At 35.6% G+C, this 144,179-nt stretch overlaps 1 protein-coding gene across 1 annotated transcript; it reads left to right on the top strand.

Annotated features, from left to right (window-relative positions):
* The first annotated feature begins 30,622 nt into the window (after positions 1-30,622).
* On the top strand, positions 30,623-110,865 carry LOC138711724 (glucose dehydrogenase [FAD, quinone]). Its single transcript, XM_069842882.1, has 2 exons — positions 30,623-31,146; positions 107,435-110,865. The coding sequence occupies exon 2, from the start codon at positions 108,064-108,066 to the stop codon at positions 109,954-109,956; it is 1,893 nt and encodes a 630-aa protein (XP_069698983.1). The 5' UTR covers positions 30,623-31,146; positions 107,435-108,063; the 3' UTR covers positions 109,957-110,865.
* The last annotated feature ends 33,314 nt before the right edge of the window (positions 110,866-144,179 follow it).

Genomic DNA, 144,179 nt, shown 5'->3' with positions numbered 1-144,179 from the left:
CATTGTATTTAAATGTTATTGTAAGGTTGTTTCCGTGGTTACACATATAAGTATAATGAGATTTAAATGTCATTGTATTTAAATGTTATTGTAAGGTTGTTTCCGTGGTTACACATATAAGTATAATGAAATTTAAATGTCATTGTATTTAAATGTTATTGTAAGATTGTTTCCGTGGTTACACATATAAGTATAATGAGATTTAAATGTCATTGTATTTAAATGTTATAGTAAGGTTGTTTCCGTGGTTACACATATAAGTATAATGAGATTTAAATGTCATTGTATTTAAATGTTATTGTAAGGTTGTTTCCGTGGTTACACATATAAGTATAATGAGATTTAAATGTCATTGCATTTAAATGTTATTGTAAGGTTGTTTCCGTGGTTACGCATATAAGTATAATGAGATTAAAATGTCATTGTATTTAAATGTTATTGTAAGGTTGTTTCCGTGGTTACGCATATAAGTATAATGAGATTCAAATGTCATTGTATTTAAATGTTATTGTAAGGTTGTTTCCGTGGTTACGCATATAAGTATAATGAGATTTAAATGTCATTGTGTTTAAATGTTATTGTAAGGTTGTTTCCGTGGTTACACATATAAGTATAATGAGATTTAAATGTAATTGTATTTAAATGTTATTGTAAGGTTGTTTCCGTGGTTACACATATAAGTATAATGAGATTTAAATGTAATTGTATTTAAATGTTATTGTAAGGTTGTTTCCGTGGTTACACATATAGGTATAATGAGATTTAAATGTCATTGTATTTAAATGTTATAGTAAGGTTGTTTCCGTGGTTACACATATAAGTATAATGAGATTTAAATGTCATTGTATTTAAATGTTATAGTAAGGTTGTTTCCGTGGTTACACATATAAGTATAATGAGATTTAAATGTCATTGCATTTAAATGTTATTGTAAGGTTGTTTCCGTGGTTACGCATATAAGTATAATGAGATTAAAATGTCATTGTATTTAAATGTTATTGTAAGGTTGTTTCCGTGGTTACGCATATAAGTATAATGAGATTCAAATGTCATTGTATTTAAATGTTATTGTAAGGTTGTTTCCGTGGTTACGCATATAAGTATAATGAGATTTAAATGTCATTGTGTTTAAATGTTATTGTAAGGTTGTTTCCGTGGTTACACATATAAGTATAATGAGATTTAAATGTAATTGTATTTAAATGTTATTGTAAGGTTGTTTCCGTGGTTACACATATAAGTATAATGAGATTTAAATGTCATTGTATTTAAATGTTATTGTAAGGTTGTTTCCGTGGTTTCGCATATAAGTATAATGAGATTTAAATGTAATTGTATTTAAATGTTATTGTAAGGTTGTTTCCGTGGTTTCGCATATAAGTATAATGAGATTTAAATGTCATTGTATTTAAATGTTATTGTAAGGTTGTTTCCGTAGTTACACATATAAGTATAATGAGATTTAAATGTAATTGTATTTAAATGTTATTGTAAGGTTGTTTCCGTAGTTACACATATAAGTATAATGAGATTTAAATGTAATTGTATTTAAATGTTATTGTAAGGTTGTTTCCGTGGTTACACATATAAGTATAATGAGATTTAAATGTCATTGTATTTAAATGTTATTGTAAGGTTGTTTCCGTGTTTTCGCATATAAATAAATATAATGAGATTTAAATGCCATTGTAAGGTTGTTTCCGTGATTACACATATGAGTATAATGAGATGTAAACATCATTGTACGGTTGTTTCCTTGATTACGCATATAAGTATAATGAGATTTCAATGCCATTCTAAGGTTGTTTCCGTTGTTCTTTGGAGATGCGACGAGCGCAGAAGATGCAACGCTACAATAACCCTAACTCCAGATAAAAAAAAACTATAATTGAAGACCCTTCTGAACATCCAAGTCATGATCCTAACTGCGGAAGGATTCACGCCACTGAAACCTTGGAGGCAATTAAAGAAACTGCACGAACCGCAGATGCACCACTTGTAGTCATTATTCAGCGTCACGCAAGAAATGTTTCGAATGGAAGATATTGATGTTCGGTGAGGCATTGGACACAATTTTTGTGGCAATTTTGAAACAAAACTCATGTAACATCTTATGCAGTGTGGCAATTTTGAAACATTTTATACAGTGTACCTGCGAATTCTTACTTGTCAAAATAAATTATTATTTTTAAGAATATGTGTAGTAGTGGTGACCAAAAATATCGAGTGACCAAAAAGTCTGATCAAAGCACCGGATAACAAAATTGCAGTGACTAGGTGGTACAATGACGAGAGTTCCGGTGACCAGAATTCCGCTTCCCGATTTATATAACAAATTTAATCTACTCTCCATCCATCCCGCCTCACGATGAATTCAATAATCTTAAGCGTTTGGAGTTAAATTTGCCGATAGAAGAGTTTGGAGTGAATATTTGAGTTCGAATGGGTAAATATCAGTTATGCCATTCTAAAATCAGAGCGGACAAACTATGTTTCATACAGAAACACTGAAACACCAAAACACACAGTGGAAGTGTTGATTTATTTCTCAAGAAGATTCAAAACAGACTTTCTTCTTCTTCAAATTTAGTTGCTGCTACTCAGTCACTGTTTACGACTTGTGTAACGTGATGTTCGTAGTTACTATTTTGTTCGAAAAAGTCTAAAATCGTCATTTCAAGATATTTATAAAAAGTACACTAAAATAAAACTCCCTTGTGCAATAACACTGCGTAAACATCATTTTGCGACCTATTATGAAAACGTCTTAACTCATAAACGGACGTTACGACAGATAAAATATGGCTTTCGCCAGATGAAGCAACAGATTCATAGGCCATCTTAATGCGAGAACATTGTACTGACGATGCAGATACCTATGATATTCCATATTTTCAGTTTGTACCAGTCACTTCTTGAGATTGGACGAACTTTCTTTTCTAGATACAAATATTTCCTAACAAAGGGAAGGGAAAATGTTTAATTCGAAATACTAAGATAGCACATACTGTAGTTATTTACTGCAATTCTATAGGATTCTTTGTTTGATTTAAATTTAATTTTAAGTTTTGGATTTTTTATAAATTTTTCTTAGAGCCTATTCCTTACAATAATATTCTGCTGTATAGGTTCTGTAATAAAGTTCTGGTCTGCAAAATATTTATTGAAAGCACTGATTACAGCTGTATACAGGTTGTGCCAACCGACTGTACCTGCATATCTCATACACAAGACACGAAAGTACTCACTTTTCGCTCCTGTCCTCACCTTTGAGAGTTCAGTCACCGCTTATCTAACTTGTGTTAAATGCGACCAAACACTGGGATTTGCTTGTATGTATGTAAGTATGTATGTATGTATTTTTTTATAATTACAGCATGCCCCATTACCTAAGTAATACTACATGCTTTCACTTTCTATGTAGTACAAATATATTTATACAATATGTACAATTTTGGTAGTCTTAATTTACTTAAAATGTCTATGTATGTATGGTCCTTATGTTGTAACACACATTTTTAACACTGTAGTAGTGCCTGTTCATGTCACAAAATTTCTAAACTCACTTTTAGTTGCTTTTTTATCACACATTTTTGTTTTACACTATATTAGTTGCTGTTTTGTCAAAGTTTATAGATTTTATAAATTGATTAAACACTTTGAGGTAATTGTTCACAAGCTGTTGGCAAGTCAGTGGCCAATCTCCTCCGTTCATCCTGATGTCTCTCATTAGCGATGTCCTCTGCTGTGTGGTGTCTGCACATTCATAAATAAGATGATTCACTGTTTGCTGTCCTCTGCCACATGTACATGTTGGATCGTCTATGAAGTGGAATCTGTGAAGGTATGACTTGGTTCTGCCGTGTCCTGTGATAACTGCTGTGAATTCTGCAGTTGAAGGTATTGATAATTTTAGTCTCTGCTTAATTGACGGGAAGGACTTCGTTGTTGCACCTTTGGTTGTTTTATTCCATCTATCTTGCCATTTCTGTATTCCTATTTCCTTTATTTCAGTAGCTATTGTTGATTTTGGGGTTTTTCTGTAAATGATTTCTATAGTGTCGTCGTTAGCAGCTTGCTTTGCTAAATTATCTGCCATTTCATTGCCGGCTATGCCATGTATGTATGTATGTATGTATGTATGTATGTATGTATGTATGTATGTATGTATGTATGTATGTATGTATGTATGTATGTGCAGTCAACTCCGGATATAGTGAACCTCTGCGGACTTGCATATTTCGTTCACTATATCCGAGGTTCACTAAATCCAAAGTGTGTCTCCGCAATCTTAAATGACAGAAATGAATGAAACTCTGAACAATAAAATAAAATATTTAATTCTTGTGGAATGGATTACACTATACTGTTACTCACAGTTCATTTAGTTAAACTATGCTATCGACCCACGTCCGCTTGCGAAAGACCACGTTCAATATCACTTATAACATTCGCCTTATCTTCCAAAGAAAACACTTTTACGCTTCGACATTTTTATACAGTACATTCACTGTTCGAACACTAGAAACAGACTGATCAGGTAGAAATGACAAACGCTGTTATGGTGTGACTGCGTGCTCAGCCTTGGAATTTCCCGGGTCACTTATCGAAAACTGGGAGGGGGTTGATGAAGTTTGAATGCCATCAAAATCTTACTTCATTTATGCTCTGGACATAATGTCCGTCCTCTTTTAATAAAAGAGGGCAATTTCATTTTCCGCTGTTTCGATGCTATCCGTCATAACAGAAATGTTTCTGAGAACAAAAGGCAACTCTTTGACGGTGGAGGATTAGAAATAACAGTAGAGTAGTGTGCCTGAGAACAGAATCGCAACCCTTCGACGGTGGAGTGAGGCAAGGTCGTCACGTGTTGCCTGGATTTACAGTACAGCTCTTTGTCTAGGAATCACTAATCCTACCTTTGTCCTCTGACTAAAGGAATAAGAAACTTGGAACATTGTTCTCAACACAATCTTTCAATTTATACAAGAAGGTCTGACTTCAAATAAGAATTTGCCAGGATACAACTCTTGTAACTTCAATTTTGTAGGTTCACTATAACCGAAGCGAGGGTTCACTATAAACGGAAATATTAATGAACTTTTTAATGTATGCGGGTCGGGACCAACGATTTAGGTTCACTATAGCCGAAGCGAGGGTTCACTATAAACAGAAATATTAATGTACTTCTTAATGTATACGGGTCGGGACCAACGATTTAGGTTCACTGTAACCGAGTTCACTATATCCAGAGTTGACTAGTATGTATGTATGTATGTATGTATGTATGTATGTATGTATGTATGCATGCATGCATGCATGCATGTACTTTTTTATTTTAGTAGGTTATTTTACGACGCTTTATCAACATCTAAGGTTATTTAGCATCTGAATGTGATAAAGGTGATATTGCTGGTGAAATGAGTCCGGGGTCCAGCACCGAAAGTTACCCAGCATTTGCTCATATTGGGTTGAGGGGAAAAACTTCAACCAGGTAACTTGACCCGACCGGGAATCGAACTCGGGCCACCTGGTTTCGCGGTCAGACTCGCTGACCGGTTGTTATGTATGTATTTTTTATTGGGTTATTTTACGACACTGTATCAACATCTAGGTTATTTAGCGTCTGAATGAAATGAAGGTGATAATGCCGGTGAAATAAGTCCGGGGTCCAGCACCGAAAGTTACCCAGCATTTGCTCATATTGGGTTGAGGGAAAACCCCGGAAAAAACCTCAACCAGGTAACTTGCCCCAACCGGGATTCGAACCCGGGCCATGCATGCATGTATGTGTGAGTTGATATCTCTATTAGAGGCCATGGAGGTCGACAGGATAACGGAAGGTTAAAGTTTCGACCGATTCTAGACAATCGATATTACTAGTAGTAGGAATGTCAACCTTACGTGCTTGCCGCCTTTACTCCCAAGGAAATAGCCCTGGTAGTACTCATTTCTGTTAGAGGCTAAGTAAATGTCTTACTTAATGCTTTTTAGGTATTGCTAGAAGTATTGATTTGTGTCTTTTTTTTTTTTCTTTTTCTTTTTTAATCTAGATTAAAATTGCAAGTTTCTTGTTTATGTTAGTTAATTGGTTAGGATACAATTAATTATGGTATTTAATCACTCATTTAAAGTTTGTGTGACTGCAACCTGTGTATATTTTTGTGTGGCTTTACTTTGTTTACAGTGTTTTTTTCGCTCTCTCTTTATTTCTTGTGTAGCTTTACTTTGTAAGTGTATTTTTTTATGTTTATTTCTATTATTGTATTTGTATTCCTGGTGTTGTGGCAGAGAAGGCCTGATGGCCTTAACTACACCAGAATAAAAAAAAAGTAAACTCCAGATCCATAGTACGGGCGGAAATATTGGGAATCGAACCAGCAGCCTTCAGATTTGCAGCGCAACGCCTTATCCGCGACGCTATCGTACGCTCCATGGATACTAATTAAATTCGTCTCAGAAATAAAAGCAAATTAGCAAGTTTGTTACGTAAGTCTTAACTGTTCACATACTCTGAGACTGCCCTATTATAGAAAGATGATTCAATTTGAAAAGGTCAGATCATGTCTACCACTTTGAATATTAAAAGGAATTCTTAAAAAAAATGAATTACAATTAACCACATACCATCAGAAAAGGGAGAGTGTTCGTTCAAGGTGGTTTTACTATTGGAAACACAATCTATACCGATTTCTAGCAGAATAAAACGTGGTGGAATTCCTAAGACTATTCAAGGCTATATAATTTGGCTTGCACTTTCAACGCTCAACCCACAAATTGACTGTCTTCAGTCACGTACGCGCTTTGCACATCTGAGCAGAACACGACTGTGTACGTGCTGCACCAACACAACAAAGACAGCTATGCAAAATACAACTTACGTACATACCACATTACTGCGGCTTGTAAGAAACTCTCTTTTTTACGTTCTCACAGACGACATTGGCTAACCGAGTAGATATTGTGGGTCAGAATCATTTCAACGTCTAAGAAGAAGATATTACACATTTCCAGCAACCCAAAGACCAAATACACATACAGACCTTTTCCTTGTTTCACTTCAATCTTAAGGCCAACAGTGGAAATAATTAGGCCTAGGACAACTTTATTTATATTGACTACTTACTGGCTTTTAAGGAACCCGGAGGTTCATTGCCGCCCTGACATAAGTCCGCCATTGGTCCCTATCCTGAGCAAGATTAATCCAGTCTCTATCATCATATCCCACCTCCCTCAAATCCACCTTAATATTATTATGTTCCCATCTATGTCTCGGCCTCCCCAAAGGTCTTTTTCCCTCTGGCCTCCCAACTAACACTCTATATGCATTTCTGCATTTGCCCATACGTGCTACATGCCCTGCTCATCTTGACTACTAGTAGTTGAAAATAAAATATTCTCCTATTGTTATAGAATCACTGTACGGGGTATTCCATATGAAATCGATCAGTAAAAAGCCTCGCATTTTTAATACTCTAATTTTTTCCCTATTTATACAAGGTGCTGAGGAGAGTGCATTTTCAAAAATATACTATCGAAAGTCAAACGGTTTTCGTACTATTGAGCGACAAATTTAGCGTATTTTATAAAAACAAGCCTCTTTCAGCGCTCAGAACTCTGGAACCATTTACTGCAGAACATTGAACAGAAGCTCATTTTGAAGCTGACATTTGGTAGGTTATGTTAAGAAGTAATCCTTATTTTTATTGTACACAGAAAGACAGATAATCTGATTTTACTTGCTTTTAGGCTTTTTGCGAATTTGTAAAAACCTTGCATTATTAAGAGGGACTTCGGCATTGTTTGCTTAGTGGCTCGGCAATAAGTTTCGAGGATATTAAATAAATTATTTTCGCACGCCTAGACTTGAACGGCGCAGTACCGAACGCACTGGCCGAGAGCGGAAGATAAGCGAGCGTTGGGCGTCATTTTACTCCTGCGTTTATGAAAACTTGTGATAAAGCTAGCCCAGCTATGCTCTACTAGACGACACATCACGTGTTTGTCTCCTGGCCTTCCTTGTCTCGGCTAGCTCCCGCCTCACAGTCAGCTGGTTACTTCACGCGCGTACTATTTATTTTCTTTATTTGATATTTTCAATACTTTCTTATCAACGGTACACCAGTAAAAAATATGTGTTTATTTGTACTTTCAATGCGGAATCTAACCATATATTTTAAAAATATTTTTTCGTGGACAAAGGCGTCTTAATGAAGAAAAATCTAAATTTCTCCATTTCCATAAAAAGTAAGAAAAACTGTTTACATGTCAATATAAACTATAATTTCTCAGCATCAAAATAAACCTTGATTTTGATCAGTGGATGAAAGGGTTTCGGAGCCACAACCGTTTAAAGTTGCTAATTTTATGAAAATACGATAAATTTAAATATTTTTAATTTAAACACTATGAAGTTCTGATGCCTCAAACTTTGCACAAAGCATTGTATCACAGTTCTCTACGTACAAAAAAAAATTAATTGTATTTAAAAATTGCAAGGTCAATTTTCTCTATATTTCGGTCGATTTGAGATGGAATAGCCCGTACAGTAAGGTCCGAAAGTCTTGTCACCCCCCTTGTTTATATGTTGCTGTGCATCCATTTTGAACATGTCATAGCAGATGTGTGACAATTGTTGATACTTTACGTTCCAGCCTGTTTAGTGATCCAGAACATCAGTATGGGCTCATCATTGTCGCGGCACAAAATGATGGGGCGCCATGTCCTGTGTGAAATTTTCTACAGCAAAGGCGGTGTGATTTCCCTTTGGGGAATAATTAAGCAGCAAGTCTCGAAACATCGATACCAAACAAGCAAGCAAGCTGTTAGGTAGGCATTCAGGGAAAGTATTGTTCAACATGTCTCTAATTCTATCTCTCCTGTTCTCCTAAAATAATGTTTTCTTTGTTCTGATTTAATATTGACCAGTTCCATGTCGTCATTCCTTCCGTATGACTAGGTATTACAAACATAAATGCCACCTGAAGTCAAGGGCTGCCGAACATTGAATTCTTTCAAATCCAAGTTAGAAAATTATCTTATGACGAGTTGCCAAACTAACTTACTATTATGACAAGTGTTGTATTGCATGTTTCCACGTATTCACATTTTTTTATGTTCTAATGATATTCAACTTATTTTATATTTTTGTTTTCATATTTTCCGATAATGTTATATCTCTAATGTGATAAGTTGAGCTATATATAATCTTAATTTTCCTTATTGTGTGTACTTAGAAATATTGTATTCACTGTATACTTTGTACTGCACTATTTTATTACTACTATTAGTATTATTATTATTATCATTATTACTATTCTTTATTATTATTATTATTATTATTATTATTATTATGAATAATTGTCTTTTTTTTGTATGCCTCATTTATTTTGACCTGCTGTTCACATATTATTATGCTTTTTTCTTTCTTTCTGTATGTTATATATTATGTCTGATTTCTTCTTATTTGTTGTTTATTTTTTATTATTATTATTATCTTATTCAGTTTTGTGTGTAAAATTGTAGTGTAATTTGTTAATTTGTAGTGTTTTTGTAACGCAGTCTTTACTCCTGGTTGAGTGTTAGAGAAGGCCGTATGGCCTTAACTCTGCCAGGTTAAATAAATCATTATTATTATTATTATTATTATTATTATTATTATTATGAATAATTATCTTTTTTTTGTATGCCTCATTTATTTTAACCTGCTGTTCACATATTATTATGCTTTTTTCTTTCTTTCTGTATGTTATATATTATGTCTGATTTCTTCTTATTTGTTGTTTATTTTTTATTATTATTATTATCTTATTCAGTTTTGTGTGTAAAATTGTAGTGTAATTTGTTAATTTGTAGTGTTTTTGTAACGCAGTCTTTACTCCTGGTTGAGTGTTAGAGAAGGCCGTATGGCCTTAACTCTGCCAGGTTAAATAAATCATTATTATTATTATTATTATTATTATTATTATTATTATTATTATTATTATTATTATCGCTTCGAATAATGAGAACCATTCGAAAGCGAAATTCACAACCGAGTAACGAGTAGCATATTTGCACCGACGCCGTCATGAACATTGTTCGTTGAGCAGCGTTGCACCAGGGTGATAATTAGCAAGCAAATAGTGGAACGATGGCAAGGATAACTTTCCTCGAACAATGCCATCGTCCACTTCGATGAGTCGGGATTTTAACCGAAGCTATAAGCTAAGCCACTGCCTGTTCTAAAGAAAAAGGTACAACATGAAAGCAATTTGAGTATACTGCTCTTTAGGAGCCAATGTAAGGACAAACTCCTTCTAACTGTGAAACTAAGCATTTTCAGGACCATGTTGTCGTCATCCCGGCTGCAACGAGACGGAAATTCTTGGTCACGTGTTGGGATTCTGTCGAAAAACGGAGCTGCTGTGCAACAATCGACAAGGCCAGGACCGGTATTGCTGATGTCCTCAAGCGTCGTGGATGGAAAGTATACGAGATCCACTGCGTTTCGCCCTTAGATTCGAACAGAAGAGCAGATATTGTAGCCATCCACAGGACTCAATCTAAGGGAATAGATCTTGATCCTGCAATCCGGTTTGAGAGGGATGTCCTGCAGGCACAACACGTTGATGAGGAAAAGTAGTCCATTTATGAGTCCTGCATCCCATACCTACGTGAGAAATATAACCTTCCCACTAGTCAGTGGAGTGTTTCTGGTCTTTTGTTTGGTGCGCGTGGCATGCTTCCTAAATTCACATGGAATATTTTAAAAGCACTCGGTCTCCGATTTTTTTTAAATTCAAGAAGTTTTATTGAATATCCTTAAGAATTCAATCCAAATATTACATTACCATTTATATTTTGGCCATTGATGATTCTATTGGGTTTGCATTTCTCTGGATGTTTTACTAAACAATTCCTGTATTTAATCTTTTTGTCTTTCTAAATTATTCTGTAGTGCTTTCATTCTGGATCTTCATGGTCTTTCTAAATTATTCTGTAGTGCTTTCATTCTGGATCTTCATGGTTACCCTCATTGAAGGCAGATTATTTTGTTAAAAATAGTTGTGTGTAATGTTTTGTTGTCAGGAATTCTTCCCTTTAAACAGTACATTTATCATTTTCTACATACCCCTAAAACGTTTCCATTTCCACACACCTAACCTAAACCACAATTATTTCCTGGTTTAGTTCCTTCATGAGCGATGCCTTATTACTGTCTTTTGTGAGATTACAACCTGTTCGGACAGTTGAATAAACAACAATCTAAAACACGCCAAAGCAATTCCAGCATTTTATATCGCATATAGTTATATACGAGTATGATTCTTCACAATGGTTACATACAGTTTTAATTTTCCTATAATTTTCTACTCATAAGTTTTGTTATGTATCCTAACTCTTTGAATTTGTGGTTTTTCTATATCGTCACATCTTTGTTTAATATTTAAAACACTGTTTTCACTTTCGTGATTTTCTCTTCACAGATGTCCCAGCACAATTTTAACCATTACAATTTTTTAACGCGCTATCCCAATTAATTTTATTGCTATCCGTTACCAAATATCTGTAGCTAACCTTAACTATCTCGTTATTCTTGGCTCAAAATAAAGGAGAAGTAAAACTCGTTCCTATCGAGAGAGATGGATCAATGGTAACGCACTGGCCTCGCGTTTCGGAGATCCCAGGTTCAATCCGCAGTTCTATCCAAGCTGATCAAGTTTTTACGTGGTTTTTCTCGACTTAATATAAATTAATTTTCAATTATATAAAGGCGAATACCGAATTGGACACCAGTTACCATGAAATAGGCTAATAGACAATACAAGAACTAGTATTTCCAACATTAAAAGTCCAGCCAAGTCATCATATGACCTAGGAGTTACAGGATAATATTTATCCTGTAAGTATCAATATTCAGCCAGCTGCTTCTAAATTTTCCCATATCTCAATACAATAAAAATGTTGTATTATATCAGTAAGCTGTAAGAGTTTTTATACCGATGCGACGTTTGGTGTTTTAGCGTCACCACGTTCGCAGTAGCTCTTCGGATACACTCCAGATAGCTAAACGTATTAATTGTTCAATAATTTTATTTTCAATCATAATTTTATTTAGTACAGTTGTTGATCTAAAAACGTCATTATTTTGAACTTAATGCAATATTGCAAAAGTAGTTAGAATTTACGGAAGGAGGGGGGCACTATGGCCCAGTACTGCGACCTGTTACGATCTACTGCTGTAACCCTCAAGCTAGGCGCATTCCCAAACCCACACCGGCTGACTACACTAAGGTTCGCTGCGTACCCAGGTTTCGAGCAGGCAACCCCCCTCGTCCCTAGGCCAGCCCTCTCCGTGCGTCGCCAGCCGATGATCGGGGAACGCTATAGAATGATGACGAAATGGTGACGGAATGATGTACAAATATTGGAAAAACGGGAGACTGCCGAAAAAATCCCAACTGCGACCTTTTCCGCCACAAGCGTCACTATGCGACCGGGACCCGAACCCGGGCCGCCTGTGTGACAATTCAGCCACAGCAGGGGGTCGTTCATGCATAGAATTAACACTGTAGGGGATGGAAGACATATGTCTAACTCCTCTATGTATTTGTTTTGTTTTGCTTTTATTATGTTGTATGAATACATTATTCTACTATTTTATTTTATAATAACAGGTAGGGGATGTCTTTCTTTTGAAATACTTTAGGCATATTTATCACGTCGATTGCTTTTTCTACACAAATATAAACATCAAATAAACGAAATGTATGTTACTACCTAAAGTATACAGAGTGTTTCAAAAATACGGGGCATAATTTCAGGTATGTATTTCCCACATGTAGACAATCAAGATAGTTCATTACAACATGTGTCCGGAAATGCTTTATTTCCGAGTTATGGCCTTCACAATATTGAAATTCACCGGAACGTTTTCTTTCCGCAGGTCGTTGTCATTACAGAAGATGTTCAAAATGTCCACCTCCTGCTTGAATACAGACCTCACATCGATGTCTCAATGACCTGCGAACACGATCCCAAACACCAGGAGTATTGCGTATGTCCTCAGAACATGCTACAATTCGATTCCGAAGGGATTCCAAACCAGGCACCGGAGACGAATAAACCAATGATTTTAAATGGCCCCACAAGTAGAAATCGAGAGGGTTCAGATCAGGTGAGCGTGGAGGCCAAGCAATTGGGCCACCTCTACCTATCCATCGATCAGGAAACCTTCGATCCAAGTACTGAATGTAACCTTCGCCTCGGAATGAACTGTCAGAGTGCCCTCTTAATGTCTCTTTTGACGGCAACGACCTGCGGAAAGAAAAACGTTCCGGTGAATTTCAATGTTGTGAAGGCCATAACTCGAAAATAAAGCATTTCCGGACACATGTTGTAATGAACTATTTTGATTGTCTACATGTGGGAAATACATACCTGAAATTATGCCCCGTATTTTTTAAACACCCTGTATATCGTGGGAAAAGGAGGCATTATAGAAGTGATGGTCACCATTAATGTTACATTTAAATGTCAAATGTATGGAATTCGTGTTGTATTCTTATTGATAACAATGATAACACAACAACCAGAACAGGGAAGGAACATGCCACACATTCAGAATGAGTGAAAGATTTTTCTCTTTGTAAGGGAAGGACCTACTTGATTTAGGAATGACTTGCTTTTAAAGTCCACACAATACGTGGCAATGTCCGCCTCCGAAAGAGAGAGTGTAGAATATGGCAAGCGTGAGGAGCACAGAGAGAGAAAGAGAGAGAGAGAGAGAGACCGGAAAGACGACGTGCCGGGGAACACGGTTCGCAGCGGAGGTGATACAGTCATTATGAAAGGTTCGTTTGAAGTTAACTGCCGAGACTGTCAAAGATATACAGCAGCATCATCTCCACTCCTTTTTAAACTCTTAACCAAATGCTTTTTCTATATGATGTTATTAGTTATGATATTTTGTGCTTCTTTTAAATTTTGTTTCTTTAAACATGCTAGACAATAAAAAAAATTAAGAGTACTGTACTCCTGTTCTAGGAGAGAAATCAAATGTTCAGTCAGAAAGTTGGAGAAACCTGCCTCAGATGTATTTTTGTCGTATGTCCGCAGAGATCGAATACCTACATGCCTGTAAGCTTCCGAGGTTTGATTTCTGCTCTGAACCTCGCCGAGCCAGCTTCTTGATTTGCATGCGGGGCGAGAGGCAAGGGGAAATGCTACATGGCAAACGTGAGGTTGCGCTGATGTTCGGACCAGCGCAGCTGTAGTCACGTGATCATGAGACAGCCGACACGTGAAAGACTTCGTGATGTAAACCGGAAATTAGCTCCAATCTGTAGCTGAGATCACGCTTTTAGCACGTCTACGTGTGTGTTATTGATTGTTGTATTTATTAATGATTTCTTACAATCCTTTGACTGTGCATCTAGTTTTTCTTGATGTTTTAGTCTTAATATATTCATCTGTGAGTGTGAACTGTGTTCGTTCCAAAGAAAATGAATAGTGTTCAATATAATTTACAAACAAAATTTTCAGTTTTGATTTTTGAAGATAAGTGTAAAATAAAGAAGCTTGGACGGCCGTTACCTCAACTCGATTTAAAGCAAGCACAAACAAGCCGAGGTAGACATTTGCAGGGCTTTTAATGTAAAAAATATATTAAAGAAACAACTGGATTTGTGGTTGACAATCTACAAATAAATTATTTTGTTTCCCGTGTCAGCTATTTGCTAAGAGTAAAGATATGAGTTGGTCTTGTACTGGTGTGTCAGATTTAGGCCATTTGACACAGAAAATTAAGAACCATGAGAAATCTATTGTTCACAAGAATTCTTGCCTATATTTATCAGTCATTGGAAGAACAGAAATTAGGCAACAGCTTAGCTCAGCTTTCAGGCAGAATATTGAAAGACAGAATGACGTATGGAAAAATCGCTAAGTTCTTTCAAAGATAATTGATCATCATCATCATCATCATCATCAACATCAGGCTCATTTTAAGGCAATTACCTACTTTAAAGAACTATAGTATTTTTTTAAATTTTCAGAAATTAGATTGTATTGTATTTATTAACATTCCATGGTATTCATACATTGCTTACAGCTAGAATATGGAACAAGTCAAAAAACTTAATACTATCATAAAATCTTAATTTATAGTCACAGTCTAGTTGGAATATATACAGAAGAGATTTACAATATAGTCTACTAGTGCAACACAGAGTTTTAGTATCAATTTCATGAAGTGTTATTGAGTGTCATGAATTCACCTACAGAATAGAAGGCGTGAGAAATTAGGTACTTCTTTAATTTGGCCCTAAATAATTTTATGTTTCGAGTTTAATTTTTTATATCGATAGGGAGGCTATTAAAATTTTTTACTGCCATATAACTCACCTCTTTTTTGATAGCACGATAGACTTGCCGATGGAGTATGAAAATCATTTTTTGACGTGTATTTATGCTATGAACTGTTGAATTAGTTACAAAGTTTTCACGATTACATACGAGGAAGACTATTAATGAAAAGATATATTGACAAGCCACGGGCATTATTTGTAGTTTTTTGAAAATAGCCCTACACGATTCCCTAGATTTGGCACCTACTATTATTATTGTTCAAATTGTTGGAAAACTATGTAATATCATAAACGTAGTGAACCCCTTGTCATTTTAGGCATGAACCGCCATTGCTAGATAGGTATCGCTTTAGCCATAGCTATAATTACTGTTTTAAAACAAACATTCATAAATTAATTACTACAACAATTAAGTGATGCTGAGACATTTACAAAGAAAGTGGGAGGACTATCAAGGTCATGGACGCGTCTTTCACCACATTCATTTTCTCTGGCTGTGACTCTTAATTAGCTTCACGCAACAGGGTTGAAGCAAAATACCTCGGAGCAAAGCAGCGATAGTGACAACTCGATCATAAAATACTCAGCGGTAAACAAACAGTAAAAGTCAATTACACTGATATTCAGCTGCCGCTGTAAATCTCGAAGAGTCCTGGCCTCTTCATTTTTCGGGAACTCCTGAGACCTGGGGTCAATGAGGCCGGACCTACATTTAAGACATTAAAAGACATCACACTAATAATCGACAAACATCCATTCTATGACGTAGGCGGGATTAAATTGTGTCAAGTACTGTGAGTAGGAAGTCAGTCCGTACATTTAATTTTGTTAACTGCCTCCCATTGGAGGTAGCCCAGAAGGACTCGGTATACTCTCCTACATGAATTTTACAGTATTAATGTTTACATAAATTGTGTTGACAGAAAATTAAAATAAACATAAATTATGAATTGCAAAGTGAAGAAAAAAAATTAAACAGAGTGAATATGATGACTGCACGTTTTCATTTCAACAAATTGTAGCAAAGTATTAAACAATTATAAAATAGTAATATACGTTACAAGAGCGGTATGTTGACGTTTTCATATTCGAGGAAAAGATTGAAAAAGCGAAACGTACTTGAGCTTTTTTAATTTCCGAGAACATGAAAACAAACATACCGCTCGTGTATCGTACATTATTTTGTGCGAAGATCGTTTATTACATACCTGAAAGACGAATTTCTAATTAGTTGCAATGAAATCTCCATCTTGGTTTCTGTTTAATGACGGTAACTTTAGAAAACAAAAATATCTGTACTCCAGCAGGCCGTGATATACGTCTGTCTTTTTTTTCCCCCAGTCTATAAATGCGAACTTAAAACAAACGATAAGGTTATATAATGATTTATTTTTCATTTTAATATTTTAACAATATTATTTATATAACATATTGCAGTAATAACATCGGCATCTGGAGTCTTGTTGATTTTTTCACGGCTTCCTTAATGTTACTTGTATCAGGAATACAATAGCTTTCGTGGAGTAGTAGACTTTACTTAATTTTTGCAAATATTTAAAAACAATAATTAACAGTGCAATTTAGGTGAAATTGCAGTGGTAAGTTTCCAATTTATAATTATTACTATGTTAAACGTCTCTAAAAATAATATGTTAAAAGCCTAAAGCAGTAAAATGAATGTCGCGCTTAAGCGGTAAGAAGAGGGAAATTGTTATGTGTGTTACGTTGGGAATACTGAATGTGGTATTTCACACTTACCGCGTATTGGTTCTGTGCGGAAAACAAGCAAATACGCACGATCTCACATAAAATAAAATTACACTATAAAAGGAGAACGAGATGTGTCGGTACCTAAAATAATGAATAGAAATGTAAAATACAATGTCAGTTTTACTTACTACCAAGAAATTCCACTGTGGTATCATCTATCTCACCTGCAACACACAAAATAAATACACCACATTACAATGAAGCTATAGTTATGTAAAATGTGGAAATAAACACTGAATAATTGCATGTAGGCCTACAATAGAACCTCTATTATCCGTGGTAATTAAGGGGATGAACTGGACGGTTAATCGAAAAAATCGGATAATCCATACCATAAAATACTTTCGTAAATTAAGTGAATAAGAGGTGAAGTTTCGTAATTTCCTCCGTGATCTTATGTTTAAGATGCCAGGTATTGGGTCAGAAGTTCACTATTTAAGTTCGCTTGTCAACGACGTGCTTTTAAAGGCCAAGGAAACTCCTTGTAATGGCTAGAGGTCTCATGTTGTAGATTTACATATTCTATACATTTTATCCTTGATTTTTATTAAATCGCACACAGTTGTAACATCACACTCGTATTCTGATGCGAGATGAGCCACAGTTTCTCATTCCTCAAACCACTGAATTATTTGCATTTTTTTCGATACTTATCATAAAAAGTTTTCTTTTTGGAATACATTTTATATAGAAGTACGGCAACTTGAACAGTAGACCAAGCTAGATAAGTGTTAAGGCATGTAATAACACTCCCTAGAAAAAATACGTACTAATGCAACATACAGTAGTACTTCATATGTTTCTGTCGCAAAAAAAAAGTGAGAGAAATATAGTCGGATAATCCGTCAATCGGTTAATAGGGTGTCGGATAATCGGGGTTCTTCTGTATACTATTATTATTATATTACTATTATTATTATTATTATTATTATTATTATTATTATTATTATTATTATTATTATTATTATACAGTACAGGAGAGTATCTACAATATTTGTAACATCAGAATCCAAGCCCAAAAAAACAAGTACATAAAAAGCTTACGCAGCAATACAAACACATCACATGAATATTCAAATTCCTTAACTTGAGCAGTGAATCCAGAGTTGACACAAATAGTGTGCAATCACAGTCTACTATATACAGTCGGGAAGCTCAATATGTAGTAAAATTGCAAACATGGGTAGTTGCCCACCACTAGGATCGCTACTATCGCCTCATCATCGCAGATCTCTCTCCTAGTAGACGACAAAATATGTTACACTTTCGTTGTCGTGTTCTTTTGGAAAAATTAACACCTTCCTTCCATTATTGAAATATTAAATGCATAAAGTTAATTTATTATTTTAATGAAATATATTAAATTCCGCCATAAACTCGAAGATACCTGCAAGAAATAAGTTAATATTATTTTTGTTTGTGCAAAACGAACTGAAATTTACTATAATAGCTTCACTCATTCAAGATTATAGCGATAATTAACTATGAAACCAATAAATATTAATTTTCATTTCCCTTTACAACAATAATAATGGAAATATGAATTAATGGAGTAACTTACGTGTACCGGTACTTGTAGTGTAGGCTTACGTAGTTAACAAAGTGGGATGAGGTTAAGCAATAATAATCACACCAGAATTGGAAATAAAACGTGATCAATAAATTTTATTGTAACAGACTTTTTCTACGTCTCTAGCTAAGTAACAAATAAGAATAACAACAAAATTAACAGCTATAATTAAAAACATATCCTTTGAAAAAAAAAGTAGGCCTAAGCAATAATAATCCCACCAGAATTGAAAATAAAACGTGATCAATAAATTTCATTAAAACAAACTTAATTTTTCTACGTCTCTAGTAAAATATTATTATTCCAATTATTATATTTTAGCCATTAACATTTTCATTACAACCAATAACGAACATTTCACAAGCATCAATGTGGAATACGCAACGAGCTAGCACTCGATGGAAATACGACACAGTCCAAAGTCGACCTGGACAGTCTATTGTTTCTAGTTGCTAACCGCTTGGAGCGCTTTATCACGAGATTTGCAAAAAATCACCTCAAGCTTCGCGACTGTATATAGTACAGACGTGGACAAATTATTAGCAAAATTGAAGATTTTTATTATATATTTTTACAAAATATGATTCTTCAATTTAGACTACAGTTGACATTTTTGTGTATTTCCAAATTATTAGTAAAATTGAAAATTTGTATTGTATACTTTTCAAAATTTAACTCCTCAATTTGGACTACATTTGATATTTTTGCATATTTACAAATTATTAGGAAACCTGAAGGTTTTTATTGTATATTTTTACAAAATTCGATTCTTCAATTTGGACTACAGTTGACATTTTGTATATTTCCAAATTATTAGCAAAACTGAAGATTTTTGTTTTATATTTTTACAAAATTTGACTCTTCAATGCAGTTGACATGTTTGCTAATTTACAAATTATTAGCAAAATTGAAGATTTTTATTATATATTTTTACAAAACTTGACTCTTCAATTTATACTACAGTTGACATTTTTGCATATTTCTGTCTATTGTAATGATGGAAATATCCAAAATTGTTAACAGTAGTCTAAATTGAAAAGTCAAATTTTGTAAACAGAATTATCATAAAAATCGTCAATTTTGTTAATAATTTGTCCACGTCTGTAGACTGTGGTGCAATGTTTGGGGCTCAGCCGACACCCACACCTCCTCTCAAGGGTTCGAGTATCAAGTATCTTTATAAATAATTTGCTTCCACATGTTCCCATGTTAATTCGTTTGTTCTTCATTTATACGTCCATTCCTTTATTTGTCAATAATTAAATTACTTTTTCTTTCCTTTACGGCACATTAATTTATTAGTCCATTCATTTATTTATTGGTTCGTTTAATCGTTTTTTAATTAACGTATCTGTCAATTTGTTAAATCATTTACTCTTTCGCTTATTAATTAACTACATTAATTATTGAATTCTTTCCACAATAACAAAACCCCAGGGAATGACGGGCTAAATATGGAACTCTTGAAATACGCACCAGTGGAAATAAAACATAGACTCCTACACATAATAAATTTATGTTGGACAACGTTCAAAATACAATAAACCCTCAAAGATGTTTATTTATTGTTACTAACAGGCTCTATAATGAAAACAGCTCCGAGAACAACGGAGTAAATGTTTCCTTCACTTCATGCTTTCGACTCAACGAAATCAGAAATGCTTAACAAGTAGGCTACTTTTGCCGCTAGGATAAGTTTCGGTTATTTACTGTTTACTTTCACGTGATTTATACTGCAGCCGTTAACAAGAAAACCCACACGCAAGCACGCGGAAGGAGATATAACAATAAAAAACAATCACAAGGAAAGAAAGTTCAACCTGTACACCCCAAACTGATGTGCATCTCACGTTTTCAATTCTCATATTTTCGTTCTGAGAAGAAATGTTAAAATATTACATTTGTTCGGAAATTTCTGCACATTTAAAGAACAAAGCTAAAATTATTTCAATCATTTATTATCATAAACATAATATTATCATTATCATAATATCTTTTAAACTGGCTGAGCATATTTGGAATTAAATCAATGGCCTTCCCAAGACGTCTTACGAAATGTTTCATGTAAAACAATTTTTATCTCAAAAAGGAAGCAAAAACAAGAATAATTGTATTAAAATTTTGGTCTGAAATATCTCATCAAACAATAGCTCCCTGAATTTTTAATAGGTTATTTTACGACGCTGTATCAACATCTCAGGTTATTTACCGTCTGAATGAGATGAAGGTGATAATGCCGGTGAAATGAGTCCGGGGTCCAGCACCGATAGTTACCCAGCATTTGCTCATATTGGGTTGAGAGAAACCCCCGGAAAAAACCTCAACTTTCCCCAACCGGGATTCGAATCCGGGACACCTGGTTTCGCGGCCAGACGCGCTAACTGTTATTCACAGGTGTGGACTCTCTGAAATTAATGACATTAAATACGATTGATTTTGTATACGTAAACTTAAAGGAAACTTCTAAAGTATCTTTAATAAAATTAGTGCTGCAATCGGAGGGAATAGATTTCAATGCTATTCTTTGCAATCATTACAAGCCACTTTCAATAGCTCATCATAATTTAAAGTTCGACAATAAATTTGCTATCTCTGATTGAGATTCTGACTGATATGTACATCTATTATCAGGCAGTACATCTCACTTGACTACATGAGAGAAAGAACAATATTGTTTTTTATGGATCTGAAGTCTGATTAGGGTAATATGTAACTAGTCAGCGATGTATGCAATGGAGGGGGGGGGGAAGGAAATGCACTCTAAACCATTATTTCCTGGCCTAGTTTTCGCATAAGTGATGCCTTGTTGGTGTCACTTGTGGGGTCCAGACCTGTCTTCGGACAGTTCACTAAACATCTACAGAAATAAACTTACGTTACCTTGTACAGTATTCCTATTATATTGGGTTGGTGCATAAGTTCGTAGCGTTTTTGTTTCGCGTTTTGGTACTCCGGTTGCTATGGGTTTATTTGAGCCATTCAGAGCAAAAGTGGTGTAAGTCAAAATTAGGTAATGAGGTTTAAAGTAAAAATTCTGTAAAATACAGCGCAAATTAGCAATTAATATGTCTTTCTCGCTATCCACTTATTACTAATAGTTTAAATAAATTGAATATTAATTGCTACTTTGCGCTGTATTTTATAGAATGTTTACTTTAACCCTCATTACCCATTTTTGACTTACACCACTTTTGCTCTGAACGGCTCATTTATAGATTGTCATTTTTTATTTGAAGTTCAATTGTTGTGCTTGAGTTTACATATTGAAGTTTTCATTTTTGCAGATAGCGAGTAGAGCCGTGGACGCTAGAAAATGGAGTGTCAAGAGGAGAAAGTGGAACATTTCCGACATATTCTTCTTTTTGAGTTCAATAGAGGGACGAAAGCAGTGGAGGCGGCCAGAAACATTTGCTGTGTATATGGGGACAACGCTATCGGAGAGAGCACGGCAAGAAAATGGTTTTATTGTTTTAAGGAGGGTCGTTTTGACATTAGTGGCACTCCACGTTCAGAAAGACCTTCGGGGTTTGATGAAAACCGTTTAAACACATTAATCCACAATGATCCACGTCAGTGCACCTGAGAACTGGAAAATGTGATGAACTGTGACCATTCCACCATCGTACGACATTTGCATTCAATGCTCAAGGTTAAAAAAAATCAGGTGTATAGGTACCCATGCTCTAAGCCAAAACCACAAAAATATGCAGCTGACCATACGTGCATCTCTGCTTGCTCGTCATCGATTGGCTCGTGAACAACATCGAACATTCCTAACCAATATGGTTACTGGTGACTAGAAATGGTGTCTTTATGCTAACATAAGGAAAAGAAAGGAATGGTTGAACCCGAACGAAAAAGCAACTCCCTGTACAAAGGCCAACGGGCATCAATAAAAGATAATGTTATGCATCTGGTGGAACTGCGAGGGTGTACTGTACTACGAATTGCTTCCTCGAGGTGTAATCATCATTGCCGACATTTACTGCCACCAACTGGGACTCCTTGCACACGCAATCCAAGAAAACTGCCCAACAAGACTGCATGAAGTGATGCTACTCCACGATAACGCCAATCCACACTCTGCTAACCTGACACAAAACACTATCCCGGAGTTGGGTTGGGAAGTCATTCCGCACCCACCTTATTCACCTGATTTTGCGGCCTCAGATTTTCACCTTTTCCGCTCTCTATCGAACAACCTACAAGGAAATTCCTTTCCGGATGAAAATGCGCTCCGAACATGGCTTGACGACTTCTTTAACTCAAAACCACGCGATTTCTACAGGCGTAGAATCTAAAAACTACTCCAGCGTTGGCAGATTGTTGTAAATAGTGAAGGAGAATATATTGTTGATGATTAACTTTTCTTTTATGTGTATCTGATGTGTTCAATAAACTTATGAAACATCGCTACGGAACTATACACAAACCTAATGCCTACAACATTCAGTTACGCTATAATAGATAACATCTCAAACAAGTATTTAAAAACTCATATCACCAACTATTATATGAGGTAATAATTATTATTCTCCATTACATGTTACAGTAAGTTACATGAGATTTATAAATATTACGATCACCAATAATAACTTCTAGCGTTTGAAATCAAATATCCTTGATTTCACTCAATATCTTTAGCAATATCACAACTTATGTTTTAAAATGCACTTAAATCACGTGGTAATTGATGCATATAGAAAGTTAGGATTTATAATCAGAAATACAAAAGAATTAAAAAATATAAATACTATTGATACTCTATATAAAACTCTAGTTAGGAGTAAGCTAGAGTATGCGTCTGTAATATGGTCACAATTTAGTTCCAGTCCCATCAGATGCAAATAGAAAGGATACAGAAAAGACTGTTACGTTATTTATATTTTAAAAAACATCACGTGTCGTCTTATGACCAGCAAATTTCATATAATCAGTTACTTTTTGAATTTAATTATAAAACTTTAAAATCTCGACGATTAATAAATAGCCAAATTTTACTCTATAAGACTGTTAACGGTATATTGAATAACTGTGATTTTCTTAAATTCCTTCACTTCAATGTAAAGAAAACAGAATTACGTCATAGGCAACCTTTTGTTATTCCCATTCCTACAATCGTTTCCTTCAAGAACTCTTCATTGATTGTTATGTGTAATACTTACAACTCTCGGTCTTTAAACTGTGATTCTCAATTAGATTTCAGTTTAACAGTTGAAAAATTTCATACAATATTAAAAAGAATTGTATTTCCTTAGATATTTAAATTATGAAGAAGTGTATTATAATGTTTTTATTCTAGTTTCTAAATAATTCTGCATCATTATATTGACATTTAGCACTACATTAACTGCAATATTATATTCTATCATCTACTACCGTTATGTATTTTCTTTCTTTCGTTTGTGTTGTTTGTTTTTTTTTTCTTATTATGTATTTTGTGTATGTATCTGTCTAAGCTACCTGTAATTGGAAGCCTGCTTCTGTTGGTGGTGGATTTACTTACTTATTGGCTTTTAAGGAACCCGTAGGTTCATTGCCGCCCTCACATAAGCCCGCCATTGGTCCCTATCCTGAGCAAGATTAATCCAGTCTCCACCATCATATCCTACCTCCCTTAAATCCATTTTAATATTATCTTCTCATCTACGCCTCGGCCTCCCAAAGGTCTTTTTCCCTCCGGCCTCCCAATTAACACTCTATATGCATTTTGGATTCGCCCATACGTGCTACATGTCCAGCCCATCTCAAACGTCTGGATTTTATGTTCCTAATTATGTCAGGTGAAGTATACAATGCGTGCAGCTCTGCGTTGTGTAACTTTCTCCATTCTCCTGTAACTTCATCCCGCTTAGCCCCAAATATTTTCCTAAGAACCTTATTCTCAAACACCCCTAATCTCTGTTCCTCTCTCAAAGTGAGAGTCCAAGTTTCACAACCATACAGAACAACCGGTAATATAATTGTTTTATAAATTCTAACTTTCAGACTTTTTGACAGAAGACTAGATGACAAAAGCTTCTCAACCGAATAATAACAGGCATTTCCCATATTTATTCTGCGTTTAATTTCCTCCCGAGTGTCATTTAGATTTGTTACTGTTGCTCCAAGATATTTGAATTTTTCCACCTCTTCGAAGGATAAATCTCCAATTTTTATAGTTCCATTTCGTACAATATTCTGGATTTAAATAAATAAATTAATTAAATTATTTTAAATACTTTAAACGTTTATGTACTGAATGGAAAACATAAAATTCGTAACATCGTTTATATAAAATTACGCTTTAAACTGATATAATTCCTAGAAATAAAAAAAATATGAATACCAATATCATCATTCAAAGTGAATTTTTAGAAGTAGAAATGTTCCTCTCCGTACACGCCAATCAATAGCTAAAACTCAGCCTCGTTACAGTCACTTTTTACTTCGTTATTTTTCTTTTAAATTGGTACAAAGCAGCCAGTTAGACCACTGATTGCATTCGGTTAGACGGCGCAACAGAAAATCAAGCCGCAGGGAAAGCCAATTCACAAAAGACTTCAGCTCTTTCAGATTATGATAATTTTTTAATTTACATAATCGAATCAGTGACTGGAAAAATGGGACACATTACATTCTGCTACACTCCTTACTCACTTTTCATCTGAATGCACTACACTACACTTTGTTGTCGCGACTTTATTTCCATCAAGGACCGGTCTGAACGATAGTGTGCTTTGGTACAGAAAAATAGAACAAAGACACATCAAGAAACATCTCTGTAACGAGGTACAAGTCTTTCATATGCCGTAGTTGCTGCATAAACGAGGAAGCAATAGAATAAAATTCGTCGGTTGCACAAATTTACTGACCATTATTTACGGAAAGATCTAAACCAAACTTGCTTGGATATAATTTTAAAATGTTGTAAACCGTTGGAGATCAAAAGGAATCGTATTATAGTCCGCATCGCCTTACTTAATACCCTAAGGGTGAAACCTAATCATCTTTCCCCTATTACTACATATGCTAGTGCAGACCTGCAGAACTGCAGCTCCTCAGAGCGACTGCCTTCGTACCCCTTCTACCCCACCCACCTTTTCTACCAGTGTGGTCATAGCGTTCTAGTTGCATTCGGCTGTATCAACATTCATTCTCGCGGCGGCAGGTACACAATACGCTATCAAGAATTACAAATGAACAGATAATAAACTCCTTTGGAACATACTTTTGGAAAGTACGAGAAAAATGAATGAGGGAAATAAATGAGTTAAAAGACATGTAAAATAAATTTTTAAATGTATGTATGCATATAATTGGGGAGGCCGAGACGTAGATGGGTAGGATAATATTAAAATGGATTTGAGGGAGGTGGGATATGATGATAGAGACTGGATTAATCTTGCACAGGATAGGGACCGATGGCGGGCTTATGTGAGGGCGGCAATGAACCTACGGGTTCCTTAAAAGCCATTTGTAAGTAAGTACAATATGTATACATATAATATAAGAAGGTCTATCTATGTATATGTAAAACCGATTAACTCCACTTTTTATGTAAAATAAGTTAAGTACAGTCCCCGACTTGTCTTTCCGTGTTCTGTATTCTACTAAAATGGAATAAGTCCGAAATGTTGTAGGCAACAAAGCAATTACTTTATTTGAAGAACTTATTATGATTTTTCGTGCATTAATAAAATTTTAATTCCTATTTTTACAAAACTTGTATTTCTGGACTTAACTGGTTTTACTAGTAATAGGACGATATATAAATTTTATGTTAATACGTGAGTGATAGCTATATGACAGGAGATCCATGCTGTCATTCTACTTTGTAACGCACCCCAGCCAAATTAAATAAATAAATAAATAAATAAATAATAACTTACTTACTTACAAATGGCTTTTAAGGAACCCGAAGGTTCATTGCCGCCCTCACGTAAGCCCGCCATTGGTCCCTATCCTGAGCAAGATTAATCCAGTCTCTATCATCATACCCCACCTCCCTCAAATCCATTTTAATATTATCCTCGCATCTACGTCTCGGCCTCCCTAAAGGTCTTTTTCCCTCCCGTCTCCCAACTAACACTCTATATGCATTTCTGGATTCGCCCATACGTGCTACATGCCCTGCCCATCTCAAACGTCTGGATTTAATGTTCCTAATTATGTCAGGTGAAGAATACAATGCGTGCAGTTCTGTGTTGTGTAACTTTCTCCATTCTCCTGTAACTTCATCCCGCTTAGCCCCAAATATTTTTCTAAGCACCTTATTCTCAAACACCCTTAATCTATGTTCCTCTCTCAGAGTGAGAGTCCAAGTTTCACAACCATACAGAAGAACCGGTAATATAACTGTTTTATAAATTCATAACTAAACAAATAAATACATAAACAAATAAATACATAATTAAATAAAAATAAATAAATAAACGCACTGCAGTTTGAAAAGAACTGGAACATGACAAAATCTAAACCGTGAAGAAATACTACTTCGAAAGGAAATGGGAATATGACTATTTTGATGTTGAAGAGGACGAAAGAATTGTTTGTCTAGTGTGTCTCATCAAATTTATTTCTTCTCGTCATTTCAATATGGAACCAAAGCCCATATTAAAAATTATGGATTAGACGAACGTTCGGGTAAGTTCATTATTACGAACTGTATATTATTATTGATTAGGAAACTGTTAAATTAAGGACGTCACTCGTTGTGTTCATTTTGTACTGAAATGAATACTGACTATCAATGTTCATTACTTTAATGCTACAAATTTATGTTTCCGTAGGTGATGATAGGAGGAAAGTTTTCGAAAATCTAAAGCAGGCTAGGTGCAAAGAAATCTCAAAGATACTACAGACAGGAAGTCTAACATAATTGTAAACTTTGAAACGAGATAACGCATTATAAATACAATGATTTTATTACAATTCTTTTTGAAAATTACAATGCCGCCACTGATGGACGCAGAAGTCGATCATCCCCAATAGAAGTGGAGTGAGGTTGACGTCATATTTCCCCTACTTACGAGTTCTGCAGGCCTGTGCTAGTGGATTATACTGATTTTCTAGATGTCAGGTTGAATTTTCTTTTAGCAACTTTGTTTCGAATTTCGAGTACTGACAAATACAACTGGAAGTTATTTCTAACTGATATGTTGGTAGCACTAATTTTGGTTTGCAATAAAGGAAAACTGATGAAATGGAAGTCCCTAAGCTTGTGAAATTTGAACGTAATTAATAATTAATTAGTAATATCGATACTAATATTAATATCATTACAAAATTCAATGATTTCAATGCAACACTATATTTAGATAACTGCAATTAAATAAGATATAATTTATAGACTTTGGTATGAATGAAACACGTAATTTATTTCTTAGTGTTCATTTTTTATTAAAATGTCCAAGAGAGAAAATAGGATGGTAGCTAATTAGGAGCATGTATTTTAAATAGGTATACATTTTAGATTTAGATTTAGATTCATTTAATAGTAGGCCTATTCAAAATTTTACAATATTAGAATTAGAATTTTTACAAATTTTTATAATAATTTACAATTTTTACAGTTTTACATTTTAGTAATTTCCTACAATTTTTTACAATTTTCTGCAATTTTTTACAATATTTTACAATATTTTGGCGAGATGTAGTGAGATGAGGTGAGGTCCGAGGATTCGCAAAAACATTACCCGATATTTGCCTTTTGGTTGGGGAAAACCTCGGAAAAACCCAACCACGTAATCAGATCAAAGGGGTGAAATGAAGTGATGCCGAGGACTCGCCATAGACCATCCGGCTTCAGTCCCACGGCTGGGGAAAACCTCGGAAGAAACCATTCAATGAGACCAAAGGGGGATCCAACCCAAGCCCGAATGCAGCTCCGGATCAGCAGCCCAGCGAGTCTGCCGACTGAGCTACATCGATGGCTCTACTAAAAATATACAATACATAGACAATCAGATTATTAAATTTACAAACGCAAACGATCATTCATCAGTTGAGCTATATTATAATACAAAACAAGTAAGTTAATTAAATTTAAGGCATAAGCAATTCAACCAGTTGTGATATACAGAAATTGATAATACATATCATGCAAACTACTTCAAATTACAAACACAAACAATTTATCAGCAGAGCTATATAGATTACTATTCAATTTAAAGCATATACAATTCATCGGCCAAAACTATACAAATATATACAATACAAAGTAGCATACTTTCATTAAGCTATACAAATTTGTGCAATTAATATCAAGTAGATTAATTCAATTTATAATCATAAACAATTCATCAGTTGAGCTATACATATTACCATTCAATTTACAGTAGGTCTATATACAATTCATCAGTAGAGCTACACAGACTAGTAATCATTTTAAGAACATATACAATTCATCAGCCAAACTATACAAACATATACAATCAAATTAGTTCAATTTACAAACTTATTTTCGTTAAGCTATACAATTCATATGAAGTAGATTAATTCAATTTATAAACTTAAACAATTCATCAGTTGACCTATACAGTATACTATTCAATTTACAGTACATACAATTCATCAGTTATGCTAAACAAAAAATACAATACATAGTAAACAGATTAAGTCAATATAAAAACATATTTTAGTTGAGCTATATAAAATTGTACATGTCATTTAAGTAGAATAATTCAATTCACAAGCATAAACAATTCATCAATTGTGTAGAAGGTATGAGTATGTAGAAATTTGGTTAATTCTTTTCTGAATCTTTTCTCGTTGTTCTTCAAATCTTTAAGATAATTAGGCAGTGCATTGAAGACTGTTATACATGAATAGCGAACTCCTTTTTTAAAACAGCTTAGACTAACAGAGGGTAGATGAAGATCTGATTTATGTCTTGTATTAAAATGATGAATGTCTTGATTAGTACTGAATTTATCTTGGTTCTTAATATACAGCATCATTAGGGAAAGAATGTATTCACAAGGTAAGGTCAAGATTTCTGAATTTCGGAAAATATTTTTACACGATGTCCTTTTTTGCACACCAGCCATTATTCCTGTAGCTTTCTTTTGTAAAACAAAAACGTGTTTAGCTTCAGACGAGTTACCCCAGAATATTAATCCATATTTCATTACAGACTGAAAATATGCAAAGTATGACATTTTAAGTAAGTTTATATCACCAATAGTAGATAAGGATCTTAATGCATAACAGACAGAGCTCAATTTACGAGTAATACATTCTATATGCGTTTTCCAGTTAAAGTGATTATCCAATTCTAAACCAATAAACTTTGTGCTTATTGATTCTTTGAGACGAGTTCCATTTAATCGAATACTGTAGGAAACCTGAGTACTATGAAAACCTGATAGGGAAGGATAGATGGCAATTCAATTAAAATAGAAGAATAGGAAGTAATCAAGAAATAATTTGCAAATGAATGTATAAATAGAAAAGAGTGGTATGTATAAAGGGATGGTGGATCGTTAAGTAGAAATTTAAAGATCCACCATAACTGTGAGTTGTAAAGTTGGCTGATAAATATATCATATCATCATTGCATCCTAATGTCTGCGTCGTTTAAATTCCGAACTGTCTGTAAATTCATCCCAGAAAACATGAGTTGGGAGCGCCTTCTTCTCCAGGCTGATCCGTCCAACTCAGCGTGCGTACACTTGGCGACAGGATATGCACTAATTGCAATATTCATACCGTAAAAAACAGATTCATAGCTATGTTTCAGAAACGTGTTTTATTTAGAACAGAAACACACACACACACATCCGATACGGAAGGCAAAAAGAGCTGTAATACCACGTTTTACTGCGCCACGGATGAGTTCATACCAAGTTCTTTGACCATGAAATGCAGGTAACTCTTAAGTTGGCTTCAAACGGAGTTTAGGTCCAGCACCAAATGGCCTGTCCTACTTTCATCATTATAGAATCCGCTGCGAGGCGAGCGTCAGGTAGGCCGTGCACCACTACGACCGCTACCACCACCACGAACCACCACGTAAAAGAGAAGCTCGCTCTGGTGGAAACGCGTACAGTGATTCAGTGTTCTTCTTGACACAGGAGTGAAATCTTACGCCAAGCTCTAGTTTAAAACGTGTTTCGGACATCGCAGTGTGTTTTAAAGTGAAGTGCATTAAGAAACACATTTTCAAGGAACGAGATGGAACCTCACAAGGTCGTTTCGTGACAGCTATTGGTGCGGTTGAAAGAAGAATAAAATAGTTCACTTACGAAGATAGCAAAGTGACTGTGCGTCATTTCTTTCTTGCCACATTAACATATTACAGTTTACATTGTGAAATGAACTGCCTGCATATTTCGACTTTGAAAGCGACGGGCAAATATTACGAACACTCGAATTCAAATCTGACGTGAGAACTCTCTCGTCTTAAAACGCAGATATGAAACATCTGGGAAAAACTCAAATCTGGCTTAATATTCCACATCACTCCAGTATTATGTAAGTAATAATCCACATGATTATGTATAACTGAACTAAGAAACGTACAACATGGTGTAGCTTTAGAGGTACCGTTCCTACAAGGGTAGGTATAATTGGAGTCCCAACAGATGTGGAAATCTATCTTCATTCAAAAATGTCTCAGTGTGTGTTCCGTATCTCGTATTTGTCCTAAGTTGTCTCGGACGGTGCCTTGTTTACGAGTCTACTACACAATCAGAGAGAACCAATACGGTACTCGTTTTTAATATTAGTTCATACTTCTCATAACAGCCCGTCAGTGAATGATTATGATATAATAATAATAATAATAATAATAATAATAATAATAATCCCATAAAATCCCTTCAGGGCAAGGGCTCCTACTTACGTAGGGGGTCCCTCAGTTGTTTCTCACATGAGGAGCCAGTCGATGTGAGTTTGGGTGGTTTTCCTATATGCCTTAAGGCATAAGTCTCAATTCTTCTGCCGTTTTTGCAAACAAGACTATATCGTCGGCGAAGCAGAGGTTTGTGAGTCGTTTGCCGTTTATATTTACGCCGAATTTCCTCCTTCTCCAATCCATTTTTCTGAAAATATTTTCCAGAAGGCATGTAAACAATTTCGGTGAGATCGGGTTACCTTCTTTCACACCTCTTTCTATCTTAAAGGTTGTCCCCTCATTCTCTGTTCTAACCTTAGCGTAGCTCTTGTGATATACGAAGACAAAAACAGTATATGAAACTTTGTATCTTCAATTTTTAAAGACTAGACCGTCTAAATTAATCAATTCATTCGGCACAGCTGAGAGGTCCGAGGACCTGCGAGAAGGTCCTAAACATGCCACTTAGAGCAAAGTTTAAATAGAAAGTTAAGTTTCATATATATTCCATAATCCTTCTATGAGCTACTGATCAACTTCTACTAAATTTCACATCAACTCGTCATGTGAATGCAAGAACTAGATAACTCTAAATGTGCGTTTTTTAGTTACCTCTTTTATAGCATAGCAAAAATCGCACAAAATGTAATGCAGGAACAAGGTAACTGATCGAACGATACCAGCGACATCTATTTTACAATGTAACAAACAGGTAAAAGAAAACAAGACATATTCCTTAGTGCAATAAATAAGTAAATAGGCAATATCTCAAAATATAAAACATTGAGTTACCTAGTTCTTGCATTCAGGTGACGAACTCATTTCAGTACTCTAAAACACATACTAGCTAATATTTGAAAGTAATTCAAACAAGAAAGAAGACCTTGACATAGTAACTCTATATATACAAAAAACAAAATACTCTACACATATAAAACATACTAAATGAAATAATATCTGAGGGTAAATTTTCAAAACAACCAAAAGATAAATGAATTACTAACCACAACATTATCAACCTAATAATACTCTTCACGAAAGAGCAATTATTGCTGCATGTACTTACAAGGGAAGCTCAGCTCATCCAATAACAAAACCTACACACAGTGCCAAAGCGAATACGCAAATTAATTACGGTACATTTACAGCTAGTGACGAAATATACAAACACAGATTACGGAAAGGGAAAACTAACGCCTCAAGCAGCTAGTAATATCTTCCGACAAGCGCCAAGGACGCTCGGTATAGCAGGATATTGCGTGAGGTTAAAGACATTGTAATAAACGCCATCACTGACCAATCAGCTGGAAGGGACGTGAACCGGTCTTCAGCGTAACTAAATAAACAACAAAAATATCATCTGTTATTTATAGAACTGTCGCAGGAATGACTGGTTACCAAATTGTCACTTGTTAGACTTAAAGGTTGATTAATAATAATAATAATAATAATAATAATAATAATAATAATAATAATAATAATAATAATAATAATAGAGTAATAATAAAATTACAAAACAATGTTCCTTTCACAAAGATTTTTGTTATTTACGAGCTCGTCACTGATGATGATAATAATAATAATAATAATAATAATAATAATAATAATAATAATAACAATAACGATATTATTTATTTATTTATTTATTAATCCTTAAATACTTAATAATTCTTAATATTAAGTAATACAATAGGTTTCGTCAATTAAAACAACAGTAATTTAAAAATAAAACTTAGAATCAAAACATTAATCTATACTAATAATAAATCTGTAGCCAAAATTTTTCTGGTAATTTTTTATTTTCCAAAAATAATTGGTGTTAACATGTATAATTAACCATCCTGAAACCGAAAATCGTTTTTTTTTTTTAATTTTTGTTTGTATGTCTGTCTGTCTGTCTGTCTGTCTGTCTGTCTGGATGTTTGTTACCTTTTCACGCGATAATGGCTGAATGGATTTATATGAAAATTGGAATGTAAATTAAGTTCGTTGTAACTTAGATTTTAGGCTATATAGCATTAAAAATACTTTATTTAAAAGGGGGGGGGGGTTTATAAGAGGGCCTGAATTAAATAAATCGACATATCTCGCTTATTATTGATTTTCATGAAAAATATTACATAACAAAAGTTTATTTAAAATAATTTCCGATAAGTTTTATTCTATAGAAAATTTTGATAGGACTGATATTTAATGAGATAAATGAGTTTTAAAATTACAATAACAACGCCATCTAAGGCGTTAAATAAACTGAAATAAAAACTAATGACTTCGCCTATAAGGGGCCTTGGACAACAACAATCAAAAGCTATTAAACATAGCCTAAGAGAATGTTTCTGTGTTTGTATGAAGTAATATCGGAAGCTAATTAATTGTTTAATTATTATTTCACCATCGGAAAGTGCAGTTTCTCTAGATGGACATAATTCTACAATGTTATTACAGTAACTTCTGAAACATATAGCAAGTAATATAAAGTATACACATTAAAACTAAATGATATGTCAATCTTCATTAAACTATGGTTGCATGTAATAACAATTAAGAAACATGTTAAAGGAATTGCCATTGCACCAAATGATTGCTCTCTGAACCAAAATGACCGCATTTTAATTATTTAAATACAATTTAAATTAAGTAACATATTAAACGATTTATCCTTCTATCAAACACGAATGTTCCCTGGATCAAACGTCGTATTTTAATTATGTAATCACTTTATATTTATTTCTAATAGGTGCAGCGGAGCGCACGGGTACGGCTAGTTTAGAGAATAAAATTGTACAACAAGTAACCATCGTTTAATTTTTTGCTTCAATACTGGTAATGTCAAATTTCTGATATCTGCAGACAGCATATCAAAAATCTTTAAACCAATATATACATAACTTTTCTGAGTCGTAGTCAGTCTATGCAACGGTACATTACAAGTAAAGGCATTCCTTGTTTCATAATTATGTACATAATTTCTAAGTGAATAACATTCCTCATTAGTCTTAATACACATTAAAATTTCATAAATATTTTATATGAGCTAAAAACTGTCATGATTTCTTCTTGAATGAAGAGAGATCTACATGATGCTTTTTGTTAATATTCTTGAAGTTTACTTCTGCAACAAAATAATGCCATTTATGAAAGAACTACGAGTATTATCAAATAAAGGAAAATAAATATTCTTCACCAAGTTACATGAAAGATTCTATTTATTAATGAATTATGGAAATTAAAATGATTAAGAGTTCCATTAAACTTAAGATTCAACATTTATTTTTTGTTCTTCTTTTTTATGGTCTGGGCTCAGTATCTGGAAGAATATAACAGGTTCGAAAGTGGTTTTGGCGTAAATGAAGGAAATATATCTCACTTTCTAAATGCTGATACACAGGAACATTACAAATATCTGTCTTCCAAAAGGACAAGCACCTCCAATTTAAACCTTTACAATTACGATGCATAAGAATCAATTCAGGTAGCATTAATAATTATCATGTTCTACTCAGTCACGTCATTTTTCGTTCCTATCTACTGACGACAAACACGGTGCAATAGTGCCCATTTACATAATTATATCCTTTAATGTCATTGCCAAACTCAAAAGTAACACATCTCGATATTTTAATATAATCGCTGTGGGAAAGTAATAATTTCAGCACGAAAACTAAATTACAGAACTTAGTCACAGTATTCAGACGTTTAGGTTCAACGAGAAAGAAAATTATTTCTGTAAGATGTTTCACCTCCATTAACTTGTTCAACGACCGTGAAAAGTGACGTCCTAATGATAGAAACTTCTGCGTGGCTTTTTCTGTGTTGCAACACCTGATTAAGAAGTAAGCAGTATATAAATACGTACGGATATAATATAACGGACAGGTATATAATCGCTGTAATTATTGCATTTTACTCAATTTCTTCGTTTTAATCTTGATATATTTTAATTAAGGAACTAAATGGAATAAGGAACTAAAAACTAAGTATTTCATGATACACTACAGAAGGTGGGGAGTACATTTGCTAGAAATTCTCTTTATTTATCTTATCACGAATATAAGCACAACAACTGACATTCCCTCTTAAATTCAGTGTTTAATATATCCCGCTGACTACTTTTCCAAACTGATATGGAAATATAACGATTACCAGTCAATACTCTTTACTCAACACTCTTTAATGAAATTCTATCATAAAAATAGCTCAGCCACATGATCATAATACAAAACGAAATGAACTTCTTAATTTAGTTGAAGCTAAATGCTTAACATCTGATGCTTTACTACACAGTACAAATTATGGTCCACGTCTATATAATTCGATAATAAAATGGACTACTTTAAGCAATGAAATTTTCAGATCCAGAATTAAACAATTTATATAACAGACTTTCCTGTTTTATATTATTATTATTTTATTGGGTTATTTTACGACGCTGTATCAACAACAAGGTTATTTAGCGTCTGAATGATATGAAGGTGATAATGCCGGTGAAATGAGTCCGGGGTCCAACACCGAAAGTTACCCAGCATTTGCTCGTATTGGGTTGAGGGAAAACCCCGGAAAAAACCTCAACCAGGTAACTTGCCCCGACCGGGGTTCGAACCTGGGCCACCTGGTTTCGCGGCTAGACGCGCTGACCGTTACTCCACAGGTGTGGACCCTGTTTTATATGTAGTCTACTATGTATTGTGAAACAAGTTTATTTCTATCCTAAGTAAGTTATATTTTTTCTATCTTATCTTTTGTTACTATATCAACATGACCTGTACTAATTATATTACTAATAATACGTTAATATTAATCCATCACCAATCTCAACATCTCTTTTTTCACTCATTTATTACTAGTATTATTATTACTAACTTTATTATTATCATCTATATGTGACCTTTTTTCTTCAGTATTTTGTCTACAAAGTATGTAGATCTATATTTATGTACGTTTATATCTCCTCTTCTAAAAATGTGATCTTAGTGCAAGAATTTTAAATTTTATTTTCTATTTTTGTGAGTTACCGGTATGTATAATCTGTGTAGGCCTACGCCTAATCAGAATCTTAAATTTTAATTAAGAAAAAATGGGTATGTTTGGTGAACAATTTAAAATTGTATGTCATTTTCAAGTCTATCAAAACGGAACTGTCCCCGAACACGAGCTTTGCTCTTTCGGGGTAATTTCATGTAGCGTTTTTTTATGTACATGTTAACATTAAATAATCTAAATTGGGATTGGAAAAATTAGTCCACTGCCAAATGTCCATTGCAAAATTGTCCATCATTATTAATGTCTAATATCACAAATGTCAGTCATTAAAAATGTCCGATATCAAAAATGTCCACAGTTGTTAAATGGTGAATACATTGTCTTAATGCAGATGTACAGTATTATGAATGTCCAGAGCAATACAATTTAACAATGAAGTGTAAGCTAATATACAATATTCTGTTACGTATTTTATTTTCTAATTTTCTTCCTCCCTGGAGCCAGAATGCAGCTACATATGATATGAAAGTGCCCTCAGATATTGTTTCACATTACTGTTCTCTTTATTTATTTCATTGCTGTACATTCACTTCAATTCGCCGTTGAGTAGTAATACACTTATTCTTTACTGGGTGTTTTATGTCTAAGGGGACACTTAACTATATTTTGCAACTTTTTTCCTATTTGACCAATCTTTTTCAAATTTGGAGAAAAAGTTTAATATACACATGGAAAGTAACATGCAAAATCTCAGCTCATTTCAAAATAAAAAAATATTTCAATTTTTAATCAATCATTAATTGAAATATCACTTTTAATTATCATTTTTTATTTTTTGGCTTTGTGAATTTGACTGTGACTTCTCAATGAATAGGGGAAGAATTCTGCGTATTGATTTAGTTCTGTCACGTAAATTAGTGTAGAAATTTAATTTTTCTTTTCTATGACACTTTTTGTGCAATTTTTATGTTGAGTGTCCCCTTAAGGTAAATGGTAGGCCAATTCACTGTCTCGTACTGGTCTTGTTTTATGATTTCTATAAATCACCAAATACTGACATAATGTCTATAAACCACTTTTTGAAATTTACATTAGAGACCTTGGTTCTATAACCGCCTTGCAATTCTATTTCATAGGAATTCCTGGGAAGGAACTCAGTAAGGACAAAAATAGTAATAAAAGACAAAGTAATATAACAGGTCCCACACTTCCAATATTTAGGCTGTGATGTAACTTATGAAGAAGAGCAAGACATAACTAAGAAAACACAAAAATTTCAACATGTTTGTGGAACAATCAGACGATCATTGAGGAATAAAGTAAGAAAAGACACGCAGCTAAGATTTTACACAACGATGGCACTACCAGTGGTGATGTATGGAAGTGAGGCCGGGTCCTGAAGGAAAAAGAAAACAGTAAAATTCAGGCGGCTGAAATGAGCTTCCTACGAGCTGTGAAAGGTTGTACACGAGAAGAACATATTAGAAATGAGAAGATTAGAGAGGAACTAAAAGTACAACCACTACTACAGCAAATAGAAGAACATAGACATAATTGGGTGGAACATCTAGGTAGAATGACAGAAGACAGAATACCGAAGATGGCAATGACATATAGACCTAGAGGAAGAAGAACAATAGGAAGACCAAAAAACCGCTGGACTGAACAGATGTGACATCGGAACAGGCGAAGACTAATCCGTGAAAGCAGATGATGATGATGATGATGATGATGATGATGATGATGATGAGGAATTCCACATAGGAAGTGTGAATCTTGGCGGTATAGCACTTCGAAAAGAATGTTGAATAATCGTCTCTGTGCATATCTTATATTGGATATTTTGACTTCTGGACATTTCAGTATATTCCACATTTTGATTTGTGGGCATTTCTATATTATTAGACATTTTGACTTTTGGGCATTTCTGCATATTGGACATTTTGACTAGTGGCCTTATTTGCTTGGACGTTTTAATTGTGAACATTTTTGTAATGGATTTCCGGTAATTTCATAGAAGACGGGCACCTGGTAGGATGTAGTAAGTATTGCCAACTTTTTTACTTTACAGTTAAATACTAGTGATTTTTAGTGACTTTTATATGTTAGTTCTAGATTTTTAAACTAGGTGTCGCCGTGATGTTCTTTCAATTTGGTTATCACTGTCATTTGTTCTAGAATTTTCATTAGTTTTGAATGGGTAATGACGTTGTCAGTTTTTCTTGGTTGTTGGATGTGAGTGGTGTTACATTGTTCTGATGGCTAAAGGTATTGGAAGTGTCATTCCACGATTTTATTTCGATTTCATTGGTTTCGTTTGTTCTAGAATTTTCGTTAAATTTGAATGGATAATGACGTCAGTAAGTTGTTCTTGGTTGTTTGACGTGAGTGGTGTTATATTGTGTCTTATGGCTAAAGCTATTGAAAGTTTGTCATTTTATGACATTTGTGAAAGATGTGTGATCATATAACAGAGTATTAAATTTTGTGTCGATTCTGGTTTAGTTCTTTCGCTATTGAATAAGAATTGTGTCGGTTGTTGAGGAGAAAACTGTGTTTCTGTGGTTCCAAGGAATTATTTACTGAATTTTTCATATAAGTTAAGATGTAATAAGTGTTCGAAAAAATTTTATTTTATATAAATACATGGTTTAACTATGCGAAGTTGACTGTACGACAAAGTCTTGGTTAGTTCTTTTGTTGGCTGCATGGTTTAAGTTTAGATTGCCTTGAAGCCTGTGTCATATACTGGAAGTGTGAAGTCGTTGTCGTTGAAGACGTCAATGAGGATTGAATTTTGTTTGATAAGGTGATAAATTATTATGTTTTGTTTTGTATTTTAGTGACTGTGGGGGTAAAGTGCGGACGAAAACTGCCACAAAAGTACTGCCAACTATGAAGTTCGAATGCCATGAAGCACCAAAAAAATCAAAGATGAAATATTAAACGTATTTTCATTTTTTTGAAGGACTTGTTCTTTAAAATATGAATATATGTCTGATTTTCCATCTTTGATTTTGTGATGTTTGGTGGCATTTGAACTTCACAGTTGGCAGAACGTTTCTGGTAGTTTTTGTCAGCCATGTGGATTTTTCCCGCCTTCTAGGAAATTACCGGACTTTCTGTATGTTGGGCATTATGTTGTGGATCAATTGCCTTGGAATGAACCTAACACACTTCAACATCGTTGTAATTAGAGATGGATCTATATGGTACTCGATAAAAACTATGAAAGACAGACTATGTTTGACAATTACTTTATTACAGTTTTCTCCACTCTTTGGTTCGTACCACATTTGGAGTAACACAGATATTTTAACAAGAGCAGTTGCAATTGTTTGCGGCGGTGTCGGTACTTAATAACACTTCACTAACATATTTCGCGCCTCGTTGACCACGTCTTATTTAAGAAGCACGTATGGAATACCGGATCTTGCCAAATTTAGACACGTGGGTTCATTCACGTCTTACACCTGACCGGAATCCATTTTGAGTGAAGGATGGCAATGCTGAACATTAAATTTAATAGAATATAGACTATACATACTGAGAGGTTTCGCAACCCTACGCACGACTGCAGTTACTGAACTTTTCGGTTTACTAGAGGACTAGAGGTAAGGGTTATTTTTACAACCTACTGTTATAAAATATTTTTAAATTGTGCAGAAGAAAAAAACGCAAAACGCCGAACAGAGACATAATACCACGCGACCTCATAAACTTTGATACAGTGGAAGTCTAATCCATTGTTAAAATGGAAAGAAAGAAAGAAAGAAAGAAAGAAAGAAAGAAAGAAAGAAAGAAAGAAAGAAAGAAAGAAAGAAAGAAAGAAAGAAAGAAAGAAAGAAACAGCGGAAGAGAACCTCCTAAAAACTAAAAAATTATCGAAGCCCTTTTTTTCAAAATTATCGATCATTTTCGATGCTTCCAAGTATCAAGGTATCGAAAATAACTACTTGCACTGTATGTATGTACGTACGTGCCATGAAAACAATGTCTAAGACTGCTTAAGGAAGTTAATTTTCATATAGCGTTCGGAATTTAGAGAATATCATTGCGTATATAAGCGTCTTCTTTGAGGACATCCCCCCCCTCTTTGAAATATAATTAAAATGTATTTACCAACGTATATAAAATAAGTAAATCTATTTCATTTATTCGGTTATTGAAAATACAACATAAACTAATATAGGCCTAATTCCGCCTGTTTAAAAGCAATATAAACCACTGAGGGTGCTATGCATAGACATTTCGCTAGCCCGCGCTACGAGCGTGCTAAACTAGCCCCGGCTATCGAGTGATTACTTGTACAGGATTCATATCATATCATATCATATCATATCATATCATATATCATACAATATCATATATCATATCATATCATATATCATATCATATCATATAGCATATATCATATATATCATATATCATATCATACAATATCATATATCATATCATATCATATATCATATCATATCATATATCATATCATATCATATATCATATCATATCATATATCATATCATATCATATATCATATCAAATCATATATCATATCATATATCATATCATATCATATATCATATCATATCATATATCATATCATATCATATATCATATCATATCATATATCATATCAAATCATATATCATATCAAATCATATATCATATCATATCATATATCATATCATATCATATATCATATCATATCATATATCATATCATATCATATATCATATCATATATCATATCATATATCATATCATATATCATATCATATCATATCATATATCATATCATATCATATCATATCATATCATATATCATATCATATCATATCATATTGCTAACACTGGTTTATGAATACGAAAAACGTTAGTACGCTGATCATCCACCGGAAGCCCGTGCTAAGAATGTCTATGAATATGACCCTTAAGTTTAAGCAATGCTTAGTCACAATATTTAGATTCACTTCTGTTATTTTAAAGTTATAAAATACGTAAATAAGCTATTTCAATTATAATACAAAGCAGGGGATGTCCGCTAAGAAAACATGCCTAGCGAAAAAAAAATAAATAAAAAAAAAATAAAATTTGTTACGCAGTGTTATCGATGCGTTGAATACAGCGAAGCATGCACATTTGGCAATTAAGGTATTATATATAACGCTCTAACATATGCGCGTGTCATTTCTTTTCTCGCTAGTACTTTCAATTCGAAATAGAATGAAGATATGTGCATGCAATTTATTATAAAATCCAATGCTTTAAGTGCACGACTATTGTTCATGGATGAATAGTTATTCATATGTCTTTAGGCATACGATCCGTCAGTAAATATAGTAACTGCAGCACTATAGTTTGGCCATTATTTAATTTTATGGGTGGTATGAATGTATCAGCGGTGCACTGGATTAAAGTTCACAAAACGTTTCATTGGAAAGCCTGTGCCGCTAGCTTCTACTCCGCAACCTGCATAGCGGTATAAATGTTACGACTAGCACACTAACCTTGCCCAACACTGCACAGTACTGTTACTTCATGCGTAACTTCTTAGTGCAACAGCTGGTTTGAAGTGGCGTACAACAAACGGGGCGAATTCTTCAAGGTCTTACGTCTATGGGCATGAATAATCCGAAAGCAGTGATACTTAACAATTATTAAAAATTAATAACACAACTTCCGTATAATAATGTATCTTGTACTCAAGAACAATACCCTTCCAAAGATTAGAATTACAGACGATTTTTATACGACATATGAAAACAATTTATGACATATCACATTATTGACGACAGTGAAGAAGATGTTAACAGTTATGCCGTAATGCAGTGATGTCAACTGATGCCCATAGGAGCAAGCGCGCGCTTTAGAGCCCAGGAGAGCCTGAGCGCTTTACAGCGGAAAGGAAAGAGACAGACGAAAGAGGTAGTACTCGTATATGCTGCTTGGTTGAGCTATATTCAGGGATGGCCAGCACTGATTCAATGGATAAAGGGAAGAGAACTTATTAAACTGTATCCATGTTAATTTTTAGATTTGTCTGAGAAGTATAAGTGCATTATAAGAATGTAAGTTTTAATTTTAATGCTCATTTTTCACAAGCTTGCTTTTTTATTCGAAAGGAATATTTTCTCAACTTGTTTTTACAGAAAAGTGAAATTTTCAGATATGTTTGTTTAGTAGCCTTACACGTACTAAAACGATGTTTTCGTAAATCTAATATATCGTAAATACGTATTACTGAAGATAGTGTATTAAAATGTTTGAAAATATTCGCATGGAAAATGTTTCTAAGAAAATGAATTAACAAAGCAAATACTGTTACATCACAAACAAAAGATATGTGCCTATGTGTTGGTAAAACGTCAGCTCTATAGCTTCAGCAGATTTCGAGATAATTTAATATTCTGATACCAGAAAGTTGCGCACCAATATCACCTAAAAGCATAATGCGATAAGAGTTTTATTATGTAATATTAGTTACAGTTAAAACATATACCTAGACAACTTTGCTTTGTACTATAATATTGTTTTGATTACTTTTATAAGGCTAAAGATACCATCAATATCAATTTCAACTTATCATGTCATATTCAGGTTCTTTCTTTGGGATAACACTTTCTTTATGAATGATGTGTTTAATTCACTTAGTACAGTATAGTTCTAGTTACTATGGAATTTGTGTGAATATTCCTTCTTTACTCTTTATTATGTTATGTTTAAAACAAAACTGCAATATTAGACTAAGAAATAGGTGTTAGTACTTTTGTTTTACAGACAATATAGAAAATAACAAACAGAAAGAAGCCATATAAAAATAACGACATAAAATTTCACGTTCCGTTTGAAGTTTGTGCACCACTGTTTTCTTAATCCAGCAGGCTGCTTATTGCCCCTAGCATACCTAGCGCTTAATGCCCGTGCGCGACGTCAAGGTCAGAAAAAAGCGCTTGCTTTGACATCACTGCCGTAACGTTTCAATGTCATGAAGACTACACAGATGCCATACAGCCATAGACAATTACTACCCTAGAGGGAAAGATCTGAATCGAAATTAAGAAAACAAAAGGTTTTATTGCGTTACGAATTGGAATTACAAAGGTACAGTGGGGAGATATCAAAATAAATAATATGTAAAAACTGTTATATTCCAGTTGTCACACGTACTTAATGATTCAATTATTGACAAAATTACATTCTGTATGCTTTTACACGTACAAAAAATATATAAAAAATATTACACAATGTAACTCGCTCGGTCTTGCTGTTATACTGATCATAATTTCTACAGCTATTGTCAAACGTTTACCCATGAATTTCATATTGCTGGAGACCAAGGCCATACCAGCCTATGAAACACTACAGACTACGTTAGAAGTTAAATATCTCATTTTAATAGCAATATAATTAAGTTACCTTCTTTTTATTTATTATTATTATTATTATTATTATTATTATTATTATTATCATCAACAGTAATCTCACTACAGGTTTTGATTTATCTAGACTATTACACTCTAACTACGTCACACTACTTTTGACCAATAAAACGGTACGAAAGGACGTATTTCAACCAATCATGGCTGCTTATCGCACAATTTTATCGCGTCCCTAGCATTTGTTTCTTTGTTTGCCAACATTTGAAACTGCGCTGGTCTGGACGTCAAAAAAAAAAAAATATATATATATATATATAATTACAAACCACTCCAGTTGATGCACAGCAGTTTCAAATATGACCCGCATTGGCATTCAAGAACAAGGATTAATAAAAATCACTGATCATACCTATGCATCTTCTGAAATCTTATTTACAAATAAATGAAGAGCACCATTCGGAAATTCTGAATAAGTTGAATACACCATGTAGGCCTACATCAACGAGTTCCACTTCTATTACGCACACGTCCAATATAACATCAATTCAACCACCAACCACATTCAAATTTGAAAATTGTACATTCAATAATTATTCCTTTTAAAATTATTCATGTTTATTTTTTATGTCATCGTCGTTAATTAAAACTTTTCTAACACTTGTGTATATTAGTTAGGTTATGTTATAGCTTCTGCTATATGATATTATGGATAGTCACGTATCAGAGATTGTTTAATATTAAGATTTATTGAAAATCATCTGTCAAGTGACGTTGATTACTGGGATTCGGATAATTGAAGTGGAATGTTGTATTTTAATAAAAATGAAACTGAATCAACAAAGCCTTCTTGACTAGTAACATTGTCATCGTGTATAATAGATCGAGAACTTCTCGACGATAAGGCATTGCTCACTATTGCCATCTAGCATGCATCTAGCGTAATATTTGTAATGTTGAGATGATACAATAATATATTTGAAGACAGTTGTATTTTCTTAAGTCAATTAATATTTTATTGTATTGGAGTACTTCGTTACTTCTAATCTTTATATACTTTCTTCTAATCGTGTAATAGTCAATTAAATCCCACTCGAGTTTTGATTTTCTCTAGATAAAATCAAAACGTCTAGTGAGATTACTGTTGAGAAAATCAAAACTCGAGTGGGATTTAATTGGCTAATACACGATTAGAAAAAAGTATATAAAGATTAGAAGTAACAAAATACTCCAATACAATAAAATATTAATTGACTTACGAAAATACAACTGTCTTCAAATGTATTATTGTACCATCTCAACATTACGTTAGATGGCAGTAGTGCTTTATGATTACGTTTTCTTGTTATCAGTTGTGCCAACTATGGAATCTTCATTGAACTCTGTGGACGGTTACTAGCAACGACTTAAATACTATTATCTAACTCGTTGGTTACTAGTCAAGAAGGCTTTGTTGATTCAGTTTCATTTTTATTAAAACATTTGCATTCCACTTCAATCATCCGGATCCCAGTAATCAACGTCACTTGACAGATGATTTTCAATAAATCTTAGTATTAAACAATCTCTGATACGTGACTATCCATAATATCATATAGCAGAAGCTATAACATAACCTAAATAATATAAACAAGTGTTACAAAAGTTTTAATTAGGGATGATGAAATAAAGAAGAAACGTTTTAATTAAGGACGATGAAATAAAAAATAAACATGAATAATTTTAAAAGAAACAATTACTGAAAGTACAATTTTCAAATTTGAATGTTTTAGTGGTTGGTGATTCAGTTGATGTTATATTGGACGTGTACATAAAAGAAGTGAACTTGTTGATGTACATGGTGTATCCCTCAACTTATTCAGGATTTCCGAATGGTGCTCTTCATTTATGACCAGTGATCTTTATTAATTCTTGTTCTTGAATTTCAATGCGAATCATATTTGAAACTGCTCTGCATCGACTGGAGTGGTTTGTAATTATCTGTTTTTGACGTCCTGACCAGTGCAGTTTGAAATGTTGGCAAACAAAGAAACAAATGCTAGGGACGCGATAAAAATAAACAAATGCTAGGGACGCGGTAAAATTGTGCGATAAGCAGCCATGATTGGTTGAAAGACGTCCTTTCGTACCGTTTTATTGGTCAAAAGTAGTGTGATGTAGTAAAAGTGTAATGAATGAATGAAGCCACTGTGTCCCATGAAGGGCTAGGGCCTCCTAAAGGATGGGAAGCTCGATTGTGGTTCACATGATGAGCTATTTCACGTGAACAATATTCACATTCACATTCACTATATGAGATACACTAGAGTTTGTCAAATTTTAGTTCTATATGAGTTTGTTCACTATCTGTCTCCACTCGTTCCTGTTGCGGGCGATGGTTGACCAGTTCCCTCCCAGCTGCTGCCCATCTTCTTGGCCTGCCTTGTGTTCTCCTTCCTATGTACGGGTCCCACATGGTGGTTTCTCGCGCCCATCTGCCTTGTTGCTGCCTTGCTACATGACCACCCCACTTCCACTTCGTTATGAGGGCTTTTTCTGTGATGTTCTCAGAAGCTGTAATTTTCTGCAGTGCCGTGTTAGAGACCTTGCCTCTCAGTGAAACGCCAACTATCTTCCTCTCCATTTTCCTTTGGCATATTTCGATGTTCGTCTTTTGCCTCTCTGTGAGGGCCCAGATTTGGCAATCGTATGTTAGCACCGGGAATATACAGGAGTTAAGAGCCTCTAGTCTGAGTCTGTGGTTTATGGACCTGTCGAGGAGTATAAACTTAGCGCCCAGAAGGCTTTCCAGGATTGTGTTATTCTCCTTTGTATTTCTTTCTCCAACCCTTGGTTAAGTGAGACAGTCTGCTCTAGGTAGATGTAATCGTCCACGTGTTCTATCTCTGTTCCTTGTATATTATTTTAATGTACCGAAGTACATATGATATTTCCATGCAGATATTCTGCGTAATCATACGATGAAAGAGTAATGGAACGGAGAAAAATTCTCTCAGGCGCCGGGATTTGAACCCGGGTTTTCAGCTCTACGTGCTGACGCTTTATCCACTAAGCCACACCGGATTCTACCCCGGCGTCGGAAGAATTGTCTCTGATTAAGTTCCAACTCTTGGATTCCCTCTGGTGGCCGCCCTCTGCACTACGTCATAGATATCTATAAACCTAGGACCGAAGTCCACACATGTGCTGAGGTGCACTCGTAATGAGTGACTAGTTGGCCGGGATCCGACGGAATAAGCGCCGTCTTAAATCACGAAGTGATTTACGCATATCATATATATTATTTCAATGTACCGAAGTACATATGATATTTCCATGCAGATATTCTGCGTAATCATACGATGAAAGAGTAATGGAACGGAGAAAAATTCTCTCCGGCGCCGGGATTTGAACCCGGGTTTTCAGCTCTACGTGCTGACGCTTTATCCACTAAGCCACACCGGATTCTACCCCGGCGTCGGAAGAATTGTCTCTGATTAAGTTCCAACTCTTGGGTTCCCTCTGGTGGCCGCCCTCTTTACTACGTCATAGATATCTATGAACCTAGGACCGAAGTCCACACATGTGCTGAGGTGCACTCGTAATGAGTGACTAGTTGGCCGGGATCCGACGGAATAAGCGCGTCTTCCGACGCCGGGGTAGAATCCGGTGTGGCTTATGGATAAAGCGTCAGCACGTAGAGCTGAAAACCCGGGTTCAAATCCCGGCGCCGGAGAGAATTTTTCTCCGTTCCATTACTCTTTCATAGTCTGTTCCTTGTACTGAGATTGGAATGGGGGGGGAGGAAGTGTAATAGTCGAAATAAATTTATTCAAGTATCACGCGAGTTATCTGCTTGGATAATTCAGCTCCGCGCTCGAGAATTATCGACAAGATGACAATTCTTGTGAGAATTTGGACAGATTTTCGAACGCCTTAGAGCGTCCACACTTCATGGAGGATGTTTAATTTAATTTGCAGCGACAGGCACGAAAATTATTATGTAATATATTGTACGTATGTAGAGAAACAGAAGTGAGAGATGTAGTTATGTCCTCATCCGCCGCTGCATAGCCAATTCTTACGCAAGGTAATGCATAATGCCTAATTACACATAGCCAGAAACAAAACACGAGAATACTTCATATAACGCATATACTGCCGGGCTCTTCTGTTGTTGCCTGGAGACCACTTTCTCTTCGTACTTGGAACGAAGATTCATGTTGCTGCGTATTAAGGAAAGACAGCTGATGCAAAAACTTGAAGTGGAAACTGAACCAACCACTATTATAATTCCAACTATCATCGTGCTGTCGGTACAACTTTCTTTCGGATTGCATTGTGTGCCTTCATCGTGATCATCAACTCGAGCACGGAAATCCTTGTTACCTATATAGCAAGCTTCCTCCTCAAATAATTACATTCTCTCACTTCTCTCCATGTACTACGGGTTTTATTACGCAGTAACAACTCAGATGGAAAATAAGAGAAGAATTAATTGTCGTTTTATTAAAATCTAATAAAAGTAAATAATCGTTAACTTATGACACACCTATTTACATCTGTACCAGATTCAATATATCTTCAATACAATGCATGCACATTACCGGTTATGGAAATATTTAAACAATTCTCTATAAATTTCGAATTAAGAAATAAGAAGTAAAATGTGTAGGTCCTATTATTTAAATATTTATTTAAATATTTATCCATTTATTTAAATAGATAGATAAATATTTATTTATTTATTTATTTATTTATTTATTTATTTATTTATTTATTTATTTATTTATTTATTTATTTAATTATTTATTTATTTATTTAACCTGGTAGAGATAAGGCGATAGATCTTACATGAGCAATGAAGCTTTAAGATGTGGAACAAGTCAAAATTTTACAATATTACAATTACAATTTTTACAAATGTTTACAATATTTTACAATATTTACAGTTTTACAATGTAGAAATTTCCAATAAGATGATGAGGTGAGGTTCGAGGATTCGCCAAAAGATTTCTTGTGCAATCGAGCTATCATTTCTTCCGTTCTTGCCGAACTGGGTCTTCCTGAACGTGGATCACCATCCGTTGAAAAATGGCCACTTGTGAAGCGCTTGTGCCACTCACACACTCTATTCCGAGACATTGCTTCTTCTCCATACGCTTGGCGCATGAGTGCCAAAGTCTCAGCAAATGTTTCACCAAGTTTAACACAAAATTTAATGCTACCTCTCTGCTCTTTCGAGCTCATTTTGCCACATGTACCTACACGTCTTCACTTAACGAAGCGGAAAGCTGCACTGTATTACACGTCTTCACTAAACGAAGCGGAAAGCTCCTCTGTATTACACGTCTTCACTAAACGAAGCGGAAATCTGCACTGTATTACACGTCTTCACTAAACGAAGCGGAAAGCTGCACTGTATTACACGTCTTCACTAAACGAAGCGGAAAGCTGCACTGTATTACACGTCTTCACTAAACGAAGCGGAAAGCTGCACTGTATTACACGTCTTCACTAAACGAAGCGGAAAGCTCCTCTGTATTACACGTCTTCACTAAACGAAGCGGAAATCTGCACTGTATTACACGTCTTCACTAAACGAAGCGGAAAGCTGCTTTGTATTACAAGTCTTCACTAAACGAAGCGGAAAGCTGCTTTGTATTACAAGTCTTCACTAAACGAAGCGGAAAGCTGCACTGTATTACACGTCTTCACTAAACGAAGCGGAAAGCTGCTTTGTATTACAAGTCTTCACTAAACGAAGCGGAAAGCTGCTTTGTATTACAAGTCTTCACTAAACGAAGCGGAAAACTGCACTGTATTACACGTCTTCACTAAACGAAGCGGAAAGCTGCTTTGTATTACAAGTCTTCACTAAACGAAGCGGAAAGCTGCTTTGTATTACAAGTCTTCACTAAACGAAGCGGAAAGCTGCTTTGTATTACAAGTCTTCACTAAACGAAGCGGAAAACTGCACTGTATTACACGTCTTCACTAAACGAAGCGGAAAGCTGCTTTGTATTACAAGTCTTCACTAAACAAAGCGGAAAGCTGCACTGTATTACACGTCTTCACTAAACGAAGCGGAAATCTGCTCTGTATTACAAGTCTTCACTAAACGAAGCGGAAAACTGCACTGTATTACACGTCTTCACTAAACGAAGCGGAAAGCTGCTTTGTATTACAAGTCTTCACTAAACGAAGCGGAAAGCTGCTTTGTATTACAAGTCTTCACTAAACGAAGCGGAAAGCTGCACTGTATTACACGTCTTCACTAAACGAAGCGGAAAGCTGCTTTGTATTACAAGTCTTCACTAAACGAAGCGGAAAGCTCCTCTGTATTACACGTCTTCACTAAACGAAGCGGAAAGCTGCTCTGTATTATATGTCTTCACTAAACGAAGCGGAAAGCTGCTCTGTATTACACGTCTTCACTAAACGAAGCGGAAAGCTGCTCTGTATTACATGTCTTCACTAAACGAAGCGGAAAGCTACACTGTATTACACGTCTTCACTAAACGAAGCGGAAAGCTGCTCTGTATCACAAGTCTTCACTAAACGAAGCGGAAAGCTGCTCTGTATCACAAGTCTTCACTAAACGAAGCGGAAAGGTATCAACTAGTCCCTTCCGCCACTGGATGGATGGACGGCATCGCTCTACTCCCCCATCGCCATAACTTTCTCTCTCTTTTCACAGTGAGACAAAATACATCACACAGACTTAGGTAATCATTTGTACCCAACTTTTATTGTAAATGATTTCCTATGTATTCGTATCATTTATCTTAATGTTTTTTTTTCCCTTTCAAATTGTCGTACAATTGTTTTATATGATAATTCTTTATGAATTGATTAGTAGGCCGATCTATCGAACCCTTATTTAGAGCGGCTTTTGTTGATACAAATTTATTATCATTAAACAAGTCATAATTATCTTAAAATGTGTGATATTTTATTAGAAAGACACTTAAGAGCGCTGTTCGATAACTCACTTCTTAATACTTACACTAATTCTTTCGAACATTGTTCAAGGAGCTGGTAAAGAAGCTGGATTCAATATAATAGCTGATGACCTAATCATTAGTGATTTTTCGATCTTCTGACTTTTATGGTCTTCAAACAACGGAACTTTCGCAGATTATTTCAACTTGAAACACTTGAGCGCCGTGGTAATCAAACCGTAAGAAATCACTAAAAAATACAAGAGAAAGGACATAATAAGATCTGCGCTACTGAATTGTAGACACGTACATTCTCGTGCAACGTGAAAACAGCGAAACAATTCAGTAACAGATACAGCAATTTTCAACAACCTTGTGCTGGTAGCATTATTAACATTTAAGACATTGACATCATGCTTCCTGAGAGAAACCGTGTTTCACCTTCTAGCATTTAAAAATAATTACAGCTGTCGTCCTCCGTGGTGGTTGTGTGGTTACAGTGCAGGAACATGCTCCTTCTCCGGGAAATACAGGGCAACTACACGCAAAATTCGTCGGTCATTTCCAGCCCACGTTAAATTTTGACGCTGAATAACCTCTGCAATTGAAAACGTCATTAAATAAAACACTACAATTACTATAAACAACAATCGCCATCAGGACAACCGAAAAACCACCACCACTACTATAATTACAGCTCAAAATACGGCTATCAACCATTAGACAATTAGTGAAGTATTTAATGACCAGTTAAGAATGTGTTCTTTCGCAAACCTAACCTAGAAATTGTAGCAGATTGTGAAAACGGTTACCATAACACAACTAGCTGCCTCGTATTATCATAGTTTAGCACACTAGTTCTTAGGTATGTGATTACTCTCACTGCTGATTAGTAACGGAGATCTTGTACTACTATTACTACTTTATGCCTTTTCTTTTTTATATACCCTCTCTCTTCCAAAATATGGTATAGAAAGATGTCATTTATTCTGTTCCAAAATATGGTATAGTACATTTGTTAAAGTTCTCATTGTCAGTAATATAATCTAACTAATGCATTTTCTAGATACTTAATTCTATGGCAAATTAACACAAGAAAACCTAATAAATAAACTACATTTCATTCTAATTTTATGTTAAATTAATAAAAGTAAAAAATAAACATTGTTTTGAGACAGGCAAATTAACATAAAAACTGCAATAAGTTATAACTCGTGTTGGCTTCTTTTTTGATAATAATCTAAGTTGGAATTTTCAAGTTAAAGAAACGATAAAAAAAATCTGTTCCTCCATTCACTGTTTGAGTCGCTTGAGAAACTTCTTGCCCCAGCAACTAAAACTTACCCTAGTGCAAACCCTAGTAACGCCGCACTTCGATTATTGTGACGTTTTGTTAAGTGACCTAAGTTCTGAATTGTCAGTCAAGTTACAGCGAGCTCAGAATATGTGCGTCAGATACGTGTGCAACATCCGACGGTATGATCACATATCACCGTCCTTCGCAAGTCTCTCGTGGCTCCGACTTAAAGAACGTAGAACTTTACACTCTTTGTCTTTACTCTTTCGAATTCTCCACACTTCAACACCAAATTACCTTTCGTCTCGTTTCTCTTATCTATACTCTAACCACGACGTAAATACCAGATCACTTATCTGTGGCACGCTAAGTATACCTCTTCATAGAACATCTTGTTATTCATCATCTTTTACGATATCCACCTCGCGTCAATGGAATTCCTTGTCACAAAGTATTAGGGGCTGCAAGACAATAAACACCTTTAAGAACAGCTTAAAAGATAACCTTATTAGCATTTCACTCCAATCATACTGATTTAAACTATCACTGACTACATTGTTACTTTTTTCTTTAGACATCATCCTGATTGTGCTGTATTTTAATTGTCTCGTAATAATCTCTTTCTATTATCTAATATTATTTGAAATATATTAACATTCTATGTATTTTAGTTTAATTCTGCTACACAGTTTATTTCAGTGTTTAATTAATAGTTCATAGTATTTTGTTGCTTAATTTGTAAATAACTTTTGTATACATGTAACTCTCATCTAAATCAAATTGTTGGATTCTTTGTAAGTTCATGCATATGTATATACACTTTTTGCTGGTTGAGTGGAAGAGAAGGCCTTACGGCCTTAACTCTGCCAGCTAAAATAAATCATTATTATTATTATTATTATTATTATTATTATTATTATTATTATTATTATTATTATATAAATACAGTAAGATACATCAATAATTAAGAGCGAAAATAATGTATGGAACTAAACATCCACTAGAAAGTTACCAAATCGAAAGTAGGAAACTGCATGTAACACCGAAAATCGACAAACCTAATTGCCTACATACTCGTATATTATGTCCAGCACACATGAAGTCGCAACTCCTCAGTAATGAGAACTCCGCTGTGGTCTGTCGAATCTGATTGCATGAGCTATTCTACAACCCTGGAAAAAGGGGGAATCTATCTGTTGAATCAGTTACCACGAGCTATTCTACAATTCTGAAGAAAGGGAAAATCTATCTGTTGTATCCGTTAATACGACCTATTCTTCAATCCTGAAGAAAGGGGGAATCTATCTGTCGAATCCGTTACCACGAGCTATTCTACAGGGACATCATTTTATTTTTACTAACATTTTTAATATTAACTTGGCTATACCTCTGGATCAACACCGTTTGCTAGCCCCTTCCACGACTGGAGTTCGATGATACTGGCGTAGAATACAAACAAATCACTTTACTAGGTATAGGAGGCAAGAAAAGTCGTTCATCCATTTACGTAAACTAGGAAATATCGCGATTTTGAGTTTGATACTTTTCATTAGATTTTTGTTTAATAAAAATACAGTACAATATTAAAATTAGTGTTTTTACTCACGAACTGAGCTGTCCATGTGTACGTATTCATTATGCTGTGTATTTTATACTGTCTACAGCACATTAGCGTACAATATAGTGAATGAAGTTAAATTGAAAAATAATCGTAATATGGATATTTAAACACATTTTTAAAATGGTGGCCGTACATTTCCATATAGACTTCAATTCTAATGTTAATGTTATGTTTTATTTAACGACGCTCGCAACTGCAGAGGTTATATCAGCGTCGCCGGATGTGCCGGAATTTTGTCCCGCAGGAGTTATTTTACATGCCAGTAAATCTACTGACATAAGCCTGTCGCATTTAAGCACACTTAAATGCCATCGACCTGGCCCGGGATCGAACCCGCGACCTTGGGCATAGAAGGCCAGCGCTATACCAACTTGCCAACCAGATCGACACTTCAGTTCTAATGTGTGTAATTTCAGTTACCAGTTTCGTCCTTCGTACTAGTAACTCATGTTGAAATAATTCTGTACCTACTCTATAAAAGAGTACCTTACGTACTGTAAATTCAATCTTCACTTCTGCCCGATCCGAAAAGATAAAATTACTCAGACATGCTATCTACTGTTCGTCCAAGTGGTTATGTCGTAGAGTCGTAGAAAGGGAGGGAATCACGTGACAGTTAATTACTTAACGAGCCCCTTTTATTTAAGCTATTTCAAACAGTTGTACAATATTACGTAGACGTCCAATTCCTAACAGAAATTAATGTTCTCAGAAAAGAGCTAAGACAGCCCAGCCACTAGCTGGCGAATAAAAGCTGGTGGGGGAAACCGGGATACGACGCAGGCAAATGGACGACAGTACCTGTGCGAAAATGATTCAATATTGAAAGCTCTTTCATCACTGGAAAACGCGAACATATTTTTGGAACGTAATGTTTACTATGACTGTATATGCGGTCTTGGATCTGTGTGCAGGACGATTGAACTTCATTAGTAGAAGGGGTGGGAGTGAAGTACATTCAAAAACTCAAGTACAATAAAAATTGAAGTAAAAATAAAATGATGACCCTGTACAACCCTGGAGAAAGGAAAAATCTATCTGTTGAATCCGTTACCACGACCTATTCCACAATCCTGGAGAAAGGAAGAATCTATCTGTTGAATCCGTTACCACGACCTATTCCACAATCCTGGAGAAAGGAGGAATATATATGTTGAATCCGTTACCACGACCTATTCCACAATCCTGGAGAAAGGAGGAATCTATCTGTCGAATCCGTTACCACGACCTATTCCACAATCCTGGAGAAAGGAGGAATCTATCTGTTGAATCCGTTACCACGACCTATTCCACAATCCTGAAGAAAGGAGGAATCTATCTGTTGAATCCGTTACCACGACCTATTCCACAATCATGGAGAAAGGAGGAATCTATCTGTTGAGTCCGTTACCACGACCTATTCCACAATCCTGGAGAAAGGAGGAATCTATCTGTTGAATCCGTTACCACGACCTATTCCACAATCCTGAAGAAAGGAGGAATCTATCTGTTGAATCCGTTACCACGACCTATTCCACAATCCTGGAGAAAGGAGGAATCTATCTGTTGAATCCGTTACCACGACCTATTCCACAATCCTGGAGGAAGGAGGAATCTATCTGTTGAATCCCTTACCACGACCTATTCCACAATTCTGGAGAAAGGAGGAATCTATCTGTTAAATCCGTTACCACGACCTATTCCACAATCCTGGAGAAAGGAGGAATCTATCTGTTGAATCCGTTACCACGACCTATTCCACAATCCTGGAGAAAGGAGGAATCTATCTGTTGAATCCCTTACCACGACCTATTCCACAATTCTGGAGAAAGGAGGAATCTATCTGTTAAATCCGTTACCACGACCTATTCCACAATCCTGGAGAAAGGAGGAATTCTGTTGAATCCGTTACCAGGAGCCATTCTGCAATCTTGAAGAAAGGAGAAATCTACCTGTTGAATCCGTTACCACGAGCAATCCTCCGACAATGAACTGATATGAGGCAAGTATTCAGAAATCTCGCATCATGACAATAAATAATACTCTTCAAAACTAAATTAATATTATAACATCGTAAATCTAGTGTCAGCCACATTTAATTTAGTTTATTTCATTCCTTCCCCAGTTAACAGTTTGCAGACTGCAGTGCCTAATCCTTTAATCGCGATGAAAATGCTAGAACAGCGTACATTTTGAAAACTGGTAACCGTATTATAACATCATGCAATACGTTGTGTAATGATAAAAATCATAATAAAGACAACTCCTAAAAGATAAAGAAAACTATAAATGAAAAAAAAAAACGAATATCAGGTTACGCCTTATGTGTTTTCAAGCCCTCACTCTGGCCTTCCGACTTCGATCCACGGCCACGTCGCGATAGAAATGTGGTGGACAAAACAGAATATGCAAAGAATTTTATCAAGGTACCCCCTTTTCATCAATACTCTCCACCTTATTCCATCTATTATCTGCAGTAGCTAAAAACAAACTGTGATGAAGTCTGGGGATGGTAAGGGTTTCCGATGCTGATATAGGTAGGGCTTGGGGCTCCGGGCCCAGGGGCTGATCAGGCATTACTCTGAGGATGGGATATGGCTCCGTAAGGGCTGGGCAGTATAGCCCATCTATCAGCCACTTTAAGCCTAAATGCAATAATCCGTCCTCGGTTGGGCCCTCGGAAAGTAAAGCCAAATGTGGTTATGTAACCACATTACTCACATGGTTAGTTACAGACAAATTGCTATTTAATTTCCATGTCTATGTCTAACAAGTAATTACCAGAAATTAACGCAATATATACTTACGGTCACAAAAGGGCAAGCTGAGCAAGAAGTCGTTATTACACAATGGCCAAGAACTCCAACGAAAAAACGAACTTGTAGGCTATCCACAATGAACAAAAGAGAATTGAATGAAATGCGAAAGCTCTTATTATGCCTTGCATACACGAATCTGTGACAAGTAGGTTAGTGTAATATAATATAATGTTATTTTATTTAGAGTTCAGTCTAATTGACACCTCATACATTCTGATATTTTATATCTCGTTACAGATAAACACAGCCCTACAAATTGTTTTAATGCAAAACTCAATACATATAACCACGCTTCGAGACTTTGGACCCGATATAATAAGTTTACTGTGCATGCACTGTAAGTTGTTGACTCGCTCAGGTAGATAGAGATGTGTTGAGGTAACAACGTTGCTATTTAGAGTAGAGTACGGTAGTATGGGGAAACACATGTACATTCTGAAAGTAAATATACATTACACAATGAAATGTCAAAAGAATGTGAAAATCATTTATTCTCCTGTCTTTTATAACTATTTGTGTTTAATTATACACAGTGTTAATGGTGGAAATAAGCATGTAGCAATTTTAATTTTTTCATTTATCCTATTGGTCGTCTTTAGGAAGTGCAGTTACAGTACCGAAATGCAATGTACTAGATGATACATTCTCAGTGTCTCAAACGTAAATCTTTTTCGGTTATCTGCCAAAGTTTGTACTGTAGAAAGCTGCGCTCTACGTCGCATGACGTGATAGGAGCAAAACGAAAAAAACCTAACATCATTGCAGTCTCCAAGAGATAGTCCTTTATTCTCGGGTAACTCTATGTCCACTAATTTGCTGTTTATGTTACACAATGTTCCATATCCGTTATTTTTACATAAAATAGATTTCCACTCCTGTTTTACATGTTCAGTAACCGGTGTACTTGATATCTCATTAATTATCTGCATCATTTTCTAAATTAATTTGAGGGCTTCCGGCATCTCTTGCTCTGACTTTTCAAACCGTGTAATAGTTTCAGACACAGTTTGTATGAAAACCAAATTATTCGTCAGAACCTTCAAATCCAGAGCGTTTTCCTTTGCGTATTTGTTGGCATTCATTCTACAGTACTCCCATCCACTGTACGCTTTATCACTATACTCAGCACGCCGTTATGCGGATTTCCCACTGAACTGCTCTATCAGGTCCGAAGTCTCGAAGCCTGCATATAACCTAGTGCAGTACATAATTCTCAAATGTAAGTATTCAAAATAATAATTTTATAATTTCCATTTGAATACATTAATAAAAGTTGCTAAAACAAATAATATATAGATATATGACTTGAGGGTTTCCCGGCGTTTGATATAGAATAACTCTTCACGGGTTCTCAGCCAGGTGAGTTGGAGATTAGCTTCCAAGCTTTCGACGGCTAGCTCTGCCATCTTCTTCAGGGATGAAGATGAAGATGAATGATTCCACCAATGGAGTGACAAATTGAGACCAATGCTTGCACTATAAACACCCAACTAATGGAAGTATATTTGGCCTATTATGAAGTTTAAAGAGGAATCATACGGTTTTTCATCATTTATTTCAATGTTCACAATTTTATAATTTGAAACATAAGATCTACACAACATTTTTAGCCACAATTTTATCATATATAATTTTAATACCTGTACTCATTTAAATTCTAGAATATGCCATTAAGAAAGTTCAGGATAATAGACAGAGTTTGGAGTTGAATGGGTTACATCAGCTTCTTGTCTATGCGGATGACGTGAATATACTAGGGGAAAATCTACAAACGATTAGGGAAAATGCGGAAATTCTACTTGAAGCAAGTAAAGCGATAGGGTTGGAAGTAAATCCCGAAAAGACTAAGTATATGATTATGTCTCGTGACCACAATATTGTACGAAATGGAACTATAAAAATTGGAGATTTATCTCTCGAAGATGTGGAAAAATTCAAATATCTTGGAGCAACAGTAACAAATATAAATGACACTCGGGAGGAAATTAAACCCAGAATAAATATGGGAAATGCGTGTTATTATTCGGTTGAGAAGCTTTTGTCATCTAGTCTTCTGTCAAAAAATCTGAATGTTAGAATTTATAAAACAGTTATATTACTGGTTGTTCTGTATGGTTGTGAAACTTGGACTCTCACTTTGAGAGAGGAACAGAGATTAAGGGTGTTTGAGAATAAGGTTCTTAGGAAAATACTTGGAGCTAAGAGGGATGAAGTTACAGGAGAAAGGAGAAAGTTACACAACGCAGAGCTGCACGCATTGTATTCTTCACCTGACATAATTAGGAACATAAAATCCAGACGTTTGAGATGGGCAGGGCATGTAGCACGTATGGGCGAATCCAGAAATGCATATAGAGTGTTAGTTGGGAGGCCGGAGGGAAAAAGACCTTTGGGGAGGCCGAGACGTAGGTGGGAAGATAATATTAAAATGGATTTGAGGGAGGTGGGATATGATGGTAGAGACTGGATTAATCTTGCTCAGGATAGGGACCGATGGCGGGCTTATGTGAGGGCGGAAATGAACCTCCGGGTTCCTTAAAAGCCAGTAAGTAAGTAAGTAAGTAAGTAAGTAAGTACTCATTTAAATTTCAGATTGTTATTTATCATAGAGTTAATCATGTAAATACTTATTATTATTATATACAAGATTGTAAAATTTCAATTATCTGGTACGCACTCCACAGCAAAGATATGAAAAATTGTATAAGATATTGTGAGTTAAATGCCTGATGATGCCCAAGGGCGAAAATGTTTGCATTCCAATTTCATTTGCATCTGTAAGTGTTATTGCTTTTAAACTGTGATATGTCAATTAGATTGAACTCTAAATAAAATAACATTATATTATATTACATTATATTGACTATCGGAGTATTTCTATCATCATGCTTTCTAAGTTAGGTTGGGTTAGGTTAGTTTAGGCTTCTATTATGTCCGCTACGAAGTTGGAGAACATCATGTTATGAAAATTAATGAATGTAAGATTGGGCGTAGAAAATTTGAGGCCGGTCGTGTTATTGAGGGTTCTTGTGTCTTGATAAATTATGTGCACGAAAAATAAATAATATTTCACATTCTTTCTTTTTGAAGTAACTCACTGAAATCTATTTATACACCGCCTCTGTGGCTCAAGTGCTAGCGCACTGGTCTTCCATCTAGGAGGCCCGCGTTCGGTCCCTGGCCGTGTCGTGATGGAATATGTGGTGGACAAAGCAGATATTACAGAAGGCTTTTCGCGGGATACATCCATTTCCTCTATCATTCTACCAATTTTCTCCACTACCTCATTTCATCTACTAACTACAATAGTTAAAAATATGCTGGGGTGGAAAGTATTGGGAGTACTACAGGTATCCGATGGTGATTCAGGAAGGGCTTGGGGCGCCGAACCCTGGGTACTTGTTTGAAGATGGGACCTGGAACTCTCAGAGCATCAAGATCGTCCAGCTGCCACGTGTTGGACTCGGACAATAATAATCGCTAATATAGGTCACGTCCCGCGCCATGGCGTCGCGGTCTAAGGCATCCCGCCTAGGACTCGCGTTACGGAATGCGCGCTGGTTCGAGTCCTTATGGGGAAAAAATTTTTCTCATGAAATTTCGGCCAGTGTATGGGACCGGTGCCCACCCAGCATCGTGATGCACTTGGGGAGCTACGATAGGTAGCAAAATTCGGTTGCGAATACCAGCTATAACGGCTGGGGGGATCATCGTGCTAACCACACGATACCTCCACTCTGGTTGGATGATCGTCCACGTCTGCTTCGGCATGTGGGCGTGAGGCCAGCAGCCGGCTAGTCGGTCTAGGCCCTTCACGGGCTGTAGCGCCACGGATTATTATTAATATAGGTCCCACAATGGGCCAAAGCTAGCCCAAGTACAAGGATCCGTTTCTGACCCAGCTCTCGAAAAGCCAAGCCACATGTTGGTATGACTTTTACAGTCGTTACCTTCTACTTTCTAGTTTCTGACCATCAACTGCAGCTAGCTGCGATTGTCTCAACGAATAATTTCCTTTTTTTCTTTCTCCTCGTCAGAAGAAAAATTAGATCTAATGATAAAAACGTCGTATGTTATTATACAGAGTGCCTTCCACAATATTCGTCCATAGGTTTCCTACTTGTACACATATACAGATGTTATAACTTGAATAAACGAATAGCCGGTGTAATAATAATAATAATAATAATAATAATAATAATAATAATAATAATAATAATAATAATAATTTATTATTTTTTATTTATTATTAATATTTGTGTGCTGAACAACAGCCAGAGGCCAATTATAGTTCAGCACAATACACAAACAGAAGATACAAAGGTACAAAAACAATTAAATAATATCTTATATATAATTTATTTCAAGAAATAGTCTGCCCAGGCATCCTGGGTTGCCAAAAACACAGAATAACACACATATAAGAATAGTAATGATTACAGTAAGATAGATGAGCCAAATTTAAATGTGAACTAGGAGCTTAAGTTTAAGAAATAATAAATTTGTACATATATTTGTAACAATCACACACTAACGAATAGAAAAGGGGGGGTATTATGATATTCCGTATAAATGATTTTTCAGAATTGCCACAGACCCTTTAATGGTTGAAGTAATTATTTTTGGAATGATGTCATGGATTCCAAATGTTTTGATAGTGTTTACAGTTGATCGTGGGATGGTGCCCCTCGCTCCGATCATTAAACCATGTACTTCCCAGGTGCCTTCCATCTGATATTTTTCTCGAAAATACGGAATAGTAGGCTCATAAATTTGTTGTTTTTCTTTGTTGACCTCGGATGGTTGGGTCTGGCTCATCTCAAATCTAACAGTTGGGTCCAGTATAAAGCCTTTACTATTAGTCTTGTCTAGAGCCACGATGTCCGCTCTTCTAATTCCGCCGCCTTCAGACGCAACGCAGTGCACCTCTTCATGGACCTCGAAGGATTTGTTTCTAAGGGCTTGTGCTATTAGTTTTCGGATGTTATGATGGCGTGAATTTCTCAGGAGTTCTCCATGCTGACAGGATCCTAGGACGTGTGCTAAGGTTTCAATCTCGTTGCAGTATCTGCAACGGAAACCGTCCAAGGATCTCCCATGAAGACTTCTCACTGGTGCTACGTTAGCATTCATCTTAATTGCGTCCCGCCATTCAGAGGAAGATACAAAACAAAAACATACATAAATAAAATAGATAACAAGAACAGTAAATACTAATAATCAAAACGAAACTATACCTTAAAAGGATTTAAATTGTGCCCATGCAAATTGGCATATTTTATGCATCTACAGACTGGAGAAAGTGATTTAGAATTTCTGTTATAGAAAATTTTTTGAAATCTTAAACCTTTTGTAGGAATACGAAGGCTGATATTGTTTATGATAGACTCACAATCAATATCACCATTGATAACTTTGCAAAGAAATTGATAATCAAGGTTTTGACGTCTAGAATAAAGGTTACAACAGTTAAAATATTTACAGGTAATCTCATAGTTAAAGTCAGAGGAATTGGGTATAAATCGAAAAGCACATAAGGAAATAAATTTTCTTTGAATATTTTCCAATTTAACCGAATCTGTCGAAGTAATGGAATTCCAGGCTACAGATGCATATTCAAGTTTAGATCGAACCAAAGTAAAGTATAGAATTAATAGTGACTCTGGAGTAGAAAAAGAATAAGTTATAGACCTTATTAAACCAAGCATTCTTATTGAATGATTATAAATATATTGAACATGATCGTGAATGTATAATTTAGAATCGAGTAGTACACCAAGATCTTTAATAGAATTTTTACCTAATAATACAGACGTTATCTGTAGTAATAGTAATAGTAATAGTAATAGTAATAATAATAATAATAATATTAATTATTATTATTATTATTATTATTATTATTTATTTTAGCTGGCAGAGTTAAAGCCGTAAAGCCTTCTCTTCCACTCAACCAGCAAAAATTATACATACATATGTATCAACTTACAAATAATTCAACAATTTGATTAGGTAAGAGTTACATGTATACAAGAGTTATTTACAAATTAAACAACAAAATACTATGAACTATTAATTAAAACTGAAATGTAAACTATGTAGCAGAATTAAGCTAAAATACATAGAATGTTAATATATTTCAAATAATGTTAGATAATAGGAAGAGATTATTATGAGACAATTTTGCAAATACAGCACTATCAGGATGATGTCTAAAGGAAGGGTTGGTGGGTTGACAACCCTGTTCGTGCGTCAACTGTTTCTCTGATACAATGTCTTGAAAACAGCCCTCGTTTTGCCGAAATGCAGTTAATATGGCAACAAGATGGAGTACCATACCATTTTGGTATAGAAGTGAGGAATTTCTTGAATTAGCAATTCCATGCATGGATTGGTCGTCGTGACACAACAAAATAGCCACTCAGATCATGTAACCTGACGCCATGTGATTTTTTCGCTGTGGGGTATCCTGAAAAAATGATGTTTTTGTTCAGAAATCTCAGGATCTACATCAGTAGCGACAGATGATCAAACAGTCATTCATGAAAATCTATGAAAATTATGAGTTATGTTCTGCCATCTGTAAATCAGTGTCTAAACGTTGTGAATTGTGTATCGAGAAACAGGGCCTCCATTCTGAACAAAATCTGTAAGGGAATGTGTAGTCAAATGTAAACTGAATGGAATTAAATGTAAGGAAGTGTATGGGGAAAGTTACTTTTGACCCACCTTGTACTTCAGTAATGGTCAAACCCAAAAAATATTATCCACTTCATCCTACTTACTCCCTCGTGAAGGTAATCTGGTTTTTGTACTCTAGTACTTAATGTTTGGGATTTCACAGACAAGTAATGACGCAAACAGCTCACTTTCTCATTTTCTTCAGTTTTTGCGAAAAGGTCAGGTGATTGCGATGTACGTACTAGAAATAAAATAAAAAAAAATAGTTCGATTCAAAAACAAATGCCCAGCTCTAAAACAATGTTACATTATTCAGTCTATCATTCAATATGGTATAATTGTTTGGGGTGGAAGTACAAAAAATAATCTTAGTCCGTTAAATTTCTACAAAAACGAATAATTAAAATTCGTTTGAAGAAACGTTTCGATTATCCAACTAAATTAATTTATTCTGAATTTAATGTATTTAATATTGAACAAATTTATAAGTATACACTGTTAAAATTTTATCATAAAAACCGTAATAAGTTTGTATTACAGACACACAATTATGACACAAGACGAAATATTAATTCAACATTAATAGAACCTAAATGTCTCACATCTGCTGGTCTAAAGCATAGCATAAATTTTGGCCCTCGGTTGTACAATGCTTTAACTAAATTACACCCAGAACTTCTAACATGTAACCCACTAACATATAACAAGAAAATTAGAAACGTGTTAATATCTTCAATTTGATTAAATAAATTTATAGCCTATGTGTATGAATTAATCAACCTATATTATATTTGTATTCTATAATTTTGAAATATATATTAGTCCTACTTTTCACGTGCGATATTATTCTTCTCTAGTATTAATATTATATTATATTATTCCATTGCCGCTGTAATTATATTTTAGTTCCTATTTTATTTTACTTATTTATTTAAATTATTATTTTTTTTATTTTAATATTATATCTGAACTGCGACCGAGCACGAGCGCTGCTCATTCGGTCTCAAATTTTGTTAATACTACTGTATCTTCTTTTACTGTATATTCTTTTTATATTCCTTGTATTATTTTATTTCTATTTCTCTTGTTTGTTTTGTAATTATATTCTTTATTCTGTATATTTAAATTTAAATAAAATACATTAAAATAAAATGTAGTTGGATTCGGAAACAAATATCCAGCTCTAAAGCAAACTGGAAATAATAACATATACTTCGATTCGAAAACAGATGTTCAACTCTCAAACAAACAGGAAATGAATATCTTACATACAGCTCAATTTCTCATTTTCTTCAGTTTCACCAGCCATATTAGAAATAAAATATGTTAAAAATAGCTCAATTCGAAAACAAATATTCACCTCTGAAATAAACTGCAAATAACTAAACTGCTCGGGAAAAATAGAGTATGTCAAAATGTACCACTTTTCAGTACAAGCAATTAAATAGTTTACAGTCTTACTGTTTGCTAATGTTACATTCTAGAAAACTGATTGTATTTTAATTGAATAATTATATTATTTTACTTATATTGTTTATACCAATCTGTAGAACATGTCATGGTGCAACATGATATTGACTTATTTTATTTTGGCCTTTTTTTGACGTATACTCTTTTCCCGAGCAGTCTTATATGTTACATGTATTTCGATTCGAAAAAAAAAAGTCCAGCTCTGAAACAAACTAATAAAAAAAATTACATATAGTTCGATTCGAAAACAAATGTCCGGCTCTAAAGCAAATTGGAATTAAATATGTTACATATAGTTCGATTCGAAAACAAATGTCCAGCTCTGATTGGAAAACAAATGTCCAGCTTTAAAACAACTGGAAATAAATATGTTACATATAGTTCGATTCGAAAACAAATGTCCAGCTCTAAAGCAACTGGAAATAAATATGTTACATATAGTTCGATTCGAAAACAAGTGTCCAGCTTTAAAACAACTGGAAATAAATATGTTACATATAGTTCGATTCGAAAACAAATGTCCAGCTCTAAAGCAACTGGAAATAAATATGTTACATATAGTTCGATTCGAAAACAAATGTCCAGCTTTAAAACAACTGGAAATAAATATGTTACATATAGTTCGATTCGAAAACAAGTGTCCAGCTTTAAAACAACTGGAAATAAATATGTTACATATAGTTCGATTCGAAAACAAGTGTCCAGCTTTAAAACAACTGGAAATAAATATGTTACATATAGTTCGATTCGAAAACAAATGTCCAGCTCTAAAGCATCTGGAAATAAATATGTTACATATAGTTCGATTCGAAAACAAATGTCCAGCTCTAAAGCAACTGGAAATAAATATGTTACATATAGTTCGATTCGAAAATAAGTGTCCAGCTTTAAAACAACTGGAAATAAATATGTTACATATAGTTCGATTCGAAAACAAGTGTCCAGCTCTAAAACATCTGGAAATAAATATGTTACATATAGTTCGATTCGAAAACAAATGTCCAGCTTTAAAACAACTGGAAATAAATATGTTACATATAGTTCGATTCGAAAACAAGTGTGCAGCTTTAAAACAACTGGAAATAAATATGTTACATATAGTTCGATTCGAAAGTAAGTAAGTAAGTAACATATTATGTACTCAAAAATAAACTAGTTTAATGAAGTAATAAATCCCTCATTATCTGCAATGACTAGACTCTAGAGTTCCTCTATAATGAGACGCTGCATGGACTTTGATCCCATCAGCAGTAATTAAAATTGTATTTACTAGAAGCGAAAGTGCTTGCGGGATTATGCAACAAGGTAGGTGATGTTTTGATCCTGTCTCTCACCTCTTATATTTAATTATTATCGAGTAACTCGTAAGAGTTTACGGTAGGCATCTACATCAGTAAATCGACCTACTCAAGTGATTCTGCCCTTTCTTTGAAAGAGAAACAAATATGCTGTACATTATTTGGGTACCCTTTAAGCTTTCCAAAATGCCCCAAAGGGCTTGAAATTGTTGGTAAACGGGTTGGTAATTTAACCCTTCCCCCACATCAGTCGCCCTACCGTAAACTTGCTTTATCCGTTTCAAAGTAGCTTTAAAACAAAGTAAAGTTTTACTAAATACTACATCAGTCTTCAGTGTACATTAGGATAAAAGTCCTTTGAAATTAAGAGATTAACAGAGTATTAAGTTTAACTGCTAGTGCCTACACCAGGCCTGCAGAACTCGTGAGGGAAAATATGACGTCAGCCTCACTCCACTTCTATTGGGGATGATCGACTTTCGCGTAGGGTTATTTTACCTTCTCATGTCGTCAAAGGTCTATCAGTGGCGGCATGTAATTTTCAAAAATGATTGTAACAAATTTATTGTTTTTATAATGCGTTATCTCGTTTCAAGGTTTACAATTATGCTAGATTTCCTGTCGGTAGTTTCTTTGAGATTTCTTTGCACCTAACCTGCTTTAGATTTTCGAAATCTCTCCTCCTATCATCACCAACGGAAACATAAATTTGTAGCATTTAAGTAATGAACCTTGAAAGTCACTATTAATTTCAATTCAAAATGAACACAACGAGTGACGTCCTTAATTTAACAGTATACAAATAAATAATCAATATAGGCTACAGTTCGTAATAATGAACTTACCCGAAAGTTTGTGTATTCCATAATTCTTAATATGGACTTTGTAGAAATGTGGTTTAATATTGAAATGACGAGTGGAAATAAATTGGATGGGGCACAGTAAACAAGCAATTCTTTCGTCTTCAAGAACAAAATAATCATATTCCCATTTCTTTTGGAAGTAGTATTCCTTCAAGGGTTTAGATTTCGCCATGTTCCAGTTCTCTTTAAACTGCAGTACGCATATTATTTGTTTGTTTGTTTGTTTACTTATTTACTTACTTATTTAGGCCTACTTATATACTTTTTTACTTATTTATTTATTTACTTATTTATTTACTTTCTTACTTATTTACTTACGTATTTATTTATTTATTTATTTATTTATTTATTTATTTATTTATTTATTTATTTGGCTGGAGTGCGTTACAATGTTGAATGACAGCATTGACATCCGGTCATATAGCTATCACTCACTTATCAACGTACAATTTATTTATCGTCCTATTACTAGTAAAACCAGTTAAGACCAGTAATACAAGTTTTGTAAAAACAGGAATTAAAACTTTATTAATGCACGAAAAATCATAATAATTTCTTCAAATAAAGTAATTGGTTTTTTACCTGCAAGCAACATTTCGGGCCTATTTCATTTTAGTAAAATACAGAGCACGGAAAGAAAAGTCAGGGACTGTACTTAACAACTTATTTTACACAAAAAGTGGATTTAATCGGCTTTACTAGTAATAGGACAATATATACATAGGGAGACCTTTTTACATTATATGCACACATAGATTTTAAAATTTATTTTACATGTCTTTTAATTTATTTATTTCCCTCATTCATTTTCCTCTTACTTTCTAAAGGTATGTTCCTAAGGATTTTATTATCTGTTCATTTGTAATTCTTGATAGCGTATTGTATACCTGCCGCCGCGAGAATGAATGTTAATGCAGCCGAGCGTAACTAGAACGTCATGACCGCACTGGTAGAAAAGGTGGGTGGGGTAAGAAAGGGGAGTATAGCAGTCGCTCTCAAGAGCTACAGTTCTGCAGGCCTGACCTACACACACAATTTTATATTGCAAACTCACTCCTAGTTTCAAAATAGTTCTTCTGGATTAGAGTGGTGAGTGTTCTAGAGGTTCAGCAACAAAATGTCAAGGGGTATCATTTCTACACAGAGTATTTTCTAATCACAGTATAGGTCATACGTTAATGTCACTTCAACTTTCCTTCCTTCTCTATTCATCGCTTACTATAAACAATAATTATGACTCGTCATGGTTGCCATTAGCTCTGGTGTTGCATCCACATGGCAGGAAATATAATCTTGACTGGTGAAATGAGGACACACACTCTAGTCTTCTAATTCTGACATTTCGTTTACGTATGAGGTAATAAGAACACAGCTGCTTAAGGCAGAGTTATCATGTCACGAATGCAGAGACGGGTTCAAAGATGTTTTTGATAAACATGAGAGAACAAATATTTGCCTAGTTCTTTTTAAAATTTTAACAAAAATATAATAAAATAAATACAAAAATTACTAATTCCATCATAATTACATATAACTTAATAAAAAATTCCAATAAAATAAATAAATAATAAATAGTATTAATATTCCTCCTAGGAAGATTAAGAATAGAATGTATGGGAATCAAAATCTTTGTGATAATGAGCCTGTTATTATACATACAATAATTGTTTGAATTAGTAATATAAGTCCTATTGCCAATGGGTGTCTTATTTGTGTGAAGATTATTCTTGTAGTTAATATCATAATTATAATATATTTAATATCAGAAAGTAGTTTATTTGAAATATTAGTTTTGAGAATTAATGAAAAGATATAATCTTTTTTCGGTATTTATTTCTTACTTTATTAGCATCTCTACCCTTATTGGTTGGTATATTTTATATTTATAATTTTTTAGGCTTATTATATATTCCTTTATTAGTTAATAATTTTTATATTAATAATTTATTTTATTTATGCATGATTATAGCATTTTGGTCAAGATACCAATATTTTTAGTTCATTTGTGATTACCTAAGGCAATATATTCATGTAAATCATTATCTTAATATCAGTTACTATTGGATCTATTGGCGGATTAAATCAAATTTCAATCCGAAAAATTTTAACGTATTCTTCAATTAATCACATAGGGTGAATATTAGTAGCCATAAACATTGGAGAAAATATATTAATTATCTACTTCCTAATTTATTCAGTATTAACCATAACAATCATTGCAATTGTTAGATCTCGTCAAATTTCATTTATCAATCAAACATTTTTTATAGGAAATGAAATATCTACAGTAAAATTCCTAATATTTACAACTTTATTATCACTAGGGGGGTTATCTCCATTCTTAGGATTCTTACCAAAATGAATTATCATTCAACACCTAATTATTAACGGAATAAACTTCATTATTTCGTTTATAGTAATTATATCTCTAATAACATTGTATTACTATTTACGAATTCGTTACGCAAATTTCATAATTTTATATGTTGAACCAAAATGAAATATCCAATTCCTAATGATTTAAATAACTAATGATTCAAAATAGACAAGTCATCTCTAGACGGAAAGACATAAAAGCAATGCACTGAGTGAATCGGCAACTTCAGAACTAACTATATTGTATGAAAACCTCAATGATTGACATTTATTCAAGTTTCCCCCCCCCCAAATTCCTGTATATAGAGCTTTTCTTCCCCTTCGATAGTTTTATAATGAATTCTAAGATATAAAGATTTTCTTGATTACTTTTACACTTTCAAAAAAACTTGCAGGGAATGTACTTCTTTCACTTTTAAATAAAAATCTACAAAAAAAATGTTCAGTTCATTGTTTAACGACGCTGTATCAACTACTCGGTTATTTACCGTCGATGGGATTGGTGATAGCGACATTATATTCGGCGAGATGAGGCCGAGGATACGCCATAGATTACTTGACATTCACCTTACGCAGGCACGGTGAACTCGGCTTCGGTTGGGAGCGAGGTCATTTACTTGACGTTCTTTTGGCATAACATACTGCCGTACTAACTTCGAATACCAATACACTCTACATGTTCGTCATTGCTTTGTACTGTAGGCTATATTGTACAGGGACATCATTTTATTTTTACTTCAATTTTTATTGTACCTGCGTTTCTAAATGTACTTGACTCCCACCCCTTTCACTAATGTCCTTGCTAACGTCAGTCACACAAACTTACGGCCGCTGTTGCTAGCAGTGAAATAAACAGTACGGAGAACAGTGTGGTTCAGAAATACAGCGGCATCATTTTATTTTTAATAACATTTATAATATCAACCTGTCTATACCTTTAGAGAACCGGAAACACCGCTTGCTCCCCCCTCCAAGACTGGAGTTCGATGATACTGGCGTAAAACACAAATCACTCTACTAGGTATAGGAAGGAAGAAAAGTAGTTCATCCATTTACGTAAACTAGGAAATATCGCGATTTTGAGTTTGATAATTTTCATTAGGTTCTTATTTAATCAAAGTACAGTACTGTATTAAGAATAAGTGTTTTTACTCACGAAGTGAGTTATCCATGCGAACGTATTCATTATGCAGTGTATATTATACTGTCTACAGCACATTAGCGTACAATATAGAGAAAGAAGTTAAATTGAAAAATAATCATAATATGGATATTTAAACACAATTTTGAAAATGGTGGCCGTTCATTTCGATACAGGCTTCAGTTCTTTTGTGCATATTATCTCACTATAGATTATTGCATCTAATTCCAATTGCCAGTTTCGTCCTTCGTACTAGTAACTCATGTTGAAATAATTCTATACCTACTCTACGTACTGTTAATTCAATCTTCACTTCTGCCCGACCCGAAAATATAAAATTACTCAGACATGCTATCTACTGTCCGTCCAAGTGGTTATGCCGCATGATTGTAGAAAGGGAGCAAATCACGTGACAGTTAATTACTTAACGAGGCCCTTTTATTTAAGTTAAATTAAACAGCTGTATAATATTACGTAAACGCCCAATTCCTAAGACAAATTAATGTTTTCGGAAAAGAGCTAAGACAGCCCAGCTTTTACAGAGGGGCGAGTAGAAGCAGGTGGGGGAAATCGGGATGCGACGTAGGCAAACGGAGAGTACCTGTGCGAAAATATGATTCAATATTGAAAGCTCTTTCGTCACTGGAAAACGCGAACATATTTCTGGAACGTACTATACTCAGTAACTCAGTACTGCTTACTATCTGCGGTCTTGGTTCTGTGTGGAGTTGGAACTTCATTAGTACAAGGGGTGGGAGTGAAGTACATTCAAAAACTCAGGTACAATAAAAATTGAAGTAAAAATAAAATGATGTCCCTGTATATTGCATTTTCTATAGAAGAAAGAGCTTATATTATTGAAGTTTATTTTCACACAGGTATGGAGTGTAGCATAACTGAATTTATCTGTGTGGACTGAGCACAAGTGAAGATTAGATTTACCGATATAAGGTACCCTATAATATGGCACGGTACTTAACAGCATTATTTAAACAAGAGTTTTGTTTTACTGTTTGTAGGTATGAAGGATGATGATGGAAACTGGAATTACAATATAACGGAATGTGAACAATAGTTTTTTTTTTTTTTTTTTTTTTTTCCACAATTTCCTGGTTATATTATTACGGAAAATTTTCGTAGATATGTCATTAATCTGGTAGATAAATTTAGAGCAACAGAGTGTATAGAAAGAAAGAAACGTGTAAGATGGCCAACAAAGGTGACAGAAGATGCTAGAGAAAGGATACAGCGAAGTCCTAATAAGTCGGTCAAGAAGTTACCTGTAGAAATTGGGGTTTCTTACGGAAATGCTCACAAAATTCTCAGGAATAAATTAGGTTAGTAATATGCTTAATAAAGTAGACATTACATAATGTATATAACCGCCTGAAGACTTGAGTTTGTAAAAAAAAAATGTTACTATTTTACTGTTTTTTGATAAAATACTGTAAAGTATTGACCAAACTGAAAATCGTAATACTATATTTCCCTGTAACATAAATAGATACACTACTTTTCTCTCCTCCTATAGCTAATAAAATGATTTGTTTACATATTGCACTAGCAACTCCAAACTCCTGCAATACAAGGGGGGTAACAGTGCTTCCGAGTATAGCCAGGTTAATGTTAAAAATGTTAGTAAAAATAAAGTGATGTCCCTGTAGTTCTTATGTAAATAGATAGTGTAGCCTAAGTGCTATAAATTTTAATTACAACAAAAATATCATAAGCAGTTATTAATTTCTAGTGAAACATTAATTCAATCAAACTGACCTTAAACTAAATACATAATCTCATTATTTACAAAATTACATATCACTAAAAAGAAACAATTATTTTTACAAGTTCCTTACTGCGCTCTCTATTTGAAAACGGATGTTGATTTATGATTAACGCTCGTATATATTCGTATACATTATTATTATTATTATTATTATTATTATTATTATTATTATTATTACTACTACTACTACTACTACTACTACTACTACTACTACTACTACTACTACTACTACTACTACTACTACTTACTTATTGGCTTTTAAGGAACCCGGAGGTTCATTGCCGCCCTCAAATAAGCCCGCCATTGGTTCCTATCCTGAGCAAGATTAATTAATCCACTCTCTATCATCATATCCCACCTCCCTCAAATCCATTTTAATATTATCTTCCCATCTACGTCTCGGCCTTCCCAAAGGTCTTCTTCCCTCCGGCCTCCCAACTAACACTCTATATGCATTTCTGCATTCGCCCATACGTGCTACATGCCATGCCCATCTCAAACGCCTGGACTTAATGTTCATAATTATGTCAGGTGAAGAATACAATGCGTGCAGTTCTGTGTTATGTAACGTTCTTCATTCTCCTGTAACCTCATCCCTCTTAGCCCCAAATATTTTCCTAAGCATCTTATTCTAAAACACCCTTAACCTATTTCCTCTCTCAAAGTGAGAGTCCAAGTTTCACAACCATAAAGAACAACCGGTAATATAAATGTTTTATAAATTCTAAATTTCTGATATTTTGACAGCAGACTGGATGATAAAAGCTTCTCAACCGAATAATAACAGGCATTTCCCATATTTATTCTGTCTTTAATTTCCTCCCGCGTATCATTTATATTTGTTACTGTTGCTCCAAGATATCTGAACTTCTCCACCTCTTCAAAAGATAAATTTCCAATTTTTATATTTACATTTCGTACAATATTCCCGTCACGAGACATAATCATATACTTAGTCTTTTCGGGATTTACTTCCAAACCTATCGCTTTACTTGCTTCCAGTAAAATTCCCGCGATTTCCCTAATCGTTCCTGGATTTTCTCCTAACATATTCACGTCATCCGCATAGACAAGCAGCTGATGTAACCCGTTCAATTCCAAACCCTCTCTGTTATCCTGGCCTTTCCTAATGGCATACTCTAGAGCAAAGTTAAAAAGTAAAGGTGATAATGCATCTCCTTGCTTTAGCCCATAGTGAATTGGAAACGCATCTGACAGAAATTGACCTATACGGACTCTGATGTACGTTTCACTGAGACACATTTTAATTAATCGAACTAGTTTCTTACAAATACCAAATTCAAAAAGAATATCATATAAAACTTCTCTCTTAACCGAGTCATATGCCTTTTTGAAATCTATGAATAACTGATGCACTGTACCCTTATAGTCCCATTTTTTTCTCCATTATCTGAAGAATACAAAATATCTGGTCAATAGTCGATCTATTACGTCTAAAACCACATTGATGATCCCCAATAATTTCATCTACATATGGAGTTAATCTTCTCAAAACAATATTGGACATCATTTTGTACGACGTCAACAAAAGTGATATTCCTCGAAAGTTACTACAGTTAGTCTTGTCCCCCTTCTTAAAGATAGGTACGATTATGGACTCCTTCCATTGTTCTGGTACAATTTCCTTCTCCCAAATAGCAAGTACCAGCTTATAAATTTCGTTAGATAATGCGCTTCCACCCTCTTGTATTAATTCTGCTGGAATTTGTTCGATACCTGGAGACTTATAATTTTTCAGATTTTCTATCGCAATTTCGACTTCAGAAAGTGTAGGTTCGGGTATAAATGGCTCAGCAGTTTGTATTTCAATTTCGTCCCGATAATTTCTATTTGGCCTATGTATATTTAGTAGTTGTCCAAAATAGTTTTTCCATCTGTTCAGGATTGAATCAGCGTCTGCAAACAAGTCACCATTCTCATCCTTGATCACGTTTACCCTTGCCTGATATCCATTCTTTAATTCCTTTATGTTTTTATTTTTACTATTTGTTTTTACCTCATTCAGTTTTTCCTTCAAGTAATCTCTCTTTTTATTCCTAAGCGTACGATTTGCTTCCCGTCTTTTATTGAAATAATTATCTCTATTCGCCTCAACTGGATCCTGTAAGAAATTCAATTTTGCCTGTTTCCTTCTTTCTACTACCATGCAACAATCTTCATCAAACCATGGTTTCTTTTAGTTAGTTTCATAATAACCTATGCTCTGCTCAGCTGCAATTTTGATATTATCTCGGATATTTTCCCACATGCTATTAACATCTAACTCTTCCTCAACTTCGTCGGAACTTGCTAATACAGCAAACCTATTCGAAATTTCCACCTGATAATGTTGCTTAGTTTCCTCGTCCTTTAATATCGAAATATTGAATCTTCTAATATTAACTTGTTGCTCTACTCGTTTGGCTACTGATAGTCTTTCTCTTAGTTCAGCAATTACCAAATAATGATCAGAATTACAGTTTGACTCCCTGAAGGTTCAAATGTCCACTATACTAGTATGTATTCTTTTATCTATCAAGATCTGATCTATCTGGTTGTGTCAATCCATCTGGAAAAGTCCAAGTATATTTATGTATATCCTTATGGAGGAATGTTGTACTTTTGACAATTAAATTTTTTGATATGGCAAAGTTGACTAACCTAACTCCACTGTCATTACTAGTTATGTGTAGGCTCTCTTTTCCAATAGTCGGTTTAAAAATGTCCTCCCGTCCTACTTTAGCATTGAAATCCCCCAATAACACTTTCATGTGATATCTTGGTAACTGATCAAAAGTCTGTTCCAATTCCTCATAGAAGCTATCCTTTATATGGTCGTTTATAAAAAAACATCATTATCAATTAAGTCAAACACTATTTCTCCATTTGACTATAATTATTTATTTACTGTGCCACCTTTGCTTATCTTAAAAGTTAATACCTTACATTAACGTTTTCGATACATTTGTATCATCTTCAGATGTAAAGTGTTAAATAAACATTTATGATGAAAACCTTGCCTTGTGGTATGGAACTTATTATGATTTTCGGATCTTGTTAAAGTGAATTGCTCTAACTTAACCTAATTTAGTCTATAATACACATGTTACATTAAGTTAAAATCATTTGCAGTCCATGTAGTACAATTTAAAAGATTTAAAATTATTTAAAAGTGATATAAAACTATAAATATATTCAGAGGAATATAAAACGTTTTAGGACACTTTAAAACACTGTAAGCACTTATTGACTCTGTTTGCCAGTTTTTAACATCGTTAGATGGGGCTGCTTCTGTTGATCTTGATTTTAACAACGAACTAAAACGGAGTACTGTTTATATCACTAACATGTCTATAATTATTAACGATGTGTATTATTAAAGCATGTCATTCGATTTTGGTCAATAGATTGATGTGAAAATCATAGCTATATGTTGCTATGTGTCGGTGGTTTGACGTTATTGGTACAAGATGGATGTTGTCGAGTCCATGAGTTTGATACAGCCTTGCGTGTCTGTAACAATATGAGTAAATATTAATAAATTGAATTGAAAAATGGCTGGTGTTGTTTTAGTTGAAACTGTTTCTGGTAGAAACTATTGCAAGAGAATAACTTACGATTTGACGTGTTTTGAACTGCTCCTACTTGATGCTTGGCTGATATTAAACTGGTGGGCTCGCTCACAATATTTCTTAGGTTACGTCGTCTAATACCGGAAGTGGAGGGGGGGGGGGTTGGTGGAACCTGTGTGTGTGTTTGTTTGGGCGGGAATAATTTAAATAAGTTGAAAAGTGGATTGTTTTTGTTAGCTATTTGTTCGTTTAGAAGGGGTTTTCCTGAGTTGAATTCTTTTATGATGTGGAATTATTCGGCTGTTTCTATTGTGGGATCATTTGTGATTTTTAGTATTTTCAAAGTTTCGTTTATATTTGTTAATTCATGATTCTCGTCTATGAGATGTGCGAATTTGGATCTGTTCCTATTATAAATGAAATCGGAGGTATGTTCACGGAATCTTATTTTAAAATTGCGCCGGGTCTGCCCTATGTATGTTTTAGTGCAATTTTCTCCATGTTCTGACTTCAGTCCTCTGTTCTCTGTTGGATTTTTGTTTCGACATTCTGATACAACCTCAGGTCACTTAAGAAGGTCTACTACTGAGGAGAGTCTGATGTTCTCTCTCTGCTCCTTCAGACAGACACCCGACAACGCGACGCATTTTGTAAACAATGTATATAGAAATAATTATTTACTACCCTGATATCAATACTTTTCTTGAGTCCCACTAATTCTGGTCATGACAGACTTCCGTTGCATTAACAGCAATTTAAAATAAAAAAATCAGAGACAAGCAGTGTATACAAGTCTCGTAATAAGCTACAAATACAACTTGCGAACATGTTCAGAGGATCGTATTTCATTGCATTAATACAATATACATAAAAAGAAACGTTTCCTTGACTCTTTATCTGTAATTTATGAAAACTTGCTCGATCTCTTTCTAATTGAAATTTTACCACATAGACTATTATGCGGTTAAGAACCCGACTAAAACCTGCATTAGTAAGTCTTGTGGTTTATCTGACGTCAGTCTTCTCTCTAACACTGTTTAACGACGCCGTATGAAATGACACTGCTGGAAATGGGGACGAATATACTAAATACAGTAATTTCATTGTGCGTCAGAAGCTAGTGAAACAATAAAGGTCAACCACAATGTTTGTTATTACCTCTGAAAGTGATACCACCAAACGTGCTTCTGCATTAAACCAAGAACATACAACCTAGTAACCGAAACCTAAATAACTAGTTCTAGAGTAAGATGGACCCAAAAAAAGTTTATTTTACGCAATTAAAAGAACAGAGATAGCATTTCAATTTATCTAACTTTTTATTGCATTCTAATTGGTACGTGAATCACAGTGCGACCTCATATAACGTTGGCTAACAACCACTGCAATTCAAGGCTCTAAAGGAGTTATTTAAATTTGATCAGCATACTCAGCTAGACCACAAAACAAGGAGCACATTACCAACGTTTTATGATGCATCTAAAAATAATACATACATACATACATACATACATACATACATACATACATACATACATACATACATACATACATACATACATACATACATACATACATACATACGAGCTATTCCATCTCAAATCAACCGAATTATAGAGAAAATTAACCTTACAATTTCTAAATACAATGAAACTTTTTTTATATACATAGAGCACTGTGATACAATGCTTTGTGCAAAGTTTGAGGCATCAGAACTTCATAGAGTTTAAATTAAAAATATTCTAATTTATCGTATTTTCATAAAATTAGCAACTTTAAACTGTTGTAGCTCCGAAACCCTTTCACCCAATAATCAAAATCATGGTTTATTTTGATGCTTAGAAATTAAAGTGCATATTGACATATAACAGATTTTCTTACTTTTTATGGAAATGGAGAAATTTAGATTTTTCCTCATTAAGACGCCTTTGGCCACGAAAAAATATTTTTAAAATATATAGTTACATTCCGCATTGAAATTACAAATAAACACATTTTTTTACTGATGGTATGTTGATAAGAAATTATTGAAAATATCAAATAAAGAAAATAAATAGTACGCGCGTGAAGTAACCAGCTGACTGTGAGGCGGGAGCTAGCCAGAGACAAACAAAGCCAGGAGACAAACACGTGATGTGTCGTCTAGCAGTCATGGCTGTGCTAGCTTTATCACAGGTTTTCATAAACATAGGAGTAAAATGACGCCCAATGCTCGCTTATCTTCAGCTCTCGGCCAGTGCGTGCGGTATAAGCGCCGTTCAAGTCTAGGCGTGTGAAAATAATTTAATACCCTTGACACTTATTGCTGTACCAATATGCAAACAATGCGGAATCCCTCTTAATAATGCAAGGTTTTTTCTCGATTTTTTTTTATATTTTTACAAATGGCCAAAAAGCCTAAAAGCAAGTAAAATGCGATTATCTGTCTCTCTGTGTACAATAAAAATAAGGATTACTTCTTAACATAACCTACCAAATGTCAGCTTCAAAATGAGCTCTCGTTCAATGTTCTGCAGTAAATGGTTCCAGAGTTCTGAGCGCTGAAACAGGCTTGTTTTTATAAAATACGCTACATTTGTCGCTCAATAGTACGAAAACCGTTTGACTTTCGATAGTATATTTTTGAAAATGCACTCTCCTCAGCACCTTGTATAAGTAGGCAAAAAATTAGAGTATAAAAAATACGAGGTTTTTTACTGCTCCATTTCATACGGAATAGCCCATACATAACACATACATACATACATACATACATACATACATTACATACATTAGACTTTAATATGTGTAATATCACTTCCAATAACATACAATCGTATACTTCGCTTACTGTACAAAACATATTGATGGAATAACGGTCTATGTGTCCGTCCGATAGTAAATTTATGACATTTTTGTTCTTCCTGCACAATTAGCAGATTGTAACATAGACCGTTATTCGGCCCAACGTTTCATTTATAAAATAAGTGGAGGTATATCACAAGAGAAAAATTGAAACTGCAAGATGTTTGAAGTAAAGACGCATAATATAGGAACGAATAATTAAGATATCTTAAAGTCTAGGCACGAAAAGACAATAGCCAATTTGGCTGTTTGAAGATTCGAACGCGTAGGAACTAATCTTCTTAACGGTAATAGCCAATTGGCTATTTCATGATTTTTCTCAGATCATGAGAACAGCCAATTGACTCTTTGATGACTCCATTGATCTAGACTTCTGCCACTCTCCTCCTAGTTGCTACCATCGCGTTTCTAACTCCTCTGCATCAGGTCGCTGAACTTCTCCTCCTCCCCCCCCCCGTATGTTGTAGCTAATCAGTTACGTCCATTTTCGGCTTTCCCCATCGAAATTTTCTAGCGCTGAGGCGGCGAAATCCGAAGTGAGACAAGTGGCCAACAGGATTGGAGCTCACATATTCAGTTTTTCACAGCCCGAACTCCCCCTGTTTTCACGTACCTTCAAAGTTTCTCCTCCCATTTCCCCTCTTTCAGTCATTCAGCCACAGGACATCTTAAAGTCTGATTTCATAAAATAAATAAATAATGTCTTAGTAAATGTATATGTAGGCATTTATAGGGTAGAGTGGCATAAATCGCACCGCTTCCTAAATGGCACCATTGCTAGTTTAAAACAAGTTACTGTAGTAGTGTAACATCTAGTGGTATTGATACAATCTACCATATGAACTTCCATGCCACTTGATTTCTGCCACTTCTTTGTGCTAGCAACGTGGTGATAGAGTATTTAATATAATCGCTCAGGTGGATGTATATTTAGCTAACATTTTGTAACTAAATAACGGATTTGTATGCAAAAGAGTCCATAATCTTAAGATGTTATTGCTTAAAAGAATTATTAAAGAACATTTAACTTAGTACGATTTTCGAACATGTGGTGATTATAGGCTACAATGAAGGAAATAATAACTTATAACGTAGTTTCTTAATTCGCACCACTTTGTAGGTGCCTAATTCGCACCGGTGCGATATGAGCAACTGTAGCAATTTTAGTCGTACAAACAAAAGAAGGCCCCAAAAATTTTAAAATTTTAACTGAACGAGGAATGCATCAGGTGGGTGCAATATCAAGTGGTGGAAAGGGCGTTAATACGACAAGTGTGTATTGTACAAGCGCACCAGATATTTTGTGCCAACTATGAAAATTTTTAAACGTCAAACAGTCCATCCTACATTATCAGCTGTTGTTCTTCCAGGATCGTTATTTGTTTGCTCTGATTCAGGGTACATCAACAGAGAACTATTTGTCGAATAGCTCAAACATTTTATTTGCCTCTCAAACCTGCCATAGATAAAAGTGCTGCTTCTGTATTTCCACCTATACGAACCATTCCAAAATTTAGACGCTAGATTATCTCGGGAAAATGATGTGCTCCTATTTCAGCTTCCTCGTCATAATACTCAGAGGCCCAGCCTTTAGATGTTTCTATCTTCAAACCATTTCAGACAGCTAAATCATGAAGCAGTTCTTAGGTGGCTTTGAGATAATCGTGGAGAAAAGGTGACGCAGTTTACAGTTTGAACTGCCTGGTGAAGCACATGGCAAATGTGTAACAATAAAAAACGCATTCAGGAAGTTTAAATGTTAGGTAATTCATGGTCCATTTTTTCAGTTTCATTTGAAAATGCGTTACTCTATTTAATTAATTTCAATAAACTTGTAATCTGCATTTATTACATTATTCATATTAAATACTGTTCAATATTTTCAATATTAAAAGCTTTCCTTCATCCTGTTCCCTGCAGTTAAAGATTTAAGAAACCGCAGGTGCTATTTAGGAAACTAGTTGCCTAAATGGCACCATTGACGAGTGTTTCGAAAATGTCATTCTACATCAAAAATATTAAATCAAATTCAGGATTCTTTTTTACATGAAAGGTAAATGTTCTGGGAATGTATTTATGTAAAGGAATGCAGAAAATAAAAATTGTATTGTTCAATAAAAATTATAAATGCTAAAGTGGTGCGATATACGCAACCTTACCCTATTAAATATTAAAATTCTAGTCACTTTCTTTTGATTTGTCACGTTTGGAGTACTTAAAATAATTCTAAGGTGCATCAAGCTTTCTGTGTCCTGTTAACTGATTCCTAGTCATTCGAAAATTGTCTTATTTTGTTTGTAATTTAAATAACTTCCCTTCAGTTGCGTACAATCCAGGTCCAAAACGAAGAAGTCATTCACAGTTGGTGAGAAGCTAGTTAAGCCTCGTATTATAGCTGTCGCAAGTGAAATTTTTGACGGGGGAAATGCTGTGTGTACGAACGATGCCGTGAGCATGACTGGGCAGCACTCAGGTGTAGTAGCGAAAATAAAAGTTCTCACTCATGCAAATATCTTACACACGCACTGCACTATCCACAAGGAGCACTTAGCAGCAAAAAAACTGCCAGCTGAGTTCAACGTAGTCCGAAACGACATGACGAAAATCGTAAATTAAACTTCTAGTCGCGTCCTACAGGCTATTTGAGCCTGTTCGAACTATATGAGGATCTACACCAGCGGTGACCAAAATTCGAACTGCAATGATTACGCGCGACAGACAGCCTATGAAGTAAGGACACGGAGGAAAGGTACTTGGCATGAAGACTACAACCAGTGGTGCTTACTGTACTAACATCAAGAATGCTGGGTAACTTTCGGTGCTGGACCTCGGACTCATTTCATCGTCATTATCACTTTCATCTCATTCAGACGCTAAATAACCTAAGATGTTGATACAGCGTCGTAAAATAACCTACTAAAAAAACATCAAGATCAATCCCGCGGATAAAAATCTCAAGCTTTGCTGTATCAGTAATGTCACTGCTGTCATCAAGAGCCACTGAATAATATACGATATATACAGGGACATCATTTTATTTTTACTAACATTTTTAATATTAATCTGGCTATAACTTTCTATTAACGACTGAAACAGGAATCACCGCTTGCTCCTCCTTCCACGTCTGGAGTTCGATGATACTGGCGTAATATAAAAACAAATCACTTTACTAGGTATAGGAGGGAAGAAAAGTAGTTCATCCATTTACGTAAACTAGGAAATGTCGCAATTTTGAGTTTGATAATTTTCATTAAGTTTTTGTTTAATCAAAATACTGTGCTGTATTAACACTTAGTGGTTTTACTCACAAACTGAGCTATCCATTCAGACGTATTAATTATGCAGTGTATATTGTACTGTCTACAGTACATTAGCGTACAATATAGAGAATGAAGTTAAATTGAAAAATAATCATAATATGGATATTTAAACACATTTTTTAAAATGGTGGCCGTTCATTTCGATACAGGCTTCAGTTCTTTTGTGCATATTATCGCACTATAGACTATTGTACCTAATTCCAATTACCAGTTTCGTCATTCGTACTAGTAACTCACGTTGAAATAATTCTGTACCTACTCTATAAAAGAGTACCTTACGTACTATAAATTCAATCTTCACTTCTGCCCGATCCGGAAAAATAAAATTACTCAGACATACTATCTACTGTCCGTCCAAGCGGTTATGTCGTAGGGTCGTAGAAAGGGAGTAAATCACGTGATAGTTAATTACTTAACGAGGCCCTTTTATTTAAGTTATTTTAAACAGTTGTATAATATTACGTAGACGTCCAATTCCTAACAGAAATTAATGCTCTCAGAAAAGAGCTAAGACAGCCCAGCCACTAGCTGGCGAATAAAAGCTGATGGGGAAAACCGGGATGCGACGTAGGCAAATGTACGACAGTACCTGTGCGAAAATGATTCAATATTAAAAGCTCTTTCGTCATTAGAAAACGCGAACATATTTTGGAACGTACTGTTTACTATTACCGTAAGGCTACTATGAGTTTGAACTTCATTAGTAGAAGGGGTGAGAATGAAGTACAGTCAAAAACTCAGGCACAATACAAATTGAAATAAAAATAAAATGATGTCCCTGTACAACTTTCATTTATCAACTCTCTGTACTATATGGATCATGGCCTACTGCAAAGGTTATGCTTTTATACATGTTTCATGACTTACTCTACAGTACAGAATTTAAATAATAATTTCAGCCAAATAAGAAATTGCCTTACATATGCAAAATCATTACCAACTGCTGTTGAGTAATTAGAATAGTATTAACGACAGTTAAAGTTAGTGTTGGTTATTTTAAACGAAATTATGTTGAAGAAATGGAAAACATATTAACAAAACGTTAAAAATAAACCAGATGTTAATTTAACAATTGCTTTTTTTTCCGTTGTTGATAACTCTATAGCATCTATTAGATAGCTTTATGGTTGTGCTAACAGATGGAGTTACTTGTCAACAATGTGACGTGAAACGTGTGTTCAGGTTACTGCCCAGCGACAGTCCTGATGTATTTTTTTTTATATTCGTTATGATTGGTTAATTAATATTAACCTGGCACACTCACTTCCATAAAAATTTCCAGACACTAGACACCCAGGGAATTCCTCTTCAAGAAAAATTCACCGAGCCCGGGAATCGAACCCGGGACCTCCCGATCTGGAAGAAAGCATGCTGACCAACAGACCACGGAGGCAGTCTTAACAATTGTTAAGCGAAATTAAACATTACATCAACATCATGGATTAGGCCATTTCGGCCTGTTCCGGCCATGTCTCAGCAGGGTGTCCATCTCTTCCAGGGTCTTCCCACCTCAGGCTTGCCTCTAGGATTGTAATTTAAGGCTAACTTAGGCAATCTGCTGTCATCCATTCTGAATAGATGTTCTGTCCATTTATGTTTATAATCATGGATTTTTTCTTCTATACTTTGTATCTGCAAATTTTTACAGTTACTTGTTTACAAATTATATTGTAAAAACAAGAACAGAACTAAAATTAATGAATCACAAGGGAGAGTTAGGTCTACCTTAACGCATCGTGTGTGAACTATCTCTTCGTGTTGCAAACATTCATCATCTCATGCGAGACGTCATTAAGAGAATGAATGGTGTAATCATATTATTCTCTACAAATATAGTGAGAAGAATACAGAGAAATTTTCTGCTTTATAATTGTTAAGTGACGTCGTGGTCATTGTGTTCGCTGAGTTATATCGTCGTTGATTCCCGTCACGGTTCGCTGCCAAATACAGGGTATTCCAGAAATAAATCCTGGTAATCTGATAAAATCACTGTTCGGTTTAGAACACTTGGTCATACGAAATTAAATGTTCCTTTAAATAAAACATTCACGACAAAGTTTGCGAATGAAAAACTTCGCTTAATTATTGTAAAATATTCTTCTGTTTCTCTCATTCTATTCATAAAAGAAAGTAGGCATATAGGAAAAATACGTAAGAGCAGTGTAGTGTTCCATGGCTCGTCTTCTCTTTCACTTCCGTAAAAGGTGGTGGCGGTACCGAAGATTTGACAGTTTCTTTCAAATAACAGATCTAACTCTACGACAAGTAGGGCTGGGCACATTACGTGATTCTGAGAAATGAGCGCTTTGTGCCTTAAAGAGCGGGTCTTGCGAGCGATGCGCTGTGACGTATGCTTACTGTACGTCATTCAGTGTCGGTGCAGTGGTGACTCTGCAGTATGATGGCGAACTTTGAAGACGGAGCTTCCGCTCATACACTAAAGCGTCCCGCTACTCCCAATGCTTTTAATGTATCATGGGAGAGGGAGTTCTTTTTGGTAGAGAGCAGTGGATTAGCAAAGTGTTTAATTTGGCATAAAACACTCCAACTGATTAAGAAGTTCAATATCCAACGACATTATTCTTTACAACATGCTACTGAATATGAAAAATATGTTGGTAACGAACGCCATAAATTAATACAACTCAAAGAAAATGTCTCTCAGGTGCATTATATTAGAGTATCTATTTGATATTTACATTGCATTGTAAGTTATTATACATTTTAAATTATACAAGTATTATGATATATCATAGTATAGTAATAGGCCTATACGTTACAAGAGCGGTATGTTGACGTTTTCATGTTCTCGGAAATTAAAAAAGCTCAACTACGTTTCGCTTTTTAAATCTTTTCCTCGAACATGAAAACAAACATACCGCTCGTGTATCGTACATTATTTTGTGCGAAGATCGTTTATTACATACCTGAAAGACGGATTTCTAATTAGTTGCAATGAAATCTCCATGTTGGTTTCTGTTTAATGACGCCAACTTCGGAACACCAAAATATCTTTCTTCAACATCGTTGCTATAAAATGTTTTCTGTGTTTACTATACTCCAGCAGGCCGTGATATACGCCTGTCTTTTTTTCCCCCAGTCTATAAATGCGAAATTAAAACAAACGGTAAGGTTATGTAATGATTTATTTTTCATTTTAATATTTTAACAATATTATTTATATAACATATTGCAGTAATAACATCGGCATCTGGAATCTTGTTGATTTTTTCACGGCTTCCTTAATGTTACTTGTATCAGGAATGCAATAAGTTTCGTGGAGTAGTAGACTTTACTTAATTTTATGCAAATATTTCAGAACAATAATTAACATTGCAATTTAGGTGAAATTGCAGTGGTAAGTTTCCAATTTATAATTATTACTATGTTAAACGTCTCTAGAAATAATATGTTGAAAGCCTAAAGCAGTAAAATGGATGTCGCGCTTAAGCGGTAAGAAGAGGGGAAATTGTTATGTGTGTTAGGTTGGGAATGCTGAATGTGGTATTTCACACTTACCGCGTATTGGTTTTGTGCGGAAAACAAGCAAATACACACGATCTCGCACAAAGGAGTCATGTGTACCACTTTGACATCGTTCAGAAACATTGGTATATTTCGTTGCAGGAGTTCGACGTTGAAACCGAGATTCTGAACGTAAGTCAGTTAAGGAAGAGCTCGATTGTTTTAAAAGCACATCCATGACGCCTTCTCACCACTGTAAGTTTTCCAAAACATTTAAATCAGAAGGAAAAGCGCATCATAGCAGAAATAACGAAAGAGAAAGCAAGTACCTACGAGCAGAACTGACAACTCAGTTCATAGAGGTATGCGATGTAGTGAATGAGAAATGTTACTGCTTGGATTCCGAAGGACTTGAAACACTATATTGCAATGAGGGTGCTAAGTTGGACGGAAGCCATATTACATTCACTTTGCTGCATGAATACATACGACTGTCAATTTGAAGAGCTTAAAATATTTAACAAGTTTGCCAAACTGTTCTATCTGCTGCTATCTACGAAGAAAATTCTAGTAGTTCTCTTTGAAATAACTTTCCAATGGCGGATGTAGGTAATATAATTTTGTGCCAGATCGTGCGTATTTGCTTGTTTTCCGCACAGAACCAATACGCGGTAAGTGTGAAATACCACATTCAGTATTCCCAACCTAACACACATAACAATTTCCCTCTTCTTACCGCTTAAGCGCGACATTCATTTTACTGCTTTAGGCTTTTAACATATTATTTTTAGAGACGTTTAACATAGTAATAATTATAAATTGGAAACTTACCACTGCAATTTCACCTAAATTGCAATGTTAATTATTGTTTTTAAATATTTGCAAAAATTAAGTAAAGTCTACTACTCCACGAAACTTATTGCATTCCTGATACAAGTAACATTAAGGAAGCCGTGAAAAAATCAACAAGATTCCAGATGCCGATGTTATTACTGCAATATGTTATATAAATAATATTGTTAAAATATTAAAATGAAAAATAAATCATTACATAACCTTACCGTTTGTTTTAAGTTCGCATTTATAGACTGGGGGAAAAAAAAGACAGACGTATATCACGGCCTGCTGGAGTATAGTAAACACAGAAAACATTTTATAGCAAGAAAGATATTTTGGTTTTCTGAAGTTGCCGTCATAAAACAGAAACCAAGATGGAGATTTCATTGCAACTAATTAGAAATTCCTCTTTCAGGTATGTAATAAACGATCTTCGCACAAAATAATGTACGATACACGAGCGGTATGTTTGTTTTTGTTTTCATGTTCTCGGAAATTAAAAAAGCTCAACTACGTTTCGCTTTTTCAATCTTTTCTTCGAACATGAAAACGTCAACATACCGCTCTTGTAACGTATATTACTATTACTTATTTGTATAGGCAATAGTGATTATATGCCATTGTTATAATTGATGATAGCAAGATGTCTCCAAAAAAGGGGAATGGGATTACCTGACTTTCACTTTACAGTTAGGAAAAACAGAGAAGAACTCAACCAAGTGCTGATTACAGTTAGGCTTGCCAACCGTCCCGTTTTTCCGGGACAGTCCCGATTTCGACCATTGCGTCCCGAAATAATTTGCTCATGTATCAAAATGTCCCGATTTCATGACATATTAGACAGTTACAGCTGATTTTCGTTCTTATCAGATTGTTGGATTCAGTCTGGATTGGAAGATATTTCCACAAAGTCTCATACAGATATGCTTAAGAAATGGAGAAATGACTCTAGTACGCATGCTCAAGGCAGAAATTTAATTCTCGTTGATGTGTCAACAGAGTGACGGGTGCAATGATCATAATGCACAAGTTAGAGCAGGTTTGATCCCAGGATACTTACTGAATCATCTATTTTCTGTGCTCATCTTATGCACTTTGACTTTACTTTAGCGCCATTCAGTATTATGTCCACCTTATTCCACTTGATGCGTCATTCATTGATTTCGGCGGAAAAGTGGAAAAATGAAATATTTATATGACCAGTTCTACGATAGATATAGATTAGATTAGATATAAGCGAGGACAACAATAAAGACTTGTAAAATATCGCAGCCCCTCATGTGTGATAAGATCTGATAGCTCTGGTGATAAATCGCGTAAACGTCTCTGTGTTTTCCGAGAAGAGTGGCTGGAATCTTTTCTGTAGGTAGGTTAGGTTAGGTTAGTTCAGATTACGTTAAGTTAGGTTAGTTCATAATTACTTCAATAAGATGGTTTCTAGTTTCCATTTCTTTTATAACGGATTTATACTGTTTTCCAACTTGTTCTGTGGTCATTTGACAAGTTTTGTCATTTTTTTTTTCATATGAAATGATGTGGTTATTAAAATACACATAATACATACTGTTATAAGAGTACTACTGTTGAATATGTGGATTGATAGGTAGAAATAATTAATGCAATAAAATTGTCAGTAACGTTTGTGTCCCTAATTTTTACTTACGAAAGTTGGGAAGCCTAATTACAATCCAAGCAGAGCACAGCCTCCAAGTTAGAATTCCATTCCTGATGGTCATTTAATGTTCCTCCCAGTATGAGTCTCAGTGAAATATAGGTAGGCCTATGTAATTTGATTAAAAGTGTTCTATAGTCATTTCAGTAAGCCTTTTGAATGTAACGCTTTAACTCTTCAAAAAGGACATCAGGTTGGGCTATTCCATCTCAAATCGACCGAAATATAGAGAAAATTGACCTTCCAATTTTTAAATACAAATGAAACTTTTCCTGTCCGTAGACAACTGTGATGCAATGCTTTGTGCGTAGTTTGAGGCATCAGAACTTCATAGTGTTTAAATTAAAAATATTTAAATTTATCATATTTTAATAAAATTAGCAACTTTAGACTGTTGTGGCTCCGAAACCCTTTCACCCAATGATCAAAATCATGGTTTATTTTGATGCTGAAAAGTTTAAGTTTATATTGACATGTAAACAGATTTTCTTAGTTTTTATGGAAATGGAGAAATTTAGATTTTTCTTAATTAAGACACCTTTGCACACGAAAAAATTTTTTTAAAATATATGGTTAGATTCCGCATTGAAAGTACAAATAAACACACATTTTTTACTGGTGCAACGTTAATAAGAAAGTACTGAAAAATCAAATAAAGAAAATAAATAGTACGCGCGTGAACTAACCAGTTGACTGTGAGGCGGGAGCTAGCCGAGGAAAGCAAGGCCAGAAGGCATAAACACGTGATGTTTCGTCTAGTAACGCATAGCTGGGCTAGCTTTATCAAAGGTTTTCATAAACACAGGAGTAAAATGACGCCAAACACTCGCTTATCTTCAGTTCTCGGCCAGTGCGTGCGGTATTGCGCCTTTCAAGTCCAGGCGTGTGAAAATAATTTATTTAATACCCCTGAAGCTTACTGCCATACCACTAAGCAAACAATGCCGAATCCCTCTTAATAATGCAAGGTTTTTTCTCAATATTTTTTTTACATTTTAAAAAATGGTCAAAAAGCCTAAAAGTAAGTAAAATCAGATTATCCGTCTCTCTGTATATAATAAAAATAAGAATTACTTCTTAACATAACCTACCAAATGTCAGCTTCAAAATGAGCTCCCGTTCAATGTTCTGCAGTAAACGGTTCCAGAGTTCTGAGCGCTGAAAGAGGATTGTTTTTCTAAAATACGCTAAATTTGTCGCTTAATAGTACGAAAACGGTTTGACTTTGCACTCTCTTCAGCACCTTGTATAAATAGGGAAAAAATTAGAGTATAAAAAATGCGAGGTTTTTTACTGATCGATTTCATATGGAATAGCCCGGTTGTGGTACTGAATTTAATGGAAGACAGCTATATGCCAAGGTATATGGTGCCCATAACAGTTGCCACGCAGAAGACGGGTCAAATGAATTCATTTTGTGACACAGAACACCGAACTATGAGCTTACAAACTGTCTCGAACGTGTTCAATTAGACCTAACGTGTATGGATGGTGTTTCTGTGCCCAGAAGTGGACATTATGGCGATTCACCTTTCCTGGCGCATGAAAGTTGCCTCATCGGAGAAGAATGAAAGTCTTCGAGAGAAATTCGGGATCGGCACCTGGACTGCTAAGCACATCATTGGCAAATTTAACTCCTTCGGGTTTATCGTTTGGCTGTAGCTGATGTATTAACTGCAATTTCTATGCATACAGTTTTAGTCGGTGCCATTCGGTGTAAGTGTTCCCTTGAATGTACAACTCTGTGAATGCTGCTGGGATGTTGCCAACCAGTCTCCTCCAATATTTTATAGCAGCCGCCACCATGCTCCTTTAACACACTTAAAGTTGCTAAAACGCCATTTCCTTTTAGGAACTGGTGAATCCCTGTTAAATACTTAAACCTAGCAATACCAATGCCTCTAAGATCCACAGGTTCAATATTTCACTATTAACTCATTAAGTATTTGGAATCAAATTATATATATATATATATATATATATATATATATATATATATATATATATATATACAGTAGAACCTCTGTTATCCGTGGTAATGGAATGGGTAGGCTGAACGGTTAATCGAAAAATCGGATAATCCGTACCATAAAAGTTTTTCGTAAATTTACTGAATAATATTTTTACATTTTCGTAATTCTCTTCGTGGTGTTGCGTTTAACATGCTAGATAGTGGATCAGAAGTTCACTAATTTAAGTCTGATTATCAACGACGGGTTTTCAAGGGGCAAGGAAACTCCTTGTAATGGCTATCTGTGGAAAGATATGAGTAGTGGTGGTCTCGTGTTGTAGATTTACGTACTTTATACACTCCAATCTCGTATTATGATGGGAGATGAGCCATGGTTTCTCTTTCCCCAAACCATTCAATTATTTACACTTTTTTCCATTCTTAGCACAATGAGATTTCTTTTGACACCCGTACAAAACATTAAATAAAATGTTCATGTAGAAGTTATACAATACGACAATTCGAACAGTAGGCCATAATGTGTAAAGCAAAAGGCTTGTAATAACACTAACTAGAAAAAATAACGCGCTAAATGTGCAGCACTTAATATATTTCTGCAGAAAAAAAAACGAGACAAAGACAGACGGTTAATCCACCAATCGGTTAATAGAGTGACGGATAATCGAGGTTATACTGTATAGTCAGTTGGACCGTAAACTGACAAATTGTGAAATCTTTTTTAAATTATTTTCAGTTGGACCGTAAACTGACAAACTGTGAAATATTTTTTTAATTATTTCCATAAAAATAAATTTTTTAATTACAAACTTATTATGGGCTTTGGAGCCCCTCCCCCCGTTGGAAAAATAAAGTGTTGGAAAATTCAAGTTTTTTATTTGTATTTTATTTTCCATTTTGTTCCCGTTAAATGCTCAACCCTAGGAATACCAATGCCTCTAAGACCCATGGGTTCAGTTTTTCACTATTAATTCATTAAGTACTAGTCGTACCCGTGCGCTCCGCTGCACCCATGAGATAAAATAAATATAAAGTAATTACATAATTAAAACAGGACATTTAATCCAGGGAACATTCGTGTTTGATAGAAGGATAAATCGTTTAATATGTTACTTAATTTAAATTGCATCCAAATAATTAAAACGCTAGGCCTATAATTTTGGTCCAGAGACAATCATTTGGTGTAATGACAATTCCTTTCACATGTTTCTTAATTTTTATTACATGCAACCATAGTTTAATGAAGATTGACATCATTTAGATTTAATGTGTATACTTTATTTTACTTGCTATATGTTTCCATTGAATTATGGTAATAACTTAATTGTAACCCTTGTTTTCTACATATTCAGTAAATGGCGCTTGGCCCACTATAGTTGCCAACCCTTCAAATAACTTAAATTATATTATATTATATTATATTATATTATATTATATTATATTATATTATATCAGAAGTTACTGTAATAACATTATAGCATTATGTCCATCTAGAGAAACTACACTTTCCAATGGTAAAATAATAATTAATTATACAAATCGGTTAATTTAGCTTCCGATATTACTTCATACAAACACAGAAACATTCTCTGTAGGCTATCTTTCATAGCTTTCGATTGAGCTGTCCAAGGCCCCTTATAGACGAAGTCATTTGTTTTTTAATTCATTACACGGCCTTAGATGGCAGTTATTTTAATTTTAAAACTCATTTATCTCATTAAATATCAGTCCTATCAAAATTTTTTAAGGAATAAAACGTATCGCAAATTATTTTTAAAGAAACTTTTGTTATGTAACATTTTGCTGTAACAATTCATGCTTTTCATTTTCCATTCTTGTTTGAACGTTTGAAATAGATATTTCTCCTCAACGATGATATTAACAGCTAACGGGTTTTCATTACAATTTCCTGCTTGTTAAGAGAACTTGTCTTTCTTATATTTTCTGTTCACAGACATAGACAGTTATGTCGGCGTGTGCAATTCGTGAAACCCCCATGGAGAGGGTAGTCAATTATGTCTTAGACCAGGCCTGCAGAACTCGCAAGTAGGAGAAATATGACGTCAGCCTCACTCCACTTCTATTGGGGATGATCGACTTCCGCCGCGAGAAAGAATGTTGATGCAGCCGAGCGTAACTAGAACACCGTGACCGCACATGTAGAAAAGGTGGGTGGGGTAAGAAAGAGGAAGAAAGCAGTCGCTCTCAAGAGCTACAGTTCTGCAGGTCTATCTTACACGAATCAGATACAGAAACAAGTGAAGTTGAGGAAAACTTTCAAGAAGTTTGATTGTCTAATTCTTAAGTTGAAAATGAGGATGCACACAATGTATCAGTCAATGGAGAAATTTATACATCAAGATCTGAACGTGTATATGTTACACGACCTCCAGCACGATCCTAACGCTAACCTGCAAGGTCGACAAGTCTATTACGGAGCAATGAATCGAACTCGGTTCTTTGAACTAACCAGAATTGTTAGACTTCACGACATAAGGGAATTACGCCGCCAGAATGACAAGTTTGCACCATTGAGGGAATAATTTCAGAGCCTCAATAAGCCCTTTCCCTAGTAGCCTATTACGTTCCTATAATATGAATACCGAGTCTTGTATGTAATGTTTCTTTAATTACAGCAAATAAATAACATTTAAAATCTTAATTAATGGATATAAAAACAAAATACGGTAATTTGAAAAAGATAAAATAAATATTTTGTGCGAGATCGTGCGTATTTGCTTGCTTTCCGCACAGAACCAATACGCGGTAAGTGTGAAATACCACATTCAGTATTCCCAACCTAACACACATAACAATTTCCCTCTTCTTACCGCTTAAGCGCGACATTCATTTTACTGCTTTAGGCTTTTAACATATTATTTTAGAGACCTTTAACATAGTAATAATTATAAATTGGAAACTTACCACTGCAATTTCACCTAAATTGCAATGTTAATTATTGTTTTTAAATATTTGCAAAAATTAAGTAAAGTCTACTACTCCACGAAACTTATTGCATTCCTGATACAAGTAACATTAAGGAAGCCGTGAAAAAAACAACAAGATTCCAGATGCCGATGTTATTACTGCAATATGTTATATAAATAATATTGTTAAAATATTAAAATGAAAAAATAAATCATTACATAACCTTACCATTTGTTTTAAGTTCGCATTTACAGACTGGGGGGGGGGTGGGAAAAAGACAGACGTATATCACGGCCTGCTGAAATATAGTAAACATAGAAAACATTTTATAGCAACAGTGTTGAAGATAGATATTTTAGTTTTTAAAAGTTGCCGTCATTGAACAGAAACCAATATGGAGATTTCATTGCAACTAATTAAAAAATTCCTCTTTCAGGTATGTAATAAACGATCTTCGCACAAAGTAATGTACGATACACGAGCGGTATGTTTGTTTTCATGTTCTCGGAAATTAAAAAAGCTCAACTACGTTTCGCTTTTTCAATCTTTTCCTCGAACATGAAAACATCAACATACCGCTCTTGTAACGCATATTACTATTGTGGACCTGAGTGGCTCCCCAGTTTGTAATACACGTTACAGATTATGGGGTATTGCTAGAGTTAATTAAACTTTCCTTCCACCTATGGCGAAGCCGTGACTGACAGAAATGCTCACGATGCGAAATTGAAAATATCATCATCATCATCATCATCATCATCATCATCATCATCATCATTGTCGTCGTCGTCATCGTCATATTCTTCACTACTTGGGCATAACATTCTTGTTCCGGTTTCAGAGTTAAAGAGAAAACATCTCGCCATATTTTAATTGGGGGTGATTAATTGTCTTTTCAGAAACCTTACATAACAAAACTGTTCCATCAGTTGAAAGCACATGGGCACCAAATTCACTAACGTAAACATGAAGTTTACTTTTCAAGTATGCAGAAGTAAATACAGGGAGAAAGGTTGTCTGATAAATACTCAGGCAAGGAACATATCCTTCATTTCTTATATATTGTAACTTTTTTAAACTAAACAACAATGTAACTTTATTTTCTCAACAATAATTCCTTTCTACAATTCACCTTAAACGCTCTCGTCAACAATAGGATTTTCACTCAACACAGTATTCGTTATAGCACTCCACTGACGACAATGACAATTTACTTGGACTATTACGAACAGCAATGAACTGTTAATCTTAACTAATATTTACAAAGCACTATTTACAAATCAGAACTGTCAGTTCTCAGTTCACAGTTCACAGTTCTTCTAGCTCAGTCACTCGAGTTCACAGTATCTCGAACCACAGACCTTCAGAGACAGTTCACTGTACTCGAACTCAGGTCCCTCCAACTGCGGTCCACTGCACTCGAACTCAGGTCCCTCCAACTGCGGTCCACTGCACTAGAACTCAGGCCTTCGGATGCTGACACAGTTGCGGACGCACACTCGAGTCGAACTTCGGTACACAAGACTGGCTTGCTTGCTCTGGCTTACTCACTGGCTGAATAAACTGCCCAAGTTCGCTCGCGTTTCTTCTTTTATAGCAAAATCATAGTTGCGAGAAATTTCTACGGGTGTGCAGAGATAGCTCTCTCGAATTATCTGGATATCTCCACTTCGACGGACTTCTGGAAGAGTCGGGAGGGTCCGTCCCCCCTTCACTCCGCACACAGCAGTTGCGCGCGCACCCTCCCCTCGTCGCGTTGACGTAATACACCCCCTCTGCCCTTCAGCATGCAGATGCTCACCGTACCAGCGTTTCGTCTGCCGCGCGCCCTCTCGGACGCGTGTTCAAACCCCGTTGCAGCTGTCACAATATTAATAGTCCAATGATTCATCTGGGGTCCACACCTTTGGAGTAACGGCCAACGCGTCTAGCCGCGAAACCAGGTGGCCCGGGTTCGAATCACGGTCGGGGCAAGTTACCTGGTTGAGGTTTTTTCCGGGGTTTTCCATCAACCCAATACGAGCAAATGCTGGGTAACTTTCGGTGCTGGACCCCGGACTCATTTCACCGGCATTATCACCTTCATATCATTCAGCCGCTAAATAACCTAGATGTTGATACAGCGTCGTAAAATAACCCAATAAAATAAAATAAATTCATCTGGATCAGAGGTGGATAAAATCGGAAGCTCCCCCACCTACACAGGCAAAGCTAGAAAACTACAGTTGGGCTAAAATGAAAAATTTCCTCTTACATATTACATATTGTATTTGTCCAGCTGAAGGTATATACAATATCATTAGCAGCCTGTATATTTAAAGAAAATGCTGTATAATACCTAAATATTTGTTACCAGCATCTAGTTCATTAATTATTTTGTGAGTTAATTAAAACATGGCATCACTAATGCTTTATTTAGAAAGCGTATTGACTACTGAATAAAATATTGTTTTATTGATAGCATATGTTTAATCATTTGCTATAATTTAGCCAAGTTTTACATAAGTGAAATGGGTCTATAATTATTCATGATATTTTTTATTTTCTGATTTTTTTTATTGTAATGGATGTTATATTTTTTTAATTATTTGGATGGATACCTTGAGATAAACGTAGATTAGAAAAGCTCTGTGATAGTTTCTCGCTCATGTCACAGTTCAAGACTGCCAGTCATTGCCTCAGCCTATAGTCATAGGGAGAGTCGGGTAGCATCGGACATCGGGTAATATCGGACAGTGCGTTTCTTTCATCTACCACCATATGGTAGTACCTGAATGACATGGTTACGTTTCTCTATGCGACATCACAGAAACGTAACCATGTCAATCAGGTACTATCATCATGTGGTAGATGAAAGAAACTCACTATCCGATATTACCCGATGTCCGATGCTACCCGACTCTCCCCTACTACAACAAGCAGCGAATTACGCTATATGGACCAAATGATTCACATCAGAAATAGAATCAATATGTGAAGCTAGCAGTCAGGTCTAATGCTAGGGTGAGATTTGAAGATCTGTGATACTATAGGTTTGTCAATGGTTCAGACTGTGACTACAGTTCCAAAATCATAGCTCCGAGAAATCTTCATCTCTGACCAAAATGTGACTCACAGCGAAGGCCATTTCATAAATAATGCACAGGTTGGCAGAACTGTGAAGTGGATAATGCAACACCAATGAAAATTATGTCAGTTGAGGTTTAAGGATTGAGGAAGAAGCACGTGTGTTTACGTAACGAGAGCTAGAAATGGAGCCTACACGAGTCTCGGGTACTGTGACGATTGAAGACCAAAGATCGAACCCCTTTCCCCCACAGAAATCTACATTTCCACATTGCTTTCAGTGAAGTTTGTGATGAACTTACAGTGGACCGTAATACAGTTTCTCGTTCAGCTACTCGTTTTCGTGATGGTCTGTCAGTAAGTTTGCAATTTCCAAACGTTTCTGCTTCTGTTCATGAGTCAAGCAGTAAGGGACCCATCGCGCAGAAAATTTTCTCTTCTTCAAATTCTTTGTCAAAATACGGAGTACTGAATTTGGTGAAATTCCTGTAGCTTCTGAAACTTCCTCCCACATCGCTCGGCGATCTTCTTGAAGAGCATCCGCCACAAGTTACACACTTGTTCGTTTTCGACCTTCCTGGTCTTGCATCGTCGTCTAAGTTAACGCGAAGAAGAGTTATGTTGATATAATTTGAATTTATTGCTAAAATATATTATGTCCTTTTTAAATTTATAATGCTTTTTTTCAAAATTTATTGAGCCTTTCTTTACCTTTTTATTGCCTATTTTACCTGTTATAAATGCCTAAACATTCGGGCTCTAGTAATGAGAAACACTGGAAGCCTATTTCTCGTGGTTTGTTCAGAGATAAGTAGGTTGCATTGAAATTGGGTTGTAGACAACTTGGAAATCTACAGACAAAAAATGAAGCCGCCAAGAACCATCCGAACACAAAAATCACACTGTGACAAAATCACTATTATCTATCACAGCCATTTCTCCGGATCTGTTACAGTTGGAAGCTGTGATGACAAAACCTCTAGTCAGGTCTGAATTGTAACTGGAGGCGTTAAAAAAAAGTTCAGTCTTGCTTCTCGCATCACGAATCAACACTCTTTAGTTACGCTGGAATGCGGCCCGCGTCACAACGCATGTAATCACGTGATGTCATTTGAATCAATAAGCTTCAATGAGTAGTCACTTGCTAGCTTTCTTTCTTGATTTCTGGCGAAATTGTCATTATTAAGTTTAGGATTGTATTTACGGACCAATTTCACTGTATAAAAGCTATTGTAACAGCAAAGATTATTAAATTTCTCCGTGGAAAGTGGATGTAACAGATGTCACGATCTTCAAGGCAAGCCAAGAAGATGCTTTTCTCTGTTTATCGTTTCTGAATCAGCGGGATCACACGCTTCCACAGTGCAGTAACTTAATGCTAAACGCTGTACAGACAAATACAAGACCATGAACTATCATTCCCAATGGCAAGAAGATAAATTTACATTTACTTGAAGATTAATCAGCCTCCGTTTCTGATTAACAAGCCACACTCAGCGCGTCTGGCCGCGAAACCAGGTGGCTCGGGTTTGAATCCCGGTCTGGGAAAGTTACCTGGTTGAGGTTTTTCCGGGATATTTCCTCAACCCAATACGAGCAAATGCTCGGTAACTTTCGGTGCTGGACCCCGGACTCATTTCACCGGCATTATCACCTTTATTTAATTCAGACGCTAAATAACCTGAGATGTTGATACAGCGTCGTAAAATAACCCAATAAAATAAAACAAGCCACACAGACATTACAATTTGCAATCAAATTCGTGAGGCGTCTTCAAAGCAATAGGTACCGTCGAATCACTGCTGAATGCAGCCCGCAACACTTGTCTACATTAATTAAGGAGTGGGGATGAAGAAATACGTGTAGCTGATGCAAATCACAAAGTGTAACGGTGGTGAATTACTTCATTTAGCTGCCTAATTATCAACGTACCTGGTTATTGCCTAATTATCAACAGTAATCTCACTAGAGGTTTTGATTTATCTAGAGAAAATCAAAACTCGAGTGGGATTTAATTGACTATTACACGATTACAAGAAAGTATATAAAGATTAGAAGTAACGAAGTACTTCAATACAATAAAATATTAATTGACTTACGAAAATACAACTGTCTTCAAATGTATTATTGTACCATCTCAGCATTACAAATATTACGCTAGATGCATACTAGATGGCAGTAGTGTGCAATGCCTTCTCGTCGAGAAGTTCTCGATCTATATCACGATGGCAGTGTTACTAGTCAAGAAGGCTTTGTTGATTCAGTTTAATTTTTATTAAAACAGTTGCATTCCACTTCAATTATCCGAATCCCAGTAATCAACGTCACTTGACAGATGATTTTCAATAAATCTTAATATTAAACAATCTCTGATACGTGACTATCCATAATATCATATAGCAGAAGCTATAACATAACCTAAATAATATACACAAGTGTTAGAAAAGTTTTAATCAACAACGATGACATAAAAATAAACATGAATAATTTTAAAAGGAATAATTATTAAATGTACAATTTTCAAATTTGAGTGTGGTTGGTGGTTCAATTGATGTTATATTGGACGTGTGCGTAATAGAAGTGGAACTCGTTGATTTAGGCCTACATGGTGTATTCAACTTATTCAGGATTTCCGAATGGTGCTCTTCATTTATTTGTAAATAGGATTTCAGAAGATGCATAGGTATGATCAGTGATTTTTATTAATTCTTTTTCTTGAATGCCAATGCGAGTCATATTTGAAACTGCTGTGCATCGACTGGAGTGGTTTGTAATTTTTTTTTTTTTTTTTTTTTGACGTCCAGACCAGCGCAGTGTGAAATGTTGGCAAACAAAGAAACAAATGCTAGGGACGAGATAAAATTAAACAAATGCTAGGGACGCGATAAAATTGTGCGATAAGCAGCCATGATTGGTTGAAAGACGTCCTTTCGTACCGTTTTATTGGTCGAAAGTAGTGTGACGTAGTAAAAGTGTAATAGTCAACATAAATAATATATCTTGACACAAAATTTATTTCAAACATGGCAAAATAAAGATTTCTTTAAAAATGAATATAATCCATGTTACTCTCTTGAGTGAGACAATAATGTTTCTTATATAACATTTGACATATTAATGGAATGTTATTAACTAATTATTAATTACGTCGTTCCTATATCAATCAATAATTCACCGTAAACAACTTAGTTTATAAGGGGCTATAAGTGTAATAATCTATATTAATAATAAATCTGTAACTGAAACTTTTCTCGTAATTTTGGCTTTTCCAAAAATAATTGGTGCTAACATGTATAATTAATCATGCTGAGACCGAAAATCGTATTTCTGAAATTTCTGTTTGTAGGTATGTCTGTCTGTCTGAATGTTTGTTACCTTTTCACGCGATAATGGCTGAACCGATATATATGAAAATTGGAATATAAATTAAGTTCGTTCTAACTTAGATTTTAAGCTATATGGCATTCAAAATACTTTATTTTTAAAGGGCGGTTATAAGGGGACTTGAATTAAATAAATCGAAATATCTCGCTTATTATCTATTTTCATGAAACATGTTTTTTTAGTGGGTTATTTTACGACGCTTTATCAACATCTAAGGTTATTTAGCGTCTGAATGAGATGAAGGTGATAATGCCGGTGGAATGAGTCCGGGGTCCAACACCGAAAGTTACCCAGCATTTGCTCATACAGGGTTGAGGGAAAACCCCGGAAAAAACCTCAACCAGGTAACTTGCCCCGACCGGGAATCGAACCCGCGCCACCTGGTTTCGCGGCCAGAAGCGCTAACCGTTTCTCCACAGGTGTGGACATGAAACATGTTACATAACAAAAGTTTCTTTAAAAGCGATTTCCGATAAGTTTCATTCTATGAAAAATTTTGATAGGAATGATATTTAACTACATACAAGAGTTTTAAAATAACAAAACGTTTTATACCGCCGCCTCAGACTAATACTCGTAGGCTATAATGAAATGAAAACAAATGACTCCGTCTATTTAAGGCGGTCTTGCACACAACAAACGGAGAATATTGTTGATTTAACACTATTTTCATACGGATATATTTCTATTCTAAAATGGGTATATAATATAAATGTTTATCAATATTAATATACAGAGAATGTTTGTGTTTGTATGAAGCAATCTCAGAACCTAATTAACCGTTTTGGATAACTCCTTCAATATTTGAAATTTATAGTTTCTCTAGTTGATGTAATGCTACATATGAGGGCTGAGGTAAGATTAAAAAAGATCTTTACGCACATAAAACTTGATATTCTGTCGAAATATTGTATAACTTTATTTAAACTTTATTTGGTCCACATAAAATACTCTAATTTTATACACTTCAGTTTCTTTTTGTCCACAGAACATAACAGTACGTTTAAGAGTTTTGTCGTAAAGATGAGTATTTTTACTGGACCAAAAATACAGTACATATAGAGTGAAAATAAGTATTTTACCGTTGAGCTCACTGAAAGTGTATTATTTTAATAAGTGTCACCAAATGATGTTCCTGCGCTCATAATTTATCCATATTCATTTCCTGTGTTTCTTCAAATAATATTTATGTACAATATTCACTTTATTATTTTTTTTTTTCATAAATAATGATGCACAACCAAGCGAGTTGACTCAGACGGTAGAATTTGAGACTCGCATTCGGGAGGTCACGGGTACAAACTCTTGGTCGACCAATATGACTGGGGTTTTTCATGGTTTCCCGTAAGTCATAAAGACAAATGCCAGATTGGAAATTTCAGTGCACACACATCGTTTCTGTTGAAGTAAAAAATTAAGAATACTATTAATGTGAAGTGGCTGCAGCAAAAAGATGAAATTTACTATAAATTTCAAGATGTAGCTGAGTAAATTAAGGGAGTCCGTAAAAAGTCTAAGCGAGGATTACAGTATATAACATTCTAGAATTGTCCAAAGTTTGTGTTAAGTAGAAATTATAACTTTGTAAAGCATATTCAAAGTGAAAGTTTTATTCTTTTATAATACAGGGCTTAATTTAAAATATTTATTGGAGTATATTAATTTACTCGTTACAAACAAATCCATTTCATGGCTTGATACTAAATACAGTTCTAAATTAATTTTGTGCGAGATCGTGCGTATTTGCTTGTTTTCCGCACAGAACCAATACAGGTAAGTGTGAAATACCACATTCAGTATTCCCAACGTAACACACATAACAATTTCCCTCTTCTTACCGCTTAAGCGCCACATTCATTTTACTGCTTTAGGCTTTTAATATATTATTTTTAGAGACGTTTAACATAGTAATAATTATAAATTGGAAACTTACCACTGCAATTTCACCTAAATTGCAATGTTAATTATTGTTTTTAAATATTTGCAAAAATTAAGTAAAGTCTACTACTAAACGAAACTTATTGCATTCCTGATACAAGTAACATTAAGGAAGCCGAGAAAAAATCAACAAGATTCCAAATGCCGATGTTATTACTGCAATATGTTATATAAATAATATTGTTAAAACATTAAAATGAAAAATAAATCATTACATAACCTTACCGTTTGTTTTAAGTTCGCATTTATAGACTGGGGGAGAAAAAAGACAGACGTATATCACGGCCTGCTGGAGTATAGTAAACACAGAAAACATTTTATAGCAACAATGTTGAAGAAAGATATTTTGGTTTTCCGAAGTTGCCGTCATTAAACAGAAACCAACATAGAGATTTCATAGCAACTAATTAGAAATTCGTCTACGTTTCGCTTTTTCAATCTTTTCCTCGACCATGAAAACGTCAACATACCGCTCTTGTAACGTATATTACTATATTATCGATAAATTAGGACAAGTCAAGTGACCTCAAGTCACCCCAATCCGGTGAGGTGATTTTGTGTCATGGCTTGATACTAAATACAGTTCTAAATTAATTTATTATCGACAAATTAGCACAAGTGAAGGGACCTCAAGTCGCCCAAATCCGGTGGAGTGATTTTGTGTCATGTTTCATTACAATTTTTGGATATAAATTGAAAATATGAAAAACTTCTGCCAAGTTACACATAATTCCCATGTTCTAAAGATACCATAAACAATACCAGTTTACCAAAATAAAAGATCTAATCAAAACGCGACACGAAGTCACCCAGTCTTGGTTTATAACTTCTCAAATCGATAGAAAATGATGCTAATTAATATCAATAGCTTATTTGGTGATCTATTCCCGGTAGGGCAGTGTACATCGAACATCCACCTCACAGCATACCGACTGGATCTGTCCTTTGCTTTGTATCTTACGTGATAGCTTTTTACGATACTTATCGTATGAACAAGAACTCCCACTGCTTGTAGATGTTTCGCAGTCTCCTGGTTCAAAACTCCCACGAGAATGTGAGTGTAACGTGGCAAAGGGCACAAACCTGAAACAAGAAGAGGACAATGATTAGCTCATTATTGTATTTCGATAACATATTTTAATTATGTAGGAAATAAAGTTGTATTTCGTGTTTAAAATAAGTACGCTTCTTTCTTGCTATATTTGGTAGTGTATATTTCTTATTATTTTTGGTAGTGTATCTTTCTTGCTATTTTTAGCAGTGTTATATTTCTGACTATTTTTCGTATTCTTGCTATTTTTAGTAGTGTATCTTTATTGCTGTCCCGCGCCGTGGCGTCGTGGTCTAAGGGATCCTGCCTAGGACTCGCGTTACGGAATGCGCGCTGGGGTTCCAGTCCTCATGGGGAAATAAAATTTCTCACGAAATTTCGGCCAGTGCATGGGACCGGTGCCCACCCAGCATCGTGATGCACTTGGGGAGCTCCGATAGGTAGCGAAATCCGGTTTCGCAAACCAGCTATAACGGCTGGGGGGATCATCGTGTTAACCACACGATACCTCTATTCTGGTTGGATGATCGTCCATCTCTGCTTCGGCATGTGAACGCGAGGCCACCAGCCGACTGGTCGGTCTTGGCCCTTCAAGGGCTGTAGCGCCACTGATTTACTTTACTTTTTATCTTTATTGCTATTTTTGGTAATGTATGTTTCTTGCTATTTTAATAGTTTATGTTTCTGAAAATTTTTGGTAATGTATATTTCTTGCTATTTTAAGTAGTTTATGTTTTTTTGCTATTTTTGGTAGTGTATCTTTCTTGCTATTTTTGATCCGGATGTTTAAGATGAGCAGGGAATGTAGCACGTACGGGAGAATCCAGAAATGCATATGGAGTGTTAGTTGGGAGGCCAGAGGGAAAAAGACCTTTGGGGAGGTCGAGACGTAGATGGGAGGTTAATATTAAAATGTATTTGAGGAAGGTGGGATATGAATGTAGAGACTGGATTAATCTTGCTCAGGGTAGGGACCGATGGCGGGCTTTTGTGAGTGCGGCAATGAACCTCTGGGTTCCTTAAAAGCCATAAGTATGTAACTAAGTAAGAATGTTTCTGGCTATTTTTGGTAGTATAGTTTCTTGCTATTTATTTTTTGGTAGTATAGTTTCTTGCTATTTATTTTTTGGTAGTATATATTTCTCGCTATTTTTGGTAGTGTATGTTTCTCGCTATTTTGGTAGTATATGTTTCTCGCTGTTTTTGGTAGTGTATGTTTCTCGCTATTTTGGTACTATATGTCTCTCGCTATTTTTGGTAGTGTATGTTTCTCGCTATTTTGGTAGTACGAGGCCTGTCTAAAAAGTATCCGACCTTAAATTTTCCCGCGCAAAGTAGTGATTCTAAGGCGGCGCCACTGTGCACGGTGGAAGGAGGAACCGTAATGCGCATGCTTGAATTTTTTCACCGCATTCGCTTGTGCCAGTCACTGGCTGGTGGTCGCCAAGTAAGGTGCTGTTCTAAGTGTTTGTCGGATTTAGTTTCTCGCAAGATAACTAAACGAATTGAGCAAAGATACTGCATCAAATTTTGTCAAAAGCTTGGTGATTCTCAAAGTCAAACAATTCGTAAGATTCAGCAGGTGTTTGGGGAAGATGCGATGGGTGTAACACAAATTAAGGAGTGGTTCAACCGATTCAAAGATGGCCGCACATCAGCGGAGAGTGAGCAGCGTTGTGGCAGGCCCCAAACTGCTCGGAGTGCAGCTGTTGTTGAGAGGGTGCGAAATTTGATGATGGCAGATCGTCGTTTGACCGTGCGGGAGATTGCCGAAGAGGTTGGAGTGAGTAAAGATTCTGCACATGCAATTTTGCGTGATGATTTGAACATGAACCGAGTGGCTGCGAAATTCATGCCCAAGTTGTTGTCCCCGGAACAAAAAGACCTCCGTCGTGACGTTGCACAGGACCTTCTGGACACCGCCAACACTGATCCTGGGTTTCTGAACACCGTGATAACTGGAGATGAGTCATGGGTGTACGGGTACGACCCAGAAACAAAAAGACAGTCGTCGCAATGGAAGCATCCCAAGTCTCCAAGGCTGAAGAAAGCGCGGCAGGTGCGAAGCAAAATCAAGGTGATGCTGACTGTTTTCTTTGATGTCCGTGGAATTGTGCATCACGAATACGCACCGGAAGGACAAACGGTGACAAAGGAGTACTATCACGATGTTCTCCGGCGACTCCGTGATGCAGTTCGGCGCAAAAGACCAGACATGTGGACGGCGAACAACTGGCACTTGCATCACGACAACGCCCCCCCACATTCATCCCAATTGATCCACACTTTCTTGGCCAAACATGGAATTACAACCGTTCGTAAACCTCCCTACTCTCCAGACCTGGCTTCTTGCGACTTCTGGTTGTTTCCAAAATTGAAGACACCACTGAAAGGATCCCGTTTTGAGAGTAGAGAAGAGATAATGCGGAACGCGACGACGGAGCTGAACACCATTCCAAAAGAAGACTTCCAGAGGTGTTTCCGGCAGTGGAAGGATCGGTGGGCTAAGTGTGTGCAAGCACAAGGGGCCTACTTTGAAGGGGATTAGGGTCCCAACCCCGTCAGGCATTTGAAATATTTTTTCTGGCTAAAGGTCGGATACTTTTTAGACAGGCCTCGTATATGTTTCTCGCTGTTTTTGGTAGTGTATGTTTCTCGCTATTTTGGTAGTATATGTTTCTCGCTATTTTTGGTAGTGTATGTTTCTCGCTATTTTGGTACTATATGTCTCTCGCTATTTTTGGTAGTGTATGTTTCTCGCTATTTTGGTAGTATATGTTTCTCGCTGTTTTTGGTAGTGTATGTTTCTCGCTATTTTGGTAGTATATGTTTCTCGCTGTTTTTGGTATTGTATGTTTCTCGCTATTTTGGTAGTATATGTTTCTCGCTATTTTGGTAGTATATGTTTCTCGCTGTTTTTGGTAGTGTATGTTTCTCGCTATTTTGGTACTGTATGTCTCTCGCTATTTTTGGTAGTGTATGTTTCTCGCTATTTTGGTAGTATATGTTTCTCGCTGTTTTTGGTAGTGTATGTTTCTCGCTATTTTGGTACTATATGTCTCTCGCTATTTTTGGTAGTGTATGTTTCTCGCTATTTTGGTAGTATATGTTTCTCGCTGTTTTTGGTAGTGTATGTTTCTCGCTATTTTGGTAGTATATGTTTCTCGCTGTTTTTGGTAGTGTATGTTTCTCGCTATTTTGGTAGTATATGTTTCTCGCTATTTTTGGTAGTGTGTGTTTCTCGCTATTTTGGTAGTATATCTTTCTCGCTATTTTTGGTAATGTATTTTTCTTGCTATCTTTGGTAGTGCATGTTTCATGTTATTTTTGGAAATGTATGTTTCTCGCTATTTTTCGTAGTGTATGTTTCTCGCTATTTTGGTAGTGTATGTTCTCGCTATTTTTGGTAGTACATGTTTCATGTTATTTTTGGTAGTATATGTTTCTCGCTGTTTTTCGTAGTGTATGTTTCTCGCTATTTTGGTAGTGTATGTTTCTTGGTATTTTTGGTAGTGTATGTTTCTCGCTATTTTGGTAGTGTATGTTTCTCGCTATTTTGGTAGTGCATGTTTCATGTTATTTTTGGTAGTGTATGTTTCTTGGTATTTTTGGTAGTGTATGTTTCTTGCTATTTTTGGTAGTGTATGTTTCTCGCTATTTTGGTAGTGCATGTTTCATGTTATTTTTGGTAGTGTATGTTTCTCGCTATTTTGGTAGTGTATGTTTCTCGCTATTTTGGTAGTGTATGTTTCTCGCTATTTTGGTAGTGCATGTTTCATGTTATTTTTGGTAGTGTATGTTTCTCGCTATTTTGGTAGTGTATGTTTCTTGGTATTTTTGGTAGTGTATGTTTCTTGCTATTTTTGGTAGTGTATGTTTCTTGGTATTTTTGGTAGTGTATGTTTCTTGCTATTTTTGGTAGTGTATGTTTCTTGGTATTTTTGGTAGTGTATGTTTCTCGCTATTTTGGTAGTGTATGTTTCTTGGTATTTTTGGTAGTGTATGTTTCTTGCTATTTTTGGTAGTGTATGTTTCTTGGTATTTTTGGTAGTGTATGTTTCTCGCTATTTTGGTAGTGTATGTTTCTTGGTATTTTTGGTAGTGTATGTTTCTTGGTATTTTTGGTACTGTATGTTTCTTGCTATTTTTGGTAACGTATGTTTCTTGCTATTTTTGGTAGTGTATGTTTCATGTTATTTTCTGGTAGTGTATGTTTCTTACTATTTTGGTAGTGTATGTTTTTCGCTATTTTGGTAGTGTATTTTCCTTGCTATTTTTGGTAGTGCATGTTTCATGTTATTTTTTGATAGTGTATGTTTCTTGCTATTTTTGGTAGTGTATGTTTCTCGCTATTTTTGGTAATTTATTTTTCTTGCTATATTTGGTAGTGCATGTTTCTTGTTATTTTTGGTAACGTATGTTTCTCGCTATTTTTCGTAGTGTATGTTTCTTGGTAGTTTTCGTAGTGTATGTTTCTTGGTAGTTTTCGTAGTGTATGTTTCTGGCTATTTTTGGTGATGTTGTTTCTCGCTATTTTGGTAGTGTATGTTCTCGCTATTTTTGGTAGTGTATTTTCCTTGCTTTTTTTGGTAGTGCATGTTTCATGTTATTTTTTGGTTGTGTATGTTTCTTGCTATTTTTGGTAGTGTATGGCTACACAATATCTACTAAAATAAAAAAAAGAAAAACAATGTCTTTTGGAACGAGTACTAATACTAACTTAAAATGCTTTATTTCAGAATATCAAATAGATACATGTCCTGCGGTAGGAATGAACTTCACCATAGCAAAACATAATATGATACTGTACGTTCTTAACTTAGAGTCAAAGTAACAAATATAAAATACGAGGACTAATAAATTAAACGTATATACATTATAAATAAGAAAGAAAATGTGTTAATTCTGTTGAGAACTTGAGATTCCGAATGTTCATGCAAATTTTATAAGAAACCTGAAGACACGTTAGAACACATTTATTCCATTCATGTAAAAATAAAAGGTTGTTCAATCAATACGCACAATAAATAATTAATGATTACAAAAAAACGCCATAGTAATGAAAGAATATAAATTAATACAGTGGACAGAAATTTTCTCTCTTGCTGGACATGACACGAAAGAATCACTCAGTAGTAATACTGTAATGAACTATACAGTACCTTCAACTGCAGAGGTTACTGTATTGAAATCCAACATTGACAGCACTTTTGCAATGTATAATTAACTATTCTGAAATATTACATAATGTAATTGTTTTCTTTTGTGTTTACAGGCAAAAACGGGCGTATCCCTTAAAAGAAGCCATTAGTCCATTAGAAGCCACATCTGGACAATGAACGAAGAGCTCCCGTCATCCAAACGTAACAGTGGGAAGATGTCATCCCCTTGGATAAGACTCGCTGCACCGTTACGAGATCGACCACCGGAACACTGCATAGAACTATTCACCGCAATCAGTGTGTGGCAGTATTCTTTTCAACTGACGTAAAATCATAAAACATCTGAACCAAAGACAGCAACACCACAAATACCACTAAAACAAAAGTTCGTATCGTAAAAGTTACCAGTGATCTTTAGTCTTTTATAACCCCACGAAGTGAAATTTTACTGTGATAAAATAGCTTAGCACCTCTAAATAGGCTTAAATGGATCCACAACATTATCGGAGTCTTACTCTACTGATAAAGAATGTAATACAGTGCTACTCTGCAGTAATCGCTCAAAACAGCTTGTGAACTTGTTGCAAGGCTTCACTGAACTAATTATATAACAAGCAAAATATTTATTTTCTTTTGTCAACTCAGGAAAAACAATTTACTATCAATGAAACCTTTCTGATGTTGTTTCATTCACGTTTCAAGAAGTTACTATATATTTGTGTCTACTACTCTAAAAGACATAATGTTGCTCAGTATCATCGCCACTACAGCTGCACTCAAAACTGCATTGGGAGTCGTCGGGACAAGCCTCTGGTTGATACCTCTGCTCATTGCAGGGATCGCCTACTACAGATACGATTACCTTGACCCTGAATCGCGTCCAATAGACCAATATCCACTTTACAAAGAATACGACTTCGTCGTAATCGGTGGAGGTTCCGCTGGTGCTGTTGTTGCAAATCGTCTGTCCGAAATCCCTCACTGGACAGTGTTGCTACTCGAGGCAGGACCGGACGAGAACGAAATCAGCGACGTGCCTTCGCTGGCCGCATACCTGCAGCTGTCCAACATGGACTGGCAGTACAAGACCGAGCCCACGGGGAAGGCGTGTCTGGCAATGAAGGGAGGAAGGTGCAACTGGCCGCGTGGGAAGGTGCTCGGAGGCTCCAGCGTCCTGAACTACATGCTGTATGTGCGAGGAAACAGACACGACTACGACCACTGGGAATCGTTAGGGAATCCGGGATGGGGCTACAAAAACGTGCTTAGATACTTCAAGAAATCAGAGGACAACAGGAACCCCTACTTGGCACCGTCCAGATACCACTCCAGGGGCGGCTACCTGACTGTTCAAGAATCACCTTGGAGGACACCGCTGTCTCTCGCGTTCATACAAGCGGGACAAGAATTAGGGTACGAGAACAGGGATATAAACGGGGAGTTGCAGACGGGTGTTATGATTGCTCAGGGAACAATACGGAGGGGAACGCGTTGCAGCACAGCCAAAGCTTTTCTGAGGCCGGCGAGACTTCGTAAGAACCTGCACGTCGCCATGAAGTCGCATGTTATAAGGATACTCATCAATCCCTTTACGATGAGAGCTTATGGAGTGATGTTCGTGCGTGACGGTGTCAGACAGATTGTAATAGCACGAAGAGAAGTGATACTCTCAGCAGGGGCTATCAACTCGCCACAACTTTTGATGTTGTCAGGCGTTGGTCCCAAAGAACAACTTGCAAAATTCGGTATCCACACTTTAAAAAACTTAAAAGTCGGTGAAAATTTACAAGATCATGTGGGTCTCGGAGGAATGACATTCCTCGTTAGTAAACCAGTAGCAATTGTACAAGAACGTTTCCAAACAATTCCAGTGACGGCAGAGTACCTAATCCACGAGCGAGGGCCAATGACGACACTGGGTGGACTGGAAGGACTCGCGTTTGTCAACACAAAATTTGCCAATATTTCAGGAACGTATCCTGACATACAATTTCACTTTGCTCCAGCGTCTGTGAATTCAGACGCAGGTTTGCAAGTTAGGAAAATATTAGGGTTAACAGATCAGGTATATAACACAGTGTACAGACCAATCGCAAACCACGATTCCTGGACACTCCTACCATTGTTACTCAGGCCTCGGTCCAAGGGTTGGGTACGTCTGAGAAGCACTAATCCTTTTCATTACCCAGTCATACACGCAAATTATTTCGACGACCCTTTCGACGTCGCTACGTTGGTGGAAGGTGTGAAGATTGCAGTGAGAATGAGTGAAACGAAAGCATTTCGACAATTTGGATCAAGACTACATCGCATACCTATTCCTAGGTGTAGAAAACATCGATTTGGCTCAGATTCGTATTGGGAATGTGCTGTGAGAAGTATATCAATGACAATATATCATCCAGTTGGAACGTGTAAAATGGGTCCTTCCTGGGACCCTGAAGCTGTAGTAGATCCTAGACTAAAGGTGTATGGTGTTAAAGGACTTAGAGTTATCGATGCATCAATAATGCCCACAATCGTAAGTGGCAATACTAACGCTCCAACCATTATGATTGGAGAAAAAGGTGCTGATTTAGTCAAAGAAGACTGGTTGAACAAGAGAAGCACTAAGCTGGCACCTGTTAGAGCGTAGGTCTTGTTCTGACTGGTCATCGATTCGCAACAAGACAACTGTTATAAAGCAATGTAAAATATACACCCAGCTGAACAAATAAAACTCGAAGACAAGCAGTTGCGATCAATGTGATTGTATGGTATCTCTTGGGAAAATAAATGAGGAGGTTAGTATCAAAGTTAGACAACTCCATTTTTTGCGATTTCGAGATAGTTTCCCATAGAATTTTGTGTGCTAGAACTGTTTAATTTGCAGTTCATTTTTATGTTCAGATAAGTCTAGTAATATAGTACAAAATATATATGTTCAATCATAAGACATATCTCTTTGCAAATGTTTATTTGCTATGAAGGTATTAAATATATATTAACGTTTTCGCCTTATTTGGCATCATCAGATATAATAAAATACGTGATCTCAAACTTGAATGAATTGACAAACGAACAGTACAATATACATGATAAATGAATCTTCATGAGTGTTATGTATGAAGCTATGTATCAGATTGTTATAATTGATTTCAATACAATACACGTTTGAAAGAATTAAAGTAATGTATATACATATAACTCATGCTACAGGTATACATACAGATTAAATAGTGAGCAATTGAATTATGCAAATATCGGCAGTGTTAAGGACATCAATTAAAATTTGATTGTGAATGAAAATGAAGAAAATATCATAGATTTAAAATTTATGAATGATAAAATGTGTTAAAATACTATATAATTAGTGTGATATTATGTTACAAATCTTGTGTTTTATGTTGACAAATAATCATTATCAAGAACATATGCTTGTGGCATCTGCTGTGATGTACTGAAAATAAAGGGGGAGAAGATATGAATCAATTGTAAATCGTAATTAACGTATGTTGTACACTTGTGAACCTTATACATAGCTTCATACATAAAACTCATATATATATATATATATATATATATATATATATATATATATATATATATTGTACTAGAACTGTTTAGGTTTAAAAACGGACAGAACAGACCGAAAATAGCACTTAATTGTGCGCTTTAGAATCAAGATATAGACAACTCCACTGTGGCTTGGTTTCAAATTAGGACAATTCCTTCAGTAGCCAATGAGAAGCCCACATTCGTACCACCTTTACCCATCACGCATCGCGCATCAACATAGCTGATTGTTTATATAATCGATTTGTGGATGAATAAGTAGCTACTGTTTTGCGTAAATTTCCTTTGAAACCGACGTTTTTTTTATTATCCAATTTAATAAACTCTATTTCAACCTGAGGTATATTAGGGTTATAGTTGGCATCAAAATACATATTTTATAACCAAAAAAAAATAGTAAAATTATAATATAAAATTGTGGTCACAGATACAATTCACATGAATTATGTAGAAGAATGCACCTTAATGAAAGAATGGCTCCTGTTAAAGATTAATGAGATGTTTGAGGAATAATCAATGTAAGAGATATAAAAGAATGTCTAACCGTTTCAGAGTAAATACATGACCTTAAAAAGATAATCAATAGTAGATTAGTATAACAAAGTTTGACTTTCACTTTCAAATTAATACTTAATTCATGAACAATGGAACAGTTAAGACTAATAAAAGGATATTACAAGCAATGATTTACGTTTACAAGTTACATACGTGATTCTGGAACAAGTACAATAATTAAAATAATAACACAAGTAATGACTTATAACTAACGAATAACGAAATTCTTGAAGGGCAATATATAATAGTAGGGGCAATACAAAAGATTTAAAAACAAATGTAAACTGCAAAGGAATAGTTTTGAAACCGAGTTAGAAGAGTCTTAGATTGAAAAGTACACAATTTCACTTTAAATATGGCTACATTTGGTTTCAAAAACAGACAACTCCATGACTTAGTTTCAGAGATTGACAACTCCACTTTTTAAACTTAAATTTCGACCTGAATATTAATTTTAATCAAATTTTGAGACTGAAAAAATGTTTCTATGCCCCATGAGAATGTTTAAAAAATATACAGATAATGGTGACATTGGTTTCCAAGGATCTAGTTTTTCGCCCCTCCGGTTAAAAAAAAAGTGCAGTTGTCCAACATTGATATCAAGCTCCTCAAATGTTTTTTGCGCCTCAAACGAAGGCACTGACACATTCCAAGTAATATTTAAGAAACTTCTATCATGCTTTCATTTATTTCATAAAGTAAGGAAAATGAACAATAATTTAATTATTAAATAGAAATAGTAGTTCAATTAAAATATAGTGAAGATGATAATATAGGAAAAATACTTCGAATGAGCCAGTACTAGTGTTTGAACATTATCTCATCTCATAAAGAGGTACGAACATCACATAGCTGACCAGTCAGAATCTTAATGAAGTCCTCGAATATGTTATACGTGGTACAGTCATTAAGTTCTGACACTGACGCCTGAAGGGTAGGCACCCACAAGAATCTGTATGTCTCAGAAGATGCCGCGTGATAGGGCGTACACTTAAACAGATCGACATCCTCCCTCAATATAGTCGCCGCTATGCACGTCTGCCAACATTGGTGTAGCTGCTGCAAGCACCGCTGAAAGATGTTGGCAGGAAGATGCCGTACGGCTTCTATTGTGGCAGTCATGACCTTTTCGGCCGCATAAAAATTACGCCCTCCTAGGATTGATTTCATGAGGGGAAAGAGAAAAAAAATCGCATGGTTAGAGATCAGGTGAGTACGGAGGGTGTGACAAAACAGCGACCTGTTGCCTTGCAAGTTCCTCTTGGACAAGGATGGAGGATGTGCAGGGGCGTTGTCGTGTAGCAACAGCCAATTCTTCCTATGCCAAAGCTCAGGACGCTTTCGACGAATTGAATTGCTTAAACGGCCAAGAATCTCTTTGTAGAGGATCTTGTCTACAGTTGCACCTTGTGGGATGAATTCTATATGAACAATTCCATTTGAATAAAAAAAAAAAACTGTTAAAGCATCACCTTGCCTTTTGACCTGTCTTGTTGCGGATTTTTCTGTCGTGGAAATAATGGCGTTTTCCAGGTGGCGGATTGTCGCTTCAGTTGCGGATCGTAAAGGAAACACCATGTTTCGTCTCCAGTTATGATCGGTTATAGCAGTTTCGCCTAATTTCTAACAGAACGTGACGTTTGCCCGTTGCTCAAACTGCAACATACTCGAGTTCCGACGCGCGCATTCAAATCACCGTCACAACAAAGACCGTAGTTCTGCTTACAGTGCATGCACTCAACTGTCTCTTGTTGGGTCGAGAGACTAACTGACAAGGTGTCATACCATGGCGCCACCTATGCGCTATAATGCACCACAACGCCACTATGCGCTCAGTATTAGAACTTAATGACTGTACCACGTATATTAAGTGCATTTGAATTCGAATCATTATCTTAATCTCTATTATATACAGATAACTTTTCAAAATCGTACAATAAAAATAAGCAATTACGATTGAATCAACTTTTAAGCAGTTAATAATGTCATATTAATAATGGAAATACTGATGTTACATTAAGAATACGTATTTCCAACACGCTACAATTCCAGTTGAAAATATAACAATCGGCATTCCACAATACATTTCCCAAAAAAGATGAAAGGATTATACAAAATGTTAACGCCATAAATGAACAATTAATTGCACTAAAACAACTTCTATTATGTTTTGTGTTACCTGACTGTATTATTAAATTTTAATAATATAAATTTTCTTAGGACGTAAAATAGCCATATCCAAAACGGGTTACTGTGGAAATTAGCAAACCATAACTCATGTCTATAAATCTGTATACATAAAATTGCCATCTAAAGTGCACGTTTACTTAATACTATATTGCAATAGTTAACAGCTGTTTTGTTAGTAACGGGTCGACAGCATGATATGAAATTACTCATGCTGGGAGATAAGGTTAGGTGGCATAGTTTACTTCCCCCGTTCTCTATTGTAATTACCCGCATACCCAAATACAGTTTCTATTAGAAGTTCAAGGACAACTCTTCCAAAGAGATGTTGCATTCCTGTCCTTATATTTATGTGAAATCCCCTGATATTTATAAAGGGACCAAATGCCTATGAATAATGAAGTTTTTTACTGCAAACCTAATCTATTTTCAAGCTGTGGAATATGTAACAATTTTTCTGGTATGAAACTTACTGAAAAAAATTAATTACTCCAAAATGGATGTATTTAGATCAACGAATTTTGGGACAGAGTTAGATATTATCCCAAGTCATTCTTCCACATCCCAATAATCTGCCACTTCACGTCCAAACTCCTGAATTTCGACCCATTTTAACTTTTTTTTTTTCGATGAAGGAAGCTAACCTTTCCACACTTGTAGCAAACTCCACAACTGTTTACTAAAATAGCGGGAATAATCTGACTGACCAGTATTAACAACTCCCAAGGTTATGATGTAAGTGGCAATGGCGGTCCTGGGTCAATTTGCTGCGAATTTCAAACTCGAGAGAATTTTAGAAAAAAAAATTTTCCTAAAGAAAATAAAGAAAAATCTGGATTTTTAATGCGTAAACGAGGTGTCACACTTTGTTTAAACAAAAAGTAATATTTGCACAAGAAGTCTTTCAGGTATTTCTAACTTTATCTCAAAATTCATTGAGGAATTGCTAATATTTACGGCCATCATGCACTCAGCTGTGAGAGGAGCAAGGGTCGCATTCCCAGACATACATCAGTAAATGATATCATTAAAAGATCTCTGACTTCTTGTGGCATCCCGTCTCTTTTGGAACCACCAGGTATTAGTCGCGCGGATGGTAAACGACCCGATGGTCTCACCTTAATTCCATGGTCTAGAGGAAAATCTTTAATTTGGGACTCCACTTGCGTTGACACTCTACCTCCATCTCACTTGCCGAATACCTCCAGACACCCAGCATCTGCTGCTGAATTAGCCGTGAAGAAGAAAGTCAATAAGTATGCTCATCTTTTAGACAATTATATCTTTGTCCCCTTTGCTGTGGAGACCTTCGGTCCTTGGAGTCATGACGCTAAAGTTTTGGTATCTCAAATAGGCCAAATTTTGATCTCCATTACCGGTGATCGTCGTTGCACTACTTATTTGCGTCAACATTTAAGTATTGCAATTCAACGCGGAAATGCAATGAGCGTTTTGGGTACTCTTCCCGAGTCCAGCCCTTTGGATGAACTCTTTCTCTTGCTAAAAATTTATTTAGTATGCCGTATGTAAATATTTGTATCTGTATTTAGTTTTATATACTGTAGTGTTCAAAATGTAAAATTTATTGTTAAACTCATAAACTCAAGGTTTCGTAAGTTATTTATAATTAAGTCCTTAGCAACCATGTATAAAATCCACAAAATGTATATACAAGGGCTGGATAAAAAGTAATGGCAACAGTTCGATATTTCTCACATGGCTTTATTCACAGGGATACAACATTTACGTACCTTCTATATAGTCGCCCCCCCCCCTTACTTATTACCTTTTGACAAATGTTTGGAAGGCGTCGTACATCATCAGTGCGTCCATCTTTGTTGATGTTCCTTATTGACCACCCTATAGCACGGACAAGTTCATCTCTGATATTGTACCGGGTCCCTCGCAGTGGTTCTTTCACTTTGGTGAAAAGATCGTAATCGCATGGATTCATATTGGGTGAGTACGGTGGATGTTCCAGAATCTCCCATTGCCAGCGGCGCAAGAGGTCCTTGACAGCAGCAGCGGCGTGACTCCTTGCATTGTCATGAAGAATGATGGGGTTCTGTACCACCAAGTGTCGTCGTTTTCTCCTGAGGGCTGGACGAAGGTGGTGCCACAGGAACCTGCAGTAGTAGTCCGCGTTTGCCGTCTGCCTTGGAGGTACAGCGTGGTGCAGTATTATCCCATCAATGTCATACGCCACAATGAACATCACCTTCACAGCACTTTGTGTAGGGCGCACTTTCTTCGGACGAGAAGAACCTGGATGCTTCCATTCATTTGATTGACGTTTCAAGTTTGGTTGGTTCGTATGAGCGAGCCCAGGTTTCGTCCATAGCGACGATTCGTCCAAGAAAGTCGACATCTTTCCTTTGGTACTGGCCCAACAATGCCTGTGCGACTGCATAGCGGTGCCATTGTTAAACCTCGGAAATTTCATGGGGTATCCAACACCCTGTAATTTTGCGGTAACCCAGAATGTCTTGCAGAATGTGGAGCACAGTTTTGTGACATACTCCGACTTCCGCTGCTAACCCACGCGCAGTCTATCGGCGATCAGCATCCAACAGGGAAGCAAGGAGTTAAACTGTGTTGTCCTCCACGCGGGGTCGTCCTGTACGGAGGATGTCCTGAACGGCATACCTGCCTTCCCGGAACGCTTTAACCCATCGTGCCACTGTGCGATATGGCAACGCTGCATCGCCACATGCTTCACGCAGTCCCTGAAAACATTCTTGTGCACTACGACCTTGTGTCACTTCAATTTTGATCCAGGAACGTTGCTCTAGTGTTGTAAACATGGTCCTAGGGCGCTCGCACTATCCCTATGAAAGTCAACGTTCTACACACTGCAGTAGATTGATAGAGTACTGTCGCCGCTAGCTGCACTAACTCATCTAACAGTCCCTGTTCATGTCCACACAGCTGGCAGCTCTCGAACACACCATCGTCACGTGACAGCAGTGTTGCCATAACTTTTTATCCAACCTATATACAAGTAATTTTCATCTGAAGGAATAAAAGATAACCGTCACATATACTGTATAAATAAAACTATCATCTTCAAATTGATCTAAGTACATTCATTCTGGAGTAATTAATTTTTCAGCCTACAAAAATGTAATTTTTCAAAGTTTTAATAACAGAAAAATTGTTATATAATCCAGAGTTTGAAAGACAGAGAAAGTGCATTTGCAGTAAAAAAAACTTGAATTCTTTTCACAGGCACTTGGTCCCTTTATAAACAACAGGTGATTTCACTAAATATGTATAGGGACAGGAGTGAAACATCTCTTTCGAAGCGACCTCCTTAAACTTTTCGTAGAACCTCTATAATTAACTGAAAACACAATAGCACCAACGTCTTTATCGGAAATTTGGAAACACATTGTCTGTACAAAAATATTTACAAGATTTATAATATTCCAATATTGTTTTAAAAAATATGACCGAAAGCAAATCAAATATACATTGTATGAAAACAAATATATTCTCCTAGGTCTCTCATACAAGGAATATTTTGTGGTGTATTGTTAAAACGCTCTAATAAATACTCTTCCCTACGGACAATAAAGCAAGGTAGGTACTACTAAATTTGTGTAATATTTGACAATTTCAAATAATGTTACTTAGTAAGCTACTGTTGCATGTTAACAGTCAATTTTATACACAGTGGACAATAAAAATACTGCGTGTTAATGTGTATAAACCACAGTGCTGTATGTGTCTGTATGAATAAAATGTCATTTTGTGCCATATGGGAGTATTAAGTTCTGTAAAATTGCAGAGATCCACATTGGAAGCATTTTACGCTGTTCCATTTGTTACATGATTTAATATTTTACATAATACAGAAAATAACGAAGAACTGCAAATTACAAATAGAGAAAAAGTTATGACGTACAGAGATTGCAACATCCGCAAGACAAATGAAATTGAATGTTTGCAATCATAAACATTGTATAATTCATATAATCTATTTTTTTTCTCAACTAAATTAATATGTTCCAATTCTTATATCTATACTATTCCTCTCTTTCGATAAATATGACGCAGGCAATATTGTTACGTTAAAAAATAAACATTTTCTTTATTTTCATACAAATGCTCATATTCAGCATCACTGACATTGAAAAACTGGATATAGATCTGCTTGTCTGTGTACAACCAATTCCTAAATATTTTACTTCTTTTTTTTCTTTTCTTCATTTTCAGTATCTACGTATTAGTCAAGTCATTGCTGCATAACATATATCCAATATAATTTTGTGCGAGATCGTGCGTAGTTGCTTGGTTTCCGCACAAAACCAATCCGCGAAAAGTCTAAAATTCCACATTCAGTATTCCCAACCTAACACACATAACAATTTCCCTCTCCTTACCGCTTAAGTGACATATTCATTTTACTGCTTTAGGCTTTTAATATATTATTTTTAGAGACGTTCAATATAGTAATAATTATAAATTGGAAATATACCACTGCAATTTCACCTCAATTGCACTGTTAATTATTGATTTTAAATATTTGTAAAAATTAAGTAAACTCTACAACTCCACTAAAGTTACTGCATTCGTGATGCAAGTAACATTATGGAAGCCATGAAAAAATCAACAAGATTCCAGACTCATCATAGACTGGGGGAAGAAAAGACATACCGGTACGTATATCACGGCCTGCTGGAGTATAGTAAACACAGAAAACATTTTAAAGCAACAATGTTGAAGATAGATATTTTTGTTTTGCAAATTTGCCGTCATTGAACAGAAACCAAGATGGAGATTTCATTGCAACTAATTAGAAATTCCTCTTTCAGGTATGTAATAAACGATCTTCGCACAAAATAATGTACCATACACGAGCGGTATGTTTTCTTTTAATTCTCGGAAATTAAAAAAGTTCAACTACGTTTCGCTTTTTCAATCTTTTCCTCGAACATGAAAACTTCAACATACCGCTCTCGTAACGCATATTAGCTATTTTGTACGATCGTGTTTTCTGTTCTATTTACAGCTACTGTTGCTAGGATCAAATTTCTGCGTATTTGAAGGACAAAGCTCAAATTCTTTCAATCATGTGTTACCACAATACACCGCGCTCTTAAATATACTGAGCACATTGGGAATTAAATCAATTGTTTTCCCAAATAACTCTATGAAATGTTTCACATAAAACACTTTTTTTTTTCCTTGAAAACAAAATAAAAACAAACAAAATTGTATTTTAAGCTTTATTGTTTGAAATATCTGAAAGAATAACACCCTGAAATTAAAGATATTACTTACGGTTCATCCTATATATTTGTGTGTATGTATATACACAGTACAACTCCAATTATCCGTCACCTTATTAACCGATTGGGGGATTATCCGACTGTTTCTCTCTCTCTCTCTCTCTCTCTCTCTCTCTCTCTCCCTCTCTCTCTCTCTCTCTCGCTCTCTCTTTACAGCACAAAATATGATGTCCTAGACCAGGCCTGCACAAGGTTATGCCACAGTCTACTATATACAGTCGCGAAGCTCAATATGTAGTAAAAATGCAAACATGGGTAGTTGCCCACCACTAGGATCGCTACTAATGCCTCATCATCGCAGATCTCTCTCCTAGCAGCCGACAAAATATGTTACACTTTCGTTGTCGTGTTCTTTTGGAAAAATTAACACCTTCCTTCCATTATTGAAATATTAAATGCATAAAGTTAATTTATTATTTTAATGAAGTATATTAAATTCCACCATAAACTCGAAGATACCTGCAAGAAATAAGTTAATATAATTTTTGTTTGTGCAAAACGAACTGAAATTTACTATAATCGCTTCACTCATTCAAGATTATAGCGATAATTAACTATGAAACCAATAAATATTAATTTGCATTTCCCTTTACAACAATAATAATGGAAATATGAATTAATGGAGTAACTTACGTGTACCGGTACTTGTAGTGTAGGCTTACGTAATTAACAAAGTGGGATGAGGTTAAGCAATAATAATCACACCAGAATTGGAAATAAAACGTGATCAATAAATTTTATTGTAACAGACTTTTTCTACGTCTCTAGTAAAGCAACAAATAAAAATAACAACAAAATTAACAGCTATAATTAAAAACATATCCTTTGAAGAAAAAAATAGGCCTAAGCAATAATAATCCCACCAGAATTGAAAATAAAACGTGATCAATAAATTTCATTAAAACAAACTTAATTTTTCTACGTCTTTAGTAAAATACCACATAAAAATAATAACAAAATTAATAGCTACAATTAAAAATATATCCTCTGAAAAAAAAAAGTAGACCTAACCTGTATTTCTCTGGAAATTTAGCAGCCTAAGTGACAGAACTTTAACCGGTATCTAATGTCCTTTCGGTTAAACTGAAACATTTCATTGTGAAATTTAAGGATATAATGTATTCTAACAGTCACAAAGAACTTCAAAATTAACAGTTTTGTTTCTGCACAGCATTCTTGTGGAAACCCAGGAACCTTTCTGAATCTTTCGGAAATCGGAAAAAGGATAACTCTGGCCTCTTTCTTTTACTGTTGCTACAATTTATAGCACTACAAACGTCTCCTCCTTGACCCATATTATTATTCCAATTATATTTTAGCCATTAACATTTTCATTATAAGCAATAACGAACATTTCACAAGCATCAATGTGAAATACGACACAGTCCAAAGTCGACCACGGACAGTCTATTGTTTCTAGTTGCTAACCGCTTGGAGCGCTTTATCACGAAATTTGCAAAAAAGCACCTCAAGCTTCGCGACTGTATATAGTAGACTGTGGTTATGCACTCCGAGCTGGCTCACAGCTCATGAGCGGAATGCAGATATTAGCTGCGCTCTGTATAAGGGTGGACTGGAAGAAGGGGTGATCTCGTACAAAATATATACAAAAGGAAGTACTATTACGAGTGCTTATGAAATGAATTCCCGTTCAGTGTTTGCAAAACTATCTTGGACTATTATTAATTAATAAAGAAATATTTATTTTACAGAAATAATAGAAATTCTATAGCTACTTGTTAAATTTTTATTTATCAGTACATCAAAACGAGGTTTTACGCTGTTGGCAGCTGAAAGGAACAGTAACATACTGATCGTAATGAAACATCAGTTACAGATGTTGGATGTCTGCCTTTACTAAAGTTGATTATAGAAAACAGTTGCTCACAAATATAAATGTTGAGCCAAACATAGCAATCATTTTCACAGCCAGCCTGTGTAGTCGTGGATATTATTGCTAATGTTTAGTCTTGTAAAACTCAACCAGGCTAGTAGTATTATTCAAACGATCTTTAGCCCTTAGATCACATTGAAGATCAATAAGTCCGAGCTGTAAATCGTTAAATATTAAATGTTACGTTCCGTCTTTTAGATTCCTCCATGCTGTACTGTAGCAGTAGGTAAGCAACGTGAAACAGTTACTGAGAATAGGCCTACACACTGCACTCCACTAGATAACTGAGTGGTCGTTTCCCTCTCCTCTACCTACAGCAAGTCTATGTCATTCAGACGTATCTTCCTCTCCGTTTCGGCGAGCGGTAAATACGGCTCGGAGCGCGCGCGCTCGTTGAGCGCTGTTTGTGCAGGTATGTCCTAGACAGTTACTTATTGGAGGGGGTGTTTTCCCCAACTTGTAAAATAGTCACTACCTGCTTTCAAAGAAGTGACCCCAAGAACTTCCAAATTGCAAAACCCGTGTACAATTCAGTCCTCCTTCTATTGTTGGAATGGACGTTCTGTATAACATAAGTAAAATATCTTCCATGGGTGTTGAAAGAAAACGTGTTGTACTAAATATAAAAAGACCAAATAATTTAGAGATTTGGTAAAGCAGAAAATTTATCTCATACCGAGTCGGAATACGAGATTGACGTTACAACTTTGCGCGATTTAATAAAAAAAAAATGGGTAAAGTGTATAAAGTACGAGTGTGTAAATCTACAACACGAAACCTCTACTCCTATCTTTCGGCAGACAACCATCACATTGAGTTCCCCAAGCCCTTAAAACTCGTCACTGATAACCAGACTTAAATTGGTGAACTTCTGATCCAGTAACTAGCATGTTAAACACAACACCACGGAGGAAATTACGAAAATATAGACCTAAATATTGTGGACTTTACTTATGAAAATCTTTTATAGTACGGATTATCCGATTTTTCGATTAACCGTTCAGCCCATCCCCTTCATTACCACGGATAATAGAAGTTCTACTATATAATGGGTGGGGCATAGGAACCAAGTGTTTTTAAAATAATCATAAAACAGTTAGTTTTTGTTTTCAACACATTTTATTCGTAGAAAAACGTTTGTGAGAACATACCATTTCAATTATGAGCGGAAAATTACATCTGGCATGTGATGTACGTCTGTGTTGACGCATTGTTTAAGGCGCTGACGAAAATTCATCTCTATTCTTTCCAGGGGATCTCTGTTGATTTGGGTGATGTGCTGACGTACTGTGTCCTTTAATTCATCTAATACTCGGGGCTTATCCTCGTAAACTCGTGCCTTTAGTTACTCCCATAGAAAAAAATCACGTGGACAGGTCAGGGGACCGAGGGAGCCATGGAACATCACCAAATCTCGAAATGAGACGATTGGAAAACAGGAGGCAAAGAACTGCCATTGACGCTCTGGAGATATGCGCCGTGGCCCCATCTTGCTGAAACCACCTATCTTGTATGGGTGTAAATGTAAATCGCCTTGCAAAATCCGTCTTACCGTACGATTGCTGATTACAAGAGCAGCTGAATGTCTTCGAGCAGAGCGGCCTGGGCTGCGCAGTATCGCTTATCTGACTGAACATTTTCTGGAGTACGCACTCTGTGTTGGGGGCCGGGCGATTTATTCTTCAGTATTGCGCCTATTTCTTTATAAGATTTTTGAACCCAACATAAGATTGTGTCACGCACGGGAACAGAATCATTGCGATTAATATTGAATCTGTAGCAAAACTCACGCCGTATCGAGGTCACCGACTCGCCATTCCTAACAAAACAATCATACGCAAACTTGCGTCCACTGTTCCATGATGCCGACTGCAGGTGAAATGCTATGAGCCACGGAATGGACTGTCACATGCCGCACGTCTCTGCCTTTCATAATGACCGAGTACAAGAGCCATTTAAAAAAACACTTGGTTCCCATGCCCCACCCTGTGTATGTGAGGGGAAATCAAATATGAACAGGATCTTTTTAAATTTGATGTAACCAACCAAAACAAAAAATACAACCACCTCATTTTTCTACATACTCTCCTGACTTTGCTACACATTTTCCCCATCGAATTGACAACTTTTTACGCCATCCTCGAAGAAAGAAGAAGGACGTGTGAGCAGCCACTCATGCATGAACTCTCCTACCGTTGCGTCGTCATGGAATTGGCGTCCTCTCAGTTCTTTTCGCGGTCCGAACAAATGGTAGTTGCAGGGTGATAAATCTGGACTGTAAGGAGGATGTTCCAAATTTTCGCAATGAATTTCCTCCAGTTTTTCATGCGTTAAAGCAGCGATGTGCGGCCTTGCATTGTCGTTCAGAAGAATCACATCTCGGATCGGTTTCCGGCATTGTTAGGAGCGGTATGCGGCTTTTGCCTGAACCAAAAGACGGCAGTATTGGCTGCAGTCACCGTTTTTCGTTCATGCAGGAAGTCCACCACAAATGTAAGTTGTAGCGAACATGGCTTCAACAGAGCAAGAGAAAGAACGAAGCTTCGGATATTTATTTTTTGGCAAAGATTTGAAAAGTTGAACATTTGTCAAGTCCTTACATCTAGCTTACATTTGACATCACATTGAAAATCTGTGAGTTTAAATTGAAGATCTAACCGCATTATTCGTACGTCTGCTGAAAAAGGATCGACGTACAGAGATAATAATAATAATAATAATAATAATAATAATAATAATAATAATACCAGCTAAATTTATATTACATTTATTCACATTGTTACAGACACGTCAGGCTGTACTAAATTTATGGACCTGACAACCTCCATATTGTATCAGTAATATATCTATGATTTACATCAATTCATCAACTACAATGGGATGAAACGTCTTAACAACACGCATTTTAACAAAATATAAACATGTTAGTGACAAAACGACACTGCGCTTTAGTTCAACGTCAAACATCAAGATCAACAGAAACTGCCCTATTCAACGAACTTTAAATCGGCAAATACAGCCAACACATGTTCAACGTGATTATAATTTTTAAAAGTGATTTTACAAAGTGTTCACATTTCAATGACTACGCTAATAGTGGTTACAATTCTTCAACAGTTTTAATTTTTTATATATTTTAGATCATATCACATGACTTGCAGTGATTTAAATCGGCAAATACCAGCCAACACATGTTCAAAGTGATTTAAACTTTTAAAGTTTTTATACAAAGTGTTCACATTTCAGTAACTACGCTAATAGTGGTTACAATTCTTAAACAGTTTTATTTTATATTTTAGATCATATCATATGACGCGCAGTGATTTAACCTAACATAGCATGTATATCATAGATCAACCTAAGTTAAGTCCAAGCAATCACACTAATATGACCCGAAAATTACCACATTAAGTTCCATCTAATAGGCAAGGTTTTCATCATATCACTCTAACATTTCACATCTGAAGATGATACACATGTATCGAAAACGTTAATGAAAATTTATTTATTTTATGATAAGCAAAGGCGGTTTTGTACACATATAATTATAGTCAAAAATAATAATAATACTAATAATAATAATAATAATAATAATAATGATAATAATAACAACACTTAACCTTTTAATATTTCATGAGTAACATGTAGTATAATGCCGTTTTATGTTATACAACCGTTTTCCTCGTAATACTTGTGAACAAATCATACATTTAATATTCTCCTCATATTGGCAGCAAAGAAATGCGTCCTCCCATCCTGCTTGAAACTTCCGTTTTTTATAGAGGTACATGGTTTCGAGAGAGACATATGCCACTCGCAGGTCAGAGACAAATACAAAGGGAACAGAGTTTGACTCCAGTGAGTGAGAGGGTGGGGGTTGGGGAACGTAGGAAGTAAGAGAAATGCACAGCTATCATTGCGAGCCACAATGTGCTCGTGGGTCACATTTTCGCCACGGCTGTTTATGTGTTGACCGAATGGCTTAAGCCACAGTTAAATGGGGAAAGTGCTAAATATCTGCGCAGCCTCGTCCTATTTTCGCAATGAGATGCGAAATTTCTTGAACGACAATCTGCCGCAGCAGTGGAAATGACGCTAGCCAGAATAACTCCCTGGTCGGCTTGTTCCCGTGACCTTCCACCATGCGATTTTTTTCTATGGGGTTACGTGAAGCATGAAGTTTACGTCCCTCCTCTATCCCAGATCATGGACGAACTGAAGGTACTCATTAACGAAGCCATCCAAACCATAACCAGGCACATGTCTCGGCGAGTGCGTCAGCAGGAATAGGAATATCACATTGAAATCTGAAGGTTGAAAAGAAGGGAGCATACTGAACGTTTGAACTTACTTACTGGCTTTTAAGGAATCCGGAGCTTCATTATCAACCTCACATAAGCCCGCCATTGGTCCCTATCCTGAGCAAGACTAATCCATTCTCTATCATCATATCCCACCTCCCTCAAATCCATTTTAATATTGTCTTCCCATCTACGTCTCGGCCTCCCCAAAGGTCTTTTCCCCTCTGGCCTCCCAACTAACACTCTATATGTATTTCCGGATACGCCCATACGTGCTACATGCCCTGCCCATCTCAAACGTCTGGATTTAATGTTCCTAATTATGTCAGGTGAAGAATACAATGCGTGCAGCTCTGTGTTGTGTAACTTTCTCCATTCTCCTGTAACTTCATCCCTTCTCGCCCTAAATATTTTCTTAAGAACCTTATTCTCAAAACCTCTCAATCTCTGTTCCTCTCTCAAAGTGAGAGTCCAAGTTTCACAACCATACAGAACAACCGGTAATATAACTGTTTTATAAATTCTAACTTTCAGATTTTTTGACAGCAGACTAGATGACAAAAGCTTCTCAACCGAATAATAACAGGCATTTCCCATATTTATTCTCCGTTTAATTTCCTCCCGAGTGTCATTTATATTTGTTACTGTTGCTCCAAGATATTTGAATTTTTCCACTTCGAAGTATAAATCTCCAACTTTTATAGTTCCATTTCGTACAATACTGTGATCACGAGACATAATCATATACTTAGTTTTTTCGGGATTTACTTCCAACTCTATCTGTTTACTTGCTTCAAGTAGAATTTCCGCGTTTTCCCTAATCGTTTGTGGATTTTCTCCTAACATATTCACGTCATTCGCATAGAAAAGACGCTGATGTAACCCGTTCAATTCCAAACTCTCTCTGTTATCCTCGACTTTCCTAATGGCATATTCTAGAGCGAAGTTAAAAAGTAAAGGTGATAGTGCATCTCCCTGCTTTAGCCCGCAGTGAATTGGAAAAGCATCAGATAGAAACTGGCCTATACGGACTCTGCTCTAAGTTTCACTAAGATACATTTTAATTAATCGAACTAGTTTCTTGGGAATACCACACTGAAAAAAATAGTGAGTGAAATTTTAAAATGAAGTTTCCATCTCACAAGCGCAAGTCACATCATTTTTATTAATCTTGACACGCATTTTAAAAAACCTAACAGGCGCCTATTATGTTTATTATTTTTCACTCTTTCCACCATAGGAAAACGTGTAATTTTAAAATAACTGTGAGCAAAATGATATTATGTAAACATGTTTCAAAATGATAAACATGGACTTATTTTCTTCCTAAAAATCTATAATATGATATATGATATATTATGAACTGTAATATTCTATACTATGATATACCATAATACTTGTATAATTTAAAATTATATATTACTAAATGTATAATAACGTATAATGCAATGTAAATATCAAATAGATACTCTAATATAATGTACCTGAGAAACATTTAGTTGTACAGGGACATCATTTTATTTTTACTAACATTTCTAATATTAACCTGAGTATACCTTTGGCTGAAAGGTTGTGAACCGGAAACACCGTTTGCTACCCCCTTCCAGATTGGAGTTCGATGATACTGGCGTAAGATACAAACAAATCACTTCACTAGATATAGGAGGGATGAAAAGTAGTTCATCCATTTACGTAAAGTAGGAAATATCACGATTTTGAGTTTGATAATTTTCATTACGTTTTTCTTTAATCAGAATACAGTAAAGTATTAAAAATTAGTGTTTTTACTCTAGACCTGAAGTGTCCAATCGGACGTATTCATTATGCAGTGTATATTATACTGTATACAGCACATTAGCGTACAATATAGAGAATGAAGTTAAATTGAAAAATAATCATAATATGGATATTTAAACACATATTGGAAAATGATGGCCGTTCATTTCGATACAGGCTTCAGTTCTTTTTTTGCATATTATCGCACATAGACTATTGTACCTAATTCCAATTACCAGTTTCGTCTTTCGTACTAGTAACTCATGTTGAAATAACTACAAAAGAGTACCTTACGTACTGTAAATTCAGTCTTCACTTCTGCCCGATCCGAAAACATAAAATTATCCAGACCTTCTATTTACTGTCCGTCCAAGTGTTTTGTCGCAGGGTCGTAGAAAGGAGGGAAATCACGTGACAGTTAATTACTTAACGAGGCCCTTTTATTTAAGTTATTTTAAACAGTTGTATAATATTACGTAGACGTCCAATTCCTAACAGAAATTAATGTTCTCAGAAAAGAGCTAAGACAGCCCAGCCACTAGCCTTTGCAAAGGGACGGGTAGAAGTGGGTGGGGGAAACCGAGATGTGACATAGGCAAGCGGACGACAGTACCTGTGCGAGAATATGTTTCAATATTGAAAGCGAACATATTTTGTGGAACGTACTATTCTCACTAACTCAGTACTGTTTGTGTTTACTATGACCGTGAGGCGACTTTGACTGTATACGCTTGGTTCTGTGTGGAGAACGGGGTGGCAGTGAAGTACATTCAAAATCTCAGGTACAATAAAAATTGAAGTAAAAATAAAATGATGTCCCTGTATTAATTTATGGCGTTCATTACCAACATATTTGTCATATTCAGTAGCATGTTGTATAGAATAATGTCGTTGGATATTGAACTTCTTAATCAGTGTAGTGTTTTATACCAAATTAAACACTTAATCCACTACTCTCTATCAAAAAGAACTCCTCCTCCCATGATACATTAAAAGTATTGGGAATAGCGGGACGGTTTAGTGTATGAGCGGAAGCTCCGTCTTCAAAGTTCGCCATCATACTGCAGAGTCACCACTGCACCGACACTGAATGACGTACAGTAAGCATACGTCACAGCGCTCCCAAGACCGGCTCTTTAAAGCACACAGCGCTCATTTCTCAGAATCACGTAATGTGCCCAGCCCTGGTATACACTGTCTGTCTGCAGGCAGCCCATCTCGTACGAAAATAAACACGAAAACGTTCCTGAGTCACGGCTACACTCTTTGTTTCCACGTAAAACAACACACCGTCTTCAATTTCTGTTCGAGCGTCAACCGGCCCTTGTCCGCCATGTTTCACAAACCTCAGCAGGTGGCACTGCGCATGCATGACAAATGCTGCCGTCTATTGAACCATGCATGGACTAAGGCTACTCGTCACAAAATTTGAAAGTTCTAAACCCTAAATTAAACGTTTTATTAGCTATTTTCAGTGAATGACATTTCATGCGCCACTCTGTATATCAATGGTTGCCCATCACCACAAAATTGTGACGTAACAGAAATGCAACCCGCACACCACTATCGCAGGGAGAGGGGTGGAGTGGGTATCTCCTCAGGTAATGCAGTGAATAATAGTGCAGAGACGGCCTGTGACCAAAAAAACAAAAGCAATATAATATTCTTCTACTTATTAACTACACACACTTTTTTCCGTATTAACTTTTATCCTCCTATTCATTATTTTTGTTTTACTTGAAGCAAGTAAAGCGATCGGTTTGGAAGTAAATCCCGAAAAGACAAAGTATATGATTGTGTATAGTGACGAGAATATTGTACGAAATGGAAATATAAAAATTGGAGATTTATCCTTCGAAGAGGTGGAAAAATTCAAATATCTTGGAGCAACAGTAACAAATATAAATGATATTCGGGAGGAAATTAAACGCAGAATAAATATGGGAAATGCCTGTTATTATTCGGTTGAGAAGCTTTTGTCATCTAGTCTGCTGTCAAAAAATCTGAAAGTTAGAATTTATAAAACAGTTATATTACCGGTTGTTCTGTATGGTTGTGAAACTTGGACTCTCACTCTGAGAGAGGAACATAGGTTAAGGGTGTTTGAGAATAAGGTGCTTAGGAAAACATTTGGGTCTAAGCGGGATGAAGTTACAGAAGAATGGAGAAAGTTACACAACACAGAATTGCACGCATTGTATTCTTCACCTAACATAATTAGGAACTTAAAATCCAGACGTTTGAGATGGGCAGGGCATGTAGCACGTATGGGCGAATCCAGAAATGCATATAGAGTGTTAGTTGGGAGACCGGAGGGAAAAAGACCTTTAGGGATTCCGAGACGTAGATGGGAGGATAATATTAAAATGGATTTAAGGGAGGTGAGGTGTGATGATAGAGACTGGATTAATCTTGCACAGGATAGGGACCGATGGCGGGCTTATGTGAGGGCGGCAATGAACCTTTGGGTTTCTTAAAAGCCATTTGTAAGTAAGTATTCATTATTTTTGTATTATTAACAAAATAAAATATATTTTCCTATTTACCATAAAAAAGAACGTGTACTTTACATCAGCAGATATTTTAAATTAGAAAATCGTACCACGCTGGTCACGAAGTTGTAAACTACACTACATACTTTAAAAAAAGTCGAAGTATTTCATCCCGATTAAGACATAGAAGCCGTTACTTTTTATTATTTGTTTATTAATTAAATATTCAAATTACACTACATACGTCGAAAAAAACGTCGAAGTATTTTACTCCGATTAAGACATAGAAGCCGTTACTTTTTATTATTTGTTTATTAATTAAATATTCAAATTACACTACATACGTCGAAAAAAAGTCGAAGTATTTTACTCCGATTAAGACATAGAAGCCGTTACTTTTTATTATTTGTTTATTAATTAAATGTTCAAATTACACTACATACGTCGAAAAAAACGTCGAAGTATTTTACTCCGATTAAGACATAGAAGCCGAAACTTTTTATTGTTCGATTATTAACAAAATATTCAGTTTACATGTAAGGGCTTGGTAGTCTTTATATTAAAAGAAGAATAATGACAACGTACATTGTTCTTTTATACTTCATTTAAAATTTTACAATAAATTAACTATCTCATATTTTTGTCTGCACAAAAGAAATACTTTTGCTCCCATCCTCCTTGAAATTAAATTTTCTGTTTTGGAAAAGACATCGAAACATTTTATCCTACACACTTATGTACGTGATAAATGTCTTGTCTTATATCGAAGTGAAGGCTGTAAACAGAGGGTGGGGGTATGATGCCATGGTTACGCTTGAGTGGAGGCAGGGGCATGTGTCGCGACACAGCTTTCGGCGATCACTGCTGTATATTTTTATGTAACTTTGAAAAACAATTAGACCTACAGGTAACATACAGATGCAATCAAAGTTTGTACAGAACAAATATATGCTACTTGTAACTTCTATACAAAGTTTAAAAAATCTGTTAGATAGGAGAGAAGTTATTAATTTTGTCTAAAATCACTCCCTACAACGGGGTAGTTCCTCTTATATACTCTGTATACAAAAAATATTTGCAACTTGTAACTTCCGAACAATGTTAAAAAAAAATCTGTTAGGTATGAGAGAAGTTATTTTGTCTAAAATCATCCCCTATAAAGGGGTAGTTCCTCTTATACAAATGTAATCAGAGTTTGTACACAAAAATATGTGCCATGTATAAGGTGTGTACAAAGTTTCATAAGAATCCGTTAGAATGCAGAGAAGTTATTAATTTTGTCCAGCTAGTTTTGCGTTTTTGCACACTATGCGGCGGTTCAGAAACACTGCTTTAGAAAGATTCTGATTTAAAGAAAAACACAAAACGTCTTATAAAACATAACTTCTCTCTTATTTAAAAAAAACACATGCATTTTGCATTTTGTGCTCAATTTCGCATTTTATCACGGATTAAAAACTGCAGCAATATGGATACTTCACATGCTTTTAAACATAACTTTATTAATTATTTCGACAGCATTTGGGCACATTTTTCCATTAATCATGATTGCGAAAATCTACTATTTTTATACATAATTAAATAACATCAATATTGATTCAGCACATTTTAATAAAATTTACATACCAATCCTAATAGAAATATGTCTTTTTTATCAGAACACGTCAAATATTTGGTTGTGGCATTTGATAAAGCAACTGAATTAGGAAAGACATTTATAAGTAAAAACAGGAAACGCATACTTGACCTTGTTGGCTTGCATAAAGCTCTATGCTGTGTTATGACGTAATCATGGTCCAGATCCAGACTAAAGATAACATCATTGCCCTGGCATGTTAACCGTTTTGCGTGCTAGTGTATGCTGCAATCGGAGCACTTCTGGGCATCTCCCACTTTTTCTGTTTGTGAAAGAACAGCCACGAAAGACACTGTTCTACAACTCCGAACTAGAGGCTTATGATAATTAGAATGAAAGGTAAAGTGAAAGATAAACTCACATTTTTCATGAGGCCGACAATAATACAGTACAGTATCTCTTCCGAATGCATATTGTTGACGACATATAGTATGTCATATATAGGGGGCGGATGTTGATGACCTAAAAATCTACTTAAAATGATCATTAAAATGTTCTTAAAATAATGAAAAAATTACAAAATTAAAAGAAAATGACATTTAAATATTATTCAAAGTACTCGCACCACAACTTCTTAAAAACTGTATGACTTGAGGCTTTCCCGGCGTTGGATGTAGATTAACTCTCCTCGGGTTCTCAGCCAGGTGAGTCGGAGATTTGCTTCCAAGCTTTCGATGGCTAGCTCTGCCGTCTTCTTCAGGGAATGAAGTAATATGGGACGAAAAATCGAAAGAGAATTGGGAGGACAAATTTAAAAGGTACGCAAAACGCGTCTTTGGAAGGGGTTGGGGGCTATACAAAACTAGGTATGTGAGCTCCAAGCCTGTTGGCCACTAGTCTCACTCCGGGTTACGCTGCTCCACTGAAGGAGCTCTAGAAAATGTTGAAGGGGAAAACCGAAAATGGACGTAACCTCTTAGGTACCGCATACGCGAGGGGGACGGAGATTTGATCAAGTGATCACGGGACGGGGCGAGGAGGAGATGGCTGGTGTTTGCCGTTAGGATGGCAAGATGCTGTCATCTGTTGTTCGATGACAAGGCATGTGAAGGCCGTCGGAAGAAGCGCCGTGAAATCTAAATCTGCAATTTGAGAGGTCCCTGTCCTTTCAAATTGCGACTAATTGAGTGGCCTCGTACATTTAATAGACAATTTATAGGTTCTGAACTAGGGCATACATCGTTTATAATAAAGGGAAATATATATGGGGAAGGGCATATAGGTCCGTGGCCCATTTCTCATAGGACTCATCCCGACATTCGTCTTACGCCTTAGGAAAACCACGGAATACCTTAGGCAGGATGAGTTGTCTCATATAAGAGACTAGCCAATCTGGCTATTATGTAGGAGGTGGTTGTTGTCATGAGCCTTGTTGAATCGTCTCAATTTAGAGACCAGCCATTTGGCTTTATGGTGACTCAATTACGAAAAGAGGGGAGAGATGTAATTATTAATTAATTTAGAGTAATTAGGGAGATTCATGGGGATATGAGTGCAAGTCCGTGGCCCATTTCTTTTAAGGTTTTTAGGGCTCCTAGTCCCGACCGCCAGGCGCATTCTGATTGGTGGAAGCTTTCACCAAAGAGAATGCGGAAACAAAAGTGGAGAACGGAAGTAGGAGGAGACGGAGAATGAAGGCATGACATGGACTGCCACTGATTGAAACACATTGTAAACCCTCATTAAAATCTATAGTTTTCCCTTAAAGCCGTCATTTTTTGCATGTCCTTTTCCTTTATCTTAGCCAGATCCCAGAAAGTTGCCTCCTCTCTCCGGCATTCGCAGAGCAGTCATTGAAACAAAGTGACTAATTTTTAAGAATGCGCTTGACGGTCAGGACTAGAAACTAGCTCCTCATTGGTCCGCAGCCGGAAGCCCTACTATTGCATATATATATCGGCTAGACATGGTCCCAAATTACTTCATTCCCTGAAGAAGTTGGCAGAGCTAGCCATCGAAAGCTTGGAAGCAAATCTCCAACTCACCTGGCTAAGAACACGAGAAGAGTTATTCTTCTTAAAAATTAGTCACCTTGTTTCAATGACTGCTCTGCAAATGCCGGAGAGAGGAGGCAACTTTCTGGAATTTGGCTAAGATAAAGGAAAAGGGCATACAAAAAAAATGAAGGCTTTAAGGGAAAACTATAGATTTTAATGAGGGTTTACAGTGTGTTTCAATCAGTGGTGGTCCATGTCATGCCTTCATTCTCCATCTCCTCCTACTTCCCTTCTTCACTTTTGTTACCAGATCTTCCAGATGGGGGAGTGTGAATGACAAAACAAATTGTGGGTGCAGCTTGCATTCTTTGTGTTAAAAATACTGTCCCTTTCCTTCCATGGGGACACAACGTCCTGTCCAGGACACGGTAAAAGTTTCCCTCCTTCCAACATAAATTCTAAAGACACCCTCGTACCGACAAAAGAACAGTAGCGGTCAAAGCCCTCACTTAAACTAAGGTGTTGTCAAGCATTTTATATTATTTCAGTTGTGTGAAGTGAAGTCTTCAAGTGTAATGAGGGATGGTCTTTATACTTTGAAACAAACTATAAAACTCAAACTTCACTGTTATTCACTTATTCAGTAGGTAATTACTACTGACCCATTTGGTTAGAAAATGATTTAACAGACCTATCAGTAAAGACGAAAGTAAAATGCATTTCAAATGATCTAAAATTCTTCAAAGTATTAAAAATGACCAAAAATGCCGAAAAAATACAAAAATGACCTATTAGTTCAAAAACACCGAAAAAAAAAGCAATATACATTAATTTTTTACGTTGATATTAACATAGAAAGAATTTATACAGGGTGTTTAAAAATATGGGGAATAATTGCAGGTATGTATTTCCCACATGTAGACAATCAAAATAGTTCCTTAGAACATGTGTCCGGAAATGCTTCATTTCCGAGTTATGGCTTTCACAACATTGATATTCATCGGAACGTTTTTCTTTCCGCAGGTCGTTGCCGTCAAAGGAGACATTAAGAGGGCACTCTGACAGTTCATTCCGAGGCGAAGGTTACATTCAGTATTGTGTAGGCGTTAGACTGTGCGACATGTATTCAAATCAAGAGCTGGCAGAGATACACTTCATGTACGGTAAGGCGGACGGCAATGCTGCGCTGGCTCGTCGTTTGTACCAGGAGAGGTACCCACAGCGACAATGTCCAGATCGGAAGACATTTGTACGTCTTCATTACCGTCTGAGCGAGTATGGAAAATTTAACTCTCCTGGTTTTGGAAGGGGACGACCAAGATCTACAACTCCAGAAGTACAGGAGGAGATTCTGGAGGCTGTGAACATGACTCCTATCAGCACACGGAGGGTAGCGTTGGAAGTCAATGTTCCTCATACGACTGTCTGGAGACTATTGGTATCCCTTCGGAATCGAATTGTGGCATGTTCTGAGGACATACGCAATACTCCTGGAGTTTGGGGTCGTGTTCGCAGGTCAATGAGACATCGATGTGAGGTCTGTATTCAAGCAGGAGGTGGAAATTTTGAACATCTTCTGTAATGACAACGACCTGCGGAAAGAAAAACGTTCCGGTGAATTTCAATGTTGTGAAGGCCATAACTCGGAAATTAAGCATTTCCGGACACATGTTGTAATGAACTATTTTGATTGTCTACATGTGGGAAATACATACCTGAAATTATGCCCCCTATTTTTTAAACACCCTGTATATTAACAGGCATCGTTCTAATGTGAATAATAAGATGACTTTTCATTAACATCCGCCCCCTATATCTCATATTTTTCTTGATTCATACGGAAATAATGAAGTTAATCGTCGGTATAGTACTATACCCTGTTCCTGATAGAACTTTACAACTTTGCAAGCACACAGAAATATAGCGTGAAAAGTAATACGAATGCTTCAGGTGTCATATTGTGACTGACTGCTACAGACAAATGTTCGAAAGGAATATTGAAACATATCAACATCATAAATAGGTCGAGAAAGCAAAAATATATTACTATTTTGAGTGAAATTTTGAAGTAAGATATTTCTCTTGATTGTTGTAATCCCCATGCAAAAAAAAAAAAACAACAAAATATTCAATATAAATATTTCGAAGCACAGCGTCCCTGAAATTTTTTTCTGTACATTATGTGTACAAATTACATAATTTCCAAGTAATATGTATCTCCATTTGCTGATAGACTTGTATGATTACCAGTAAATCTTTTAAGTTTTGCATTCAACTCCGTGCGATTGGAAGATTTAAATTCTGCCATATTAAAAACCGCTCACTAAACTGCACAACTCCGCTGCAAACGTCAGCATGTAATGAAACCGCTTCTCTACGGTGCATATTGCTGTAATGCAGTTACGAAAGTCATACATCCACAGTTGCGGATATACTGTGAGTTGTTTATGTGAACAGAGTATTGTATACACAGCTGATCTACGTAGTACAGTCATTAAGTTGTGACACTGACGCCTGAAAGGTAGGCACTCACAAGAATCTGGATGTCTCAGAAGATGCCACGTGATACGGCGTACACTTAAACAGATCAACATCCTCCCTCAATATAGTCGCCGTTGGCCGCTATGCACGTCTGCCAACGTTGGTGTAGCTACTGGAAGCACCGCTGAAAGATGTTGGCAGGAAGATGCCGTACGGCTTCTCTTGTGGCAGTCATGACCTTTTCGGCCGCATAAAAATTACGCCCTCGTAGGATTGATTTCATGAGGGGAAAAGAGAAAAAAAATCGCATGGTGCGAGATCAGGTGAGTACGGAGGGTGTGGCAAAACAGCGACCTGTTGCATTGCAAGTTCCTCTTGGACAAGGTTGGAGCGATGTGCAGGGGCGTTGTCGTGTAGCAACAGCCAATTCTTCCTATGACGAAGCTCAGGACGCTTACGACGAATTGAATTGCGTAAACGGCCAAGAATCTCTTTGTAGAGGATCTTATCTACAGTTGCACCTTGTGGGATGAATTCTATGTGAACAATTCCATTTGAATAAAAAAAAACTGTTAAAGCATCACCTTGCCTTTTGACCTGTCTTGTTGAGGATTTTTCTGTCGTGGAAATAATGGCGTTTTCCAGGTGGCGGATTGTCGCTTCAGTTGCGCATCGTAAAGGAAACACCATGTTTCGTCTCCAGTTATGATCGGTTATAGCAGTTTCGTCTAATTTCTGACAGAACGTGACGTTTGCCCGTTGCTCAAACTGCAACATACTCGAGTTCCGACGCGCGCATTCAAATCACCGTCACAACAACGACCGTAGTTCTGCTTACACTCCATGCACGTAACTGTATGATGCTGGGACGAGAGACTGACAAGGTACCATATCACGGCGCCACCTATCCGTTTTAGTGCACCACACCGCCCTCAGTCTCAGAACTTAATGAATGTACCACGTATATGCGTGGCTGCATACAACCTGAAATCTATGTTTTGGTACAAACTTCCTACTTCTAGTTTATAATCTTTATTACATGCATCAATGTTTAGAAAATGAGCGAAACGATTTTCCTAATTTTGACGGATGCAATAACTGTAGGCCTATGTCATTATCAGACATCGGATTCTAGGGCAAATGCCTATTTTGTTTCTTTAGGAGAAAAGTAAAAATAATTATTAATATTTGTGTTTCATGGAAATTGAAAGGTATTCAAAGAGTTCTATAGCGCCCTAAAATGCCCTAAAACGGTTATTAGAGCCTAATTTGTTAATATTCGCCTAAAAATGCCTAACTCACTGTAAAGTTTCGCATTTTACTCTTACTTTTTATAATTTATACATGCATTCACTGCGAAATTTAAGGCATTTAAAAAGTGGAAAGTTTGCTTCACACCGGCTATGAAACCATTGATAAAGGAAACAATGTTTTGAATCTCACGACACTCGCAATAGATTTCACCGAATTTAACATGTTTGGAGGCATAAATGCCGACAAAGAACCAACCTTAGTTTTGAAGCAGGCAACAATCACAACATGTGCTGCTACTGATTCAGAGATATACTATACTATAAAAATGACTGTTTTCGGTCTGAAACCGATTAGCTGTACTGCCCTTCAGAGTGTCATAAAATCACAATTTTTGGAGAAAGAGTGTTTTTGAAATATTTATGAAAAGTCGTAAAACTGCGAATTAGTAGGGTAAACCGTTACAAAATATTTAAAAGAATGGCCCTCCTAGTGTTAACACTACCAGGAAATGCAACAATAAGTGGAACTTTGTATTTTTGTCCAATTGAATTTCAATAACAACGGTTCATTTGAATGCTCGTTAACAGTTGCTCTTTCCCTCACCTTATTTGTGTTGAGAAGTTTTGAGTCGTAGGACGTTTTCCTGTGAAGTTTAACGCGATAATGCCGAAAAATATAAGTGCAAAATCTACATTGATCCGGCAATGGCTAACAGAATATTCAGAATTCACTTATGATGGAAAAATAATATTCTGCAAGATTTGTAGCAAACAGGTATGTAACAATAGTTGAAATATATAAATTCTATTAATTTTAATGAGTAGGCCTATAATATTTATACATTGACTGAGCTATCCTGAGGTATAATTCTTTTTAAGACCACTACACTTTAACCTTTTAAATTCCGATAGTTAAAGTATTTGCAGGTCATTAAAATTTTGATTGTTCGAACCCACTAACTTTGTGATAGAAATACGGCAATACAACAATTAGGATTTTATTTTAATTCAGTTTACTTTACATTTTTAGATTTCGCAAGAAAAGAAGTGCCACCTAAAGCAGCATGTGCAAGGCGCGGCTCATAAGGCTAAAGCTCAGCAGAAAAATCAACTGCAACAAACTTTACTAACACAGCCTACTTCATCCAATCTCAGCAGCAATTTCTATGCTGATTTAACCAGAGCATTTGTTGCTGCTAACATTCCCTGGAATGCAATTGAAAATCCGGTTTTAAGACAGTTTTTACAAAAATACTGCAAACAAAATATCCCATCTGAGTCGACCCTAAGAAAAAATTACTTAGACAGAATATACAATGAAACTTTAGCTTCCATTCGGGAGGATATAGGTGATTCTTACATATGGGCCTCTGTGGATGAAACCTCAGATCCTATGAATAGGTATATAGCAAATATGGTAGTAGGAAAACTTAGTCCTGATGGACCTTCGATTCCACACCTCGTATGTGTTAAGGAACTTTCGAAAGTGAATAGCCAAGCCATTGCTTATTTTGTAAATAAAGGCCTACAGTCTTTATACTCAGGTAATATAGACGATTCTAAAGTTCTGTTGTTTTGTACTGATGCTGCCTCATACATGGTTGCTGCAGCTCCACTTCTTAAAACATTTTATCCTAACCTCACGCATGTAACCTGTCTAGCACATGGACTTCACAGGGTTTCTGAAACAATCCGGAATGAATTTCCTCTTGTCAATTCGTTTATTTCTAACACAAAAAAATGTTTTTGTAAAGCCCCATCCAGGATTTCAATATTCAGAGAGAACTTTCCAGATATCCCACTCCCACCTCAGCCGGTTGTTACACGATGGGGAACCTGGATTCAGTCAGTGGTGTATTATTCTAAGTATTTTAAAGAAGTGGTCACAGTTATTGATAAATTACCTGAAACTGATAGTGCAGCGTGTGTGAAAGCAGTGAAAGATTGTCTGAATGACTCACGAGTGAAAAACGATATTGCCTACATAACATCAAACTTTTCTTTCATACCTGCAAGCATTGAACAATTAGAACGTGAAAAACAATCTCATTGTAGCCAAATAGCAATAGTAAAGGAAGCTCAAGTGAACATACATTCTGCTTTGGGCGAAACTGGGAAAAAAAGTTAAAAATAAGTGGGACAACGTATTAAATAAGAATGTAGGATTTTCATTGTTGGAAAAAGTATCAAGAGTGATATCGGGGGAAAGTGTAAATGTTCCAGTAAGTATTGATATTTCTATTGTATCTAATTTAAAATTTGCGCCTCTCACATCAGTTTCGGTTGAAAGAAGTTTTTCTGCTTTCAAAATGATTCTCAGTGACAAAAGGCAAAGGTTAACTGTGGAGAATTTAGAAAAAAATTCTGGTGGTGTACTGTGCAGATAATTATAATAAAGTCTGAGCATGGAACTAAATTTCAATAACTTAAAATGAGTAATCTTGATATCAATAATTATTATTTCATTAGTTTCAATATATTAAATTTGTGCAGCTCTGTTTATAAATATAATATAGTATTCTTTTTTAATGTTTAAACATACTTTTTTGTGCGTATTTTAGTGTATAACTAAAAATTTCAGTGAAAGAAATAAGTATGATACCTTGATGTGCCTAAAATGCCTATTTTCATTAAAACAGAGCCTAATTTTACAAATTTTGAGCTTATTTTAGGCGCCTAAAACTGTAATTTTTAGTGCCTAAAAATCCGATGTCTAGTCATTATCAGGGAAAGGATTTATATGTAAATACATATTTACTTATAAAGCTAATATAATTTATATTTTGCATTATCTTTATGTTTCACAATGTGTAGGGTTGAAAAATCCTACTTTTATTTTCCATATTTTTCCATATTTTATAGTTTAGTACATATTTTCGTTAATTTCCATATATTTTCCATATTTCATATAAAACAGTCCATATTATATTAGGTTTAACAATAAAACAAAACAAAATTCCATTAACTTTTAAAAATACATTTCAACAATAGAGATTTAAACACATGTTCAGTAATCCCTTTAACATCAGAGTTATTTGAAAATTAGCAGTCCTATCAACAATGGGAAAGTAAGTTACAAAACTGTATTAATTTAATTTAAAATTTTTAACAGACTTCAGTTGTGCAGCTCAACAGTTAAATGCCAGTCAGAGTACACATAGGTTCAGTTTTGTAAATCATACTATAAAGACGGTAAATATGCCAAAAGTACGTCATTCAGTCAATTTAAAATCAAAACTAACAAGTTACATTTCAGAATTTAAAGAAGATGGTTTATCAACTGACAATAAAATATTATTTTGTAATTTGTGTCAGTGTGCAGTATCATCTACACAAAAGTTCCTGGTGCAACAACACATTACAACTAGTAAACATCAGGCCAACAAACAACTAAATTCCAAGCAGAGACAATTGTTTTTAACACAACCAACAACATCGAATGTAAGATCTGAGTTTAACATCGACCTGTGCCGTTCTCTCATCTCTGCTGATATTCCTCTCTACAAACTAAAGAATAAGGTCTTCAGGGAATTCCTTGAAAAATATACTCAACATACAATCCCGGATGAGTCAACACTTAGGAAGACGTATGCTCCATCCATCTACGATGAGACAATACAGAAGATAAGAGATGAAATTAAAGATAGTTCAATTTGGGTTTCCATTGATGAGACTCCCGACAAAGAAGGTAGACTTGTTGGTAATGTAGTTATCGGTTTGTTAAGTGAACAATATTCTGAACGAATTCTTTTACATTGTGATGTTCTAGAAAAGTGCAATAACAAAACTATAGTTAAACTGTTCAACGAAGCTATGGGTATCCTGTGGCCAAAGGGTATTATGTACGATAATGTGTTATTCTTTATTAGCGATGCTGCCCCTTATATGGTCAAAGCTGGACAAGCATTATCTGTTGTATATCCTAAATTGACTCATTTTACTTGTGTGGCGCATGCATTTCATCGTGTGGCAGAAGTGGTCAGAGACAATTTCCCTAAAGTAGATTTGTTGATTTCATCAGTGAAAAAAGTATTTCTCAAAGCTCCCAGTAGAGTTAACGTGTTGAAAGAAATGTACCCTGAAATTCCATTGCCACCAAAGCCAATTTTAACTAGATGGGGTACATGGCTAGAAGCAGTTGAATATTATGCCGAACATATAGACTCTATTAACAATGTTCTCCTTGCATTGGACTCTGAAGATGCAGTCTCAATTGATACTGCGAAAACAGTTACCTGTGACATAAGTGTGAAGAATGACTTAGCTCACATTCAGCATACATTTTCATGCATCATAAAAACGCTCAAAAGTCTCCAAAATAGGCACCTTTCACTATCTGAAAGTTTTGAAATTATAAATAGTACTGTGGAACAACTGAATCGTGGTAGAGGTAAAGTTGCAGATGCAGTAAGAGCTAAGGTGGACACTGTACTTTCAAAAAACCCTGGATATGAAGAACTACAAAAGGTTGTTGCTGTGATGAGTGGTGAATCAACAGTGAAGATTAACTTGGACTTATCCCCAGCAGACATTGTGAAATTGAATTATGTACCAGTTACTTCTTGTGACGTCGAACGCTCTTTTAGTCAGTATAAATCTATCCTCAGAGACAATAGAAGAAGATTCACTTTTCAGCACTTGAAAGAAATGTTTGTAACCTATTGTTATGGTAACAGACAATAAAAATTGTGTTTTGTTGAAACTACATTGGAAGATAAGGTACGTCCATTATATTTTTTGTTTAGTTTGATTAAAATGTACCAATATTTAACGTACATAGTCATTTTTTTATAATTTTAAGTCCATATTTAATTCCATATTTTGGTAAAAATCCATATTTAATTCCATATTTTGGTAAAAATAACTACATATATATTTACATATTTCATATATTTTTAGTCCATATAAATCCGTTCCCTGGTCATTATAAACGTGTTTCATACGCTATTTTGTATGAAAGAATTATAAAACAATGAACAGGTAAAGGTATCAAATTTGTAACAGCGGGTCATTTGATAACATGCACCTTATCCTAATTTTGACGAATACAGTAACTGTATAACTTTATGAACGTGATCTTTTTTAACCAGCATTATAAACAATCTTTATCTTCTTCTTCTTCTTCTTCTTCTTCTTCTTCTTCTTTCCCTTAGTTTAACCTCTCCCTTTTAAGTTCATTTACAGGGCCGCGACCTGTCGGGAGAGGAATTAATCTATGGATCACACACATACTTTTTTGACCACACAAGGACATGGAGGGCCTCCCCGGATGAGGGATCAGCTCTATGCCAGGGCCACCTCCGCTACAACACAAACATTTAAGACATTACACAGCATTCACTCACACATATGAAAGGATTAAGGAAAAGATCGCCGTCCATGGCCGGACTTTCAAGAGTACAATCCCGGCATTTGCCTGGAAATAAATGAGAAAACCATGATTGCCGGCCCCTGGGATCGAACCCCGGACCTCCCTAATGCAAGGCGAACCCTCTAGCCACTAGCCCGCTCGGTCAGTCTTTATCTTCGTTATAAAATGCCACATTATTGTACCAGGGCCGCAAATATTACTATGCCAACTGAATTATCATTATATCTATTATGACGATATAACTTTAAGTGATGGTCTGTGGGGTTATCACCAAAGCTTTTACAACTGTATGTAAATCCTTTCTCATTAGACAACACTTAAGTAACGAAATGGGTGTCCTTCTTTCAAGATTTCATTCCAATTTTGTGGAACCATTTTTATGGTATATGTAATAACCCACACCTATAATTTTCTCATGCACAACCAGTTTAATTTCTATGCATTGCATTCAATGCATTTACCTCCCTGAATACAAAAAAAGGCTTACTGCAGTATGTATGATTTGTATTCTTTGTCTCAGGACAATCTGTAATGACAGAAAGACTGGTTAAGGGAATAATTTAATGGCGTAATACAAGTCATTACGTTTTAGTCGACATGGTAATATTTTAAGGCACTGCAACAATAATGTTACATGCTGCACATGATTTTGACCAACGCGTTCATAATGCTAGTGTATTTAAAAAAACAATGTTCTTGGTAGGAGAAGGCGGTCACCTTGAGACAGGAAGATTTTGTGGTGCATTAGCCCAGTCCATAACTGTCCAATTTCTCTCCACGGATACGATATACACAGCGCTCATTTCAAAACGTCCCAGGCTAAACAACTATATAATTTAAGTAGGATTTAATTAAACAAAAAACACGTCACTTTAGATATTGAGGGAGAAGTCTGAAACCAGGCTTAATTGTATTTTAGATTTCACCCCCTTACCCCAGCCTCCCCCACTTCGAAATTTCAAATGGTACCCCTATCTCGTGGTACTTAAATTTGAAAGAGTATTCAATTATTTATACATCTCATTCATTTGTTTCAGAGTGCTGCATTGGAGTTAAATCGCTCGCTTGAACTCGGTCGAGTGTCGCACCCTCGAGTGAGATACGATCGGTCGTGATACGCTCGTAATAAATAGAAGCACAGTACAAGGTCATCTCACCGATATGTCTTATCTTGTATGGAAGGCGACAGATAAGATACACATATGTTTTGCTCACACGGTAAAAATAAGGCTTTATTTTCTGCGTTTATGACAAACGTTTAATGGAACGTACCAAAACGGTAACATGAAGTTATAAATAAAATAGTATGAAAAACTTCGATATACAGTTATTATTGCAAATTAATAATTATTCAATATTTGATTTACCACATATATAATATGATAGGTCCATACTTAGTGTTCCGCCTATATACTGCGACAATGTAGAAACGTTTTACAAAATATTATTGATATAGCAGTAGATTAATAACAATATTAGTACAGAGATAACGTCACAGAAAATATATTAAAACGAATAATCATGCTGCACAACTGTTACAGATGCAAAGATTGATACACTAATTATTAGAGATTATTATTATTATTATTATTATTATTATTATTATTATTATTATTATTATTATTATTATTATTATTATTATAGTTTGGAACTCGATTACAACTACGGACTCGGCTAAATTAGAAAATATACAAAGAAAATTTATATCCTTATGTTCATTCAGATTTCTGCCCATTAATTCCGGGTATAGTTATGAGAGAAAATGTGAATATTTTAATTGTCAAAATCTATATGCTAGACGCCATGAGCTAGATTATCTGTTCTTTTGTAAAGTCCTCAAAGGTGATATATCCTGTGACTCTTTCTTAAACAATATTAGACCTACCTTATGTATTCCAACAAAAGATATGAGAGCCCACAAACTTTTCTATATTAGAAATTCGAAATTTCTTTCACCAGTCTCCAGATGCATTAAAAATGCCAACATGCATGGCTGCGAATTCGATCCCTTCAATGTATAGACTTAGTTTGCTCTTGGCAACGATTTATCATTTATGTATTATTTTAGGCATTATACTCAATTAACATTGTCTCATAGTATTCTTAGTTATCCATTCATCGTCATT

This window comes from Periplaneta americana, chromosome 13 (assembly GCF_040183065.1).
Source record: "Periplaneta americana isolate PAMFEO1 chromosome 13, P.americana_PAMFEO1_priV1, whole genome shotgun sequence".
Taxonomy (NCBI): domain Eukaryota; kingdom Metazoa; phylum Arthropoda; class Insecta; order Blattodea; family Blattidae; genus Periplaneta; species Periplaneta americana.
The sequence above is the reverse complement of the archived record's forward strand: the minus strand, read 5'-3'. Positions and strand labels throughout refer to the sequence as shown.

Excerpts from the sequence above, each read along its gene's own strand:
- LOC138711724 (XM_069842882.1), top strand. The coding sequence starts at position 108,064 with ATGTTGCTCAGTATCATCGCCACTACAGCTGCACTCAAAACTGCATTG.